This window comes from Tachypleus tridentatus, chromosome 9 (genome assembly GCF_004210375.1).
Source record: "Tachypleus tridentatus isolate NWPU-2018 chromosome 9, ASM421037v1, whole genome shotgun sequence".
Taxonomy (NCBI): Eukaryota; Metazoa; Arthropoda; class Merostomata; order Xiphosura; family Limulidae; genus Tachypleus; species Tachypleus tridentatus.
The window spans coordinates 101046242-101190420 of record NC_134833.1 but is presented as its reverse complement, the minus strand read 5'-3'; the positions used below and the strand labels follow the sequence as shown (position 1 = coordinate 101190420).

Below are 144179 nucleotides of genomic sequence, written 5' to 3'. Positions count from 1 at the left end.
TTTAAAAGTGATGATCAAACAATCCCACTATTTAATGAGACAAGAGTCGCTCAAAAGTTAGTGGATGCTGATAATGGCTAATTGTCTTCCTGTAACCTATTAGTTCAAAATGATCTGTAGCTATGCACAAAACACTTTGTGTGGCTTTGCATAAAATTCTAAAATAAACAGATCAACAGTCTTATCGTATAAAAAGATGAGTACATTCTATTAAAACAATTTTGAGTATGCAACTCAGAAAGTCACATCAAAATCACAACTAATATAAAGTATCAATGGAACAGCATTTACTGCTACTCAATTTTGACATTGTTTCGTGTTATATAAACAATGTTCTGCCAATAAAAACATGATTACTTTTGAAAAGATCATGTAACAGCCCATTCCGGCATAAAATATTCAAACTTGCAAATCATAAGAATATGTTCAGAAAGGTAATTCAGAAGTTTCAAGCTAGGAATGTTCCTTGTATTAAATGGCATTGGAAAACAAAGGACTATAGCTCAACAAAAGGAATTAAAAGGACCATCGGGAGAGAGACCTGCAAAATGTCATATCCAGCTATACTTAGCAAAATGTAACATTTTTATAAGGTAACTTTTCCACGAACAAAAAGGTCAGTGACGAAAGCCGTCTACATGTTCCAGACAACAGTACCCACATAACATAAAAGGATCCTTAAGTTCCAGAATTCAAAAAAATAATCTCACTTTTCGAAGTAATGGCTAAGTGTTAAACATATTAACTTTTGTTACTAGAATTTTTTAATATTAGGCTTGGGTTTTTGATACGCGAGCCTGAAATGTTTGAAAATCACTAATCTAAAATATTATCAAGGTCCAAGAAAAGTATTCTGCTGGACATAGGCCTTCCATCAATGCAGAAAAGGGCCATGTGTAGAATTCCAAACGAGTTATAAACTTGGAAATGCGGAAGTACAAAATTTCTTATCACGTTCTATCTTTGGTCAAAGCCTTTAGTTCATAGAAGACACAAATAAATGAGGGGCAATGTGGTGACTTGTAAACTGAAGGTCTGAAAACACTGAATGTTTCCTATCACGGCAGCACAACCCCAACCATAGTAACGTATATGGCCACCAGAAGAAGTTTAGAAGTAGAACTAGTGGATGAAGTATGCTAGGTAGAATGCCTCATATCCAGGAGAAACAGTAAGCGCCAAGTGATAAAGATAAGAGCTTCTCTGAGATGAGAGTCATGTTGCTAGGACCACCGTGAATTATAAAGTACTCTTGAGTCAAATGGTTTGTGTTTGTTTGTTTTCGTATAGCAAAGCCACATTTAGCTATTTGCTGAGTCCGCCGAAGGGAATTAAACCCTTGAGTTTAGCGTTGTAAATCCGAAGACTTACCGCTGTACCAGCGGGGACGGAGCCAAATGGAGCTATGAAATTTTCTCTCCAGGATTAGGGGGCAAACATTAAACACCTGACACAATAGATGCTCTGATATGGTGTTTGTCTAGATGTCACTGGAGAGTATCTTGATTATGCAGCCACAGGTTTATGCGAAAAGTGTGAACAGCTTCTCAGTATTTAAGAGTAAAACCTAAGAAGATATAAATAATTTTATTAAAAACTTTAAGTTTGGTAACTTTTTGGAATAAGTGGATACAAAAACATGTTGAGTCCTTATGGACCAACACTTGACTCAAACAATCAAACAAGCATTTGGAAAAGGGGTGATAGTTAGAACAATAGAAGCTACATCAAATTCTTATTTTGATAAATGAATGAATACAGTGACCCTTTATTATTTCAAGGAATGTCTTTCCAACACTTTAAATATCCTTTCATGATACTAGCAAGTTGAGCTTGGTGATAAAAGTAGATCTAAGTCTGCTTTTAATAACAAATGATACTTGAGAATTCCATTGTATGCCATTCATTGTGAATAGCATGCCTCTCAATTATGATTGGTATTGAAGCTTACAATAAGATGACTGCAATGGGAGAGATGTTTTATCTGAGTCAAAGATATTTTAATGTCTGGTTTTACAATTTAGTCTGCTGCTGAAACCCAAGATATGGTTCATCAACAGAAAAACAAGTAAACAGGTTCAAAATTATAACTATGGAAAGATCACTTAAGAATACAAAGATGGAAAGAAACCAGTATGGTGAAAAGGGTCAAAGTCTCAAAATCATGAAATTACTGGAGTGGGTGGAGATTTACACCAAAGTGTGATGAAGTGAGAGAGCTACAATTTTCTAGGTTATATTGCTAACATTTAATAGCCATTTTCTCCTGTATTACTGCATTGTGATATAGTTTGATTAAATCTATACCATATTTTAAGTGGACTGAATAATTAGATAGCGCATTAAAGTCACGAAAGTATGCTCTAGTAGAAACTCTGATATTGGCATATTCGAGAAAAGATTGTCATTTCATGCTGGGTATGATTGCTTGTAATAATGAATTTGAAATGGTATTGTTGCAAATGTAAGATGGAGATAAACGTTTAATTGCATATGCTACTCGCATGATGATGATTTCTGAACACATACTGCACAAAAACGAAAAAACGACTCACAGTTATACTATCTGTTCAACATTACTGATATTATTTGTGCGATGAAAAGTTTACCAGTCGTCTGGATAATGCATCATCGCTGTAAGATATGATTGTATGTTGGATCACAATGTTGCAAGATTATGTTCTGATCATGAACGGGTAAGAGCAAAAACTGGTTGACTTTCATTGTGGATAACATTTCTGTAGGTCTGGAAAAGCAGCTGAAATACCCAGATTTCTAATGAGTGAAACTTGCTTTTAAACAAGGTGAAATACGAATTCCTCAGAGTAAGAAGTGTAAACAAATACATACAACCTGTGGCACCTGTGTAAACAGCTATGAGTATGAAAAGGTATTTTGTATTTTTGTTATTAACCACCGAAATATGGTTCTCATTTTATGCTGTAATGGGTGGTCTATAGAACCTTTAACAAGAGGTACGTCAGACTTTACATAACGCAGTCTCGAGGCCGTGAGGTGTTGCATGCATGTGTGATAACGCATGAGAGTAGTTTTTTCTGAGCTTATTCATGTTGAGACGTTAAGTAAATGTATGAATATAGTATTGTGTGTGCTTCTTAAAAAAACAAAACAAAAATAAAACGAAACAGAGTAAATTCTAACAAGTTTTTATTTCTGTATTGGAGAGAACAGTCCCGATATAGCTGGTCCTTTATCAGACACTGAAAAAGATAATAAGTGTATGCTAGTCATTATAAATGTCATCACCACTTGTTAGTCATGGTATTCTCATTTGTAAGCTGAACAATAGCTAGTACAACGTAGAGCAAGTGGAAACAAAACAAAACACATTTTCAGTAGCCAGTTACTTTCTGAGTTGTTAAAAGTGTTAGGATTGGTGAAGATAGATATACCATGACAATATTATAGACGATTCATGCAAAAAATGATTAAATCCTGGCTGGACCAACTGGAGCAAAAGCTTACCAAACGCTAATTGTTCAATCATGTTCATGTTTTGCTAAAATATACAGCTCTCTGTTGACGTTTTCACGTCTTTCTCCTAGGACATTAGTGTCCACAAGAATATATGAAGTGTTCGAAATATGCGTTAACTGACGCAAGCAATTTGTGTATCAGCTGACAGGAAAAAATCACCATATGACAGAACAGATGCAATAATAAACTAGTGAAAGAATTAAAGTTTTCATTTGCATGCAATCACGTGGTTTTAGAAAGTTAGATTTTACAAGTGATGTTTTTCCATAGATAATTTTCCATACGTATATATGTTTACATGTAACTATATCTGTATATATAACACACTATTATTTTGGGTCTCAATAAAAATTTGTATTTTTGTTTAGGTTAGTTTATTTAATGTATTCTTACTTTGTTTTATTTATATATAGTTGAGCCTGATAATTTAAAAAGTTATAATTTCCAAAGTCACGATCTATATATACTAAACGACATTTTTTAATTGTTTTAATAATCTGTGGCTGAGACATTTTCATAAAATTCGTTGATATCAGAAGCAACTCTAGACACTAGGAGCCCGTAATCCAATTCTATTACAGTACTCCAAATACCCAGCTGGTGTCTTGAAATAGAAAATCCATAATCAATATCATACTGAAAAACCGAAAATTCCCGCGCCTATGGGTCCGATCCCAGGATCTGATTGACATTAAAATACATTTTTGACCATGGTATTGTACTTAACCATATAATTATTGCAAACCTGCTTGTGTACATTAAAAATAATTTTTAAGCACAACTGTATTTATTATTTTATATTCAGCTTACATAAACATAACGTGACTAGATTCGCGATGAATAATACCGTTATTTCGTTTCTTTTGTTATTATTTGATTTTGGATCAGAATAAGAGGTACAATTGTTATCCGCTAACGTAATTCATTTTAACATAACCAATGAAATGAGGCAGATTTTCTTCCTTTAAGCTAATAAAATGTAGAGAAATGGTTCCATTCATTTATTTCAAATAAATTACATGACCTAACAAATATTACTCCTGTGTTTATTGACATTTAGAAAAATGCTAAGTTTAAAAATTAAAATCTCTTTTTGCATTAAATGTTATTGAATTTTCAATGGAGTTTTAGTCTCATATTCGTTCGGTCTGAATACATTTTTCCCTAAAAACTGGGTTTCGATACCTGTGGTGGGCAGAACACGAATAACCCACTGTGTAACTTTATGCTGACTTCTAAACAATCAGTCTTGAATACATTTTGTGAGAAATATGCTGTATATATTTATTTAGATGGTTTAGTAAATTTAATGCCTAAAGTTTTGTCTCTCTAACCATGTGTTACTTCTTTTTTTAAAAAAACAAAATGCTATAAACAGTGACCGACGTTATCAAGTATCGTAAGGGAAATTTTATGTGAATATTTTATGTCTTCAAAGAAAAGCTCTCGTTAAAAACCTAATAGTAATCCTAGATTCGAGCCGCGAACTCTTCTCTAAATAATGTGTATATAGAAAGTAAGTAAATGTAGAAAATATTAATGTCAATCCTTTTATTACTGACTGTAATAAACAAAGAAATAATCACTTCTATATATTCGGTTTTCATTTTTATTTTTTGAATAAGACACATTTATATAATTTATGTAGCTTAAGTAGTAGTTTAAAAAAACATGCCTTACTAGCAAGCGTAAACGTTTATAGGACGAAACTTCTAGCTCGATTAGGCCCGGCATGGCCAGGTGGTTAAGACACTAGACTCGTAATCCGAGAGTCACGAGTTCGAATCCTCGCACACCAAACATGCTCGCCCTTTCAGCTGTGGGAGGTGTTGTTATTAGACGGTCAATCCTACTATTCATTGGTAAAAGAGTAGCCCAAGAGTTGGTGGTGGGTGGTGATGAGTAGCTGCCTTCCCTCTAGTCTTACACTGCTAACTTAGGGACGGCTAGCGCAGATAGCCCTCGTGTAGCTTTGAGCGAAATAAAAAAAAATAAACTATCTCTATTAGTAGATCACTCATTTATTACCCAACAGGACTCGGTTTCAAATCCTAGGCGAGGCAAAATATAAACGTAAAAGGTAAATAAGTCAAAACAATTATTTCTCTTTAAAATTCGATACTGGTTGCTTAAAATAATAAGCCAAACAATACCACATTTTAATCTAGTATTTTTCTTATGGTGATTTCACCATCTTATTTAAAATATATATATAATCTTACTGCTTTTGAAATTTTCACAAATTTATAATAAAAAATATGAAATAAACAAACAGAAAAGCCGAGCTGCTTTTTACTAACACTCTTTAAACCGAAATTACTGTTGGTTTGGTACATGAAATGTGCGTAGGAATACAAAAATGAACTAAGTACTTTCAATTGAAACATATTCCTCCACAGGAGAATAACAATTAATAAAGTAGTACTGTCTAAAGTATTTCGGATCAACAGGTTTATTTACTTGAATTTGCATGATATGAATACTCGCTCTTTTTAAATTTCGATATTTTTGGTTTTTGAATAGAATACAATGTGCCTTATTTGGTACCTAACTGAAATTGCTCTGTTGCATGATACTAAGCAAAAAGTCTGTTTCAAGTAGAGCAAAAACGCAAAGTAGCGATACACTTGAAAGCAAATTTATTATTCCGATTTAAAAAAAAACAACACAAAAACAAATAAATGCCATTACCTATTCTTTCACCCACCTACCTCAGTTCAATAACAAAGCGATAAGCTTAAAGTTTGTTTGTAATTAAGCAAAAAGTTACACAATCTGTTGTTTGTGCCCTGCCCACTGCATGTATCGAAACGCAATTTCTAGTTTGTAAGTCAGCACACATACTGCTGTGCTATTTGGAGGCATAAGCTTAAGGACTTATAAAGTAAAATTTGATTACGAGGAACCCTCTGCTTAGAAATAAAGGTTGAAGACGGCTTGAATGAGTAGAAACTTTGTTGCAAACGTACAACGTTTTGACACGCTTTTATCATAATCACCCATTCAACCTGTCTTCAAATTTTATTTTATAACGCAAAACTTCGTTAACAACAAAGCAACACATCTATTCAATACTATAAATAATGCATATTCTTAAAATGACTACACAAATATAGCATCTCTATGTAAGTAAAAGGCATATCACAATACCCACTCTATAATACTTGAAATTTGATGTTTGTATCAATTAATCTTACATTATACAAATAAAAATGTTATTTTTATTGTTACTTTGTACGTATAGTGGGCTTTATTAGTCTCTAAACATACATTTTTTAAAACAATATACTAAGTAAAATTATTCCACAGATGTTGAGCGAATCATGTAAGACTGTTTGTTTGTTTGTTTTTCTTATAGCAAAGCCACATTGGGCTATCTGCTGAGCCCACAGAGGGGAATCGAGCCCCTGGTTTTAGCGTTGTAAAACTATGTAAGGCTATAGGATAAACAAATTTTTCGTCATCTAGCAAAATAATTTTGAATTGGACAATCATCAAACTGTACATTTAAGTTTCTTCTAATAAAAGTTCTATGCGTGTAAACAAAAATTTAAAGTATAACTTTATTTTGTAATAGATTTTGTTTCTTCTGAAGAGCAAATCTATGCAATGGTCTATTTGTGCTCTGCCCCTCACGTGTACCGAAATCTAGTTTTTAATGATGTTAGAAATCTCAGACTTACCGTTGAGTCACTGGAGGGCTTTCTGGCTGATCAAACAAAACTCAATTTCTTATATATTTCAACACTAGATGTCACCTTAACAATGATGATAACAATATAAAAATATGTCGTAATGATCACCTGATTAAAACTTAGTCATAGAGTGGAGGTAGAAGAAGAATTAGCTTATGTCTTTATTTCTGTTTACAATATTTCTCAACCTAAGATTTTTTATATAATTGTATGTAGCAGTATTTTTTTATTATTTTAAGAATCTGAATGTGAAGTTGAAAGATATTCTATTTGCCACCGTTTGTAATAATTTGCCATGTTTGGAAGAACAACTGCGAACTTTGATAGACTCTTGGGTAAGTGAAGCCTGAAAAGGCTTAAGGCGGAAAGAAATTATTCTTGTAATTAAATTAAGGATATTTGTTTTAACATAAGTTTGAAAAAGTTTGTTACTTAAGTATCATAATTAATACAGAATAGCAATTTGTTTAAATACATGAGCGATGGTTAAAATTAAAACTAAATTTCGCAGTGGAATAAGTGTATTAAAAAAATCTAGTACTGTCGTTTGTTTTTTATGTTTGCTTTAGTTTAAGAGTAAATTAACTATTAGACTTATAAGAGCAAAACAACCTTCCATTATATTGATAAATAGACGCATCTAATGTATACGTATAGTTAGGTACATATGAATAAATAAATTCTGAAATATCTTAAATAATTTGTTTCTTTGCATTCTTAACTATGCAGTTACAAACCATAATATAACATAGTAATATTAGTCTTGCCTATTGTCATTATCAGTACTTAAACAGTAAGACTATAAATATGGTTTATAAACAGAAGCAGTCATACCAAATACAGTCTGTTATTGTGTGTAGGTATCCATGACTGCCAGAAACTGATAATGTTAATAGTTATTAAAAACGTGAAAATTTGAACATGTATTATTGTTATTATAATATTATAAAATATTGTATTTGTTGATAACATTAACATTTTCTAATGATAATAACATAGTCATGCGTATCTGTGCTTGAAGGCCTTACCACTGTGTACCAGCAATAGTGAAATTCACTTTTTGTCTTGGGTAAGACTAATTAGTTTTTTTGGAAGATATCAGGCAGTGTCAGTGTTTTTTCACTGATTTCTTCATTTGTTTTGCGTAAAATTATTAAATAACATTGATAAAATGCTTATATTAGCATTAGTAGCATTCACAGGAGGTTAAAATTTACCTCCAGGTGGTTGCAGAACTGATGGGTGGTTTTGGGCAGTCATTAGTTGGACCTATCTGAAGCAAAACAACAACAGAGGATATAAACAGTCATTTGCTTTTAATAAAACTGTTTATGTTAACTCCTACTAAAACTCATAGTTATTTAAAATAAGAAAAATTAATGGAAATAAACTAATGTCTGAATGTGATATTTGAAAGTAAAATTAATAATTGATGTGTATTTTTCTTTTATAGTAATTGTAATAAATATGTAGATGTTATTAAGATGCTGCACAACCTAAGGAGAACAGGGACCATTTGGTCCTTCAATACTGTTCTTGATCACTTTCAGTAATTTTTAAAGAAATAATGAATTCCCATTTTGAACTATTGTGAAATGCTGGCCTTTGTTATTACTGAAATCAGCTGATTAAATAAACCAACCACTCTGTTTAGAAAAGTAAAATTATCCTCATACTGTTCTGTAGTTTTCAAATTTAAATTTTAACTTGTGTTCATTCATCATAAATTGGGTAGGGAAGTTATATTTCACTAGATGATTTTATCCAGCTTATTTCGTTGCACACTTTATAATTGTTCACACTACAGAAAAGTTCAACTTTTCTATAATTATGAAGGAAACTCTTACCCCTTTTAAAGAAAGGAATTTTAACAGTTTCTCAAAACTCGGTTCCTGATTATTATCTATTAATCTACCACAAGGGAGAAAAGCTTGCATATCTGATCATTAGCCTCCTTTAAAACCTCAGAGAAAAATTGTCTCAATAAGTGTTTTATGTATTTCTAATGCAAGCCCCTTCAGAGTTGACTAGCTGACTGATTAGTCATACTACACCTGCTATAAACAATCTATGAAAATCTTGAAATGGAGTTTGAAGAGTAAAATTCATTGAAGAAGCTTTGTTAATATTTTTTCTGTCACTGTGTCTTATTGTGTCATAAAATTGCTTGGAACATATATTATTTGTGTAAATAAATGCAGCTACAAATCAGTTTCAAAATGTAATTTTATATGTTTCACTTTTTAATTCACTGTAATTCCATATTTCATTTTACTGGAAGGTTCAAAACCATTTTAGATTTGTAAATATATTTTGATAATGGGATAAACTTATTTAAGTGAGACATGTGAAAGGTGTGATGCTGTCTTTAATAGTATAAAACCTGATTTCTCACAACAGCATTAGTGAGGATATTAGTATCATTATGGAAACATTACCTGCAGAAGACCATTTTAAGTAGTATTTGTTTTTAAAGTCCAATTTAATAAAAGTGGGAATGAAAATTACCCTGTATTTGTATTTGAACTAATGATATTTGTATTTGTAGATCTGAATCTAAAGAGTTAATATTGATACAAAAAATACTTAGAGAAATGTAGAGTAATTCTTTTGAAGTTAGGTCTCATTTTAGATCTGGTCAAAATGTATGGAACAGGTTTCAAAGGAAACAGTTAAGTCTTGTATGAAATGGTAGAAAAAGTTAAATGTGCCAAATAAGGAAGAGTAGGGAAGAACTATTTGCATGTGAAAATTTCTTTTAAGCTGTTTATAAGATGTTTAGAGAAATGCAATAGGATTATTAGGGTTTCTTTTAAAACTACATTTTGATAGAGGCGAGAGAAACTGGGTATTAAATTGAACATATGAAAAAGAAGGCTATTTCTGCACATCCATCCCTGAGAAGAAAAACTTAATTACCATTTTCCATAAAATCATCAGTTCCCATTTTTATACTGTTAAAAACACTGACCTACCAGTATTGTTGACAACTCATCTCATAAGTTAGTTGTAAATAAGCTGGTGGAATTGGGGAATGAACATCTCTGAACAGCCAATAAAAACAGTAATAATCATATACAACAGTGTTCTGAACAATATTGTTTGGTATATTAGTTGGCTTTATGTACTCTGTATTGAGCAAAAAGCATAATTGACAATGAATATGTAAAAATGGGCAAATTTGCACGTTTTCACTTACATAAGATCTGAATAAAACAACATATGAATCAAGATTTACATGTATTTATACTAGTTATACAAAAACGTTTAGAAGTGAGTAGTTTTTCAATATTTGTGACTGTAATGTGAATCACTTTCATGTATCAGCCTCCAAATATAGTCTCCCATCATGTATTTGTTATATGCTCCTTGGTAGCAGCATTCAAAGACCAGTATGTCTTGATGGAAGTGCTTGTCTTGCTCCTCTGAGTATGCTCCCATGTTCTTGAATTTATCAAGATGAGTGTGAAGGATATGGAATTTTAGGGATATCCTGCAACCCATTTTCCCATAGTTCTTCACTAGAGTCTTAACCAGTTCCATATAATTTTTGGCCTTGTGATTGCCCAAGAAGCCCCAAACCACTGCAACAAAGCTGCCCTAAGCTTTTTCTTCCTTCTAACTGAGCTTCTTGGGTAATTCTGTGCACTCCAGAATTTTCTTTTTGTGGTCCAACAAAGACACCAGCTTTGACCTTTGCCTCAGACAGCTTTGTTCCCTGTAAGCTACATAAAGGCTGCATAGTCCTTATCAAGAGCTGTGACAAATTGTTTCGTAAGCCCCAGTTTTATGTGCAGTGGTGGAAACAACAACACCTGGAGGTCCACTAGTGGCTTACACTTGACATTGTGCCTCCCTACAGAGAAATCCGGTCCATTGTGGCCTGTGCTTCGTAGTGTAATGTGCTGTGGTGTCCCTGCTGTTCCAAAGGCAAAGATAACAGGGATACTTGGTATAGCCTCCTTGGAGACCCATCAGCAATGCCACAATTTTGAAGTCTCCAACAACCTCCAAGCCATATACATTATACTTTAAGGCTTCTAGCAAGGTCTTGATTCTGTTGTATTCCTTTTTGAGGTGCACCAAATGAGCCAGGGAAAGAGATGGATACTTATTCCCACAGCTTTGAGGCTTCTGGATGAACTATCAATGAATAAGTGCCTCTCATTTGGGTTACAGGCAGTTTCATTTGTCTGTCACAGACCGGATACATTTTGGCAGAAGCAGAGCTAATTTTGACAAGTGAAGAAGCTTGATAAATGTTGGTGATGCTTCCTCTGACTTGCGACTTGCACACTTTCATCTAACAAATCCCACTATATGAGATTAGATGTCAAAAAGCTCAGCATTTGACTGTTAGACCAAGGTCTCTGATCAAGTTATTGAGGGATCAGCACTGAATCTATCTGGAATATTTTGGAAAATGGGTTATTTGAAAATTTCATTACCCAGATCACAAAAACAAAGTATGAGATAAAAATAGGTCTTTTCCATTTACTTTAGACACAAGCAATTGGGAAATAACACTTTCTGCCTAGGAACAAGAAAAAGTAAGTTTTTTTACATTGTGTAGGGTGTATCTTTTTTATCTACGTATGTAAGCAAAACTCTAGCACCATCTGTTGAATGGCACCACATACAAATATCCATAAAATATTTCACACTTTGAGTATTCAAGATTCAGACAATTAGGAAAACAACTGTGGTACATGCAACAACCATTCCTTTACAGTAGAACAGTTTTAAATAAAAGTACTCATTACAACAAGAATTACTTTTGCTAGGACTGTACACGAGGGTTTGATTATACCTTTATAATTTTTATATGTAGTAGTGAAAAACTGGAGTTGTTTAAAAAAATTTTTAATAAACTACCACTTTTAATACATAAACATTACAGTTTATGCAAGTTATACTATATATATGTAAAAAGTTTAAGTTCTATACATTGATTCATTTTGATGTAGTAATTTGTGTATGACTAAACAGTTCAATCTGAACACTTTACCCATGCAGAAATTTTTAGAAATGCTCACCTTTCTCATTTTTTTTTTCCAAGGAGGTATGAATACTGCAATTTATAATTACTGGCATAAACAGCCATCTCAAGTAGCAATCATAATAATGATTTCCCAGTTTAGAAAAGGCATACAAAACAGAATTGTTATATTTTGTATTGTTTTAGTGACTCAAGTAATTCCTAATTTCTTAGAGAAAGCCACCAGCCACCTCCTTTTGGAGCCTGATTGGGCATCTATTCTACAAATCAGTGATAGCATTAGACAAGGAGATGTGCAGTAAGTTATTAGTAAAGTTTTTATTACTGTTATTCAGAGGTTAAAGTGTAATTAATATAAATGAGCTTCAGAAAATTAATTTTAGGTTTGGTATGAAAACATGGGCATTATTTCCAAAAATATATGTAATGAACACAAAGTTAACTGTACTAGATGAAAATAACAGTTTAAGGATAAAGTTTGTATTTTTTATTTTACGTCATAAGGTACTTTGATGTCAGAACTGTACTTCATTTTATCTTAAATTAAACTTTCATGTCAACACAAAAATGACTCCATTTGAAAAAAAAAAAAAGAATAATTTATTTTCTCCTTCCAATATTTTTTTAAATTCAGTTTCTAGGTTTACAGGCTTATTAATTTTTTTTTAGTTTGTGTTTATGAATTTCATTTATTTAGAAAAAAATAAGATAACGGTTCTCTGTTGTGCCATGTTTAATAACAGTAATAGTATGATGTACATGAACATACACATTGTAAAGGCTTTTCTTTTCTTACATACTACAGAAAAGAGTACTTGTAAAGAAGCCATAAGGCTTTATTATAGACTTAAAATGCTTGAAAAATATGCTTCTCTGCAGTACCTTGTACCTGTATCAAAGGTGGCATTATTGTTGTTAGGTATGATGTGAGTAAAGAATAAAGAAAATTTACTATATATTGTAAATTAATATTCACTGCTAAATACAAACTGTAATATTCAAGGTATGATTATAATACTTAGTTATATTAAGATGCTAGCCATTTAGTATATATACTTGAGAGAAAAGAATTGTCTATTTGGTAATGAGTGAGTTATAATCTGTTTGCCACATACATACATACATACATACATACATACATACATACACAAAAAGTAGTTACATTTTGACTTTATAATTTGGAATGTCATTTATGATTATATTTGTGAAGCCAGTTTCAATTGAAAGCAAGAACTGAGGGAAAAATAAACATCATCTTCTCATTGAACTGAAATTGTTGTGAATATTCCAAGACTTAACTGCAAAAATTAGGAAAAGTATTTGGTTGTATTTGTTTGTACGTTTTCATTGTATGATGAATGTTTTTTGTTCAAAATATGATTTTTGTAATTATTAGATTTAATGTAATTTATTATCACTAAATGTTCTATATATTGAATGATGGATTTTTATTATATGGACAAATATTGTAGTTTATGCATCTCCATTTTCGTTTTTTCTTCAAACAAGATACTTTGCTAATATGAAACTTATCTGTCACTATATCTTTAACTACATGTATACATGAAAGGTTGTTAGTAATTTATTTAATATTCATCTTTTCTGTAGATCAAAATATGCACTCAGTGCTATGAAAAAGAAACTATATGCACAAAATCCTCATGTTGCATTGTATGCCCTTCAGGTATGTATTAAAATTGAATGTCTTGTTCACCAGTTTTGTGCATTTAGTAATTCACTAGTCATATCGTATAAAGTGTGTTAAAGTTATGCATACAGTCTTGTTTTTAGATTACTTTTTTTAAATTACAGTATCAGTACAATAGTGTATTTTAGCACATTTATAAGCTTATATATAACAACCATTTGCTTGATTTGTGCAAGATTTGTTCTGTAATTACCCTTTAAGTATTTAAAATATGATACACATAATACTTATTAATCAGAATTCTTCCAGGTTTTAAATTTTTTTTTAAATAACATGCTATTAGGATTAATTTTTGTTGTTTGTAGGACATATTACTTGCTTTTTTTATAAACCTCATTAATTTTTATTTTACCATGTGAAACTTTAGCTATTAAACATTTAAGTAATGATAAACTTATAGATGGTACATCTTTTATCCTCTTATACTCAGGTTTTGGAATCTTGTGTGAAAAATTGTGGCACTCCCTTTCATCAGGAGGTTGCAGCCAAACCTTTTCTAGAGGAACTAAGAGAACTGATCAAGGTTAGCTGTTTCTGTAGAAACAGATAGCTTGAATTAGGTTATGAAGCTTTTGGGTTGAATTGTAAGAAAGGATAGTACATTTTATTTTCTTTAAAAAATAAAACCAAAGTTAGTTTTGCATTGTACATGTTTTCTTGTGACATTCTTCTTATAAACATACAAATTAGTGTGAATGTTTGCTTTTTTTTTTTTACTAAACATGAAGTTCGACATAAAACAACTACTTACATTGTATGATGATCAGTTATAACATTAAGAATTTACCTTTTTTATTTTCCAGAAATCTTTTCGCAAAGTCATTACAGAGGCTGAGTATTTTGTTAACATTGTTCAGTAGCTTCACTATATTGCAGTGTACATGCTACCACATCAGGTAATGCTCTTTAGCCCTTCAGGAGGCTCAGTTATAAGGCTTTCCATCAAAAACACACCATTCCACTTTGATTCTTTCCATAATTATAATCCATCTAGCATATGATGACTACAGTTTCACACCTTTGTCAACAGTCTGATGTGATTAATGTATTTGTATGGAATAGCATAAGTACTCATTTCTTTCTGAAACTATTCCAGATTTACAATGGTTGAACAGGTGTGTTGTGGAAATGTCTTGTGCATGTGTGAATTTTGCTATTTTTCCAGATGGATATCTTTATGTTGCAACTGTTGCCTGAGCTTTTGGTTGGTGTTTGCCATTGGCCTTTGTGGACTTTCGTATATTGTTGCACTTTGTGTAAGATAATGGGTTACAACTTGTTGTAGGTCTCTTTCTGGATGTTCATAAACCCCAAGATAATCCATATTTTCATTTTTTCAGCATATTAAGTACATGTAATATCCTTATTCTGGACACACACTTTTATGATTTGAGTTTATAAATATTTTGTATCAACAGGGGTTATTACATGTTTTCAAAAGTAATACATTTTCAGTGACATCAAAACTACATATAAAATGGTAAATAATATGAGTATTTAGTCCTGATGAATTTTGTTCTGGTTCCATTTTATACAAGTTGTTTTTGCCATGTGATTTGCTGACTTGTATATTCAAAATAATTTTAATGTAAGTACTCATCTGTCTGGAACTTCTATTAATTTTGTTGTGGAAACCTAATGGATGCTGACATAACTGGTTGGAGAAAGAATGTCATAAAATAACTTATTCTCAAACAGTTATCTTGAAATTAAGTTTAGCAATGGTTAAAAATATAATGAACTTACTACATAATATTTTGAAGGGAAGTTAATTATAATAGAACTAGTTAAGTGTCACGTTCTAGGGTCAGCAAATTCAACTTAGTTTTGTCTACCTTTTTCCAATAATTTTAATTGTGAAAATTTAGTATATGTATCTTAATATTATTAGCATAATGGAACAGAATAGAAACCAGTGTCTTAAAATACAAAGTTTTTGTTCCTTTTTCCTCCTGTAGTAGGTTCTGTCAGCAGTTTCCTTCCCTCTAATCAGCAGTTAAAATAGAAAAAGTTGGTGGCATGTTGTGCTAATAAATATAATTATTTCTCATAGGTAATTGATTAGATCAACTATATTTACTGTAAACTAACATAGTTATGTTTTGTTTCTAAGGTGTAGGAGTTCATAGAAACACTTGCTATGAAAGTGGCAGTTTAAGGAATACTTGTTTAATTTAATGCACATGAAACATGCTATTTTATTCATGTTCATATAAGAGTTTAATTTGCTATAGTTTACAAAGTAATACTGGTCATATATTACATACATGTTCAGTTGATGTGTGTGAAAGCTGTACTTGCTTAACATTTCTTGTGTTTATCCAATGCTTTATGACTACACTTTTTATTTATAAGAGTATATACACATTTATCTATCCTGGTAATTGTTAGCCTTAATATGTACTTGTGTTTATGTATTTTTTTTACATTATCTGCTTGATGAATTGTTTCTCTTACAGACAACAACGAATGAAAACATTAGGAACAAGGTTCTTGAATTAATCCAAAGTTGGGCTTATGCTTTTCGAAGTGAACCAAATTATAGGGCTGTTCAAGATGCTATGAATCTCATAAAAATGGATGGTAGGTAAAAGTTATATTTTGTGGCTTATCTAATGTGCTCTCTACTGGCAACCAACTTCTAGTGCCCAAGACATGAAATTCAGAGAACTGTAAAGCAAGGCCAGTTTTATAAGCATTTCATTCTGATACTTCAACATGCTTATGTCTGGTGATGTCAGCTCATTTGTGATAAAGATGGTACCTTACTTCAAGGAGATGAAAACCAAGGCAAAGTCTTCATGCACAGATAAATTAATTAATGCAAGTGTGATGACATTCAAGAGAAGCCCAAGCTACATTATTCCCCTATTTGAGCCACAAATACACACAGATGTGGAGGCTGTCATTAGCTTAGGTGAAATATACAGAAACATAAATTCATTTAATGATGGAGCTCTAGGTTCAAATGGTGTAAGAATCTCCACCTTAAAGAAGCCAGCTTGTTAAAGTTTATAGTGGAGTATCAGTCATGCTGAACAACAGGTAGAATTCCTGAGATATGGAATGATGCATTTATCAAGTACATATCCAAACCCTTAGTATTTAACTTTTTCTTAAAAGGCCATTGAATCATCATCCTAAAAAACATTATTGATAATTGATAAGATCCTAGAGGAGGTGGTAGTTAGAATATCAGATTCAACTACTGCTACCTTCATAATTAGATGATTATTGAAGCGAAAGAGAAACCTGGATCAATGTTGGTGAATTCCATGCTGGTATGTGGGAAAAGTTTGAAACTTGTCAGAAACTTTTGACAGTAGCTTCAGATCTGGAAGATGCCTGCAGTAAAGACCAGCTCTTCATTCTTGCTGACTTAGTCATTCTTTAGGGCCTTGCAGTGCAAAGACCACACAATCCATCACTGTGCCACTGTCTTTTTTTTAATTGGATATTCAATCTCCATTGTAACTCTGCAGACACTGACCAAACAGGGAATTGTCCAAAAACCACTTCAAGAGGAAATCATGTCTCAAATGCTCCACTACCCTTCATGAGGAGAACTATCTTGTGGCACTCGGATCTGTAAATAAAAAAAAAAAAAAAACTGTCAACATGTATTTAAAGAAATTATTTCTTAAACAGTTTTGATGTACTAATTTTTTTCACATATTGAATATTGTTTAGTTATTGCTGCAATATTATTGTTTTTAACAACAGTTCTTATGTTTATTCAGTTATATAGCTGGTATTAAATTTGTATTATCAGAACTGGTTGCATAAAATCTTTTGTAAAATTGTGTTTTTAACATAGGTTTTAAATTTCCGACTGTGAAGGAGAGTGATGCCATGTTTTCTGCTGATACAGCTCCAGATTGGACTGATGGAGATTGTTGTAATCGTTGTCGAGTACAGTTCACTGTAGTCCAGAGAAAGGTACTTTATTATTAATATTAATAGAAGTGATGCCCTAAGTACATTGAGATGTACATTACTAAGTTTTATGCATAAGGTCTATATAACTGTAGATAATCAGTAGTAAGTTAAGGTTTATGCAGTTCAGCTAAGATGCAAAAGTCATAAAAATTTTTTTTTTTATTTAAGAAAAAAAATTCAATAAAATTATTCAGACATTCTTATCTTTGTATTATGTTGAATCTTGTTTTTTTAATCAATTTTCGACAAGAAAGGTATCATTCATACCTCCAGATTTTGTTTCCTTTCTAACATTGAAAATACTTAAATTGCATTGTATTTAGTTATAAACTTACTAAATTATATCTAGTTTTGGCTGAGAAAAATGATTTGATTTAGTAGTAGGTGTGAAATTTCATGCAGAAATATTTGGAACATTTCTTTTTCTCTTTCAAAATCACTAAATAAATGCTCAAAAGTGACGAAATATCAACTCTAAAATATGTAAGTGTTGAAATACAAAATCATAATTTATACTTTAATTTTTAAATTTAACATGCATGTGTTTGCTTGACACCTTGAAGGCTTTCCAGGTATGGTTAAAGTCTATATTTCTATTACATTTGGTGTTTTACAGCACCATTGTAGGAACTGTGGACAGATTTTCTGTGGGAAGTGCTCTTCAAAGACATCATCTATACCTCGTTTTGGTATTGAGAAGGAAGTTCGTGTTTGCGAAACTTGCTGGGAAAAACTGAAAGAGTAGGTGATCACATTATTAAAAAAAATGTAAAATAATCATTCTCTTAAATGTGATTTTTTAATAATGAAATATATGATACAAATACCAAAAATAAGTAGTGTATTGGTTATGACACATTAACTTTTTATTTATTAAATGCCCTTATTTTCTAAATGGTAATGTTAGCTGTTATCAGCTCTTTAATGTATTATGTCTTTGCTAACCTGTAAGTGAAAGAACCTGATGATGACCGAAGATGGTCAAAACGTTGTTCACTCCTCTACGTAAAAAATTTTCTCAACCCAAACGAGCCGTTTTTACAAATATAAATGGTGTTAACATTTTGTTAAAATACACATGATTTGAAATCCTGCAATTGAAATAAGTTTATTTAGTGATTCATTAAGTAACATAATCTTTTATTTAAACTTATTTAAAAAAAGTTTTTTTTATAGTAATTTACTGTATACTTCTAGATAGATAGTGTTGATTATGTTTGCTTTAAAAACTTTTCACTGGTCAGTTTTAAAAGGCAGATACTGGTTTGCTACCTTACAATGTCATTGTATAATATCAAATATACAAGTTAAATTTGTTCTGTAATTTTTACTGCCCTTTATTAGATGGATATGATTTATATAATTGTATTAAAACAGTTGAAGACTAAGTTAGGTTAACATGTCATGAACATGATGGTTTTTATGGCTTGGAATCTGAAATATTCTAGGGAATTGCTGAATCATCAGGACAGTGTCAGCAGCACAGAGTCTCTTTGATGATCCTCGGGTAAATTAAATGCTAAATAGAAAAAGCTCATATTCCAAGGCATTTCCACTCTTTGTTTTCTTTCATTCCTCATGTTTGCTCTAAATTCCAAGTGTTTTGTGCCTTAAGAATACTTGATACATTGCTAACTAAAAGGAGAAATGTTGGGATGTGTTGCTTTGCTTCACACAAACATGTGCATGTATCTGTATATTTGTGATGATGTAAGAACCAGAAGAAAATATTTAATGTAGAATGAAGATCAGGTTTTCATAAACTCCAAGTCATAAGAACTGAACATTCTTTACTCTAAGAATATGGTACAAGAACTTGTGTAACATTTTGTTTTACAGCTTAACTGACAAGATCTGAAACAAGCATAATTGAATTCACTTATACAGTCCAGTACTAGGTTGCAGAAACATGAAGTTCCCATAGTGTTTGTAAGAATCTAGTTCAAATCATTATAAACCTACTTCATCTCTTGTTGCCTTGGTAACTAAGAAAGTTCATCTTTTTTATTATACTTTTCACATAAATTGTATTATTGCATTATAAAAAAAAAAAAAAAGTTACTGTCTGCTCTTCCAGCTCAAAATTTTAAGGAATGTTTGACCTTTAGTACAGTTGGTATAACCAAGTTATTAGCCTTACAATAAAGATTTCTAAACATTGTTTGTCTCTCCAAATATGCTCATCAGGAATTTTATGCAATTAGAATCAAATAATTTTAAATGTACAAAACATTTGAAAAGAAAAATGAAATCAACTGTGAAGATAGAAACAACAACTGAACATTTTTTTGTCTTGTAGTTTTGGTAATGCCAGAAAAGTCAGGAAGATTTGACAGAACGTAGTAATGTGGATTCACATTACCTGGCTGGTATTCCTAGGATTAGGAATAATTATGTTGTTAGGATTGATGGTTGTGTAGGTTTTGTGTATCAAACTTTTTGTTTTTAAGGACACAACAGTTTATAGTAATATGAAAACATTATTTATATATACATATCAATATCTATTTTTGTATTTGAAGGTCTTAACTCATTCTAACCACCCTTTTATTGCTTGGGTGTTATCACCCATTTATAATCATTATCTCACATGCAAGTTGCCTTGAACTTAATTTTGTTAAAGGCCAAGATAAGTAGTTTCCTAGGACTAGAAACTTCAAAAATATATAATATTCAGGTTTTGAGACTCTGGAAAATTTATTTTGAATTTGCAGTTTCTTCACAGATGTAACATTAAATGGCTCTTTAGATGAATGCTTGCCAAGCTTCAGAAGCAAAATTTAGGAATGTTTCCATCGTTCCCTACAACTAAGACACAGGAATCCCTCTGTCTAAAACTACAAGCTTTCTTAATCATTAAGTTATGGCACATTTGGTGTCATGCATAGCTTTTCAACATACTTCCTCTGTGCTGTTTGAGGTTTTTTGCATTAGTAGGTAATTATTAAGTTTATATAGTTATTAGTTTGATTATTGCTAAAATGTGAATATATCGAATGAGGTATGAATGGTATACATATTTTTTATGCTTAAGAAATCCTACTTCCTTTTTCTTATGTAGCCTTTTAGTTAAGTTTAAATTGCTATGTTGTAGAAGTACCTCCTCGCCTGGTCAGAAAAGTAGTAATTCCAACTCGGAACAGTCTACTTCTCAAGCTACAGCTGTAAGTATACTTTATTTTTATGTGTGTATATGTATATTTATATAAGGTCAGACAAGACTTAGAGGCTAGCATGTCAAATTATGAATCTGAAGCTTCATAGTTTGCATCTTTTTGCTAATTTACACTTTTGTTTGTTTGTTGAGGAAGGTCATGGGACAGATACAGATTGCTGCTTATGAGTCATCATGTCCACTTATTCTTGATGTTGAGGGAGGTTAAAAAAAAATTGTATATTCCATTAACGTATGTGGTGGAAACTATTGTTTTGCACAATATGTGATAATATAATGAGAGAGATATTTCAAACATGATGGAGCTCACTAGCATTTTTTATGAAGACTCGATACTTGTGAAAGCTGTCTCATTGATGCAAGATATTTTCATTGATTACATCTTAAACCATGCTTGATTGCTTAAAAGTAATACTAATGCAAAATATGAAATTTAATATAACTTAAAATCAGTGACTTTTTATTTTATTCCTTTGATTGGCTATGCATGAGTTAGTGTCTGACAAGTCACATCTGGCTTTTCAGTTCAATGGTTGCAGAAAATAGTTTTTTGAATGTTTCTAAATTCTCTGTATACAGTATTAATTTTTCTGTTTTTCATCTTTTTATTAATGAGCTTTTGTCAGTTGCATATGTGGACCAATATTCCACTTCTACCAATGCTTTATTTGTTTGGAGAGAAGTTATTTCAGTGTTTCTGAATTTATTTGTTAAAATTTCTTATTTTAAGTGTTTTTATTTATCCATTTATACAAATATAATCTGGTAGACTGACACTTCCCGGTTGTTAAACAGCTGTACTGATATAGTTAAAGGTAAAATATCAGTGAGAATACTATTGCTTAGAGGTTTTTTTTGTTTTTTTTACTTAGCCAGTTGCAATATTTTTTAGTTCTTGAGCAAAGTCTTAGTTAATTTATTTTCCAGCTTTATTTTCCTTTACCAAAGCTATTTTTATGGTCAACAGTATGGCTTGAAAACAAGTGTTCAAAATGTCAGCTTGTTACCAATGTTAATTTTAAACTTTTTCAAAAATTAAGACACTTTGTATAACTACACAGGCAGACAGTGTGGCTGCCTCCTAAATATTATCAAAAATAGCCCCAAAATGTAACATACTTACTAATACAAAGTATAGATATTAATAGTGGATAAATCTGATCATAACAATAATATAATCCTCTGATTATATTCCATAAGATGAGAGTACCATATTGCATGTTTTCATATTTCTCAAACTATTGATATTTTTTTTCCCAAAAGGCTCATTATTTATCTTCAGCTTGTTGTTAAATTCTGATAGTCATATTTCCATATCCTTTAGAAAGTAAATAATTAATTCAACATTTTTTACATTAACTGGAACTGATATTTTGTAATATTTTTGTTTGTATTTTATTGTTATTAACCCTTTTACAATGGTTCAGGGTTCAAAGGCCATGTAATTGCATTGTTGATTGAATTCAAAATTTTATTTAACTACTATTTTATGAATTTATTTCAATAAATTTGAAATCAAATTGTAGATTATAATTCAAACTTTAATATTATACGAGTTAATTTCTTAATTTAAAAATAAATATTAAAAGAACACAAATATAGATTTTAGTGAGTTGCAGGGTGTTTAATGCAGCAGTGTTTAAAATTAGATATTTGTGATGTAAAAATACTAAGTCTATAATTTCATACAAATTAGGAATTAAAATTACTAATATTGACAAGCTAGAATAATCAAATAAGAACATTGCATCTTTTTATTGTGCTGAGATATGACTTGTGTACTGAATCAAATGGTGGCACCATTGAACTCTTTCCATTTTTTGAAACAGTCCATTATATATTACAGTATATGATGTGAATAACCAATTAACAGCTCAGAATGTCCCCAGGATGGTTTTCTCAGTCATTGTAATTTTTGAAAAAGCTACCGTGTTCTTTCAATCAAAGTTTTCAAGGAAGTAGGTTGTGTCTTTCCATAGTCTGCTTGAAGGTTTATATTTTTTAAAATATAAGTAAATCTTTGTTACTAAGCTTAATAAATTATAGTGGAATTTTATGGTATCAGTGTAGTTATTTATGACTTTTAGATTATTCGTTTATATATATATATAAACCTAAAAAACTTGTTTGATACTCTCAATGTACAAAATATTAAGTCTTAGCAACAATTGAGTACAAAGGTCATAGGAAGAAGAGGAAATTGTTTACTTTGCTACTTGATTTATTGTTCTATATTTTAAGAAAAACAAGTTTAATTTTTCTAAATTGTAATAATCTATATACACTATATTTATGTACAATAATTGAAATGTAACTATATTGCAAAATACGTGACCTGAGTGCACACACTGTATCGATGCAAATTATGTAATGTTAGCTAGGCATGATTGGAAGTTCTGTATAATAAATATATAGTATTATGAAATTTAAGCTACGTAGACTGAACATTTGTATTTTCATATTATAACATGTAGTCATTCTAGCATGAAATAATCATTATTTCCTAATTTTTTCATGATGATTTTGAGGTTTGTTAAGTGACAGATCCCACATAACTAGAATATAAAATATAACATAAAATATGAAGTCATACTGAAATCAAACATTTGAAATGTAGTTAGAAGGTATTATAGATTGTACAAATAATATTTGAGAATTTTGTGATGAAGCACATTTTTTTTTAATCATAACATGAAATCACTTTGCAGTTAGACTAATAACAAAACACTATTTTTACAAACAAATCTGTAGTAAAAATATTTCATTAAAAACCTGATTTTTTTTTTTTTTTACAAAATACTTGTAATCTCTATTAAAAGTCTACCAAATTTTGTGAAGATACCTTTGCTTTTTCAAAATTTGTATTGTCAATTTGTAGAGAAACTTGTATATTATATTGAGCTTGCTGTGAAGAGTTAAAGGTAAATTCATAAGGTTGAGGCTTATATTAAACTGATCATATAAAAAGTTGAATAATCTTTAACATTAGGGATACTGTTTGTATTAGCCTTTCACACATTTTGTTAGTTTGCATCTTTTTGCTAATTTACACTTTTGTTTGTTTGTTGAGGAAGGTCATGGGACAGATACAGATTGCTGCTTATGAGTCATCATGTCCACTTATTCTTGATGTTGAGGGTGGTTAAAAAAAATTGTATATTCCATTAACGTATGTGGTGGAAACTATTGTTTTGCACGATATGTGATAATATAATGAGAGAGAGATTTCAAACATGATGGAGCTCACTAGCATTTTTTATGAAGACTTGATACTTGTGAAAGCTGTCTCATTGATGCAAGATATTTTCATTAATTACATCTTAAACCATGCTTGATTGCTTAAAAGTAATACTAATGCAAAATATGAAATTTAATATAACTTAAAATCAGTGACTTTTTATTTTATTCCTTTGATTGGCTATGCATGAGTTAGTGTCTGACAAGTCACATCTGGCTTTTCAGTTCAATGGTTGCAGAAAATAGTTTTTTGAATGTTTCTAAATTCTCCGTATACAGTATTAATTTTTCTGTTTTTCATCTTTTTATTAATGAGCTTTTGTCAGTTGCATATGTGGACCAATATTCCACTTTTACCAATGCTTTATTTGTTTGGAGAGAAGTTATTTCAGTGTTTCTGAATTTATTTGTTAAAATTTCTTATTTTAAGTGTTTTTATTTATCCATTTATACAAATATAATCTGGTAGACTGACACTTCCCGGTTGTTAAACAGCTGTACTGATATAGTTAAAGGTAAAATATCAGTGAGAATACTATTGCTTAGAGGTTTTTTTTTGTTTTTTTTACTTTGCTCAAGAACTAAAAAATATATTGCAACTGGCTAAGTCTTAGTTAATTTATTTTCCAGCTTTATTTTCCTTTACCAAAGCTATTTTTATGGTCAACAGTATGGCTTGAAAACAAGTGTTCAAAATGTCAGCTTGTTACCAATGTTAATTTTAAACTTTTTCAAAAATTAAGACACTTTGTATAACTACACAGGCAGACAGTGTGGCTGCCTCCTAAATATTATCAAAAATAGCCCCAAAATGTAACATACTTACTAATACAAAGTATAGATATTAATAGTGGATAAATCTGATCATAACAATAATATAATCCCCTACTATTTTATGAATTTATTTCAATAAATTTGGAATCAAATTGTAGATTATAATTCAAACTTTAATATTATATGAGTTAATTTCTTAATTTAAAAATAAATATTAAAAGAACTCAAATATAGATTTTAGTGAGTTGCGGGGTGTTTAATGCAGCAGTGTTTAAAATTAGATATTTGTGATGTAAAAATACTAAGTCTATAATTTCATACAAATTAGGAATTAAAATTACTAATATTGACAAGCTAGAATAATCAAATAAGAACATTGTATCTTTTTATTGTGCTGATATATGACTTGTGTACTGAATCAAATGGTGGCACCATTGAACTCTTTCCATTTTTTGAAACAGTCCATTATATATTACAGTATATGATGTGAATAACCAATTAACAGCTCAGAATGTCCCCAGGATGGTTTTCTCAGTCATTGTAATTTTTGAAAAAGCTACCGTGTTCTTTCAATCAAAGTTTTCAAGGAAGTAGGTTGTGTCTTTCCATAGTCTGCTTGAAGGTTTATATTTTTTAAAATATAAGTAAATCTTTGTTACTAAGCTTAATAAATTATAGTGGAATTTTATGGTATCAGTGTAGTTATTTATGACTTTTGGATTATTCGTTTATATATATAAACCTAAAAAACTTGTTTGATACTCTCAATGTACAAAATATTAAAAGTCTTAGCAACAATTGAGTACAAAGGTCATAGGAAGAAGAGGAAATTGTTTACTTTGCTACTTGATTTATTGTTCTATATTTTAAGAAAAACAAGTTTAATTTTTCTAACTTGTAATAATCTATATACACTATATTTATCTACAATAATTGAAATGTAACTATATTGCAAAATACGTGACCTGAGTGCACACACTATCGATGCAAATTATGTAATGTTAGCTAGGCATGATTGGAAGGTCTGTATAATAAATATATACTATTATGAAATTTAGTCTATATAGACTGAACATTTGTATTTTCATATTATAACATGTAGTCATTCTAGCATGAAAAAATCATTATTTCCTAATTTTTTCATGATGATTTTGAGTTTAAGTTAGGACCTGATGATATTCATTATGACATGCTGCACCATCTATCTCCTGCTTCTCTTGATGTCCTTCTGATTGTTTTCAACCGGATCTGGCAGGAGAATGTTTTTCCTGATGCCTGGCGCCAGGCTATTATTTTACCCTTCTCTAAGCTAGGGTAAGATCCCAAGATTCCTTCAAACTACCGTCCAATTGCTTTGACGAGCTGTCTCTGTAAGACATTAGAAAGGATGGTTAATGCTCATCTTGTTTGGTTCCTTGAATCAAACAACCTTCTCTCACCCACCCAGTGTGGGTTCCATTGACAGCACTCCACCACAGACCACCTAATTCATCTTGAAACATCTATCAGAGAAGCCTTTCTCAACCGCCAACATCTTGTATCAATATTCTTTGACATAGAGAAGGCTTACGACACAACATGGAGGTATGGCGTTTTGCGAGACCTCCATACATATGGGTTATGTGGCCATCTACCCATGTTTATTAAAAATTTTTTAATGGACAGGAGATTCCAAGTTCATGTGGGTTCGACACTTTCCCGTTCTTTTGTACAGGAACTTGGAGTCCCTCAAGGCTGTGTATTGAGTGTTACACTCTTCAGTATAAAGATAAATGCCATCACTGAACAACTCCTCTCACTGTTGCGAATGGGCTGTATGTCGACGACTTTCACATCTCATGTCAGTCGCCAAACATGAGATATATTGAGCGGCAACTACAAACCGCCCTCAATTGTGTAATGGAAGTGGACTCTGGCGAACGGCTTTAATTTCTCTCTCTCCAAAACTGTATGCATGCACTTTTGCCGCCGACGGGTATTTACCCTGATCCTGAACTTCATATCAGTGAAGTTTTGCTGCCAGTGGTCCCGAGACCAAGTTCTTGGGGCTTATCTTTGATCGTAAACTGACCTTTATACCACACTTAAAGCAGCTTCGGGTCAAATGCACAAGAGCACTGAACATCCTCCGTGTTCTCTCTTCTACCTGTTGGGGAGCAGATTGCTGTTCAATGTTAAAGGTATATCATGCTCTTATTAGATCGAAACTCGATTATGGATCAATGGTCTATGGCTCTGCCAGACCCTCGGCCTTAAAGATGCTGGACCCCATTCATCACCAAGGACTCGACTCTGCACTGGGGCTTTCCGTACCTCTCCAGTTCAAAGTATATACATTGAATCTCATGAACCTTCTCTACACCTTCGCCGTTTGCAACTATCTTTACAATATACTTCGGAACTTTATTCCTTACCAAAGCATCCCACCTGGAAATGTGTTTTCCTTCCTCGGTGGGCAGTACTTTTTCAGAACAGACGATCTGTCATTGCTCCATTTGGCCTTCGCATCCAGGCACAATTGGATGAATTGGGTCTGTCCTTGGATAACATTGCAGATTCCACAGGTTGGCCCATCCCACCATGGCTTATTACAGCCCCCAAATGTGACCTTTCTTTCAGTCACCTAAAAAAGGCAGATACTCCAGATTGGAAGTACCGTCTTTTATTCAATGAATATCTTTCAAACAATCATTCAGTTCCCATTTATACAGATGGTTCCAAATCAGGTAATTCAGTGGGCTCTGCTATGGTTTGCTATGGGTCAGTAGTTGCGCAGAATCCCTTCTACAGCTTCTGTGTTCACTGTTGAACTGTATGCCATATCTCTTGCCCTGGATCATATTGCAGCTAAGCAGTACTCCAACTGCACTATTTATACTGATTTGCTTAGTTTTATACTTGCCTTGGAATCGCTACACGTTAGCTCACATCCTATTCTCGCTGATATTCGAAACCGACTGGCCCATTTCTCATTAGCAGCTACTTCAATCCAGTTTTTCTGAATACCAGGCCATGTTGGTATTTGTGGGAACGAGCTTGCAGACATGGCAGCTAAATATGTCTGCTTCAGCACCATCACTCCTATGCCTATTCCATACATGGACTATGGTGTTGTCTTTAAGGCTCGGCTCCGTGCCAGCTGGCAGTCCACTTGGAGTGAGCAACGTGACAACAAACTTTTTCAAATCAAACCCAAAATTGGACTTTGGCCATCTAGCTTCCATAAAGTTTGGAAGGAGGAAGTTGTTCTCACTAGGCTACGCATTGGTCACAGTTTTTTAACTCATCATTTTCTTTTATCTGAAACTGATGCACCAATGTGTAGTTTGTGTAACATTCAAATCACTATCAGCCACGTTTTACTTTCTTGCCATCGTTACAATTCTCAACGATGGCAATATTTTAAACATATTTTTTCCCAGGGTCAGTCTGTAACATTGGACAGAGTTATTGGTGATGGTGACTCTGTCCACCTTGATAATGTTTTTAATTTTTTAATGGCCATTAATCTTTTTAATCTCATTTAAATGTTGCATATTTATTCATTACACCTTTTTAATTGTGGTTCATTTTTTACAGTTTTAATCTCTCTTCTTCAATTTGACATTGGACAATGGCCAGAACATTAAATAACTCAACACCAGGACTGGAAAGGCCAACTTCAGGTGACTAACGCTACTGTTTGAACTATCCGTTAGTCGTCCTGGCGAGTTGTTATTATACTTTTGCTGCATATCATTTCACACTTTTACTACTTAACTTTTTAGTACTGGCCATATTGACTCATAACCCGGAACCAGGACTGGAAACACCAACTTCAGGTGACTGACGGTGGTTTTTATACTTACCTGATAGTCTTCCTGGCGGTTTATGATCATTAACATTCTGCTACAGGTAGTTCTTTACAACTTTGTTGACTGGATGTCAACATTGGTTTTTATGCCATTTTCTGTTTTAATTGCCGTTTTGCTTTTATCTTCAATTACTTTTACAAATTTTACTCCATTTACTTGACTTTATCTTTTTACTGGACATTTGGGTACTCATTGTTACAATTTTGCTGTGTATCTTTTAAAACTTCTATTTTTTACATTTTGACATTTTGATACTGGTTTGACTTTATCTTTTACTGGACATTTGGCTACTCATTGTTACACATAACCCGAACCAGGACTGGAAAGACCAACTTCAGGTGATTGACGGTGGTTCTTGAACTTACCTGTTAGTCTTCCTGGCGGGTTATGATCATTACCTTTTTGCTAGAGTAAATACCTTACAACTTCTTATATTCTGCCTTCTATCTTAACATTGTAGACTAGGTGTCAACATTGGTTTTATACTTTTTTGTTTTACCTTCAGTTCCATTTATGTCTATTACTACATTTATTTTTATTTTTTTTACATTTTTACCGAATGTCTGGCGCAGATAGCCTCGCTGCTTTGTGCCATAAAACACTAAATCAATCAATCCTGTTGATACTAATCAGTTTAGTACTATTAAAAAAAATATATCAAGTTTAGTGTCCTTTATTCATCAAGGGAGGATTCATGAGTTAACCATCTCTACAAACTTTGATAAGGATATTTTGCTTTGTAATTAGGATAATGAAAAATCAGAACAAGAATTACAGGAGGAAGAAGAATTACAGCTAGCTATTGCTTTGTCTAAGTCTGAAGCTGAAAATCAAGGAAAATGGGTAAGTAAATTTACAGTAGATTTTTACTGCAAGTGATTGTGTACTACACCTTCTAATAAACTAGATTAGTACTTTTAAATCTTTCATCTTTCACTTTAGAACTTCTTCAGTTCATTAAATGCATTTCTGTATTTCATTATAATGTAGAAAAGAGAACCCTTAATTTAGAAAAGTAATGAATGTGTTTTACTGATTTTTCCTTTGCACTTGCTATAGAACCAAAGTTCAACTTGCAACTAGTAACTAATTTCCTTTTTCAAAACTTGTAATGCTATTTCTTCCAACATGATTTTTGATGCTTTTTCATGTTCTTTTCCACTGGACCTTAAAACCCTGACCAATTTGCTTGATCATTATGTGTACATCAGGTGTCCTGCCTTGTCCACACAGTATGGTGTGGCTGACTTTGCTACTGATACTTGTTTTCGCTGATTTTGCCATTCACATCAGTAATATAGCATTTCCATTTTAAATGTGAATGAAAATAAATTCTGTTAATTACAGAAACCATTAGGAAAGTACTTAATTCTTCAAAGCACATTTTATAATTCATAAATATTAAGATGACTGTTAGAGTGGATCTTTGACACTTAAAATTTTAATTGTAGTACTAAAGTTGTATCACAGCACTATGTGTAAAAGTTTTAAAATTGTGTGAAGTAATGTTTTATGTACTTATTGTTAAAATGAAGTTACCACATGTGACAGCACACGTGCTAACAAATCTATAAAGTACTAATTTTTACTCCCTATACCAGCAAGGACAGTTGACATCCATGACCAAATCTGATAGGTCAAACGAGCCACATTCCTATGGAGTGAGTAGTTGTAATTTATTCTTTACTTTTGTGTTTAATCTCTCTTCTTTTTTTTTTAAGGTTGAGTCTGGTGTATTGTATTGTATACTTGTTATATTACAGTTTGCATTAATAAAACTACAAATATTATTCTAAAAGTTGATGATAGTTTTTAATGTCCAATTTTTGTTCAGAACTTGTTTGTACTTGTTACTATGTTTATTCTTTTGTTAATTAAGCATAATTCTTATTATCATCAGAAAAAGTTTTATATAAACTGAAGAAACAAATTTGTGTGTATTACAGAAGCAAAATAATGCACTAACCTGTTTATTACATGTATCTGCTACACAACCAATATAATAAGTTAATGTGATAATTATATTAGCAGTATGTTAGTTTGATAATTATGGTTATCTTTTATGAAGGCAAAATCATGATCTTGTAAGTTATTGTTACTCAACCATAATAACTAATTCATATGTAATGTGTGTGTATGTTGTTACACAGCTAAAATAATTCATTAACCTCAGTATTTCATGTAGGATATTATAAATACTTCATACAGTAAGAATTAAGGTTCATATTACAGCTGTTTTAAACCACCAATAACCTTAATCTTGTTTATAACTTAAGGTTATGATATAAAACAATATTTAACTGAATTTAATTAATCAGGAAAAAATAGTGTGTTAATAAAACTTAAGTGTTAATGAAACCTCACTTGCATTTACAGTATCACAGTTTTACTTTCATTCCATTTCATACCTTTTAATGGATCATATAATTTTACTATTCGTTTTAATCATGATTTCTTCTGGTAATATTTCATCAAAATCACAAAGGTTAAGATTCTGCAAGATTCTATTATGTTAGATGAAACCTTAAAACAGTGACATTATACTTTTTTAAATGCGGTACCGTTATAAATATTGATGACTACTGTTATGATGATTTCAGGATATCAAACCTATAGAAAACCAAAAAGAAAACTTTGGTTTAGTTGAGGATCCAGAATTGGCACGATACTTAAATCGAGCCTATTGGGAACAACGGCAAGGAGTGCCTCAAACTAGTGCAATCCCAAGTGCTCCTACTTCAGTCAGTACTACAAACACTTTTGTTCCATTCTCTTTATCAAAAGTCACTGAGGTATAATTTGACAGCTCATAATTACATTAGTCCTAAAGTACTGATATTTAGCTTGACAGCTTATTATAGTATTCCTAATCTAATGAGATATAACTTAAGTGTAATATTTGTAACCTACTGAGATGTAACGTGACATTTCGTGTAGTGTAATTTTTCATAACTTTTCTGAAATAAAATATTGCTGAATAATTTTATATATGTTGTAATTGTAGCTTATTTAATGTTTAAAATTTACTTAATCTACATTTTGAAGTCTAGCAATGAACTTTTATAGGACAGCTGTAGTTTTCTTATTCTAATTGGTTGTAGGTTAGTTGCAGTGTTCTTGTTTTAGTTGGTTATAGACTAGCTATGATATATACTTGTAAAGGCAAGAGGCAAAAACAAAATTGAATATCTTAGGTCAGTTTTACATGCAATGTAGATGAATAATGTTTATTTCATTAAAAAAAGATCAGTATTGTATAAATTCCTTTTTTTGTCAAAAGTATTCTATTTAGTTTAAACTAATCCTGAGATTAATGTCTTAAGTATATGTTGATAAAAATTAACACCAAGACATTCATACTGCTGAAAATATAGAAAAAACATATTTCCATGTATTGAGAAAATTTAGTGAATATTTTACAGACCAGCACTAAAAGTTGATAATATTCTCTAGTTCTATTACTCTGAGGCTGTCAGTGGGCTAATGGTTAGTATATTCAACTATGAATACAAATATCCATAATTCTATTTTCAGTTGTTGCAAAGTGCAAAAAAATTAAAATTAAATAAAATCACACTTTGTACTTTTGGATCATCAGTACATTATAAGAGTAATAGGTATACTCCACAGTTTAATTAGAGTAGCCAGAGAGTTGTTGATGGGTTTTGTATTACGTTCTGCCTGTAATAGTCTATTTTTTCAAACTTCAGGAAGCTGGTGCAGATGGCCCTTGTGTATCTTTGGAAGTAGCTGCATACAAAAAACTCGTTTATTTTTAGTAATATCTCAAAGAAAAATTCTAGGAGTCATTTTAATTATGTACTGTCTGTTGTATTCTTGAAAGGTTAAAAATTCCACAAAGGCTTATTTGTTTTTAATAATGTTTTTAATTTATTTGTTTGTGTAGAACTAAGCACAGAACTACACATTGGATGATGTGCTCTGCTCACCCATGGGTATTGAAGCCTAGTTTTTGGCAGTGCGAGTCCACAAACATCCTGCTATGTCACTGGGGGGCCATGTTTTTAATACCAAAAGTTATTATTCTATATGTTAAAACAATACTTAGTTTTGTTTTCCATATCTGTAGCCAATACAGAAAAATATCAGTTAAGTTGTAGTAGCTGTATTTAAAAATTATTTCAGCTGTGAATTTTATAAACATAGTAATTTTATTATAGTAGAAATAAGAAGTATATTTATTTTATAAAGTTTTGGTATTAGAATGCCATTTAAATTGGAATTATATCACTATTAAGAAAACTACAATTCTTCTGTATACAAATTTTCATAAATGGTGGGATTTTTGTAGTTTCTTTTCCATCATACTTTAAATAATTTGTAATTTTTTTACAAAACTATGTATATTAAAACCCAACTTGTATATATTATTGAATTACCAGAAGTTCCAGAATGGCGAAGTTGATGAACTAGACGACTTTCAGAATTCCTTAAAAACTACTTTAGAAATTTTTGTGAATAGGATGAAAATTGATTCAAGCAGAGGGCGCCACATAGCAAATGATACCCATGTCCAGTCTCTGTTCATGAATATCACCAACATGCATACTCAGCTTTTAAAATTCATTCAGGAACAAGATGATGCAAGAGGTATGTTAAAGTTATGTTTATATATAGTTGTTTAGAAGAATCATCAGGCTGCTATTCACATTGAAAGCAAGAAATAAGTAAGCATTTTTTATTTTTACATACAAACTTTCAAATCCAAGTGATCCATCAAAATGCTTGAGAAATTTTGAGATTCTTGATTCTTAACTTTGATCAAAGTATTACATAACTAGAATAAAATGATAGTATATACAAACACTTTTGGCTTGTATGCTAAAATCTATTATTGTCAGGAAAAATTTATATTCCTAGTGCTACATGATTGTATGAATGGTACCCTCCTTTTTTGTTGCATTCTTCCAAGACATTTCAAGTAAATGAATTAAAATTGTAGTAACAATGATATGGAGAAAGGTACATAGGCTGGACCATTAAATGCAAAAAGTGTTAAGAAAGTAAGATGTGGTAACTTTTATGAAAGATATTTTAAAGTTTTGTCTAGTTCCTCACACCAATTTCTAAGACATACTTGGATGGTTTTGATACACATGCATTCACACGAGCACTTTGGTTGAGATGATTTGTGAGTTAAATTTTCTTAAAAGTGAGAAAACAAATGGCAAAGTTCAAATTTATCTTGTACTCTTAAGAAATTCATATATAATTCCTGCTTGTAAAAAATTTCTTTGTGCAGTATTTTTTTAAAGCAAATTTTATATAAATGCTGCTCAGATTTGTATCTAAACCTTTTCCAGTTTGACCTTATCATGCTAAAACTTGTTAGTGTATGATAACTTAAAATTTAGTGTAAACATTGGTTGTTATGCATTGCCTAGCCCGCTATGAGACTATGCAAGACAAACTGACTCAAATTAGAGATGCGAGAGCAGCTCTGGGTGCTCTTCGAGAAGATCATAAGGAAAGATTGAGACTTGAAGCAGAGAAAGCTGAACGTCAACGTCAGTATCAGATGGCTCAGAAACTGGAGATAATGAGAAAGAAAAAACAGGTACATGAAATTTGTGATAATAGACATTCTCTTTAGACAGAATCATTTTCAAGAGATTCTAGAATACTTGTCTGTGTCTTATTAGATACTGGAACATTTTTGTCAGATTAACTTTATTCATTAAAATAATTTATGTTTATATTTATGATAATGAATAATAAAGAAGTAAAAACTGAAAACAGTTTAGTTTTTTACTTCTGACCTGACATAAAAAAAATTGTACTCCATATTTTACAAACATGTAACATAAAATGATTTATCGTTGGCACAATATTTGTGTAACACCTATAATTAAAGTTTCAATCCTTGTCAGTATTTTTAGAGTTGTTGATTTTTTTCAGAAGATTACATTATAATTACATATGTTTTAAAGAGCAGTGTTACCTGTTTTTGTTTTCTTGTATGAGTGTAACTGTATTTCAATATAGCAGTTTGTATAAACTTTGAATATTGATCTTAAGTATTTCTTATTTGTTTTTATTGTTAACTTGATATCTTTAGAAGTTTCCTGAATGTTTGTTTGTGATATTTTTCAGTAGTTTATAGATGTCCAAATGTCAATGTTATTCTTTGTTAACAAACAGTGTACTTGTTAAGAGTAGTTTTATTATAACATGGATTTGTATAGAACTTAGACAAGGATTTTGATTTTAGAACTTCATAGAAATCGTGTAGGGGTTTATTTAAATATTTTCCAGTGTAATTACTCTATGTCCATTCTGCAATAAAGACTTGTTATTTAGTACAAGTAATAAGTTATAGGATAGTAGATATCTAGTTTCTTCATTCTGAACATAGTGATTGTGTTTTATCTATTAAGAATCGCAGTACTGATTTTATATATATATATATATATATATATTATTATTATTATTATTATTATTATTACAGGAATATTTACAGTATCAGAGAGAAACTGCGATGCAAAGAATGCATGAACAAGAGTGGGAAATGCAAATGCGTCAAGAGCAACAAAAACAACAGTATCAAACCATTCACCAGGGACCTCCATTACCACCTAATGTTTACCCTCAATCTCAGGGACCTTATCTCTCTGGTCCAGGATATCCTGTCCCTCTACCTTCACAGCCACCTGATAATGATTCTGTTAATGTCATACAATATCCTGGTCAGTATGGACAGCCTCCTTTGGGTCCTAGTGCCAGTCAGCAACCAGTTGGCCTGCCATATAATGTTCAAGGTATTTATTAAATTTCTCAATTTTTATCATTGAGAACGGTGTGTTGCGTTTCCTACTGGATTTAGGTTAACCATGAGGTTACCATCTATACAGTATACAAGGTTAGTCATGTGTAATAGTAGTCTGAGAAAACAAAACTCATGAAGTAATGTTGAATGTTTTAGATCTTGAAGCTGTTCAATACATTAGTTTAGTTTAGTTTATTAATCATAGACAGTTTAATTTGATGTCTATTGATCAGACATATTCAGGAATATTATGAAAATGACTTCTTGGTTGTTATAGTTTCTGTAGGAAAGTAATTCTGTTAGTTTATTTTGTTAGTGTGTGTAGTGTGATTTTTATTTTTAGCTTTAGGTACACTTAATAAAAAGTGTAAATCATACACTGGTCTTTATAAAATACTGTTATAAGAGTCCTGCTCAGGCTAGAAAATTGTAGAATCAATAACAGTTTTTGTTTGTTACTTAGACCAATCTGTAATAAATTAAGTTATAAAATTTAAATTAAATTTATAAATTCATTTAATGTCAAGAAAAAGTTCATATTCTGGCACATGAAGTTCTTTCCTAATTCATTTATACAAATACTGTTTGTTGTTTTGTTTTTTGCATTCATATATATTTAGTTTCTAATTTTGAACTAATTTGTTTTTAATTCTTACCTATCTGTTTCTTTAAATTTCTGTGTAATTTTACACTTCCAAGAATAGATTTGAAACCATATAACATCACGTTTATATACTTCCTGAGTATATCCTAACAGTTGAAGTTACTTGCATTATATTGTTTCTTATATCGTATATTGTTGGGTTCTATTGTCTAAAAGAGTAACCCTAATCTTGTGTGGTTTGCAAAGCTTGGTAGGTTAGTACATAGTGATATCAAATAGATATCACAATTTAAAATTTATAGCAGATCCAAACCAAAGGTGAAAATTATTGAAATACAGAATGTTTGGTAAATTAGAATTAAGTTATTGATTTATTCGTTGTACATTGTGTTAGTGTAATTGTATTGTAATTCAGTCTAGCAATTTGTATAGACTTTGAATATTGATCTTAAGTATTTCTTATTTGTTTTTATTGTTAACTGGATACCTGGAGAAGTTTTAAGATGAAATGTTGCTTTAAGAAAGATATTTTTGTTAGGTGTTCGAGGCTCTCTACCTACTGCTTCACAGGGGAATATGTATTCTGCTGCTTTTCCTGTAATACCAACACCTGCCTCAACAATACCCATGGGTCCTCCTCCACCCCATCAGGTTGGACAAATAGCGCCACCAGGGCATTTTCCTTTATCCATCCCTGTTTCAATCCAAACATTGTCACAATCCCAGCAACGTCCTGGAGCTGTTGCACTATCAGTAATGGAAAACAACCAGATGGCACTACCATCAGAGCAACCATCTCAACATCAGCCCAAAGAAGCAGAATTAATTAGTTTTGATTAAAACAATATATATACACATATTAAAAGATTAATCCATCAAATCTATAAAAAAAATAGTTTTCTAAGAGAGAAAGCCTTAACTATGAATACTGACCCCAACATTTTCAGTTACATTTTTAATTTTTTTTTTTATCTTGTTTATAGGTCTAAACTATTTATTTTAGATTTGTAACATTCTGTAATATATTTCTAATAAACAGTATTCGCAGCCCAACTTCTGTGAAGGATAATGTTTATTATAATGTGTAGTTGTCATAGCAAATTAGTAAACAGTTACTTTGGAAGAATATTGTAAACTTCTTGATGTATTTTACCTAATTCATTAGATATGATTAAGTGGCTTAAAAGTTAAAGTTTACTTATTACTGTTTTAATGCTAGGTTTCCTGCTGATTTTTTTTCCTGATTTTATCTACTTAAACCTGAATACAGAATTAATTAATTTTCTGAGTTTTACATTGTACTGATGTATTTCCTGAAAGACCTGCCAGAGAAATAGTTTCCTTTTCATTATTTGACAAAAAAAACAAAACTCAACCAAATTATAGAATTTATAACATTTGAACCTGACTGACAATTTGGTATAATTTTTATCTGTTGAATGTAAATTATAGTAACTATTATGCATAAAAGAATTTTACTTGAAATACAATCTGTGATACTGGGAATGCAAAGATATCCAATTAATGTCAGCTCAGATTCAAAATTCAGTATTAAGTAAAGTGTACAAGTAAAATTAATTGAAAGAAGCTATAAGTCATACTTTAATCAGTTGCATCTTTTCATAGAATTTTATAAATACTTTATCATCACAACCTTGTCTTTTTTTTAATATAAAAGCATCAAATTTGTCTGAATTATCTTAACCTATGTGATAAAAGTTAATTCTAATGTAAGAGATTATAAAGAAAGATACATGAATGAATACACAAACTCTGAGGATGTCCCTTTGGCAGAAATTTTGTGGATGCACTCTTCAACCTGATTCTAGCATCTCTTACTCTGCATATAATGTTTTCACATGTACTAAAGGTTTAGTATGATTAAAACCTTCAAATTATGTATGTTATACTTGTGTAGCTAGGTATCCTGCAATGAAATCTTTGGTGTATAGTCAAGTGTTAAAGGATTTGAGGAATGAACTAGCAAACATTATCATGCTGGATTTTGTGGATTTTATAATATTAGTTCTATACTTGTAAAAGGTGATGATTTTTTGTTGTTTTATCTTTTTGCAATATTACAAATTTTAAAAAGTTTCTGAAATAATAATCGTGCATATTCAAGTTGTAATAGTTTTGGAAGACAGATGTGGATGAGTTGTAAAAACATGGTATTAAAATACTGAAAAACTACTGTAAATGTTCTTTTGTAGATCATGTATGTATAAGAAGTGTTGCTACATAGAACAGGTAAGTGTTAAAATTACTGTGAAGTTTTACTGAGTGAATATGATATATTTTTGCCTGGCCTGTAATTAATATTAAAAGTTTTAAATTTTGTCCCAGTCCAGTTATATTGAATATTTGATGTATGCTGAAAAATTTATAATGTTTATTTCTGTGGGACAAATCTTGCAAGTTATTAAGCTGTGTATGAGCTTTCATGCACTGTCTCTTTGATAGTTTCATACAGACTGCACCATGTAAAGAAACATCTTAATTACATAATTTCTCTCAAACTGAGTTATGTTAATATTTAATCATTTACTGTTATTATTCATCTAACTGTTTTTATAAGTTCTAGAAATTTACTTTTTATATAAATTGCAAGACAATCTATTTTCTAAAGAGAGACTTGTGGTTTTTGGAATAACTTTTAATATCAGTAAAAGTAGGCTCTTATTAAATTCAACTTGAGCCTATGAATATGCTGTTACATAAGTGATGGCAAAAGAAAATGTGTGAAATATTTTATTAATTAGTGAATTAAAATCAGCAACAAATATTCGGTATAACTGAAGACTCTTAAGGACATAATGTATTTGTGTAGAGAAATGCAATATAACATTGTTTTGGGACCTACTGATCCATCTCAGCTGTTCCATCCTCTAAGCTGAATTGAAACTACTAATAAATAAATTTAAAAAATAATCTTAATGCCATCTCTTACCATTCCTATAATTATCAAGCTTTCTTTTAAATGTATTTGATCCAGAACACCAAAAGGCAAACCATTCCAAAGGCCAACTATCCTATTAGAAACATAAAATTGGCTTAGCTGAAGATGACTCCTTCTCTGTCAAAATTATAATTGTCTCCTAGTTTTACTTTCTGATTGTTAAGTATGAAAAAAGTTAATATATCGGTGCTGTCAATTCCATTTACAATGTTAAACATCTCAATTGGATTCCCCATAACTTCTTTTTTAAAGAGAAAACAGCATGAAAGATTTCAGCCTCCTTGTATAACAACCATTCCATCCTAGGCACCATTCTAGTAACCCTTCTCTAAAACCTTTCCAGCAGTTCAGTGCCTTTTTTTTTTACAGTAAGGAGCTCGAGACTGATTATAATATTCCAAATGTAACCAGTAACCTTATACAATGAAATTATAACCTTTTTAGACTTGTATTTAATATTTCTATAGATAAAACCTAAAATCCTATTTGCCTACCACTAGCAACAGCACACTGTTTGTATGGCTTGAGAAATTAATAGACTATTACACCAAGATTCCTTTCCTTCATAACAGTATTAAGGTTATTCCTATTCAAATTATAATTTAAATTATGATAACTTGTATATTTTATTTTGCATTTATTATAATTAACTCACCATTTATTTTCTCAACTCTAAATGATCTAAATCCTTTTGTAAATCAACAGTATCCTCTTCACAGCTAGCAACACCCAATACCTTAATATCATTTGCAAATTTAAATACTTTGTTGGCCATTCTTTAATTTGTTATTGATATAAATCAAAACGAGCAAGTGTTCTGAAACTGAACTCTGAGATTTTACCCCACTTGTGACATTAATTCAGTTTAAGTGAACTGTTGTAACAACCCTCTGTATTGTTGGATCCACCCACTTTTTTATCCAGGTTACTAACTTATCCCACAACACTTATAAACTATTTACAAAGCTTTCATGTGGCACTTTGTCAAATGCTTTCTGAAAACCTAGATACGTCAAATCTACACCCTTACCCCTCATCTACATAAGCAGTAACCTTTACAAATGCTAATACAGTAATAGTAAGTAAACAAAACAATTTGTAAGCTCAAATATATGTACGTAATAAATTAAAAAAAATGTTTGTTACTCTACTGTGACACGCGGTATAATATGTGGATTCCAGAGTGCTCCAAAATCATAGGGTCAGTAAGACACCTAAAGTAGGTACTACAAAAAGTGTACTTCATTGGGAAACTTGGTGTTTGTACAAGGGTCTAAAATACTGACAACCTCTTGTCACTTTGACGAAATACAAATGGCACAAAGTGAGTAATTAGCACCATAAAATGCTTATGTCCGGAAAACAACTGTGGCTCATTTTTACGTAAAAACTACAATTTCTATGTGCTTTAACAAAATTCTATTGGCAAGAAATTTGTATGTTGTTTTGGATTGAAGTAACCATTAGTTGAAAGAACATTTAGTGGATAGTTGCATGGAAAAAAGTTATTTCTCAATTGCTATTAATAGCTCATGCTTTAGGAAGTTCTGACTAATTGAAAGAAAAAATTAGCATACATAAATACATCGTGTAGCTACATAGGTCACTGAAAGTAATGGTTGGTTTGGTGTTTTATGGCGCAAGCAACTAGACTATCTACGCAAAATCATAGCAGACGCCAAGTTAATATATTAAAACAATGTTGTTGTTTTTTCCATAGATACTTTATAAAACGGCCCGGCATGGCCAGGTGGTTAAGGGTCGCGGGTTCGAATCCCCGATACACCAAACATGATCGCTCTTTCAGCCTTGGGGGTGTGGTAATGTGACGGTCAATCCTATTGTTTTTGGGTAGAAGAGTTGGCGGTGGGTGGTAATGACTGGCTTGACTTCCCCCTAGTCTTGCACTGCTAAATTAAGAACGGATTGCGAAGATAGCCCTCGGGTAGCTTTGCGCGAAATTCCAAAAACGTACAAACCATCAAAAATAAAATACATCTATAAATATTTGCAGTCGACACATCATTTCGAAGTTTAGAAATGCGCATAATGTACACAACATTATACTGAAGGTGGGTTTCAATAATCCCTGAAATATTGTAGTCATGACCTTTCAGTAGTCGTGTCTAGTTATCGTATGTTTATTGGTCGGTTAAAATCTGTGACAAGTCCTAGTCGTAAGTGGAAATAGAATAACGTAATCCATGTCTACATTAATGGTGTACAACTTTGATAGCGAATGAGACAGGCCTAGTTATAAACTCCAGAAGCTTTAAGTTATAATAATTTTTATTTAATAAATAGTTTTAAGATATGTATACTGTTTGAACAAGTCACAACAGTCTTTGTTCGCTGTAAACGTAGAAATATAAATATCAAGGATTTCGCGGCACTTGGTTTCCACGGAACCACCGGGAAACTCTGCGATAAACAAGTAATTAAACAATAACTGGTGGGCAGGCAACCCTTATGAGTGAACTGGGAATTCGATGTATACGTGGGAAAAACAACCGCATGACGCAGAGTTTTACGCGTGCGGGTTAAGACAAAAAAAACTAAACAAAAAAAAAAGTTTTCTTACAATTTACCAAGTACAACTCGAAAATCGCGTGCGTGTATATTTTACCGGGCAAACATTCTTCAATTTGTTTTGTATCACTTGTTGATGATTGGTTAGTGTAGCATATGATATTTGAAGCAACTTGCAACGAATATTTTGCTCTACCCTAATTAGTGGGGAGTGTCGTGCACCGAGAGACAGTCTCAAACAAAAACTAGTTTGAGAAATATATACAAGTATGGATACTGCAATATAAGTTAAACATTAATGCTCTTTCTTTCCAACTTGTCATACCAAACATGCTTGCCCTTTCAATCGTGGAAGCATTATAATTTACGGTCAATCCCACTATTTGTTTGTACAAGAGTTGGCGGTGGGTGGTGATGACTAGCTGCTTTTTCCCTAGCCTTATACTGCTAAATTAGGGACGGTTAGCGCAGATAGCTCTAGAGTAGCTTTGTGCGAAATTCAAAACCAAACTTTCCTACTTTATTAGTACGCTTTAAAGGCAAGGGTGGCTTTAAATGTATGTTACCTTAAATTGTAATAAGGATAACACAGCGCCGTTTCCAGTGTGAAGACACTCCACTGAATCGCTCATTATTTCAATGAATTGTCGTTCTGTTTGTGAGAGTGTGTGGATATTTAAATATCATGAGTGAGCACATCGTTTGATAATTTCAAAGTAGTTGTGGTATATACTACATTTTCCTTCAAACTACTAATTCACCCCCATCGTAGAGTTTTAGAACCATTTCTGTAGTAACAGGCCTAAAATGTCAACTCTATAGTTTGCTCTCTTTTTCATATGTACCTTAGGCCCGGCATGGCCAAGCGTGTTAAGGCGTGCGACTCGTAATCTGAAAACCAAAACGACAATTTTTTTTATAGTGTTTGCAACTAGTTTTGATCATTAGCTTGAATAACTTATTCTGAATAGTTGTTCAACGTGAAATTTAAACGTACCGGTATAGTTTCGTTATATTTTTTGGTGTTGATCGTTGTGCAGTAGTCTGGAATGTAACAATTATTTGATGACAATCTGAAGGAAAACGATATATCAGTATGATCCTACACTTCCGTGAAACACCGGTAAGTTTACGGACTTACAACTATAAAATTCACAGTTCATTTCTCTGCGGTGTACACAACAAATAATCCATTGTGGATTTTTTTAAACAAATAAACCAACCAACCTTATTTCTACGAAATAATATATTATAAAAAAATAATTTATGTCTATATAGACAGACCACCTATCTGTTTTACATTTTATTCACTTCACTAAACAAGTAAACATCCTTTCAAAAGGGAAGTAAGATAGCGATGGCTAATATCAATCGTCTAAAAAACAATGCAAACAAGATAATAGGAATTCCATTTGCATCATCCCTACTGTGTAGTGAAGGCAGTAGATTTTTCCGTTTCTATTTATTATTAAAATCTAATTTAGATGCCTATCTATGAAGGTACATCAAAACAAGTTCTTTTATAAACTATCTGTTTAAGAAACAATGGCAAAATAAGCCCTCCTTCCTCTAAATGATTCAGCAGTTAGTTTCTGGACTTATGATGCTAAAAATCGTTTTTTGTTTTTTTTTACTCCGTGTTTCAATAGAGATAGTAAGGGTGTATTTATAACCAAGTTTTAAATTCAGTCACGTTCCAACTGTAACACTTATTGTTTATATATTTTTTGCTGGTAATTCCTAACTTCAAGGGGTAATAATAACACCATTTACACTGGACTTGTGACTGTTTTTTTAATAACTACTAACTATTAATAATACTAATAAATCTATGTAACCTCCGTGAAATTAGATGACATCATTGTTTTGAGTTGTCATGTAGTAGAAAAAGAAGCAGCAGAAAGAAGAAGAAGAATTAGTTTGTTTTGAATTTCGCGCCAAGCTACACGAGGGTTATCTACACTAGCCGTCCCTAATTTAGTTACACGAGGGCTATCTGTGCTAGCCGTCCCTAATTTAGCAGTGTAAGACTAGAGGGAAAGTAAGTTAGTATCACCACCACCGCCAACTCTTTTACCAACAAATAGTGGGTTTAATCGTAACATTATAACGCCCTCACACTGAAAGAGCGAGCATGTTTGGTGTGACAAGGATTCGAACTCGCGACCCTCGAATTACGAGTCTAGTGTTTTAAACCCGCCCCCCAGTGGCTCAACGGTATGTCTGCGGACTTACAACGCTAAAAACCGGGTTTCGATACCCGTGGTGGGCAGAGCACAGATAGCCCATTGAGTAGCTTTATGCTTAATTCAAAAGAACAACAACAGCTTGGTTGTTGTCGCTGTGTTTGTAGTGTTGTCGCGGACCTGAGTTGCTATTACATTTGTCGTGTTGCGTAGTCAAAAGACCTGAGTTCTTGATTCATTTGTAGTGCTATTTAACTAACGAAACTCAATTGTTACTACGTTTGTAGTGTTTCCAAACTATCGGACCTGAGTTGCTACTAAGTTTTTAGTGCACACATTGTATCAATATTCGAAACATACCTTAAAGCTTTTATTTGGTTTTAGAGCAAAGCCACATTGTGCTATCAACTGTATCTGTTGCGGGGAATCAAAACCAGAATTTTAGCTTTGTAAGTCCGTAAACTTACTGCTGTTCGCCGGAAGATCTTTGAAGCTTTAAAAAACAATAACACTAAATTAAACTAAAGCAAAATAATCAATTACATAATATTGTTATTTTATAATTACGAAAAAATTACATTTAAAGATTATTTTTGAAATCTGTAGAATTTGAACCAAATTTTCGAGCATTCATGTTCCACTTTACAAAACCATTTCTTTCGAAGTATTTTTTATTTGTTGATTAGTTAATGTTTTAGGCGCAAAGCAACTAGGCATATTTGTTTATGTTCTGAAAAAAACCAAAAAAACTTGAGTCAATCACTGTGGGAGACCCACTTTCTCTGAGCGCTGTTTTGTTCTACAAATACAACACCTCACTGAAAAATATATAACGGAAAATATTTACATAGTTAATGTAAACTTCTTAAGAATGGATCTGGTGTGACAAATTCATAGGACCCAAAATCTTAAGCAGGATCGTATAGCATCTACAAATACTAAACCATATTTTCAAGGAAATTCAATTAATGTCGGCTATAAACTTTCAACCTCTTTATACAAGCTTAAATACATTACTAACGTGCTAGTGTTACACGTATGGCATGTGACGTTCGCTCCAAATTAGACATGTTATTTCACCACCAGTGCAGCAGAAACCTAAGAGCACTGTTTCGTTTAGTTGGACACCCGAAGAACCAGAAACCAGCTGCAGTAGCTACCCTAGTTCCAGGAAAAACATAAAATGAGTGCGAGAAATGGACATTTCTTCCTGGAGGTGGACAATAGACAATGCCGTTTTTAGCGTTTTACAAAACGGATTTTTGCCCTAAAGCATGTATCACGTGAATTCACAAAACTATACTTAAATATATCGTTTCACTGTACATGTTTGAGAAAAGGTTATGATGGAATCTACCTGGAAATATACTTATTTAATTTCGATATATGCTTAAAGGGGTAATTTGATTGATAGGAATGTGAAGTTAGGTTAAAAAAATGTAGAAGTAATTTCTATTCAAACTTTCACACCTTATATCGTCAGTATACACATCAAACTTCCACTCATAGATTCATTATCTGTTTCGATATCATTTATGTATTCAAAAATAAAGCTGCACACTATGTTTAAATACCTCAAGCTCGTATATGGCCAATTGATATTCAAGAATTTTTACATATATAAACGTTTCATTTCTGTAGAATTAAAGCAAGCTGTAGTCGTTTCTCAAGGTTTTGCATGTACCCTCCAAACTTTTAAATTTTATAATTTATGTAGCACTATAGTTTCATCAGAACGAATATACATATTAATAGGGTTGCAAATAACAAATATCTAAGAATTGCGATTCATAAGTTACATTAGTTTTGGTTTTTGGAAGAATCAAATGAAAATAATAAGTTTTCTTTATCAGTTTCATCATGTAAAATCAAGGATGCATGTTCTATTGATACTTAAGCAGCAAGCAACGATTAGCTCAAACTTTATTTTTGTTTATCTCTCAGTAACATATTAAAATAATTTAAAAATTGGAAATCAAGATTGTTTTATGAACAAAGTATCTGAATTTAAAAAACAATATAAGCATCTCGTATAATGAAGGATAAACAACGCATAAGGATTCCTTTAGGTCGTAATGCAATAATATATTATCATCCTTTTATAAATGATTTTTTGAAGCAGTTTATAAAGCAAATATATTTTTAATCTCTAAATAAATATTTTATTTTTCCACAATTATGAGCAATAATTTGAGCTGATAGGCGTTCTTTTATACTTTTGATGACGTAACCTTTGATAAATTAGGACTTTTTGACAGTAAGAACAATTCTAGCCTATTCAAGACTATTGTGTAACTTGATATATAATTCATTATAATTTTTAAATGTATATAAAAATCTGATTATTTGAACATAATTTGTAGAAATTTAATAAGTATTTATAAAGTTACTTCTTTAACGTCTAGATATCATTCAGCCTTAAGCTATCGTAGTATAATAATTTAATATTGATACTAGTTCGGCCAACATGAACCGTATGGTTTTAAAAGGCTCTTAAAGTAATTGAGACTTGGAAGGGTAATCAGAAACGTTATTATTTGATGACAAGCTAATCATCTGTTTGAGGTCCTAGACAGTTTAAATATATATATATTTTAATATTACATGACAAATTCTCGGTAAATTTGCGAGTTATTTAATTGTCTCTAGGTGATCAAGATGAAGAGCTGGTGAATAACACTATTGTTTGTTTGTTTGTTTTCTAAATTTCTCGCAAAGCTGCATGAGGACTAGTTGTGCTAGCCGTCCCTAATTTAGCAGTGTAAAACTAGAAGGAAGATCGCTAGTTATTACCACCCACTCCAACTCTTGGACTGCTACTTTACCATTATAACACCCTCACGTCTAAAAGGGCGTGAATGTTTGAAGTGACGGGGATTCAAATGCGTGACCCTCATATTACAAGTTTTCAATTGATTATAATGGTTTATATCGTCATGAAAAATTCATAACTAAAAAAAAATTCAGTAAGTCATTGTTTGTTAATAAGCACAAAGCTATACAAAGGGCTATTTGTGCTCTGCCTACCACGAGTATCGAAACCCCGATTCTAGAGGTAATAAGTTCGAAAACATGCCGCTGTGCCACTGGGAAAAGGGTTGATTTCACTGAACTCACATACAATTTACATAAAAATGTGAATCTCCCGCACGCTTACATTTTATTTCATATCTGTATTTTAAGGCAGTTAGGTAAGCAACTAAGTACTCATCGTGAGGCTTTGGCGATCGGATATCAACCGTTGTTTTGACGTCAGTGCTGACGTTTTCCTCGTAAGGAGTAGTGATATTTCTTACACTGTATGAAATATAATCCAGAAATCAGAGTAAGGTTAATTTTTTAATTGAAATAGAGTTATCTATTTCATTTATGTATAAGTTTAAGTCATGATGTAAATAAAAGAGATGCCCCCACCGTGTATAAAAATTGGATCCCCCTACATCAATTTCCCTCGTCCGCAATTCTTTGGGCGGTAATTCCGGAGGCTGCGGGAACATATTTCCGTCACCAGGATTATGATAACTAACTTCTTCTGATGTCATTAAACTTACATCCAGTTTATATATGTATATGTACTTACATCCAGTTTATATATGTATATGTAGTTACATCTAGCTTATATACGTATACATACTTACATACAGTTTGTCTATGTATATGTACTTACAGTTTATGTATGTATGTGTACTTACATACAGTTTATGTACGTTAATATAAAGTTAATATAGGTATTAAAGTTTTGTAGATATTTAAACTTCTCAGAATTACCATTAAAAACTCAGATAAAGCATTTCCTGTTTGAAGCGTGTAATTTAAATTTGTCGTATCCACGCTATGATGGAAACCTGCCATATGCATGGTGACACTGGATTCACCTACCGCACGATCTCATTGCATGGAATCACACACACGTGTACCAGTTTAGCACGACTTCAAGTTGAAATTATTTTTCTGTTGTGACTTCAAATTGAAATTCCTTTGTGCTGTACACCTCAGCTAATTTAAGCGATCTACGAAAGGTTCCTATTTATAATCTATGTGAGCAACATTTAAAATGGTAAATTACGAGTACCGTACCATAAGTTTGTCACTCTGATCAAAAATAGTATATTTGACTGTGAAGGTCATATTCGAAATTATAAACATGTATATCAGTTTTATGGGATCTTTAAATATAAACTATTTTAAATCACACGTACACTCGATTTTTTTCTGGGAAATTTATTTGCACATGACATCTTGAGTATTTAATTGGTTGGTTGCCGTTTTGTACCTATCTGTGCCAAACGACTTGTAAAAATTTCAGTAAAAGATTATATAATGTAAAAATAAATAAAGTTAATATTAAGCAACGCTCGAAAATCAGGTAGAAACATTAAATAGAATTTTAAAAGGCCTAAAATCCGCAAAAAGCTGAAAGCACGGTTAAGTTGGACAATGTCACAGTAAAATGTGGGTTATTGTGATTTGAGTGTCACATAGACCATACATTGGTGCATCAGACCCAGATAAAAGAAAACGATGAGTTAAAAAACTATGACCAATGTGTAGCTCAGTTAGGACAGCTTCCTCCTTTCGGTTGAGCCTCTAATTCTGGACTGTTTCAATGGTAAAATATACGATTTAAAACATTTAATTATATAAACGAATTGTCGTACTTTACTTAATATCGCCTAACTCATTATGACAAGTACAAATAAATAGTTTATCTCTTAAGAAGAAAGGCCCATTTTTCGAAAGCGTTCGGGTTATGGGTTTTTTGTAGTTTTATATTAAGACTTCTTTTTTTTTTTCCTGATATCTGAAAGATAGACAGACAGATGCCCTTATGTCTCTCGAGACACATGAAAATCGTTAAGTTTTTATCCAGGAAAGTATAGATAACATGTTACAAAACTCATCGAAATGTTTAGTAAGCCTTCCATCAGTTTCGGTTAGCGTTATAAAGCTTGACTTACTATTTATCTTCTCCGAACATCGATAACTTATCTTTGTACAACCTTTCACACTGACACGCATTCTAGTTTAAGTATCAATCTCACATTTTTGAGATGGGAAAGAGAAACTTCTTAGGGTTGATAGTTTGCGAGAAAAGCGAATTAGGTATTTAGTACAGTGTGGTGTTTAAAACACCTGCACCATGTTCACATTTGCATGAATAAAACTTACCTTTTTCGGCATGTCTCTGGTGAAATTTTATTATTATAGCATATTTTTCTATTATTGTAAATATATCAATACAGGGCGTTTTTTAAAATCATCTTCCAAATTTTGTTTCTAGCAGACCAGAGGTAAGATTAAAGGATTACAATGTTAGAATTTGAAGTTCGAGTCTCTGTGGTGGACAGAGAACGGAAAGACCATTGTGTAGCCTAGCACTATGTATTTTAGATACGTTTTCCTATTACCACTGTTTTGCTTTTCTTGGAAAAATCAAATGATTTATATAATAATCGAAAACATTGTCACCAACAATACACATGAAATAACGTTTCGTTAATTCTCTGTTAACGCCTTTGTACCATTTCCTTTCTATTTCACAATGTCCTAGAAGCTTTTCCTCATTACATTTCGTTATTTTTCTTGGAATCGTCACTGGCAGATCGTTTACCGTCACAGAAAATGGTTGAGTTGGGAGGAGGAGGAATAGGACGATGCGGAAATGCGACACGAGAATACTCGTGTGTGACTTATCTTCCTGATAGTCAGTATTATTGTCAGTTAAGTACTGTGTATAGTCAGAGTTAATCTCCTCATCAAGAAGAGACACAATCACAAACTGACGTGTTAAGAAACATGTCTATGCTTATTGCTAACAGAATGAATCACCTCACTTATTTTTCTTTTTATAACCATAAATACATTATTTGTTTAAGTAAGTAATATTTTATGACATTCTAATAATATGTATTCTGTGTTGATTTCTAAGATTTTACATTTCTTTACGAAATCCAAATGATATCAATTGTTTACCATCATATCACGTTTATCTTGTGAAAAATGACTGTTTTTGTGCGTGAAATCACGAGTTTATGTGTGATAAGCATGTTAAATTACTTAATATAGATCAACTGGTTATAATACTAATTATCTACTAGCTTGAATGTTTTATTTCGCATCTATGTATATGCCTATATATCTTGGTTTGTGTTTTTGGATTTAATGGCACAAAGCAACATGGCTCTCTGCGCCAAACCCCCAGTTCAAAAGTAAAACTCAACAACAACTATATAGCTTGCCATAAAGACTTGATTATCGTAATTTTTGATGTGGTAACTATAAACTGTGACTGTGTACGTGGACTACTCTGTTTTCCTATTTTGCCTTAGAAAAAGGATAAAAATGCCCTTGAAATAGAGTGTATTTCTATTTTTTTATACAACTTTGCATCATTCTGAGTTGGCTGATTCGATCATAGTAATTTTTGACTTGGGTGAAATCTTACGACCCGTGTACGAAAAATTTTACTTTTTGTGGCGGTACTTTGTATTCAAATGCACGAATGTTATAAGATGTAAAAGCAGTGTTGTGTGTTTAAACTAATTAAAATAGTTACGTGACCTGTTTAGATTATTAGCATAAGAGGTTAGGTACTTTGGTTTCTGAACGTAACTGATGGCCATTCCTCCTCAGTGACTGCGAGGTTAAATTTATTCCACAATATGTTATATTCTACTAACAGCTCTAGTACAGAAAACACTATAAGTTGACTGGCGTAATTGAAATTGTTAAACTGATCGACTATTCTAGAAAGTTTGGTTGTTTGTTATTCTTTTAATTATATATATATATATAGTAACTGTCTTTTTTGGAATTACTGCCAGAAAAGAGAGAGGGTAAAACACAACCGTGAAATGGAACACATGTTCACTTGTTATACATATTATTTTGCAATTTAAAGATACAAGTGCTTGATGAGCTAGATGAGTCGATTATTACTACCACAAAGAAAGATAAAATTAGGGATTTTATAACAGAGAAAATGCAGGATAACATAATCTAACATTGTCTGTTATACACTTTCTGCTCTCTTAACGGATATTCTTAGTTAATTTTATGTAAAACTAAACTTATATTATTTTTATTGTATAAACGTGAAGCACTTAGTTCTTGTAAAAAAAAAAATTAAAACCACATGGCTCTGTAATACATTTATTTGTAATTAAAAAACTAACATATTTCATACATTGATATGCTTAGTTTTATAGGATTTCCCTTCTTTTAAAGAAAAGCATCAAGAAACACACAATGAACGATTTTAATAATAACAGAAAATTATTTTAACCTACATTTGAGATATTTTTTGTTTTATTGGATATATTTTACACATGCTAACACTGGAAGGTGGTTCGAATATGGAGGTGATAACCTCTCGCTTTATTTTTATCTACAATCTCTTTGATTTTGTTGTTTTTTACGTTAGAAGTCTTTACCTATTGTAGCGCAATTGGACAATGTTCTTTATATAAGTTCGTGCATATTAGGAGTCACGTGATCTATATTCTTAGAATACAGATACCTTTAAGCCGTTTCTTTGAATTTAATTTTGTTTATGACGGCACCCATGCATGAACAGATTACACACAACAGACCGTTGCAGACAACGACTGATATATGCGTCAAAGATAAAAACAAACTGTGGATAAATACGGCTGGTAGGCATTAAACTTGAACAATACATTTTATTTTCAGCAGATCTTGTCATAATGTATAATCTAAGCTTTGATATCTCAAAATACAGGATATTTGTAAACCAAACAGTTAAACTGTAGCAGGCTTTTGTCACATGAAAAGGCAAAAACGATTATTGTAAAAGTCAGGGAACTGATAACTTGTCTGTGAACTGAAATGCAAGTGATCAGCTCTTCATCTTAATTTCGTAGATGTAATTTCATTTATTTGTATTACATGACATTTCCCAATGCTAGTTTTGTGAAAAGAGATATTTTCAAGATCCGGAGTCACTTCATGTTTCTCAAGAACATCCCATATATGTTTAATAAAACTGAAGGCCCGTGAGTATGAAGGCCACAATATTCAATTAATTTTTCCGTTTTCGAAGAGTATATCGACCAGTTTCGGTCGGTGGGGGTAGACGTCTCTCTTAGTAGGTTGAAACTAGAATTAACTCCATCAGAATATGGTACTTAACCAATGGCTATTCGCATCCTCATATACTTCCAACCCTCGCCATATACCTCACGTTCCTCTATAAAAATGGCGTGGACTGGTTCCAGGTTCTCTTTAATAACATTGTTATTACTTTTTTTAATAATTTTTTCCGACAAAATATTTCGTCTGCATTGGTACCAAGAACACATCCAGCGAACCAATGCATGGTGAAATATTAGTTTTACAGACAAGTTGAATTTCAGACTGCAGTGGTTGATTCTCCAAAATAATATAATGCCTAAAATATCTACCGTGCTTTATGAATGTTACAAGTCGCTTAAAACTTTGAGATTCACTTCAAGTTACAAATAAAGCAAGGCTGTATGAAAACATTGTACATACAGGGGGAGTACGTAATATTAAAACACTTTTGGAGTTTCACTGTGTCATTAGGTTCTATGTTACCTCATTCAATTATAGCATATCTAACGACCGCACATCTTGACAATAGTCGTGCAGCACAGTTTTCATTGTAAAAGGCAACGTGGTAAGGTTGTCACGTCCAAAACGCACTACACGTACTTGCAAGTTTAACGTATGTAATTTGTTATCCTATCTGTTGCAGGAAACGATTATTTCAACTACATCATGTAACAGTAATTCGATTATTTTAATTGTTATGTTTTGTGACAGATAAGAAAACTCAAACTACTTTGGGGAATATTGAGAAAACGTGATAGATAATTTTATTTTTTGTTGAGAGTAACAAGTGTAAGCTGGTAAACAACAGGGCATGACCAGGTGGTTAAGGCACTCAAATCGTAATCCAAGGGTCGCGGGTTCGAATTCCCGTCACACCAAACATGCTCCCTCTTTCAGCCGTGGGGGCGTTATAATGTCGGTCAATCCCACTATTCGTTGGTAACAGAGTAGCCCAAGAGTTGGCGGTGGGTGGTGATGACTAGCTGCCTTCCCTCTAGTCTTACACTGCTAAATTAGGGATGGCTAACGCATCCTTTTCCCTTTACGGGGGCCTGGCATGGCCAAGCGCGTAAGGCGTGCGACTCGTAATCCGAAGGTCGCGGGTTCGCGCTAAACATGCTCGCCCTCCCAGCCGTGGGGGCGTATAATGTGACGGTCAATCCCACTATTCGTTGGTAAAAGAGTAGCCCAAGAGTTGGCGGTGGGTGGTTATGACTAGCTGCCTTCCCTCTGGTCTTACACTACTAAATTAGGGACGGCTAGCACAGATAGCCCTCGAGTAGCTTTGTGCAAAATTCCAAAACCAAACCCTTTACGGGTCGTCACGCACGGCAAACACATGGGTGAATGTTTAGATACCAGAGAAGGTAAACTGAAAATAGAGCACCTTCCCTGAGAGATCTTCTCACCATTTAGAGGAACCCACCTTGAGGGCCCAATTGACCAGAGGAAAGGCAGTAAGTTTTTAGCACCCTCTGTCACAAGATCTTTCCCTGACTCTTTCAAGAGAATAACTGAATTAATTGTTATTTTTATAATGCTTATAGCTAAAAATGCAGGGCGTGCTTAGCAATATCACTTTTCCAACACTAGGACATTCGATAAGACGTTCAACATAAACGTACACTAAATAACACCAGATTTGATAAATATTAAGTTTTAACGGGTTTTTAATGTTCAACACCTGTTAAATTATAAGTGTCATATACTTTTGAACATAACTGTGAGAGATGTAGTTTCTCTTCTGTGGAAAGAAGAATCTCAAAATCTTCGCAAATATAGGTGGATTATTTTTATTGCTGTTTTTACCATGCAACAACTTATTTCAGTGGCGTATCTTTGGTTTCAAAAGTGGGGGAGCGAGTAACTTCTGTAGTTAGGCTATTGTATCAAAAAAGATATTAACAATATGCGGAGGCATGTACCCTCTGAAAATGACGCTTAAGGGTTATCTAGAGAACATCCGGGTTGTCAAGTTTCTCACTGCATACAATCCAATAATTTAAACTAACCACATGTTATTTTACCGCGTTCGATCTTGCATTTATTTTAGTTGTCTATACATAAAAGTAACTGAGCACAGACTTCTTATAGATTTGGTAACTCGACCAGTTTTTCATTTATTTCTGCCTTGAACCATATCCAGGTTCACTTGTTTAAATTAAGATAAACATGAATTGTATCGAGTACATAATTTTTTTCGTATTACTGGTGGTGTTATTTAAGGCAGTTTCTGACAAGATTTTATTGTGTTCACTGAAGTGTCACAAAATAAACGCGACTTTACTACAAGCCTTTAGGTAAAATTCAGCAACAACTAAATTTTACAGTAGAAAGCTATTTTGAAAGATGAAAAATTTGAGCAACAAATCATATTTGTGATGAAATGCTTTAACATTTAAATGTGCACGTTAACCCAAGAAGAAGAAACAAAAAGTCAAAGTGATCAGCAATCATATGGAACTCCTATACCTACTTTCTCCACTTTCAAATTTCCATTAAAGGGAAGCATAGAAAGAGTTGAGTTTCAATAGCGATGCAGAATATTAGGTTAATCTATCAAGTTTAGGTCTGGTTTGGTTGTTTGACGTTTTATGGCGCAAAGGAACTAGGCTATCTGCGCAAAACAAACGGTAAAAAAACCAAGTGAAATACAGTGAAATTTAAAAAGAAAAGTTAAAAAAACAATACCCAAAAAGCAGATAAAAAACTCAGATAGAATTTAAAAGGCCAATGTTCTGTGAAATAGTAAAAATATAATCCAGTTGTTGTTAAGTTTATTTCACGGTAAATACATTTTAGAAAGCAAAAGAGAGTAACTTAAAACTCTACAAGAAATAAATGTTACAGCTACATTTGTTAACTGGCTATTTCTTGAACAGACAAATTGCACTTCAGTGAAAAAGATCGCCTGTGAATAGAATATATTTGTACTTTTACGGTTTATTACGATATAAGCAAAAAATAGCGCATAAGAAGCATGTATAGATTACAGGTGTGCTAGTTTTGTTAAGCTTACTCTATGAGACACATAGAAAATAGTATAACAGAAGTTTCATATAGTCAAGTAACTTTAATTTAAATCAATCATGCGAACAGGGACAGACCGATATTTCGGAGGACCTGTAGTCCGTAATATTTCTGCCGCTATTACTGGAGTCCGTTTTATTATTATTACTACTATTCAACGTTGTCATCCCATTTATCTAATAATAATAATGTCATAATAATAACGATAATTTTGACATAATTTAAAAAATAAAATAAATAGCTTTGATTAAGGATAACAATAATAAAGGCCTCTGGAATCATTACATTTATACCACAAAATCTCGTCGGCGTATGTTCGTAAATAACATTTTACTCGTACTACTGTGTATGTTATATAATAACCCGAATGAACGTTAGGTCTACATGTGTAATTGCTTATCTCGGAACACTGACACTTCAGAATATGTGGCTGTAACTGTGCAAATACAAGTGGGTTCGCATGAATAACAAATACGACTATGGCAGAAACTACAGTGGGAACAGTAGAACGACCCTGGTAAGAGAGGTATCTGAGTAAGTCGAATCCACACAACAGTGAAGATACAGTTTTTGTTTTCTAACGTCAATCATGGTTATTCTTTTTTGTGTTTTATGGTCAAAACACCAAGGCTGTCTGTGCCCAACAGACCAACAGAGGTAAAAGACTGACTATATGCATGAAAATAAGGAAAGGAACCGATATTAAACAAAGACACATTGTGATCCGAAAGTATATGCTCCATAGAACGACCTTCCCTATCAATATCAACACCACCCCTTAGGGGATTATGTCCATTAAAGTCTCCTAAGATGAAAAAGAGAAACGGTAGCTTTCGATAAGAGCGTCAAGATTTGATTTATCGTCTTTCTGGGAAGAAGACACAAACAGTGATATTACGTCCAAGAAAACACGAATGACACAAACAAAGTGGATACATGCTGGTTGACCAACATTGCCACCCTCCCATGTCCATCACACAATTTGTCATTTCGGTATAATCAAAACTGCCGAAAGGTGATAGTGTTGGCAGATTTTAGGTATGTTTCTTGTAAAGAGAGAGACACATGTGAAGATAATAATCACTCAAGGCCTTAATATCATCCAGATTAGAATGAAAACATCGACTGCTTCACCGTACCAAAGTGTCCATTTTCTATTTAAGTGGAAAAGAACTGGGTGCAGAATCCTGTTTTCAACCACACCGCCGTTTTTATTTACTAGAAAGAGGTCTTTCGACCTCCATGGATCCTGCCTCGGGTAGGGTGGGCATATCTCTGTCATTAGAGGTAGATTTCAGTAACTTAGGATGCAAATCTACATTCGCTCTGCAAATAAAGGCTGCAGAAGATTAGCTTTAACAGATATCGCAAGTCGAGGCCCAAGGAGATGGACCCGGGCAGTCACTGTAAGTAATGGTGGGAACAGAGAAAGGAGTAGACGTTGACTCATCAACTCTTTTATCTACTGAGGGCAAAAATGTGAGAAAGACTCTAAAAGAGGCATGGAAAGGTCCATCTGCACCCTCACTTAAGCAGTGGAGCATAGTGCAATGTGATGAAGAAGTGAACAATGACTTCCGAGTCTCGGGGTAAGAAACGTTGTTAACAGTTTTTAAACGCTATATCTCTTCCTTCTCTCCTTCTTTATGGCGTGAACGATAGAAAGAGGGGTGGAAGCCACTACAGTTATCAGAATAAGAGCCCAGTCTTTGCTACCACAACGAGAACATGTCACAGTATCACAACAAGACACCTTAAAATAATCGAACCACTGACACTGGAAACGTCTGAGAGGGTTGGTATTATATGTTTGAACCTAACTGTTCAGATAATTTACCTTGACCTCAGCAGGTGGATGTGCTGGGGCAAGCATCAAAATAAGAACATTAGTAAGCAGCATAATTACTTCTTTACGAGTAGAGATACGTCGCACTGCAACTGCAGAAACTTCTTGGTTTGAGGATCCAGCGAGGGTCTCCAACTCTGGGATGTTCTTCAAATCCCTCTACGATCAAAGTAGCATGGGGAGTAATCTAAATAGGTGTATCCATAACAGCCTTCTAATTCATGATTTAAATGTGTATTGGTATAGCTTTTTCTATCAGGATGTTTTGAGAACGTAGCTTCTTGACTAGCTTTAGAGAGCCAGCAAGTCCCTTTAATTCCATCTGAGTAAAACAGAGAGACGTTTGTCTGAAAGATTTGTCTGACAAAGAATGTATTATGAGAAAACAAGGTTCAGGTATAAAATGGGGTGGAGATTGTGTTTAGAATCTTCTAGGAGTTGTCGCTTACCTATGAGCCATTTAATTTTTGTTAGGACTTGAGAAATCCATACAATAAGGAGAAAGATTCAATGCCCACTCACCACAGAGCACTGCAGCAACGCCAGGACTTTGTGAACATTATGCTCAAATACCAGACACAATGTTCACAACACTCATTGAGAACGCCCAACATTGGTATTCAGTTGACCTTAGCCCAGTAGAACCAGCCAATTGACCCTGCCTGCTCGTTTAAAGGAATTCAAGGCCAAAGAAGTGTGTTGCAGTGCCCTTGACACCACTGAACCACAACCTCTCCTCCCCTTCACGGGTTGCCAGGTATAACAAACACGTGGGTGGATGTTCAGATCCCAAAGAAGGTAAATTGAAAGTACAGCATCTTCTCTGGGAGGTCCCCTCTCCCCATACAGGAATTTACTTCAAGGTGATGTGTAATTATTCATCGATCATGGAAAGGTTGGAATGACGTAACGGTTAGAGAACCTAGGCAGTGAATTCAGAGATTTGTGGTTCGCGTCCCGTTGCGATAAAAATCTTTCTATAAAAGTAACAGCAATTGAATCCCACTATTAGGTTATTTGACGAGAGCAGTGCAATAATTCTCTGTGGCTGCTGTTAATTAATAGACTTCCTTTTGGTCTATCAGTTCAAAATTAAGGACAGTTATGCGCAGGCAGCCTTTGTAGAGCTTTCCAAGATAATTCTCAAGTGAATGAATAAAGCATCACCTATAGAATCAGTTTAAGAATTTTCTATAACATTGGGAGTAAATGTGAGTGGTGAATCAAAAGTTCACGATTGTTTTAAATGTATATCAGCTGTGTATCATTCGTGTTAGAAAATTATAAGTAGTTGATACGAAATACATTAAGAAAAATTAATTATTTATTTATTATATGAAACTTGTAATTTAACAATGCATGTAAGAAACTTTATTTACTCCATACTCTCTCTGAATCAGTTCTACTTTCCAACAGGTAATATTTACAAAACACCTTGGTTACAAGTGAATGATCATTTTATATTCTCCTGGGAAAGTCGAAACAACAACCATAGAAAGTCAGCTTCTAGACTTTTATGTCAATCAAATACCGTATTTTCCTTATTATACGTCGCACATTTGTATTAGTCCCATAACTAATTTTAGATTTTCTACATACATAAATCATATGTCTGTAAAGATCGCACTTTTGCGATCTTAAGAAATTCACGCTACTGTTGTATGGCATGTACTTTTATTAATTTTATGTATTTATTGTTATATTTAATGTTTTGTTTTCCATTTCCGATTTTAGCCTTTTTAAAGGAGTGCTGTTAACCTTCTTGTGTTAATAACATGGTAACTGTAATAGTGGACATGATAGTTTTATCTATTACCTATTTAATTATGATACTGTAATCAATATTGAACATTATTTTGTATCTCATTTTTGTTATAAAAATGACGATGACTAAAGAAATTAATATGGCCAAACACTGCACCATAAAAAAGTAATAAATAAGTTTCAAATAAAATAGCTACTTGTACAAAAAAAAATACAGTAATTCAAGAATCCAGTTGAAGGAATCTCTTGGAAAAGTCGAATCAACGACCCTACAAAGTGAACTTCTGGGCTGTTATGACAACCAAACAATTCAATGAGAATTCAGTGATGTCTATAAATAACCACAAGATAAGTGATTTCACTGAACAAGATTAAACTTTTAAAACTTGAGTAATGAAAGTCTAGTAATGTACCTGAATTTTGAGTACAAATATAAATGAGCCGTAGAAGGAAACGTTTCAGTCTTAAGTTAAACATACGGTTTCTATGACCCACACGTGTTCAAGTGTTAGGAACCCATCTCTCAATCATTTAATTATTACAATATCGTCGTTAATTTCCAACAAATTGAAGTTAGAAGACTAGACATATAATATTATTATATATCGTTTTCAAGCATATAAGGTAGGACTAAATGACAAAGACTTATGTGTGAATGGAACTATATAGAACATTCACCTCACTGAAATATTGTTACCTGAACTAAGTTAAATTAGTAAGTATCTTCATAAATGTTATAACTTGAGAGAATTTTATTCTGTCTCCTATACTAAAGAAATAATTTTATGTTGAATAAATGGAATATTATGCAGCTTTGCGATAATTTCGAAACATACCACCACTATGAGGCAACAGTGTTTATATCTATAATGTTGTACTGAACAATATGACCTGATACTGTTCCGTTATTGTCCAGCCATATTGATTCACGACTTATTAAAAATCTCAGACCTCTATCAATTATTAAACCATAACTTTTATTTTACATCAAATATCTATAAGAATAGTCCATCAAAATTCTTTAAACAGATCTTCTCGAAATTTGACCTTTAACTCTTAATTTGGTTTCATTTGTTTAAAGTATGTACATGATAAAACAAAATTCATGTGGTCACAGTAATTTTGGCAGATAGCCTTTGTAGATTTTGTTATATCATGAAACAAAATTTACACGATCACACTAGGTTGGACCTTTAACCTTTAATTTAATGACCTTTTACATGACGAAACAAAACCCTTCAAGGTCACAGGAGTCTCACTTTTAATCCACGTGATTAAATTATATAACACAGTTTCTTTACATAACAGAACAAAAGTAGCTTTGACTTGTTTCCGGTTTGTGCAAATTTCTCTTCCGCGGATTGTTTAGGGAACAATTAATAATCGTCCAAGATTTTACGATGTTGTATATAAACAGAATGCAAAAGAGAACTGTATGATTGACGTTCCGGCTATAGTTTTTATTGTCTTGAGTACAACAAAGAAACCGGAAATGCAAGTTGCCGAGGGACTGTTAGAAATAATTACATATATCTAACTAACCGGCTAAACCTTCCACCTGGGCCAGTGATTATAGTCCGAGATTATGGATCAGAAGATCCGTGTTTTGCGCTTCGTTACCGAAAAATAAAATAAAAATAGCGCTCGCATTTTGAGTTCGTGTGTGTGAGGGGCGTTATAAGAGTAACATAATTTGGTTAGTGTTTATTAACTAGACTGGCTCGTCTCTTATTTTGTAGTGACCATACGAGCTACTGAGGTTAAAATGTTTGTCTGTTGTTAAGCGCAAGGCATAAAATGAGCTATCTATACTGTGTCCACCCTCAGTATTGAAACCAAACTTTTAACAGTACGAGCCCTCAGGCATACCACAGAGGTGTAGAAGGATGGCTGGATTAAGGACATTCTTTTGTATTTGTCAGCAAATGATAAGAACAAATAGGATTCTGATTTAATTCCCAAACTGAGATAAATATGTTAAATAATGTTGAATCCAATGCTACTGGCTGTTCCAAACAACATTTATAGAGGAGAAAAACCCCTAATTCATGACTATTTTTAAATATACCTGTTCCACCGCTTGAGGTGACCAAAGTAACACGAGTTTCAAGCAGTTGCTCTGTGTAACCTCCATTAGAGTAAAATATTTTGTGTTTACTGATGTGTTCATGGACGGATCTCCCAATTTCATCTGATGACCTTACATTTTAGTTGGTTTATGATATTATATTCTTCATTAAACATTCTTCTCTCACTTTTAAGGAATTAACAAGACAGTTTTATCTTCCTCTGTAGTATGTATTGAGCTTGGAAACAGACCTAAGCAAACACCAAGTTAGTCCCTGCATGATTCTAATTGGAACACTGGACATTTTCGCAGCATTACATAATCGCTTGGTCGACTCATTTCTGATATATCGCATAAACAATGTTAACTGGAGAAACAGTGCACCCTACAACTCTGTTTTTCTTGTTATCTGTTGAGTATGGTTCTACTCTACTTTTTTTTCCTGTCGTTGGAAATGTTTATATTTGTATTCCTTTAGCCGTTTCGAAGAAGGAATGGTCTAAGTAAGCTCAGTAGTTTCTCACACTGTGTCTTTGTAAGAATACGTTGTGTGTGTCTTATGTAGTTGACCCATAATCACCCTTTTCTTTAGAGCAGGAAGATGATCCAGAGTATAGAAATATTGATTACTTGTGACCTTTCTTGGGTAGAGACGTATGTGTTTTATTATCAGTTAATCTTAAGAAAGTATCTTGGAAGGCAACTGCTTAGTTTGCGGTTTTAAGTGAGAAAGTAATTTTGGAATGTAACTTTTTGAGATGGTTGTGTAGAGTAACTACGTATTCCTTTCTATGATTCCAAATACTAAATATATTATTTATATAGCGATACTAGGCTTTAGGACCACGTTGTGTATTTTCGTTTCCAGCCAGGTAGAGTTCTTTGTTTTATCAAGAAAGTGCACGAAAACAATAAAAACAAAGAGTGTAACCTTGCTACCTTGCACTTGTTAGTAAGTATCAGTTACGAAATAGAAATAACTATGGAAACAACAAAGGGCTGCTTCAATTAAATCAGTTGATAATCACGGAAAGGTATTAGGATCTTGTTTTAAGAATTTTGTGATACAAAGTGTAAAATTATGGGTTACTTATGACTTTTCGTGTATAAAGATGTGTGTTTTTTACTATCATTCAGTATTAGCAGGATGTATCGGAAGGCAATAAGTACTATGGATGGCTATAATGCAATCATATAAAAACTAAACTGAATGCTGTCTAGCTATAGGCATAGGTGATAATTTGTGAACTTCTGTAACTGACCAGCTATCACAGTCAGAAGTCCTCGAAAAAATATCTTTCCATTAAAAATAAGAAATCTCCATAAGTTGAAATAATAAGCCTTCCGAGGAGATTTGTTTTATGAGTCTTCAGAAGACCAATGGATTCCAAGTTTCACAAAAATCCATAAACATTCAATGAAAAGTCAACAAAAGTCATTCTGTCATAACACTGCTTGGGGAGCTAAACTTGAACTAACATAAATATGTATGTTTTTTTACAGTAAAGTAATGTACTATTTACATACAGAGAAGCCATCGATTATTAAATTATGTTACTAATTTAAACCGTAGTAATACGGCTTACAATTTGTTTTGTTTTTTCTTATAGCAAAGCCACATCATGCTATCTGCTGTGTCTACTGAAGGTAAAAAAAACCCTGATTTTAGCATTGGAATTTCGTAGACTTACCTCTGTTCCAGAAGGGGATAGGTTTCGGACTTCCAATTAAAAAGTGTCAACAGAACCCATGCATGCGATTATTTCTAGATAAAAAACAAGCTAATGCTTTGCCAGAAAAATATAGACAATGTACAAAGCCTTAAATACGATAAGCAGCTGCGCTATAACTGTTTTAGCACCATTTTTTACATCACCAAAATATGAGGTGCGAATGAAACCTGACACGGTATGACCAAGTGATTAAGGCACTGGACTCGTAATCCGAGAGTCGCGGGTTCGAATCCCCTTCACACCAAACATGCTAGCCCTTTTAGCCGTGGGAGCGTTATAATGTGCGGTCAATCCCACTATTCGTTGGTAAAAGAGTAGCCCAGGAGTTGGCGGTGGGTGGTGGTGATGACTAGCTGCCTTCCCTTTAGTCTTATACTGCTAAATAAGGACGGCTAACGCAGATAGCACTCGCGTACCTTTGCGCGAAATTTAAAACAAAAAAACTATTGAAACCTCTCATCTTCTACCTCCGTAAGCTTACAGGAAAATCGCACACATCTGTAAAACAGGAAAATCGCACACATCTGTAGACGAGAAAAAAACAACATAGGAATTCAGTTCGTGCAGTTTCATTCAGACTTTCTTCCTTCTGTAAATAAAGGGATAATTATGGCACAATTATATAGGATATACAGAACATTAATAGAAATATCTTGCAATAGACTTGAGTTTGCATTAAACAACGTAAAGAATAATGGTTTGTTTGGCTTTGTTTAACTTTCCTGTTTAAACTATCGTTTTATTATGTAAGATATTCTTTATAATATTGCAATAAAGCTTATATTATATTAAGAGGCAAAGCCGAAACGTCCAGCAGAGAAAATAATTTTAAGAGATTGTCAAGATTTCACGGTCGTTTTATTATTTCATAGCTATGGATAGTCAATAAAACGTGTTTAAAAAACTTAAAACATCAAAACTTTTTGTTTGTTTATGCCAATCTATTCGTTCTAAGTCTCGCACTATAAATTATCTTCTAAACTGCCCTTCCTAAAACCCAGAACAGTTTTAAGATACGGTTTGAATGAGTTTTTTATGTATTTCACTTCTGAGAAGGTGAGCCATAACATATGTTAACCCTATAGTTGTGTTACATAAAAGTGTGTTTTCTTATAGCAAAGCCACATCGGGCTATCAGCTGAGCCCACCGAGAGGAATCGAACCCCTGATTTTAGCGTTGTAAATCCGAAAACATACGTTGTACTAGCGGGGGGCTGTGTTACATAAAAGACATTCATGTCAGGGATGTTGGAGGGAAATTAAAAGAGTTGGGAAGGGGCAAGGTTTATTCGACTGAGCAGAACGTGAGTCACAGGCGCACCAATTACGGCTAAAATTCAGGGTTTGCCTTGGGGTCCAGCAAGTTTTCGGGTTCTGGCTTAAATTCAATGTATTCTCCTGCTTATGCTGAGAGTAATTTTCCTAAATTTGATGCAATTTTACTTGTTTAGATTGAAAAGTAGGGGCAGTTCTTCCCCCGCTTCCTACGCCACCACACATAAACAGATTTTCTTTGTGAACTCAGGTGGATGTCAGAGATCTCTTTATCGCTCTCTTTCTTTCTGTCTTTTATGAAGTTACACTACTCTGGGTACGAGAATAATGCGTTTTCAAAGAATGCCAAAGACCTTGAAGCTTGCTTTTTTTTTTTTTTTCATTATGGCATATTTTATGCTCGGGTTACTAATTGTAATACTACGTAGTTTTCTGGTCTGTGCACTGAAATAATTATATTATTTGTTTATCTGCTTCTGCATATAAATAACGAAACAGATAAAGAGGAAGTGGCATAGGTCTAGCGTGAAGATTATAAACATGCAAAGCGAATGATGCTTTTACTCGGTAGAAAATAAACCAGAAAAGGGGGTAGAGATAAACGTGCTATTGCATGACTGGATAAGTAAACAAAATAAGATTGAATAGCTTTTTGAATATTTCTATTAAATGCTGTTTTTTTTTTTTTTTTGCTCGAGTTCCTCGTGTATATTCCGTACGTCATGTCACCCATATTGAGAATTACATCTTGAATTCTAATAAGCGGACACTTTAAACGTCACCCAGAAGCCATTATTATGATATTCAGTTATTTTCATAGCTCTTTGATACTAACACAAGCATTAAATGTATTTTACGCACGATCGGATACACGTAAAACGTATTAGGTATTCTCAAATACCTGCAGTTCAGCATGTATTGAAAGGCACAATACAATACATTTTAAGTTCAGCCTCAACATGTCACTGACCGTCTAATTTTCCAGGTGACTTGACTTGAAATAGGCTTTCTAACCATATTATAAATTTGGTGGTTATGTATATACGAATTGCAGCTATTCATACGTTGTAGACCGCAGTAACATCACGTTTTTCAGACGGGTTTTTACACTACATCATTGAGGTCATTGGCGGCTGGTGCGTTCTAGTGGGACAAGGTTGAGCTGTAAGCACCGCTTGATAATATAACCCTCCCAACAATAAGTATTTCTGAATGAATGCTCCACTGCCAATCATAAACAAGCAAGCGGAGACTTAGTTGCGCATGCGCCAAGCATGACTGTTTGTTCAAGTGAAACCCACGTGCTTCGGGAAGCATTCCCAGAAACTTTTATTTACGTACACGTAGTCAAGTTCTGGGTAAAGCATCTCCAGATATCAGGAAAGCCTTCTAGAAAACAGATAAGTGTTGAATTGACTCCGACGTTTCTCAGTGTTAGCTTGTGAGCTTTCGAAGCTGTATGTGTTCGTCTCCTCTGCTGTACAGAGAACGTCAAATAATTTATTAAGTTTTTAGTATTTTGAACAAACGTGAGAGAAACAACGGGTTTAAACAAGAATTTCGATATTATAGCACTGAATGGGTAAGAATATTTTCATTGTGATTTAGATATATTTGAAACCGACCAATAAGAGCCTGTCTAACGAAATAGAATTTATATTCTGGTTACATTAATAAAATTGTAAGTTACGTACAATAATTTAGCTTGGCTTACTTTTTATTCTAGTGTATTTAGTTTAAGAAGTACAGCAGTTTAAAGTGTATATTAATAAGCCATTCATTTTTCAAAATAAATGAATGTATATTAATTTGAGTTTAGGGACTGTTTCATTGTCAAGTATTCTCAATTCTCTCGTGCAACATTTCTCTTTCAAGAATATTGTGTACATGTGTTTAAGGTTTAAAAGATATAAAACGCAATAAAAGTTATTTTTGATTTGTTTCACAATTTGTTTTTTAGAAGTGAATGAAATATACTTTTAAATGATTGTGTGTGTCTAACATCATTTCAATGACAATGGTTAAATAACCTAATGAGGTTAAAGGAATAATTATTTTTATATCTTGAGTTGCCTTCAGAGTAGGCCTGGCATGGCCAAGTGGGTTGAGGCGTTCGACTCGTAATCAGAAGGTCGCGGGTTCGAGCCCCCATCGCACCAAACATGCTCGCTCTTTCAGCCATGGGGGCGTTATAATGTGACGGTCAATCCCACTATTCGTTGGTAGAAGAGTCGCCCAATAGTTGGCGGTGGTGGTGATGACTAGCTGCCTTCCCTCTAGTCTTACACTGCTAAATTAGGGACGGCTAGCACAGATAGCCCTCGAGTAGCTTTGCGCGAAATTAAACAAAGACAAACAAAGCCTTCAGAGTAAGTAAAGTTATCAAAAAAAATCATTTGGTTATGAAAAAAAGAAACACAAAAACATAGTTACTGTATTAACTAGTATTGTTAAGATTGACATTTAACAAATACAAATATGACCACTGAATAATTTCATATTCTTTCAGACATGTTTTCCTCGCATATATATTTGAAAATTTTCTAATCAGTTTTTGTCGTGTGAACGAAGTTTTACTTTTTATTTACATACTCGTGTTGTTTCAGATAATATAAACGAATTGGGCACATTGTGTTTGATGATGGTTTATGGAAACAAGAACTTCTCGAAGTGGAAACAAGTTAACAGTGAAATTCCTTTCAATTTTCAACACATGGCTAAGGAACAGCCTAACAGTTATCTCTCAGTTCCTTGACTGTTTTTCCTGCTATGGAAAGAGTTTGAATCTAATGTGCCAACACTGTTGCATTTTTGTCTCTGGAATACACCAGCGTAAGGTCGAAGTTTGAATACTTCTCGGAATCGCAGTCTTCGCTAGTCAAGCCAAGCAAACTTAGCTGAACATTTAAAATTGCCGATATGATAACGAAAAGTGTTGACATTGTCGCCCCAACTCGCATTCAGCTTCCTGTGGTATTCATCAGTGCCTGTCCTGGTTTAGAACTTACCCTGAAATTACCTTCAATCGAAGAAACGGTCAAAATTTCTGGAAACAATCACCAGTCAGAAGACGTTTCTACGAAGTCATCGCCTACACCACCCTCGCCTGTTCCGGCAGAACTTTCACCGGTATTTTCCCGCCCTACAAGCCCTGCAGGTTATATGAACATAGGCCCTAATGACGATTTCCAACGCATTAACAGAACAATTCAGAAACTGAAAATGTGTGGTTATTATTACGAGGGGTTGTCGTGGCAACAGGCATCCAATCTACTTCAAGATAAGCAGGTAGGGACATTTTTAGTCCGAGACAGTGCGAATCCGCGCTTTCTGTTTTCCGTCAGTGTACAAACTGAAAGGGGTCCTACGAGTATAAGAATACATTATTCTCGCGGGCAGTTTCGGTTAGACTGTCCTGACTCACTCGTGGTTCGTATGCCGTTATTTGAATGCGTTTTACAGCTGGTTGAATATTTTGTTCGATTGAGCCAGTCTATCAAGGCATCTTTTTGTGTTTGGCTAGATGACTCAGGACGAAGAGATATTAGAGTTCGACTATATAAGCCACTTTATAAGCACGTTTTGTCACTCCAGCATCTGTGCCGTCTCACCGCCAACAAACGGTTGCAGGCTCGTGCCGATCCTGCCCTCGGCTCTTGGCTCGCTGATGACAGTATTGACACCCTAGAAATTCCAAAACCAGTGAAAGCTTATCTCAGGGATTATCCCTATCCACATTAATTTGTTTTATTCGTAAATTTTATTTGTTCATAGTTACTCTATGTATTGTGTGCCTGTTATAACCAAATGTAACTGTATATAGTTGATTTTTATTGAAGTTATTATTGTTTCAGAAGCTACCTTATTGATGGGACCAATAATGACGTTTCTTGATAGTATATTCACAAAACATGTATATCAAAATAAATTTTATACGCCTATTTCCACAACTTATAAGTCATCTGCCAAAAGTTTAAAACACAATAGTTGTCGATAAACGATGCGTAAATTATCTAAGTTCTAAAATTACTTAAATTACACTAGTACCTGAAAGGTAAAGTGGTAAAGTAAAAAAAAAATACAGGTAATGTTAAGAAAAATAGCCTAACGTAAATTACGCTCTGGCAAATGAACGTAAATCGTGTTCGTGGAATTAAAGGTGATAACTGTTCAATGTAAGGATTATCGGATAACAAGTTACAGAGGACATCCTGCAATAGTTGACACTTTGTGCCTCGAAACAAATAAGTTAATCACGCATGATTGAGAAGCTTTTTCTTCACAGTCGTTAGTATAACTTTCATGTCAAAATCTTAATGTGTTTAAAAATCTGCTTCCTCGCATATATTATGGCATTTTTATAATACTAATACAAATCAATATTTAATTTGCTTCTTCACAAACGACTTCCAGAAATAGCAGTTTCGATACGTTCTTCCATCGTTGACTTCCATTTTATAAAACAAAATGTATGTTTTAAAATACAAAAGTTCAGGGTTATTTCTAAGATAAAGCAATTGTTATTTAAAAGAAAATCACAGTAATGGTTAATGTGAACTACCTTGTTTGTAGTCAACGGAATATGACCTAACATATCGAACCGGTTGTGGAGTAACCTTAAAATAATTCTACCAACATGTTAGCTTTTTACGAACTAAAACTTATGCTTAAATGTGCATAAGATATAAGATTTAGTTCCTATTTAGTATAAATGGTAATGCAAAACTTAAGTTTAGTATTATTCCGATTAATAACATTTAAAACAGAAGTGTGCTAGTTAATTTCGATAACTGAAATGTAAGTGTTATTTGGTGGTGTAAACTGAAGCTATATCACTATGCTCCAAGTCTGTTTCGATTTTTTTTACAATGATGACAAAACTTTATCAGAAATAAGCGATATATTTCGTAATAAAATCTTCCACTCCAGGAAATGTTTGTTATTACTGGTAATAATACAACGTCTGTTTTCCATACTTGACCGTTAACATTTACTTGTCTAGTTTCGCTTATTTTCTGGCATGTTTTACCAAAGCCAAGTTCTTAGAAAAGAGTTCATTGGAATTAAACGAGATAATACTGCTAGTTCTACCAAGAACTTCTTATACATTTTGTTATAGCGAGTAAACAATCTGTTATGCTTCAGTAGTCAGAGCGTACATGTAGCAAGCATTCTTACCCACATAACAAAATGCTACATTTCAAAACACTATTTATTGCAAAGGGAAGAGATGATAGAATAGTGTGGTGTATATAAGCAAATAAGTAGACTGATTAAGTACTGGATAAACAGCTTGATTAGGGAAGTTCAAATATCTGAACCGGTTTGTTTTCTTAGTCAGTTTCATCATAAGTGGATTTGGAATTTCCGAAATTAACAATTCAAACATTATTTAAATAGAGTAATATACATAACCACTTTAGTGAAATTTCATTTCTTAATGCAACGATATCGCCCTAAATGATTTTCTAAAAACAAGTTCCTGGTCTCATGTCCGGAGAGATCTGGTAAATATAAGTACTATTTTAGATTCTGAAAATTCATACTTAAGGCAATGTGTCACATTGGAATCACATTAGTCACTTGGAGGTTATTACAGTACTGTTTTATAATTATTGTAAAGATATTGCGAAGGAAACGTTATTTATTTTTTTCTTGTCTTATACATATTATTAAATGTGTGGTCCAGTTTTATTGTATAAAAAACATTCGTAATAAAATATGTATTTATGTAAACGTGTGCATGTGTTGGTCCAAATTTCTTTTTTTATCATCAAAACAAAAATATGTTTGAAAGTCATTACGTAAGATTAAAAAATAGAAAACTTAATAGTCATTGTTTGTCATTTTCGTAGATTTGAAACCAACAAACGACTTCAGTTTCTGAACAGTTTACCATCTTAAAGGATGCTCATATCAGACAAGGGAAATCCAAATGTTACTGGCAATATATTTATCTAAGACACTGACATAAAATTATCCATCAAAAAACTAAAATATACATCGGAACTTATATAGAATGTAAGTTCACGTATTCAATTTCTTCTTACTTTTATCGTAAAGTATATTTTCTGCTTTTAAGTTTTTTTTTGGGCCCGGTAGTTAGGGCGCTCGAATCGTAATCTGATGGTCGCGGGTTCGAATCCTCGTTGCACCAAACATGCTCGTCCTTTCAGCCATGAGAGTGTTATAATGTGATGGTCGATACCACTATTCGTTGGCTAAAAGTTGGCGATTAGTGGTGATGACTAGCTGCCTTCCCTCTTGTCTTACAGTATTAAATTAGGAATGTGTAATTTACCCTGTTTTGTTGAGGTACTAGTGGATGGAACACCCAATTTGTTTTTGGATACACTCACTGTCTATCCAATTTAACTTCACTTTCATCGACCTCGCATGCTAAAAAAAAAGTCAGAACTGGAAACAATGGTTGTTCACAATAATAATAAAGTAAGAAAAATGAAATAAGAGAAGATAAAAAAAAATTAGAGTACTATAAACCAATAAGGGAAGCAGTAAAGTTATCTTTGAAGATAGCGCTAGAGTTAAGATACTACTACACTAAATCTAACATTCTGCCATCAGTATAGCTCTCACTCTCTTCACTGTTGTACCATTAACTAGATTTTCAATGGCCTTAAAAAAATCTATATAATAGTAAGTTTTATATAAGAAATGTGATACACTTACATTAGTTCACCTGTATAGGATATTGTTTGTTTGTAGTTAAGTACAAAGCTCTCTGTACTTTGCCCACTACGGGTATCGAAACCGAATTTCTAGTAGTTTAAGTCAGCAGATATACGACTGGGCCACTGGAGTGCAACAGTTGTTGAAATATTACTATTTTGTAAGAAAATTTTACTTTTGTAAAACTCTCGTTCAACCTTCACCCTTCTAATAATTTTTCCAATGAGAGATAATTTCTTGACAAACATGGCAAGTCTTTATGTGTGCTTTTACGTTAATTTATGTTTGAAAGAAGTATTAATAGTAAATCTTAACTTACGCTGTTAAACTTTTCTTTACATTGATGATCGAAGCTCTGTCAATAACCTAAATTTTAATTCAAATCAAACATATTCGTTAGAATTTACAACAGAATGATATAACAATGGTTCTCACCGTGCACACTATTTAAATATGCATCTTGTTTTCGCGGAACACAGAGTAATATGAATTATTTTTAACAAAAGAAGAGGTTTTAATATTTCATTCCTTGGTTTATCTATCCCAAACAGTGTAGTTCCATTCATACCTTTAAAAATAATTATTTCCAAATTAAAACGATATTTGACAGTTTGTTACAATATCAATTCTTTAACGGATAATGTTCAATCATCAACAAATAAATTTAAAAATAATATTTACAAAAGTTGGCATATAAAAAGTTACCGTTTTGTTGAATAAATATGATAATATACTGAAATAATGTATGATTACTGAAATTACTTGCTGGAAAACATAAATAAATCGCTGCTTAATTAAGGTGATTTGGAGTTTAAAAATAATTAATAATAATTTGTTTAGGTATTTGTTCAATATACAGGGACGGAAAGACGGATTTGGGTAGCTGGATTTGTCTGATCTTAAATGGTTTATGTTTTAACAAATTTTTTTAAAGGAAAAGGGAATAGGAGTCGATATAATTACAGTACAGAACTATTAAGGTAAGGGTTTTGAATTCTATTTAATATCCCTGAATATACGTTTCTAAACAATTATTAAGAAGGAATGGGTTGGGAATCTTAAAACTGTAGAAACATAAGGTGGTTTATTTCTCTTTTTTTTTAATCTAATGATTGTGGTTGACTGCCTTCCCACAAGTGAATGCAGACAACGAAAGGCAGTAGGAGTGAAAACGTTTCACTTCACTCCTAATCCATAACTGGATTTTCACAGCTGCTAATAAGATCGGCATCTGCATTTGGATCATGTCTGATAAATGGAAAATCTCCAATGCTTTAGGAAGCTATGACCAGAGGCACCGGTAGGTGTTTGAAAGATTCGAGGCTCAGGTTTATAGTCGTGGGCATTTTCTGCGTTTAGGCACGATATCAATTATGGTATTTTATTCTGTTCATTTGAGAGGATTCGGGGTACGAGTCCCGTGTGCCAGTGTTTAATGACGCCTCTAACTATGACAACGGGTATTTTCTATTATTACTTATTGGTAATGAATATGAGTGGTAATGGACACTTTTTAAAATCTCATTTAAAATATTTTAGTTGTGTTTTATATTAATTTCATTATTGTTACATAATCCTGATTTGAATGCTTATTTACAATTATATATATATATGTATGTGTGTGTTTGCTGAATTTCACTCGAGTTTACTTGAGGACTATTTGCGGTCTCTATTTTTAAAATGATAGATTAGAAGAAAGAAAGGCAGGTAGTGAAACAACATTCACTGCCAACTTTTGACCTACTATTATCAAATAGTGGGGTTGCCCGTAACTTATAACGTCCCATGTCTGAATGGTAAGCATGTTTGGCGATGGGATTGAAACTCTCAATCGACAGATCGCAAGTCAAGCGTCGTAACCACCAAGCAATGTCAGGCGTTGTTTTTATTAAACACAAAGCTGTGTAATGGGTTGTCTGACTTGTGCAACCGCACGGATCGAATGTCGAATTTAGCTGTTTGGTTAAGCCAGAGAGAAGAAAATAAAACATGCACTTTTGCATCAAAAGATGTAAGGTTACCAATAAAAGGTGCTTATAGCTCCAGCCTTCCAGAGGATAAGGCCGCATCTAGCATTAGTATAAAACAAAATGGATAACACCACAAGATCTTCGACCTTTATATGAAATTGCACGCTCGAAGTGAACGATCTAACTCTCAATGACTCTTGCAGATTATATTTTTATTTTTGTTTCAGTGGCATGATCGTGCTTTCTTCTTTTGGTCTTGACTTGAAGCGAGGCCGTTGACCTAAATTAAACGCTGTAAGTTTAACAAATTTTATTCATGTTAGGCCAATGTATGTAAGTGGTATTCTAAATATACTACGCTGTTAGATAGGCGGATTAAGATCCTACTGTTAAAGGATTAGACGGGCTGTCACAAAAACAAAGTTCTCGGTTGGATAATTCGGTGACAGTGAGATGGACAATGGAATAGTTACATTTAAGCTGTGTATTCTTGCAGGTATGCGTGTTATTATCGAAAAGAATGTTGTTTCACGTAATGTGGTACGTGCCTGCCATTAGTCATGATTTATTTTGAGTTCTAGTTCGGATGATATAAGGAAGTGAACGATTATATGTTCAGACGAGTTTATTAGTTGTATCTATATCGGATATAAGGGACCACCCTGATGAAATGAGGGGAAAGGGGAGATCTCTACTCTTATTTTGATGTATTAACTTAAAGTTTAAATATGTTATGTAACTCTTTTTTATGTAAAGATTATTTTGACGTCAAGTATGCATCTCTAATATTTTAAGCCATATATCACAGATTCCTAAACAAAGGAGAAATAAATAGTTCTTATCCTCTTCAACAAGAACAAAAAATATTATTTATTAGCTTTTAAACTTCAAAATACATTTTTACGCAAGTTAAACATGGTTCATTGATAAAGAAAAATCTATATATTCCAAATTACTAATGAAGATACAATGAATTCGTACACATTGGAATACCACTAATAAAAATTGTGTTTGTAAAATAAGAAAATCGCTTGTTATAGTCGTCAATGAATATTTTTCTGATTATCATGAGAATATTCTTAAGAATGTATTTTTAAACACCTAAAAATACTTCGCAATACAAATAACGAACTGCTTTCAATCTAGAACTAACCAGGCTTCACTAAATCTGAGGATCTTATTTAACTAATATTTGTGGAGTATGTGTTAAACAAGCTGCTATATTTCTCAGATAGAGTTGTTTCCGACCTAGAATCAACCACATTTTTGTAAAGCAACTTAGTTATAAATAGTTTATTTGTGGAGTGTGTGTTAAAAAACTTACCATATTTCTCAACAGCTTCATTTCATTATTGTACTTTATTCCTACTGTTCTCTATGTTTCTCAACCCTCACCACCACATTTCTAAATAAGCATTTTTAGTGCCAGGTTTGTTTTTAGTTTCACGGTAGAGAAACAGAGACACACGTTTTAGTATTTATTTATTCATTTCATATTTGAAAATGGTAAACGTTGGAAAGTCTGAAGGGAATATCCCTTCTTCATGTGGTAAAAAGGTCCTGGCATGGCCAGGTGGGTTAAGATGCTCGACTCGTAATTTGAGGGTCGCGGGTTCAAATCCTCGTCGCACCAAACATGCTCGCCCTTTCAGCCGTGGGGGCGTTATAATGTAACGGTCAATCCCACTATTCGTTGGTACAAGAGTAGCCCAAGAGTTGACAGTGGGTGGTGATGACTAGCTGCCTTTCCTCTAGTCTTACAATACTAAATTAGGGACGGCTAGCGCAGATAGCCCTTGAGTAGCTTTGCGCGAAATTCTAAACAAACAATCATGTGGTAAACATTTTCACGCTTACATGACAACGTTCTAGAAGAGGACATCTATGTGTTCATGCTTTTAAATCGTTTATCGTCATTGCCGTCCATGGCTAGAAATGAGGCCACCATCAATTCTATGCACGATAATGTTTCGTTTCATCCCATTAATTTATGAACACTTCAGTGAATAAGGATGGTAACATATATATATATATATATATTAATTAAAAATCGCATATTCTTGACCGTAAATATTCTATGTGTGTTCATTATAATTGACAGGAACCACTCAAAAAGTAAAATAATGAATATTTGAAAAAAAAACAACACAAGAGAATAAATTTAAGTTAAAACTCAATCTGGTGTTACCTTTAGCACGTGGTAACAAAGTTCCCCAGAAAAACTGACGTATAATGTGTTTGAGTCCCTTAGTAACACCTTTTCATCACAAATTCGTATTTATTACCTTGTGCACTCAAGGAATTAACATTTGGAAACGGACTTTATAGATTGTAAGAAAAAGCTCAAATTTTAGTGATTCATCTGTATTAAAACTAAGTCAGAAGTTTGTGTAAAATAATATAATTTTTAATAATATTCTTTCTGAAAACCTTACAGGAAACAATAAAATCATTTAATCACAATTATATAAATTGCAGAAACTGTATCTGAGTATACATGTAACTCTTATAAAATTATTATATACCAACAATTAATTAGTAATTACGGATTAAATGCTAAACATCGTGGAAGTATTGGATAACCAATCTAAGATTGCTATAAAAATTAACTCCAGATTTTTTTAACACTATTCATCTTAACTTGTCATTGCGAGGGGAGATAGTAATTCAGGTCTATTTCTATACACTTTACTTCGAGCTGCAATGGAAAAATTAAAAATGATGTAGAAAATCTGCAGTTATCTTATTTTATAAGAATCGTTAATTGCTATATTGTACAAAATCTTTCACCTCTTTTCAATGGTATCGGACATCTTGTTTGTCAATTTGTGCCTGATTTTGGCTTCTCAGAAGTTTAGAGAGGCCTGGACTATTTCTATATTTGATGCACCTGGCCATAATAAATATAAAAAATGATGGTAAATGAAAACAAAAGAAAAGTAAAGCATAGTTTAAATATTTAATTGGTATATATATAATTTGCAGCTCTAAGCTGATGCGTTACATTTTAGTCTGATTGGTAGACACATAAAATCAACTTGCAAAACTTAACAACTGCAAAAACAAAACTGTTTAAATTGGAAACCCCCTCTGAGTTTGAGTCCTGGGCTAAATGGCCCTCCTGGCTCACTCCCTAACAGGCCTTAGCTTAATAGTATGCTTGTAAGCTTAGAAAAGGCAATAAGTAATTGATATTTAATTATATCTCTTCTTTCTGCCAATCTGTATTGGCCCAAGTAAGACTACAGAGTTCCGAAGTATTCTAATTCATAACGTTATATACCAGCATTGTTGTTACTTCATTGTTTCGTCAGTTTCCTCCAACATTAGTAAAACGTGAAGAAGTTTAAAGCATAATCAACACATCTTCTAGACAGAGTGAGAAACGACACAGAACTTGTGAATGATGCCTCACTTATACAAGGTGATTGGTATGAAATTAATATCCACTAAGAACATGGAACACAGTTATATATATATATATATACACGTGGTTCCTGTTTTATATGCCTTTTTTTTACATAAGTATTGAGTATTAATATTACTTAATACTGTTGTTGTTTTAGAGCAAAACTAGACAATCTGCGCTCTATATATCGCGGAGAATCGACCCCAAATTTTAACATTGTAAATTCGTAAACTTATTTTTAACCCCACGGAGGGCGTTAGGCAATAAAAAGTGCTGTTTTTTTGGGGTTTTTTAAATTTCGGACAAAGCTACTCGAGGGCTATTTGCGCTAGCCGTCCCTAATTTAGCAATGTAAGACGAGAGGGAAGGCAGCTAGTCATCACCACCCACCACCAACTCTTGGGCTACTCTTTTACCAACGAATAGTGGGATTGACCGTCACATAATAACGCGCCCACGACTGAAAGGGCAAGCATGTTTAGTGCGACCGGGATTCGAACCCCAGATTACGAGTCGAACGCCTTAATACGCTTGGCCATGTCGGGCCCAAACGAGCGAAAAGTAGTACTGTGTGCGGGGCAACTAATCCTCTTGTATGTTTTGGAAGTGAAATGTAAACACTGACTGTACACTACATAATTATTTAGGGTTTAATATTTCTTTCTTTATGCGAGGAACCTATACATAAGCTAGGCTTAATTCTTCGGTATGGCGCAATGCTCGTTAATGCAACTATAAACAACTCTGACGTAATATTTCTTAACGACTCATTTAAAATAGCTTTCAGGTTTCTCATAAAGTCACCATATTGAAAAACATTTTCTCCCCATATATCTCATTTGTAATATGATGCAGGAGAGGGGGATGCCAATAAAGAAAGTGGGTGTTCGATAAAGTAGGTATGAGTTAACCACGATGTTTAAAAATTATTAAACTTGATTACAACCTAATTAATCAACTGCTTTCTAAACGAAACTTTTAGTCAAGAGCAATAACACTGAAGTTCTATACAACTTCTTCGTATTTCCTAGGGTTACTACTGTTCGTCAAACCACATGCCCAACGAACCCTAACAGAAAGGGACTCTTGTTTCTTTATATTTGAATAGCTTTGTTGGATATCTTCCCATCAATCTACGTACGTTTTATTACAAATTGTATTCTTGCGACCATTTCCGATTACGGAAAAAGTTCGGGTGATGTGTCTGTTTTTCGTAATTTGTGTTTTTAATTCGCGCAAAGCTACACTAGGGCTATCTGCGCTAGCCGTCCCTAACTTAGCAGTGTAAGACTAGAGAGAGGACAGCTAGTCATCGCCACCTACGGCCAACTCTTGGGCTACTCTTTTACAAACGAATAGTGGAGTTGATCGTAACATTATAACGCCCCCACGGCTGAAAGGACGAGCATGTTTGGTGTGAAGGGGATTCGAACCCACGACCTTCAGATTACGAGTCGAGCGCCCGAATCACCTGGCCATGCGAGGCTGCAATAACAAATATTCACAGTTTTATATGATGTAACACCACACTAAACTGCAATGTTGATTTTCTCATCAAAATCTTTTATGTTGTTAATGACAAGTTTACAGTAGTTTCTGATGATCGTTTAAGTTTTATGAGGTGCTAAGAAATTTGTTGTAGATCAGACAAATCAGGCCCAGCTGAACTCCATCCTTGGGATTTCACTTAGTTTTATCAAAAACTGTGAGGAAAGATCAAAACGAAAAAAAAAAAGAAATATAAATATACAGATAAAATATAAAATAAATATATATAAATGTATAAATATTTCGAAAATATATTTCCAATTTTTTGTGTGTCACTAATAAAGAATTGTGGGTAGAAAGTGAGAAATGCCAAATTACGAATAAATATTCCAATTATCTGAATTGATGAAGTCAGGAAGATGAGTCATTTGTTTAGAGTAATTCTCTGTTGGACTTCAGTTGTTTCTACGTAACAAAATGTATACGTAGAAATTTCTATTTTGTTTCACGGTAAATTGAAGATTTATAAACGACCTAAAGTATGATTTTTAGAGCTAATAGGTTAAATGATAGAATAAGTCAATTTATGAAAGAAGTGGTACCAGCAACACAATAAATATTTCTACGCAAAAATAAACAACAAGAAAACATATCAACAGACTAATTACTACACTTTCTGTTTTTAGTACCTTGTGTTAGTTCATGAACTCATTTAAAGTATTGGAATAAAAGGCATTCCACATTATATAAAAGTCTCACATGGCCAGTTATAAGAATTGAGAACTGAAGATACGAACAGGCACGTTTGTTATAATTACATAATTTAACTAATTATGATATATGTTAATGAGAAATTTTAAGTTCTATGAACCATTAATTTACTGACATTAATATGATAATTTAAGAATGCCGATGTCTGATGACTACAGAGTTATAATATATATTATTTAACTTCTGAGAGTTCCAGTGAATTATTTCAGGCATTCATATGTTCTTCAGGCCAGAGCATTTTTTTTCTTTAGTTCTTGTGACGTAAGACGTCTAAAATGGTAAAGCATGATTTATTAGTTATGTTGTAATGAGTGTGATATTCTATTCCAAAGTTTAACTGACATATCTCTGTATTGGTACAGTACACACTTCCAGAAATAAAGAGTGTATAATAGCGTATCAGGTTCGTTTTATGTGCTATGTGCTGCCGCTGACCAGGTCTTCTCTGAACACTCTGAACTTCATCAGGCTGCCTGTGTTACAACAAGCAAGGTCTTCGCCGAAACGCTATTTATATTTGTCACTTACGACCCCTAGGCCTTTTGTAATTCAGTACTTAGTAAACGAAACATGATTCGTTTACGTGCTAATATCTGTAATATTACATAAAATGACTTATTAAAGAAAATAACTTAAAAATAACGTATACTAAGTTATGACTTTAATCTTAAGACTGATGAATCATAACCAAGTAACATTAAAACGATTTTCTACAAATCTGAACGAAAAACGTATGAACATATTCATAGAATAATAATGAAATTTTAAATTTCTTTGGACTTGTGGTGGTGGGAGGAAGTAGAAATTACTCTGGTTAAGAAACGAGTAATTTTTGTTAAAGGAAAAAAAAAACGTATTTGCATAACTAAATAATATTCTTATTCGAAAGTTTGACGTAACTATTTCCGTATGACGTCATTAGTCATCTAAATTTCATGAATTATTGGCAAGTAGCCAAGACCCAAACAGAAACCACAATCATTTGATGTCTGTTTCCAAGAACATAAATCAAGACGTATTCAGTCTTCTCCCAGTTTCTTTTTAATTTTTGCAAATAATTCTTGAAAATTCTCTAACATAGTTGGTTAATACACTAAATTACTTTTTATTTAAAGTTACGTGATTCATTGCATTATGCCAGCAGGCGGAAACTTTTGTTTTCCTTCTAATACAATTAAATGGAATGAGGAAAGGATGGGCACTTATGTTTAAAGTATAGAAAGGATTAATACAGTTACTATAACTACTAGAAGGGAAACAGTGAACAACACCCACCGCCAACTCTTTGGCTACTCTTATTGGATCATGTAGTGAGATTTGATAGCAAGACATGAATCATCGATTTCATAGCCCGAGCACAAAAACTACTGAGCCACACCAGACCATGACTGTGGATAGAAAGTTTTGTTTTGTTTGTTTGGAATTTCGCACAAAGCTACTCGAGGGCTATCTGTGTTAGCCGTCCCTAATTTAGCAGTGTAAGACTAGAGGGAAGGCAGCTAGTCATCACCACCCACCGCCAACTCTTGGGCTACTCTTTTACCAACGAATAGTGAGATTGACCGTCACATTATACACCCCCACGGCTGGGAGGGCGAGCATGTTTAGCGCTACTCGGATGCGAACCCGCGACCCTCAGATTACGAGTGCATGCCTTAACGCGCTCGGCCATGCCGGGCCATGGATAAAAAGCAACCAATTGCTAATCATACTAAAATATACTACAAAACTATAAGAAGTTATATAATTTTGTCGTTATTTCATGATTAAGTACAGAAGTTCTATCCTTAAATCACATGCATCTATAACGACAATAAAATGGAAAAAAATGTTCGCAAAATTTCCAGGTAATCGCGGTTTTGTAGGACAAGAGATAACGGAATTCAACACAAAACAGTGACTCATATAGAGAACTCAGGGAAGTGCTGAAATTTACATATTTTCTTAGGAAGAAAGGATGTGTCTAAAAGTCAGAATCAGAATCTGTAGCTGCATAATGATTTATATGTTTAAGTGAAAACTGTATCAAGTAGAGACTGTTTCAGATTTTTTTTCATTCCTTTAGTTACTATATGTTTTTTCTCATTATATAGTATACAATACATTATATACTATATATATATGTTTCTAGTAGGACTGGCTACCTACGCTAGCCGTCCCTAATTTTTAACTTGTAGGTTAGAGGGAAGGCAGCTAGTCAACAGCACCCAACACAAACTATTAAACTGCACTAATCAAGTAGCGTGATCTGACAGGGCCACATAATGTGAATGAGGGACACTGTGGTACACAATCTCTACGCTAATCATTAGGTTGCTCCCGATCCTTCAATATATAGAAATAATTTCTCAATTCATTCATTTTTTTCGGTGCTTTTCAGGTCATGTAATAATAGATCTACATTTATATATCCCCTTCCCAGTGGTTTAACGGTAAATCAGTAAACGTATAATGTTAAATCCAGAATTAGATACCAGTGATGGGAATAACATAGATAATTCATTGTGTAGCGTTGTGCATAACAATCAAACAACTCAACTATGTGAATTAAGAAAAGGAAAAAAACTGAATAAGAGAAAACAATTACATCGATTTTATAAGTTTACTATTTTCATTCCATTCCAGTGATTCAGCGGAAAGTGTGGCGTATCATGCTAAAAGCCAGGTTTCGATACTTGTGGTGGGCACAGCGCAGACAGCCTATTATGCAGCGTTGTGCTTAACAACAAAGCCTATTCTTTATTGTACTAAATTGTAATACAAAATTAATAACTTAGACTTTGAAGAATAGAAAGAAGGTTATGAAATAACACAAGTTCGTTGTGTCCAAACAACCTTTTTCACAGTGCTTGAGCTTCTGTGTTTAAAATTAATTATTACCGAGTATTTGATGAATAGGGGCGTTTTAATATATTTGCACGTTTTTATTTTTTTTTATCAACTCTAGTATAGTTTAAAAGCAGCAAAAAATTTTCAAAAAGTAAAATATAATATTCATTGCATGGAAAACAAAATCGATAACATTCAGTTGAAGTTTACTCGCCACAGAGTTTAACACGAATACTTAAATGACAAGAAGCTTCAAAGAAATTTGTTTGAAATTTATTCCTACTGCTACAGTGGTAAGTCTATGGATTTACAACGCTAAAATTAGGGTTCGATTCTCCTCGGTGGACTCATCAGATAGCCCGAAGTAGCTTTGCTATGAGAAAACACACGCGCTTGTTTCTATTGTACAAAAGAATGTTATACATCAGAAGATAAACTAACACGTGAGCTTCGTTACTACAGGATTTCCGCGAAATTCAAAACTAGCATAGGATCTATGATATTAATATAGACTCTTTCAAGTTCTAAAATATCAAATCCGTCTCTATATCATTGTAAAATGTAGTAGCAAGATTGCAAGCTGAGAAAACAAAAAGACGTTTAATAAACTTTGAAATAAGTATTTCAATATACGTGGGGAACGAGTTTCAGCTTCAGCATTTGTAAAACCATTATTTGTACATGGGGATCATCAACAAGGTGCATTTTTGTTGCTAAAATGTGTAGATAAAAACAAAATAAAATAACAAACTAATTAGTTATTTTACACTTCAATTTCGCTCTCTTTTCAACTTCTTAGCTTCAGTTAATAAATCCATTTTTAAACTATATTTGTTTATAGTGGATCATAAACCAAAATCCAGATCGGGATATCGTAAAATAATCCTGCTTCAACGCCTATAATTAATTTTAAACCTAAATATACTTATTTCACTCTAAGCAGTAAATATACGCCAAACATATCCCAGTAACAATGATTTTTTTACCACGAACCTGTAAAAAAACATATATTATGATTAAGATAATATTTCTAAATTTAAAACATTCAGTTCATATTTCGTAGGACTCAGACCTGTTGTTATTTATATTAATGTTTGCAATTACTAACTTCTAACAGACACCCATTCCCCTTACTAGCTCATACCGCTAAAAAACAAAATTCCAATATCAGCTGTGGGCAGAGCACAGATAGCCAGTTGTGTATCTTAGTGCTTAACAACAAATGAAATAAGAGACATTCATTAGGTCATTTGCTATGCATGATCTGTTGTTTGAGCACAACCAATACACATCATATTTATTTAATTAACTACTTAGAAAGACAGATAAAGACAAAGGGAAGTATGAAACATGACGTGATTTTAATTTTTTCTTATTATCTTTACGAAACTTCAAGTGTTTTTCTTTCATATAATTTAATACATTAAGATTAAAATTTTGTGATCAGAATAAAAAGTTTCACAAATATAAAACCCGGTGATGAAAATTTTACAGAATGGGGTGGGGGTTCGTCTGAGGTAATTATTAAACTGCATCTTACTTCAATTGTTAGAGCGTCATCCTTGACAGGTCTCGTAATGCCGATCTTGTTGATCTTCAGTCAGCTCATGCGGGACCCATATATCCAACTTTTTAGTCTCTCCAATCGCACACAAGTGGTTGGAAATATTTGATTTGCTTGTGTCTAGCTTTTATGCAGGCTCAAATACTGTTGTGAGGGTCTGTCTCAACTACTTCCCTTAATGTGTTTTTATCTAAGGATGGCTTCCTTTTACGACCTTCGTGGTCTTTAAGATTCTCATCTTCGTGTCGAAACCTTTGAAACCAATGTTGAACTGCACGCTCAGTAACAGATCCATGAACAAATGCCTGAATGATATTTCATGTAGTTTCGATAGCTTTTAGTTCAAGTTTGAAGTCGTACAGGAAAATCAGACAAAAGTTCTTCTTGTCCATCCTGCCTTGGGGGTTGAGAAACTTACTCTGAGCAGAATTAAAACAGCAGACAATTAAGACACCTTGTAAGCAACAAACGTTGGATTAAACCAACTACCCAAAAATGAGTTCCTCGATATTCAGTTTCTAAATGTCATTGGGACAAATCTGACATTTATTTCTAGACAGCCTAATATTTCTTTTTCGCCTTCGTAGCTCTGTAGGAATCAAGAAAGAAAGAAAAAGAGTAAATGAGGTTGTGCTTTAATTTCATTGTATGGATGTTTGGTTGACATAACTTAAAATGGGCTAGACTTGTGCAAATTCAGAGAAATCTTAGTCGTTGTTGAGTTACTTGAATGGATTCATTTTGAAAACTAATTAACCTCTCGAATACATTTCCTTTTCCTAGGTCAGCGAATAAAATGGTCATGGCATTTTTTAAAGCATAACATAATCAGAGAAACATTTCGTAACGAACCAGAGGGTAGAAACATTCACAGTGAAAACCAAGTTTAAAGGCTATAAATGTTTGTTTTATGGTTGCAATGGGAATTTAGATAGTTTCAGAATGATGGTCTATAAGCATGTCGAATTTCATCAAGATTGAATGTTATATTCAAACATTTTCATCTTCTTCTTTGACATCCGTGCACCAACTCCCACCCCCTCCTATGTGTACCAAATATTGTAGGTCCAATGTGGAATAGGTTTAAGCAAAATGAATATAAAATAATAATAGGTTTAGTAATAATTTTACCACGTCTAACCCTTTCACAATCAACCACATTAATCTTATTGTGTTATCGCTTCCTAATGCTGTTCTAACGTTTTCTTACTTGAATTTTCTGTCTTTTTGAAATAGGTTTTTGATATACAACTGCGCGTTTATAATTTTCTCACTTTTATTCTTTGCATTTATCTTATTAATTTCGTTCTTTATGAAATCTTCATGTTATCCATTGCCAAAACAGGTTGTAGTGAAGTGTCTTTATTACTTCTTAGCATCTTCTGTGCAATCTATGACGCCTGTCTTTACATTGTTAGGATGGTTTAACGAGGACTTCCTGTGGTATATGAGTTGTGCATTTTTTAAACCACCATGTTGAGTCAAAGAATAGGAGCTTATCTTCTCTCCTTATACTACAGTGCTATATGTTTACTGTTCAGACGGTTCAGGAATTCTGCAATGTTGTTTGCAGTGTTGTGCGTATAAGCATATTATGACTGTATCGTTAACATATGTGTGCCAAACTACGAGAAGTAAAGTGGTTGGACTGGGATGTTATCTTCGAAATGTCCTAAGTCGAGATTACTGAGAACATTCCGTGACAGAAGTAAACTCATGCTCGTTGTCTGGTTTGTTTGTTTGGAATTAAGCACAAAGTTACTCCAAGAGCTAATTGTGCTTTGCCCACCACGGATATCGAAACCCTGTTTTTGGCGGTCAAACATACCACTGTGCCACAGGACCTTTTGTTGTTAGTATATTTATCTATTTCATTCTAATTGTAAAAATATTTCGGGGAAGAGTGTCTCAAAAACTCTCAGTTCCACCTGCCGTATCCAGGCATAGCTGGAATCACTTTTGATTTTGCACCCCTTCCCCCCAAATACATTTTACTTATTAAGTTATCCATTATGGAGTACTTGTCAGTTCACCAGTGTGATACCTCCCCCCCCCCCAAAAAAAAAAAAAAAAAAAAGAGTAGAGGATGCTCGGTCATTGGCGTTGTCTGATTGTAGGATATAGCTGGGAAGAATACCTTTTGTATGAAAAAAACAAAGGAAGTAAAATTAGCACTAAAATAAAAGAAATTGATATGTTTACAAGGACGTGACAGAATAAAATTAGTCTTAGCTTATTATTTTTACTTTGATGCCGTGTCAGTACTTGTGTGTATGTTTGTAGTTTGTATTAATGGCGAAGACCACCTGCTGCATTCCCTAAGTTTGAACTATGGACCACAGAAATGTAAGCCAGTAAGCAGCACTTTACAATCAACTATAGACTCTAAGGAATTGGCTATCAATGTTATAATGTACCTATATTGGGAAATATTTTGTGGTAATACACGAATTCCAACCCGGCTCACCACAGGGTCGACCCGCGTCCAACACCTTACAAGAGAATGAAAACAAAGAAATTGATACATAAGCAGCTACCAGCTTAGCTATTCCAGACCTATATCGCACACACTTCTTTTCGGTGTTTTGGTTCGTTTTTAGGCCACAGTTTGTTATTATCAGTTTTTGCTGTGTTGTTTCAACACCACCAATGACACTTAAAAATTGGGGACAGTAACTGGTGATCTTCATAGCTTCTGTTTTCCGATTTTTTTATTTTTCTATTTTATAACTTAGAACTTAAAAAATAAGACCCTTTCGCGTGCACAAAGTAGTATATTACCTGGAAGGATGAAAAGAATGGGAGGAAGTACTGCGTCCTTATTGTGACCTATCTCTAAGAAGTGGTCATGTTATTTTCCACAAGGGAATCGTCAGAGATAATAAAACATAATTTTAAATAGAATTATCTTGGTGAGTGCAACTGACTTATCAATATGGAGATTAAATATATCTTAAGATAGCTTTACGAAGGTTTCAATGATGGGTATCTAAAACTACAATAGAAGATAAACCTCTTAAATTACACTTCCTAGAAATTTATAGATTAACTTAATCTGTTCTCAACTAATTGTTTTACATTAGTATGGTATAATGTATGCTTCAATTAGATAAGTATGATATATATGGTGTTGAAAAAATACCTAAAGGTGAACTGATAATTCATTGAATTTATTTGTGTTGCAGGCGAGATTTTTTTTTGCGCCAGCATAAAATGTGATGAAGTTTCTAATTATTTCATAGAACAATAAACAGTGTAACCATGTCCAGTAAACTTAGATAAAATTCGTTCTACGAAGTATTTAATTATCAATGACACCTGGATATTTAGAAAAGCAAATTTTTTTTGCAAATAATGTTCGAAGAACTAGAAACAATGCATTATGCCTTACTTCCCTCTAAACAGGAAAATCCCAAGAAATAAAACGTTATGGATATTAAAACTGGAAAGCAGTGCCATCTATACGCTGAAGAAAGATACTCATGCTGAACACATTAAGACAACCTTCATATTTAGCATACTTGAACTGTGAATTTAAGCCTTATGGTTTGCTTTCTGTCGCCTCAAAAACGTGCTCCCTACTTTGGAGTTGTAACTTTGTTATAAGAGTGGCGTCCGTACTCTCTGTTCGATCAGAAAAAAAAGAGTACTGTAAGATCTGGCAGTGACTTGTGTTGACTAGGTGCTTTCTTTCTTATGTTATCACTCCAAAATTAAGGCGGAAAGCTTTACGCAGATTATTCGTTCTAAAATTTTGCGTAACAGTTATGAAACAAACAAAATATATTAAGCACAGAAAGAAGTTTAATACTCAAAACCATGAAATCACTATAGAAAATTCAACTAATGAGGTACAAGTATGATAATAAGTGACAGCCCTAAATTATACCATGTTCTCGGTAACACTTCGGGTTTATACTTTATATTGTTTATCCAATCAATATACTGTTATAAATACAGTTGAGCTGTTTGATAAAAGAGGGTGTTAGTAAAATGTTTATTAATCGACCAGTTTTGTTTGGTTGTTTATTTTAACAGAGTTACGTAATAGCTTTTCTACACTCTCTTCATATTTTATTAAATCATATATCTAATCACTTCTGTTTTAAATTTCCAGTAATTATGCGTCATTAAATTGAATTTTTTTTCCCATTAGAACTACGTTTAACTTTAGCTTTCCATGCATTATTATATTTAATACCACATGCTTTAATCATGCATGTTAAATTAAGTGGTAATATATAAATATTGAGTACAAAATAATTTATCGAAACTGTGCGTGTGTATTTTTCTTAAAGCAAAACCACTTCTGGTTGTCTGTTGTATCTACCAAGGGGATTCGAACCTCTGATTTTTAGCGTTGTAAAATTGCACACTTGACGCTGCCCCAGCAGGAGACGGTCGAAACTCCCTTCAATATTTTTTATTGGCTACCACAAGTTTTTACGACAGGTTGTTTTTTTCAATAAATATGGAATCTGAATTATATATATATATTACTATTTTTTACTGTTGTTGTTGTTTAGCATTAATCTACACAATAGGCTATCTATGTTCTCGTTACTGAGGAAAATCGAACCCCAGATTTGAACATTGTAAGTCCATAAAGTTAATGCTGATTTGCTGGGGAACATTATTATTTTGAAAAAGAACCGTACACTGGGATCAGGAGCAATTATTATATAACTGAAGCGCATTTAATAGTTCTAAAATCACTATCTCTACTACTAACCTCTTATCTTTTTAGTTTTACTATAGCATTATTTTTCTCTTTATTTATCATTACGTTATCGGGATTTCCAAGTATTGTTGTTAATTCGCATCAAAGAGATTACCCAACAAACGTGCTAAGTAAATCAGGACAAAACAAAGTAAATGTATCTGCTTGCATTTTAAACATTAAGCATTAAATGATCATGGACTTTATCTAAGATGCTTTACATTTACTGAGATTTAATGGTACTTTTGTTATTTTACAAAGAACCCTGTGTCTGGTCCCTTGCTGCTATCAAACCATATTCTTGGTTCCTTGCTGCTATCAAACCATATTCTTGGTTCCTTGCTGCTATCGAACCATTGCCTTGTCCCTTGCTGTTGTCGAACCATGTGTCCGGTCCCTTACTACTATCGAACCATGTATTTATCCCTTGCTACTGTCGAATTATTTCTTCCAGTGTCCTCATTTTGATGCTTGTAATTACGCATTTTTGTTCGACATACCAATTTCCATTGTAAGAAGCTGTTACAAAGGACGACGAGATCAATCTTAGGCCACACAAGTTGACAAACTTTCCTGAATAAACCTTACACACATATGCATAAACTTTGTTTTCCAAGACCACTTCGAAGCAGACCAAAGGCTAAAAAGTTCAAAAGGTTCTCATAAGATTACTGTAATTTTAGTTTCTTTGGTCACCTTTCATGTAAAGACAATTGTTCATTTCCGTGTGGAGTGAGAGCCGTATGAAAATTTCGCTTTAGAACCTTGGTAAACGTCAAATTTTTGTTTATCTTGTTAATGGCACAAATGGGTTTTCCCAATTTCATTGCAATAACCTTTTATATTGATAGGTCCTTCTACATTTTTCACTTTGTGGACAATGCCGTTACTCCTGGTTGGCTTGAAGTGTTGTCTCGAAACCATTGCTAACTTATAAAGGCGGCTGGTATGTGTATTAAAACTTTAATTAAAATAAAATACAGAACAACGTGTCGACCTTCTTAGGTCATCTTCCTGTATCTCTGCATAGTTTAACAATCTGTCTGTATGAATATTCTTCCCAGGGAAATAATTGTCATTAGTGAAACAACAAACAAAGAAATGGAACAAACTGCTGCACACAAATAAACGCGACACATGTGATCTTTCATAAGCCTCTCTGTGGCAGAAGAGCAAGTGGAATGGTCGAAGGTTCTCTATGAACTTAAGTATCCAGAAACGGTTCACATATGGGTTGAAACATGTAGATCATCTTTATAACGTGTGATTAATTTTAATCACAATAGTTTAATGACCCCAAACTCCTTCATACTTTAGGTAGTATTATAGTTAGTAAACTTTCGAAAACGTTCAGATGTGCTTAGTTTATTTGGTCTTATGCATAACTGCAAGTTTTAAAAATCGACAGTCACCTGTTATACAATACAATACAGACGTTTTACGTCATTTGAAAAAATAATAATTGCAAAACTAATTATATAATTTTTAGCAAAATCTTTTATGTGTTTTTCGTTTTGGTAAGAGCTGAATGCTAAACAAATAAAGTAAAAATAATGTTAAGTGAGGAAAACTGTTGGTTTGAGAGAATGTTACATTTTGACATCCTGGTAGAATTTGTTTTTTAAAGGTGTTTACTTCAGTTCCGTTGAATATTTCGTTACCAAGAAAGTAAGGAAATGTATATGTCAGTTGTTAATACTCTTATTTGAGTAACAGGGCATATGTAAAGAATTATTTTGCAAGTTCTTAGAGATAACCAGGTGAAATATTTATGTTAGTTTCTGATGCACAATTTACATTTTATATCAACTTTTGTGATTACTACGATTTTGGAGATCTGCTTACGTAGGCTTTTTAAATTATGACTATTAGTAATACCTCGAAGTTTTACAGCATTGCTACTGACACACCAAACAGCAAATATTTAACTGAAAAACACCACAAGTTTCACCGTAATTAACACTTACAAGGTGAGTACTTTAAAAATTCCTTGAACGGAATCAGGGGTGGAAATAGTGGGAGATGTTTGTGAAGCTATCCCAACATGTTCCTTATATTTCCCACCTAACATAAATGTTTACTCTTAAAGTTGGTTCATTTCTTAAATATGACAGTATGTGTGCTATCAAGATTTATAATTACAGCCCCCTTAATTTCTTGTTGAGCGTGTCTCATCCCCCTCACCGGGAAGAGGCTGACGAAGCCCTTGACCTGAATCATTGGCTCAAAATAATTAACTAAAAAACGGAATAACAACTTGAAATATTGTTCGACATTATTAATAAAAAGTCTACTGTTATACTATGCTTAACCACTCATCGTTAGTGGAAAGTTAGTAACTTTATATGTTGCTCGTGTCTCCTCCCTGGGACAGTGGAAAGTCTTCGGATTTACAAGGCTAAAATCAGGGGTTCGATTTCCCTCGATGGACACAGCAAATAGCTCCATATGGCTTTGCTATGAGGAAAAACGCAGATATATTTCTCCTATGATGAATTATCCAACATAACAAAATAAAAACAAAACAAAATGTTTGACATTTCTAGTGGCTGTAACCTAAGTATTATCACGTAAAGTCTCTTTTCTGTGAGGTTTGAATGTACAAATCGAAGTTTATGCATATCACATAAATCTATTGAAGGAGGTGTTTAGTTTCGACATGATCAAAGCCCTTACGTGGTAGTTAATTGATGCATTAAAATTATTTTTGTGTTTCAACATTAAAATACATATGGTAAGTACATTATATCAAGACGATTTTGGAGTCTCACCATGTTCGGACTTGCTTTACATACGGGACGTAAATCTTACCAATAACCGTACATCATAATTTTTATTGCAACAGACTCTGTCGTAAGGCCGTCTTGTCAAAATTTCATCACTACTCCCTGAGTGGTTTCTATAATGTGCCAAGTATATGAGGACATCGGTTTTCCAGAGTCCTTTTCAATAGTCCTATTGTACAGAAATCCATACATACTGAACTGCATCTAGCGACTTGACCGACGTGTCTTTGTATGCAATAGTGTGAATAATCTTTTCATTCTCAACCAACCTAATGACTTGTTTGGTTTGGTTTGTTTTGCATTTGGCGCAAAGCTATTCGAAGGCTATCTGAGCTAGCCGTCTCTAATTTAGCAGTGTAAGACTAGAGAGAAGGCAACTAGTCATTACCACCCACCATCAACTCTTGGACTACTCTTTTATAACGAATAGTAGGACTGACCGTCACATTATAACGCCCACAGGGCTAAAAAGGTGAGCATGTTTGGTGTGACGGAGATTCGAACCTGCGACCTTCAGATTACGAGTCGAGTGCCTTAATCACCTGGCCATGCCGAGCCCCTACCTAATGAAAACGATTAATTTTCAGTGGTGTCACAGTACCTATAAGACGCCATATGACGTCAAAATGTAGTTCTTGTACATACCTCTCCACTGCGACTTCAATATCATCCTTGGTCTTCGTGTGATTTGTATATTTCAATCCTTTTATTATAACATTTTCAAATATGTGAACATACAATTCATTTAAAGATTGAAATTATGGTTGTATTTATACCAGCACAGTAAATAAGAATCTTATTGATAAATAAAGTGTTTTGTTCAGTTATTTCCACGTGTATGAGACTCAGCCTGTTTTACAATTTTTTTTTTTCCAGTCTGAAGCCTTTGTTCAAAGATTAAACAAATAAGGCAATCATAATTAAAGTGACAGAGAAAGGAAAGATGTATTAAGATCATCCAAATGTACTTTGGTGAAATATATTAAAAATATTTCATTTTTTAAACTTTTTTGCCTTTTTCTTACTGTCAGAAAAAACTCAACTTACAATATATTTGTTCCTAGGATAAAACGTTATTGAAACAGTCTTGTTTTTTAAAATCAATGTATTTACCTTATATTTCACTTTTTTGTTCAGTGAAGTTACTGAGACTCGGCTTCAAGGTTACTTACAATCAGAAATAAATTTGTTTCAACAAACAGTTCCTGAAAGCTAGAGCGGGTAAGAAAGTATTAGATGCTTCATTATGTACATATTCCTATTCAACATTATCTTTGAGAAAGATAATGACATTTGTTATCTCATTTTGATAATGACATTTGATACCTCATTTTACGCAAAAGCGCACAGAATCATAAAGCTTTAATAACGACACTATTTTTGTACTTTCTGTGAATGAAGTTACCTGGTGGCAAGTTAATAAAATCAATGCAAACACAGTACTACCTATACACGGTCAGCCTTCGTGAAAATATTTGGAAGAGTCTCTACTTTTGGAGCATAGAAGTTCAACGGTCTTCTAATTTGTAATTTTATTTTTCAGTGATCTGTAAATACGATGATCCTTTGTGTTGACAAAGTTATTAATACTCTTTGTTGGAAGTTTAATGCCCATGAGATGACCAAGCTATAATTAGGTTGATTAAATTCCCCTGATTTTTGATAATTTCTGGCGTCAATGTATCTATTAGATTTGGTTTTAACAAATATTTATTTCACCCCTGAACATTATTTCTAGATACAATATCTTCATTCTAAAGTTACTCCAACAAACTGTTTTATGTCGGTCAGTCTATTGTCAGTATCTCAGTCTTGAAGCATAACAATGTAAACGGATTCGGTCCTGTAATTCTTAGGTTATTACTGATACAAACAGTTAAATTGAGCTTATAGCGTAACAAAAGTTTAACTTCTATAATTTTATTACTTTAAATACATATTATTTAATAATTCTGAGATGCACAAACCGAAAATACCAATACCTGCTTACTTGAGAATATAAATATATTTGTGTGTGTGTGTGTGTTTGTGTGTGAATTTACCTCTTAATTAGATATTTTGTTTCTCCTTATCTTGTCTCTTTTCTAGGCATTCTAGTTTAGTATTACTGACAAGTTTTTATATCTTTATTATACCTTTACCATTCGTAGGATATTTTCATTGTAAGTCAACCCACAAAATTATGTACATTTTATATCGTAGTGCCATCTATTAAAAATAAATTATACTTGAGCAGTGTTCTCATGCGTTAAGCGAAAGGAATTTTGCTACTTCGATACCTCAATAAGAGTTATATAAATGAAGAAAAAATCATAGAATAAGCGAAAGAATGTCAAGAATACTGTAGTAGTATTTAATGTAAAACAATGGAGTTTTGTTCAACAAATGAAACCGATTTGAAACGCATTAGGCACGAATATGCGAGTAGGTTTCAATCCTCGTACTGCCATTTTCTGCTTCTAGACAATACCAAACACACCATAACTACACAAAAGATCATTATTAACTTCATTTCCAGGCTTTTATTTATGAAGTACTCGTTTACTACTAGTACGATATACTCTTCTCTAGCGTTTTTAAAGCAATTGAGATGAATATTTAGGTATCAGGAATTTGTATCCCATGAACATATATACATGGTATTATAAGTTATTATTATAATTTATTCTAGTAAAATTCTTAAGGTCACTCACTCTTAAAACATTTTATTACAGTATAAAGCTGTCACACTTTTAAAAGAATTTACGGTCGATCTTATTCAATCATTAATTTTTACAAATATATATATGTTTGCTTGAAATACAAGCACAAAGCAACACAATAGGTTATCTGTTATCTGCCTGCCACGAGTATCGAAATCCGATATGTACCGCTGCGCTACTGAAGTGCAGTATATGTGTGTGATAAGAGAAACTTCGTTCAACTATTTTCAATGTCTTACTTTTCTCTTAATAAGAGAACTCCATAAAATAAAACTCTAATGAGTGCACCAATATAAATGTAACGCCATCTGTACATTGAAAAAATATACTTATGTTAAAGTTATTGGGCCGACCGTTGCCTGGTTATTAGCACGCTTGTACTGTGAATCCAAACTTCACAGCTAGTGAACTACTGCTGCAAAATTACGGGCCGCATTTTGAGGCTGTGTGTGTATTATAAAAGTGACGGTCAAATCCCACTATCTGATTAGAGTAGTCCAAGAGTTGGCAGTGGACGACGTTGACTAGCTACCTTCCTTAAGTCTATCGGTTCTTAATTAGAGACAGCTAGCGCAGATAGTCCTTGTGTAGCAATTTAATACTCTCCGAGACAAACAGCCAAATATAACGTAACTATTTCATCGCTTTAGTTTAGTTTAAATTTCGCGCAAAGCATCACGAAGGTTATCCCTAATTTAGCAGTGTAAGAGGAGAGGAAAGGCAGCTAGTCATCACCACCTACCGCCACCTCTTGGGGTACCGTTTTACTAACGAATAGTGAGATTGACCGCACGGCTGAAAGGGCGAATATGTTTGTTGTGACGGGAATTCGAACTTGCGACTCTCAGATTATGAGTCGAGTGCCTTAACCACATGGCCATGCCAGTGCCATTATTCACTCCACAAGGAAGTGAAAAATATCGTATACCTAACGTATCTCAGTAGTTTCTCGTTGTACTTTTGATGCAAACATTTTTAAACATATACAGTGCTGAAGGATGAACAAATACAAGTATATTTTACATCTTGTCTTGGTAAAAATTCACTCAATTTGTTGTACATAATAACTGAGTCACAGATCGGTTTTTATTTCATCACATCCGGTGGGTACAGGATTATATTGAAAAGCGAAAAGGTTGCATTTCTTAAGCTTTTTTGCAAGAAAATTTAACACACGCATTGATATATTAGCAGAAAACAATCAAGAACAATATTACCATAGATGATGACCTAGACAAATGGTAGATTCTGTTTGATCAAGTACAATAATTTCCAATTTTGTCTATCTTAACCACCTGGCCATGCTGGACCTATTTGTCTAGGAACTTTACCATCTGTTTTTTTTTTGTTTTTTTCTGTTTTATTAGGCCGGAAAAATTGAAGACTAGAAATAGTGTGACGGCATTGGTCACAAACCAGCCTGTAATTATATCTTTCAGCAGAAGGCTGTTCTATACAGTAAGTGGTCGTGTTAGGTTACTTATTTCTTTGTAAGTATTCTTAACATACTGTTATAAAGTTCGATCAGCATCAGCAAGTTCTCTCGAGCTGTGTCTACAGCGAGTTGGAAGTCGATCTGTATTAAACAACTGTGCACTAGAAATAAATATAAGTATTCAACCGACTGCGTAAGAAATACAACAAAAGACACATCAACCATCGTGATTACTCGAAGTTAAAGATTTGACTTATTTTTTTAACGAAAAAATACAATTACGAATAAATTATCCTGTTTGCTGTCACGAAGACTGTTATCAAGTCAAACAAAATAAGTTTAAATAGTAATTCAATCACTTCAAACAGGTTTACATAAAATGTTTGTAGCGTTGGCGACCAGAGAAACGTTTGGATATTATTTTATTTAATAATTTCGTATTATTATACACAGAAATATATCTGGTAGGTACTCAGTATTCAACTATAAATCGTCTTAATTTTACGAATAGGATCATTTCAAGTGAATTGAAAATACTCTACGCTTAAACTTTCGCGGAATTTACCAGCCCCGTGACATTTAATAAAATAAACATTCACGAAGGACGAAGAAAGAGTTGATAAATTAAAGGACTACAAGTTGTTTGTTTAACTATTATGAAAAACATTGAAATAAAAAGTCCGAACGTTTTGTGATAAGATAAAACATCACAAATGTTTAGCAGTAACGTATATTGTATACATTTATGTATGTCGGAGTACACATATCTTTCATTCAAATGTTTATGTTGTGTATAAATTTAGTTTTAAGCATTGTTACCTACCATGCCTGATTTCTTTTTAACTGCAAGACTTGATAACAGTAATGCTAATAATCAAAGATTACACCTAAGGTCGAATTACTCGTAAACGGTAATACTTATTCGAACAGCTCAATGCACACACTTCGTATGAATCTGGTTTGTTAGTTCTCCAGAAAAATCATCCAGTTCTCAGAATTGTTGCTAAGCGTATATACGGTATATCAGTTTTGAACAGTTCATGCATTTGTGCCAACTACTTAGGCGTGTATTTTACAAGCTATAGATTAGCAAATTCTGCAAGAGTGTGTGACACACTTGGAAATACAAGTGTTGTTTGTTTTTAGTTACGGTTTTAATTATTTTTAGATTAGGACTTTGATCTTAAAACTTGTATTTTCCACTTTCCAACTTCTCTACAATAGTTCTCCACCCACTAAAACAGGTTTCAACTTTTTTTAAAAAAAACGACAGAAAATTCTCAATAGAAACCACATCATACTCCTAACATTCAAGAATTGTGTGATTTCCTGACCTAGCGAAAAAGTGGGCGAGTACTGTTAAATATATGATTAAAAAGTTCTTATCACGTTAAAATGAAATATATGTTGTATAGGTATAAAAATTTAACATCTGCTTGCGAACTTGCTAGATATAGGATACATTATTTGTAAGTAAATATTAGATACTATTTGCAGCCTAATGTTTAGTGATCCCAACTGCGGATCGTTAGGTTCAAGGCTCGAACCGCGATATGACACTTCACATACTCAACACTTTAAGCTAAAAAAGCGTTACAACTGTATGGTTCAGAGTTGCTGCGTAGGTAGCAACTGCTGTTGATTGTTCCTCCTTTGTTTTCTAGTTCTAAATTAGGGAAGGTTATACCTAAACCTTATATGCTCGTTCACCTGGCATTTTAGCTCATTTTGCCTATAAGTTCCCATTCAGATTACAAAAGTACCAAATATTAAACAACTGCAGTGTAACTACGAAGAATTTAGTAACAAACTACTAGAGCAGACATATTTGAATTGTTAAATCGATATACATTCAAGTCGAAATATATTATGTGCTCTTACCATTTATATCCTCATATAACGACCAAAATGATGTCTTATAGTGTGAAATACCATAGTGTAGGCGATAGTGTCCTATAATTTAGATTGTCTTATGTTTTGCATGGAGTAGGCATATAAGCTACACCTTCAAAGTACTACAGTAAATGGAACACTCGACAGTACACATCATATATCTGTCTTTTTAGTTTCTCAGTTTCACGTACATTTTATAACTGTATACAACATTTTGTTTTTTTTTGTAAACGGTAAAGAACACTTGATATACCTCTCAAACCTCTATAAACACATAACATGGGCTGGGAACTATTAGATTGACTAATAAATAATACAGGAAGTTGTCAGGGCAAATCCCAAATGGGCTGATTTTATACATTTTAATTTTCAAAGAAAAAACAACTCATACCAGACCTTTAATATCAAATACCTCCCTCACCATCGCGCCTGTCCCCTGCTGGTACAGTGGTAAGTCTACAGATCTACAACGCTAAAATCAGGGGTTTGATTCCCCTTGGTGGACTCAGCAGATAGCCCGATGTGGCTTTGCTATTAGGAAAAACACACACACACGAATCGAATCCTCCATCCGTGGTTCAGCGACAAGTCAATTGGCGTAAAACGCTAAAAATCGAGCTTCGACACTTGCGTGGGTAAAACACATATATATTCCGCTGTGTAGCCTCGTGCTTTAAGATATATGAACTCACAGCTGAAATCTGAAATAACGTTCCTGAACATGGGATGGATGGAAATGAGTAAAAGGGCGACTGTGAGAGAAGTTGAAGGGGGGGGGTTAGGTGTTTTCTCCTAGGAAAGCCACATTAAGCTATCTGTTGTGTCCAACGAGGGGAATTGAATCCCAGCGGGGGAGAAATTGGAGGGTAATTTCAAACGAACATAGGTAGACAAAATACAGAAAACTCGAGATATAAATATAATAGTTTCTTATTCACTTTTATATTATATCAAAGCTAGCATGGTTAACCAATGAAGAACTCAATAAATGACATTTAATTCTAACGATTTATTAATAACTCATTCTTTATCTAATCTATATTACATCAAAGCCAGCATGGTTAACCCATGAAGAACTCAATAAATGACATTTAATTCTAACGATTTATTAATAATTCATTCTTTATCAAATCTATATTACATCAAAGCCAGCATGGTTAAACCATGAAGAACTCAATGTATGACATTTAATTTTAACGATTTATTAATAACATATTCTTTATCTAATCTTATGATTTCACCTGCTTGTGTCACTTGTGACCATAACTTATTTCATATCTTATAAGAACTGTGTAAGTTTGCACTTATTTGTTGAAAACTAAATAAAGTATCCTTCGACTGTTAAAAACACTGTAAATTGTGCGCCGAGAAAATTTTATATGGCAACCTTTAAGTGGCAATTATAAAACAAATCTTTTATCAATAATAATAAAAAGAAAAATAATAGTAACGTAAAAGTTGTTATATTGATTACTATTATGAAAAAAACATAAAAATGCCAACAAAAACAAGCCTCATCAAAACCAACATTTATAACCTCATTTTAATATTAGTTAATGATGTAAACAATGCAGATAAACTTGAGTTGAAAAGTGCCACCTGGTAAAGTTTATTGGCATAACGTATGGTTGTCACTGTTTGTTTTCAGCGTAAAGAAGCTCAAAGATCTATGTTTTCTGTCCATTAAATTTAGCAAAGTAAGTTTGTAAATTTACCGCTGATCCACCTGGGGACAATGTGTTCAATACATTGCTAACATAAAGAGTCGTTTCTGTAAAAGTTATAGGACAAGAAGTTTTAAATCCAGTTGTCTCCTGACATGTAAGTATACGTTAAATTTTAAAACAATCTTACAATCAACTCTCATATGTTATTATAGAGAGCATTCGCTATTTAAATACAATAGGATGTTACAGTGTTTACTAAATACATCATTTGTTCCAGTAATAAAACACAATTAGGTCTTCGCAACGGCCAGAAGGTTAGGGCGCTTGTCTCGTAATATGAGAGTAGCGAATTCGAATCCCTGTCACAACAAACAGAGTTGGTGGTGGATAGTGATGAGTAGTCTTACAATGCTAAATTAAGGACGGTTAGTGCAGATAGCTCTCGTATAGCGTTGCGAGAAATTAAAAACAAACAAACAGGTCCCCTTCAATGGCATAACAGAAAGCCGGAAAACTTATAATGCTAAAAACCGAGTTTCGATACCTGTGGTAGGCACAACACAGATAGCCCCTTGCGCAGTTTCGTGTTTAACTATAAACAAATAAAATACAATTTAAAAGGACTACCACTAGAAACAATTATTGCATTACATTACAGCAACTAAAAATATATCAATATAACTCTATTAAATGGTGCTTATTCTAAAACTAAAAGGATAAACGAGTTAACCAAACCACTTTTCATGTACTTAGTATTGTAAAAAAAAAAAAAAATCACATATTCTTTAGCATTTTCAATTTTATCTCACCTACTTGTATCAAATCCACAATATCCCAGATTAAATCGTCAAAATAGTATGGTACACTTTTATCCTTAGATATCGTACTGTTACAACGGGCCCGACATAAACAAGTGGGTTAAGGCGCTCGACTCCTAATCCGAGGGTCACAGGTTCGAATCCCCGTCGCTGTGGGGACGTTATAATGTGACAGTCAATCCTACTATTCGTTGGTAAAAGAGTAGCCCAAGAGTTGGCGGTGGGTAGTGATGACTAGCTGCCTTCCCTCTAGTCTTACAACCCTAAATTAGAAACGGGTAGCGCAGATAGTCTTTGAGTAGCTTTGCGCGAAATTGAAAACAAACAAACAACTATAACAGAATTTAAAGGAAAATAACAAAGGTACAAGAAAAAGCCTGTGGATTTACAATACTAAAACAGGCGTTTGATTCCCATCGGTTGACTCAGCAGATAGCCCGATGTGGCTTTGCTATAAGAAAACAAACACACAAGAAAAAGTAAAAAATAAAATGATATAAATTTGTAACATTTTGGATATCTGTTTGTACTAAGTTCAGTGTCCGTAAATCTACCTGTACACATTTATATTGATTGAAGTTACCAAAATTACGATCTTTAACTTTCATACATTTTCTTTTCAAAATAAACGTGCTTAACATTTGAGAGTTTAAGTTGTTAAACTTAAGATATTTATATTGAAACTCAAAACCATAATTTTCAACAATATTATTTACTAATTTTTATTCATAGTAGTTAACGTTTTAAAAAAAAGTCTCCACCTCAAAAAATAATAGCATTGAAGAAGCTTTATATAAAATTGTAAGATATTTTTTATGTTTGCTGATATAATAACCTCATTCCTGTTTTGGAAGATTGCCAATCTTCTTGATGACGAAAAACCAACTTAAAATAAAAATGTATCTCAGAACATCTGGTAAAGGTATTAATATTTATTGATAAGGAGAGAACGATGTTTCGACCTTCCTAGGTCATCTTCAGGTTATTATTTATAAATGTTAAATGCGTGTTGTCTAAATTACGAGAGTATTTAAGTTTATCCATTCAAATGAGTGCACAGTTTGACCGTATGATAATGAAGCTGAATAGTTGGGCGAGTGTTGTTGATACTTGTTGGAATTAAGAGTGAAAACCGTTCATTTTATAATAGTAATTTTGTTTCTACAGTCCATATAGGTGCAGTCATGTGAAAAAAGTTAGGACACCCTATGAAAGCCTGTGTATGTTTGTAACAATTTTGGATAAATGGATATTTAATCTCAATTGTAACAATACTGAGAAAATAAAGTAATATAACTAAACAATTAAAACTGAAGAAAAACCTTTTAAGATCTTCTTTAAATGTCATTCTACAAAAATGCATATTCTAACTGAGGAAAAAGTTAGGACACCCTAACCTCTAATAGCTAGTGTTACCCCCTTTGGCTGAAATAATTGCAGTGAGACGCTTCTTGTAGCCATCTACCTATCTCTGACATCGGTCTGAAGAAAGTTTGCCCCACTCCTCAATGCAGAATTCTTTCAGTTGTGAGATGTTTGAGGAGTTTCTTGCATGTACAGCCCGTTTCAAGTCACCCCACAGCATTTCAATGGGATTAAGATCTGGGCTTTGACGTGGCCATTCCAGGACTCTCCATTTCTTAGTTTTCAGCCAGTCCTTGGTGGACTTACTGGTATGTTTTGGGTCATTGTCGTGTTGCAGGGTCCACTTCCGCTTCAGCTTTAATTTTCGTACAGATGGTCTCGCATGATCCTCAAGCATTCTCTGATACACAGTATAATTCATGGTGGATTTTATGAATGTGAGCTGTTCAGGTCCTGCTGCAGCAAAGCAGCCCCAAATCATGACACTTCCACCTCTATGCTTCACAGTTGGTATGAGATTCTCTTCCTAGAATGCTGTATTTGGTTTACGCCAAACATGTCCTCTGTTCTGGTGTCCAAATAATTCAATTTTGGACTCATCTGTCCAAAGAACATTTTTCCAGATGTCCTGGTCTTTGTCTACATTCTCTCTGGCAAACTTCAGTCTGGCCTTGATGTTTTTCTTAGAGAGCAAAGGTTTCCACCTTGCACATCTACCATGCAAGTTAAACTTGTGCAGTCTCTTTCTGATTGTAGAGGCATGCACTTTCACATCAACAGTAGCCAGAGCCTGCTGTAGGTCCTGTGATGAGATGTTAGGGTGTTTGGAGACCTCTTTTAGCATCTTGCGGTCTGCTCTCGGGGTGAACTTGCTTGGACGACTAGACCTGGGCTTGTTGGCAGTTGTTTTGAAAGCCCTCCACTTGTTGACTATTTTCCGGACAGTGGAATGGCTGATTTTAAAATCTTTTGGGATCTTTTTAAATCCCTTGCCAGACTTATAAGCTGCTACAATTTTCTTTCTGAAGGCCTCAGACAGCTCTTTTGCTCTCACCATGGTGCTCACTCTCACTTCAACAGTAAGGAGCACACCAAACTAAATGTCTGAAATTTAAATAGGGCAAGCCTCATTCAAAATGCTGAGTAACGATCTTCTAAATCATGTGCACCTGGTGTGATACACCTGTGTGTGAGTTGAGCCATTTTAAGTGGGAATAAATGTGGGGGTGTCCAAACTTTTTCCTCAGTTACAATATGCATTTTTGTAGAATTGCATTTACAGAAGATCTTGAAAAGACTTTTCTTCAGTTTCAAATGTTTAGTTATATTCCTATAATCTCTCAGTATTGTTAAAATTGAGATTAAATATCTATATATCCAAAAATGTTACAAAAATACACAGGCTTTCATAGGGTGTCCTAACTTTTTCACATGACTGTAGGTACGTGGTCTTAATAAGAGATAGCATGCCACTTATGGAACAAACCACCAGCATTAGAGCGATGTGTTCATAGTAGAATGTTTCAATATATAATTAACGTAATAAAAAGTATTACATCGATAGTAAAATAAATACACAAAAAATATACGTAAATATAAAACCAGTAAAATAGACGAAATCATAATAAAAACACCAAGCAATAATTTCTAAGTTCTGTAAGGGGAAATTATTGGAATTACTTATTAGAACTGCATCTTGAATAGGTGTATTGATGTAAATGTGTCACTTTCTCTACATAAGACCTGTTACTATGTAATTCTTGTAAAACCTTAAGATATTGACAGTAGTATGGATGAGAGCTAAACTAACAATATAGATTGGGCTTGTATAGTCATACCTTAACACAGCGTTATTCATGTTCAAACATCATCATGAGGGTGGGGCGACAACTTTAGGGACTGTTTTACTATCTCCACATTGACGTATGTATTCCAATTATTTGTTCTTAAAACTTATTTATTTTATTTTTGAGAAGCCACCGTAGACAACGAAAGGTGGTAAAAATATGGGTTAGAGCAACCACATCTGCTCTTTTCTTTCTCTCTTTTTATTTAGCGAGGCCTGCGAAACTGAGGTTTAACTGGATAAACAGAGTGCCCCCAACGCAATTTGAGTCTTATTGCTACCAGCACTTTAAAAACCAGGACAGATTACTTAACTATCTACCTTACGGTGTGTGACAAGGAGATATATTTTTGTAGCTGCGATGTTTCTTTTTTCCGTGTTCTAAGTAAAATTACAATTAGCTACACACATATATATAAATATATATGATATGAAACGCATTTTTTGATGTTTTGTCGATTAAAAGTTATTTGCAAACATCAAAAATCAGGCAATGTTGTTTTTTTATTGATCTTTCCGTCAGATGTTAGTCAAAATTAATGTACTGTGTAATGTTTATGATCATGTATGTATAATATTAAAAAATAAAGTTTCGAAATGAGAACATTTCTATTTTTTAAAACATTAATTTAACTAAACTAAGACTTGGTTTAGTTTAAGAAACTTAATGAATGTCTCGAGTGGAAAATATGCTCTGTCATACTACACACACGGCGTTAAACATAACGCGGGCACTTGTAAAGTCTGTAGGTTTTTGTTGTACGATAGAACTAGGTAATTTGTTTACTCACTTCAACTGCCGGATTTCGAAGAAATGTTGCGTAATGTACTAAAAGTGTAAAATCCAAGAGTGTTTTCATTTGTGTCAATGACGGACAACTGTATATGGACATAATCTCTTATAAGAGAGAGTTAAGTTTGTAAACAAACATGTGTCAGTGTGTGTGTGAGTAAAAGGGCCATTGACAGGAAGGTTCGAACGTATTTCACTCCAAGAATAACAAATGGTTATTCACAAATTTCTAAAAATGTTTATTGTTAAGTACAAAACTACACAACGGGCTGTCTGTGCTCTGCCCACTGGAGGATTTAGAGAGTTATAGCTTTATAATCGATTTTGCCAAAATACAGATTTCAACCGTAATATAAAGCGCTATCTTCGAGCTCATTTTGAAACTAATAAATGACTCTCTTTTTTAATGCTTTGACACACATGCTTACAAGTTCTACACAAAACTAGATACGATTGTTTTACGATAGCAGGTATACGTTATTCAAATATGAAATTAATATGCCAATCAACAAGTTCGTATTATGTGCTATGAGGGTTTGTTTTTAATGTGAAAAAGTGATCCAAAAAGTTGAAGAATTGAAAGAAAATGTGTGGATTTATTTCGAAAATAAAAGCTTTACTTACAAAACTTCAAACTTCAAATACTTTATTTACCATAACATTCTCCCACTCTTGTCTTCCTCTTCTAAGTCACTCCAATCATCTTCTGTTCCTACTTCTAATAGTCCTTCTACTCTTCCTTGTCTAAATGCTACATTTCTCCCTGTCTCAGAAGCTACCAATGTATCTCACAATGATACCTTTATCACTCAATCCACCGAAAAAAAAAAACTCATTCACTCTCTCACTGATTATTCAAGTTTTGCTTGAGGACTAAAACACAAATTACACTTCCCACAACATATCACATTCCAAAAACAGCAACATTCTGTCTTCTTATGCTTCTGTTGTTCATTCTTGTTTACCCCCAAACCCTTCCACTCTCTTATCTCCAAAACCTCCCCAATTCACTAACAGTGTAAACGCCATACGTTTCACATTACAATCTTCACCATTCGATCAGGTTTTTGTAGAATTACCTTCATTAGAACACAGTAGTCTTTCATCTGTTAACATAAACTCTCAAAACGACCATCAATGCACTCCACACTCTGAAAAACATAGTTACTTCTCTTAAATTGAACCATCCTCTATCTCACGGTTACAAGGACGTCCTCACACCAATATCTGTCAACATTCAACGTGAACCAAGGGGCAAATCACTCAGCCACAGCAAAAAACAACTATTTCAATAACTTAAGAAAATTCACTGAGAAACGCATTAAACATTATCAACATGCTAAATCACTAGTCATAACATAAAAATTGAAACATATCCCAATCACTCACATTAAAAGCACCAATAACAATAGAAGCACGTGATCAGAACTTCTGCAACAAATCCTTGAAAACGCCTCATTAGAACTCATGAATATCACTAGATTCTTCTGTCAAAATTCCGTCGATATTCTAGATAAAGAAATTTTCCACTGTTATCACCTGTACAACCCTTTGCTGAAAGAAAAAAAAAAACTATAAGTATTTATAAATAAAAGATTGATACATTCTTTCTCGAAAAGAATAACAAAAATCAGCTTTCTACCAAAAACACCAATTCAAAAAGCGCTTCTAATAGCACTCTTTTGAAACATTTTTTGTCATAAAGAAAGTTTTGTTTGTTTTTTTTAATTTCGCAGAAAGCTACTCGAGGGCTATCTGTGCTAGCCGTCCCTAATTTAGCAGTGTAAGACTAGGGGGAAGGCAGCTAGTCATCACCACCCACCGCCAACTCTTGGGCTACTCTTTTACCAACGAATAGTGGTATTGACCTCACATTATAACGCCCCCATGGCTGAAAGGGCGAGCATGTTTAGCGCGACGGGGATGCGAACCCGCGACCCTCAGATTACGAGTTGCACGCCTTAACACGCTTGGCCATGCATAAAGAAAGTACCACAGCATTACACAATCTACAAGAAATTATCCAAATCCCTTTATCTCACAATGAACACTTTAAACACCGTTTTAAAACAGTATATATTCTTATACACATAAACCTTCTCATACTAACAAATCTGTTGAAAATAACAATGACCTTATAAAACAAAGAAATAACGATAAATACTTCCAATATATCCAAATAACTATATTGATGAGACCAACCTTCTTTCTGACCTTCATGAATTATCCATAAAATTAAGAGTTCGCGAATTTTTTTCACAAATCCTACCCACCTGAAAACCAACATACACCGAAATTTAAAGAAAAGTCTCTATGTGCACCTCCACCAAACAGAGAACCACCTTTAGAGTGTTAAATTAAGACTGTAGAAAATGACATAATACAGACTTTAAAATATTCCAAGAAATATTTTAGTAATATTAACCACAGAGAAAGATGTTTATTTGTTTTTGAATTTCGTGCAAAGCTACACAAAAACTATCTGCGCTAGCCGTCCCTAATTTAGCAGTGCAAGACTAAAGGGAAGGCAGCTAGTCATCACCACCACCCACCGCCACCTCTTGGGCTACTCTTTTACCAACAAATAGTAAGATTGACCGTCACATTATAACGTCCTCACGGCTAAGAGGGCGAACATGTCTGGTGTGATAGGGATTCGAACCCGCGACCCTCAGATTACGAGTCGAGTGCTTTAACCATCTGGCCATACCGGACGAAAAATAAAACAGTGCTTTAAACAACCTTAAATCGAACAAAAATATTATAATAAAGCCAGCACACAAGAGTGGAGCTATTGTTATTCTTAACAAAGATGATTATATCACGGAAGGTAACAGATAAGTAGAGGACACTAATTTATATATAAAAATACTGTTTTGATCTTACAACTCAGTTTGTTAAGACCATAACTGAAAAACTTAAATAACTCCTCCAAAACAATTAAATTAACTAAGAAACCTTTCGGTATTTTACATCCAGATAAATTTTTCCTAGTAGATTTTATCGCTCACTCAAAATACACCATACTAAACAGTCCTAGCCAACCCATATTTTCTAACATAAGCATGGGTTATGAAAAACTGTTCATTTTTGTTGATTAACACAAAATGTATTTCATGAGCCTTCCCCTCCTACATAAATCATACTACCCACTTTCGTAACATCACAAAAGATATTAATACTGACAGACAGTTACCACCTAGTAGTATTCTTTGTACGATTGATGTCTCTTCCCCTTAAATTAATATTGCATATGATGAAGAACTTGAAACCCTAAAGTACATTTTAAGCCTTGCTAACCCATCAGAATCTCAAACAATAATCGATATTATCAGCCTGTTTTTAAACCTAAACACATTCTAATGTAATAATAAGTTTTACATTTAGATTAACGGCACCGCAATGGGTACCAAATGGTTCCCAGTTATGCCACCATTTTTATGGGTCATATTGAAAAACCAGTGTTTACAACTCAACCCTAAAAACTTCATGTATGGAAACGTCACATAAAGGATATATTTTTCATTTGAACAGCCGGTCTTAAATCACTTAAAAAATTATCACGCATGCAAACTCTTTTCACAAAACCATCAAATTTACCTTCACAAGTTTTTGAACACCGCATATCAAATAGACAAAATATAACCATAGAAAACACCAAGATACTAAGTAGGGAAAAAAATATAAACAAACGCAAAGTCAAAGAAGCCCTACTAATACAACTAAAACCAATATAAAGAAAAACCTTTATACCTAAACTAATTAATAGCCTAACATATACTGCAGCGTCCTCTACAATCCCGTACCCGTTTACGCTCTTGTACCTAAGACGTTCCCGGTAACGGTCAGTTGCAAACTCTCTTTGTTAACCTGCAGATGACCTAAGAAGGTCGAAACGTTGTTCTATACTTTATTTTAATAAAAATTTTAATGCCCATACTAGCCGTCTTCAGATACATTTATATTTATGACCATTCATGATGAATAAAACGTGTTAGAACATGTTTGTGGCTTGTCTGTATTGTTTCGAGTGTTACAGGGTATGTGCAGGGAGCGGACAAAAAGTGGCCCCGTGAAAATGTTTATTTTTTACATTTTTAATAACACAAAAATATATATGTAAAACTATATGTTTATAAAATACACTCGACGAAATTTGTTCACATATGATCTCAACTCCTAATTTTAACACTGACTTTGGTAAATAATACCTGAACTTTTCATAATTTTAGTTACATTTGTTCATAAAAAATGTTGTGCTTCTGCTGTAGTTTCTTAGATTTTCTTATTACAATTAGCCTAAAAAATTATCAGAGGCAGGTTATTTGAATTACAAAGTGAAGTGCTGTATTGCTAATCCTCTCAAATGTTTCCAATGCCAGAAGTTTGGATACTCTATGACATTTTGTCATGCTTCTTTGACGTGTGCTCGTTGTGATGGCAGAAGCCATGATAGTTGCAAATATCAACTGGATTCACATTGCGTGTTTTTCTTATAGCAAGGCCACATTAGGCTATCTGAGGAGTCCACTGAGGGGATCCACATTGCACTAATTGTAATGGTTCTCATCATTAACACTTTCTTCTTGTCCTAAATGTGTGGAAGCACTAGAAAAAAGTACAGTGCTTAAGAACATTTCTTATCTAGAAACAGAAGTTGTTGTCTCCTTTTTCCCACACGGAAATATGATGTTGTACTATGTTCCACTGCAACAGTAAAGGGGGTGGGATGGGGTGGTGAAAAAGAGATATTGCTGTTTTTTGCCACAGAGTCTTTCTCTTATCACATCAGGTGTCTTCTACCCTCTACAGATGCAACCAATGACAGTTTCACTTCTATTCTTGTTTCTGTCCTCAATATCGCCAGTAATACTCAGGCCCCTTTTTATTGTTTCTGAGGTGCAGGACCATAATTTGGTATGCATTCAAGCAATGGAATCTTCTTTATCTGACAGAGACCAACAGCAGAGCCCATGGAGGTTGATAGACCTCTTTCCAATAAGTAAACGCTGTGGTTAAAAACAAAAATGAAAAACTTCTACATTTCTACTGCTAAAATATCCACTTGATACAGTGAAATTATCAAGGTTTCTATTCTAATTTAGATGACATTAAGATTTTGCATCATCCTGTATGCCTCTCCTTTCAGGAAACGTTTCTCAAATCTGTTGGTACTATTACCTTTTGGCATTTTTCTTTTTACAGGAGTGACAGTTTGTGTGAGAAATGAGTTCATGAATGTGTAGTGCTGAAAGCTGACCAGGATGCATCCATCATGTCCGTGCTACTTGCTATACTACTGGAGACTTTTGCCATCTGTATCTCTACAAGTCATACCATAACCATTTGTTCTCTTTACCTGTCACCACAAGAAAGTTATGATCAAGCAAACCTTAGTAATCTTATTTAACAGTTACAACCTCCTTTACTCTTTAAAGACTTTAATGGACACAATCCCCTATGGGGTAGTACTGATATTGATGAGAAGGATCGTTTTGTTGACTGTATTCTCTCGGATCACAATGTTACTCTCTCCAATACTGGTTTTTATATATATTTTCATACACCTAGTCAGTCTTTTACTGTTACTGGTTTGTCAATTTGTTCCTCTTTCTTTGTTATTTCTGAAGGGTGGACAATGAACCATGGGGTAAAGAATTTTTAAATCATTTTGAAGGAGATTGGTCACAGTTATAGCTCCTTGATGTGTATGTTACAAAGGAAGCTAAAGCATTCTAACTGGCTTTCCTCCATTTTTTTCAGAACCTTATTTTTCTCTCATTACTCTCCTCTTTGTTGATTAATGTATAAAGGCAGTTACTGACTGCACTGTCCAAGCAACTGTTCATACTATCCTCAAACTCTTGACATATTTCCCATGGTATCCTTGTTCATGATGGGCTCCTGACTTTCAAGCTCAAAAATGGACCTAGAATGTCTTATGTAGATATCCACTCTTCAATTGCATCGTTTCTCAGCAGGCTTGTGCCCATACCCAGGAGGTCAGACATCAAAGATAAAAGAAATCTTGAACTAAAGTTCACTATCAGTCTCTTCAACCATCAGTTCCAAGGTCATTTGATACAAGATTTGGACAGTCAATGGAAAGTACATTTCACACCCTTCAATCCTGCTCTTCAATGGCCTCCAAGTTGCTGACACATTTAGTGTTTTTCTATCCTTTTCAGCACTCTCATATCTTCTCTTGTTTTCTTGACCAAGTCATGAGTTGAAACATTCACTTTCGTTTTGGGTAAATACTCTTTATAATACATCATTAAGACTAATGGATTTTAAAATTGGTCTGTATTGATCTGGAAGTTAATCAACTGAGTGTGATAATATCCATTATGAAATGCTATGCCATCTATCTTCTGCTCCTCTTCTGGCTGTTTTAAACTGGATTTGGCAGGAGGAGGATTTTCCAGATGCATTGTTTAAGGCTCTTGTTATTCACCCCTTTTTCTAATCATGTAAGGATCCCAAAATTTATAATACATACTCTTTATAATACATCATTAAGACTAATGGATTTTAAAATTGGTCTGTATTGATCTGGAAGTTAATCAACTGAGTGTGATAATATCCATTATGAAATGCTATGCCATCTATCTTCTGCTCCTCTTCTGGCTGTTTTAAACTGGATTTGGCAGGAGGAGGATTTTCCAGATGCATTGTTTAAGGCTCTTGTTATTCACCCCTTTTTCTAATCATGTAAGGATCCCAAAATTACCAATAATTATAGTCTTATTGCTTTGTCTACCTACCTCTGCAAAGTTTTGGAGACAACGGTTAATGCTCGACTTGCCTGGTTCCTGGAATCAAACAACCTCCTCTCTTCAGTGCAGTGTAGTTTTATCAGGTGGCAATATACTCATGGACCACCTGATTCTTCTTGAAATGTTGATCATACAAGTCTTCCTCAAGAGGAATTCTGTTTCAATCTCTTATTGATCTTTAAGGATACCAGTTTCACTACTGTACATGTATAATCAACTACACAGTGACTAAAAAATTATAACGAATAAACAACAGACACACTAAACAAATTAGTTAAGGAATATACAATTAAGAAAATAGTTTAAATATTAACTTCTAAGGCTGTCATTAACTTTCACTCAGAGTAAGCTGCTTAATTATAGCAAAACTAAAAATCAACCTGGTAATGGGTGTAGTTAATTAAGTGTACTTTTTATATTTTTTACTGTTTATTGGGAACCCAACTTTATCTATATTTCTTTTTTTCAATGCATTTAAATACAAATGACTCCCCCATTACAAAGTTCTATCATTTAAATCTAAGCATATTTTTATGATCTGTGTGTCTAAATATGATTATTACACAGTCTTTGAAAAGTGATTTACATTTTATAGCTATTGTGATGCCATAAAAGCAATCAACAATAAAATATAGTTTTGATAGTTGTTCTTCTGTATTGTATACCAATTTGCCACAACTTGTTGATTCAAAATTGTTTTAACTATGATGTACTCAATACTATTTACAGTTTTAAACCTGAAGTAGTTTTGTAATGTAATCAAATTTGATAGGTGAAACTATGAAACTAAGTATTCTAGTTCAAGAAAATAATTAATTATCATCCTATGGGATTTTGTGTGTGTGTGTATATGCATATATATAAACAGTGACATACACACATTCCGTGTATAATGTATAAAAATTATATTGTTATTTTATACATGACAGGAAGATTAACATAAAAAAGTGACAGGAATATATTTATTAACCTGCTTATCTACCATCGAACCAAATATACACTCTTCTATTTGGCCTTTGTGGCAATTCATGGTAGATAGAATAGGATGTAGGTAGTCGAGTGTCACCTTAGTTGACATAACCTATTATGTTAATCTGAGATTCTCTTGTACGTGCAATTCTCTATGCACAATGAGTGGCCAATAATGACTAATGAACTTAGTGCCTCCACAGAACTTGTTCACTAAATGATGTTTAGACATAGCGCTTATGAAGCCTTAGCATTATTTTCAATGTTTCTTTATGACTCCATGGTGGTTGAGGGTTATTGGGTATTGAATGATAAATTACACTTTTAAGGAAAATTTGCCTTTTAAACACTACAGTAGGTTTGAAAAGCTTTAAATGAAGATTCAAGTCATAACACTTTAATGCCTAATTTCTGAAAACTGTACCTCTATTCATTCACTACACAAACAATTTTAGGCAAGATTTTTTGTTTTTATTCTGAAAATCTTGCTGGACTTTCATTTTCTATTCTGTTAATAAACTTCACTCTTGATTTTCAGTGCAGTGAACTACTTTTGAAATCCAAAACCCTTTGGGCATTCCCACTGAGATGACTCCCCATAACATTTTAATCTTCTCCAAAGATGTGTTTAGTGAACGTGTTTTCAATGTCCCCAAGGAAGAAATCCTCTGGAACTTTGAAGCAAATGTGTTACAGCTGCCAAATATTCTGGATTGAACAAAATGTCATTGGAAATAATGCTTAAGCATATAATGTAGTTGAAATACTATTTTTCTGCACTTTTCTAATTCTTAAAATTCCCTATGGAATTAGATTAAGAATGTAATGTTAAAGAATATAGTAGGCCTAACATAAGATGTTATGACAAGTATAATTTCTTATAATCATATTTTATAAGTTTGTAAAAGGCTTTCACACCATAACAGTTATTAAATGAAACACATGAACTAGCTCGAGAATTTTATTTGCAGTTTACTTTATCCCATCTCCTTCTTATGTTAAGTCAATTTACTTGCCTTGTCCTTTACAATCCCATATTCCAAGTCTCCTTATGTTTTGTAACTTTCACTGATATGGGCATAAGATGATATCTTAATGAATCTCTTGTGTTCATTGTGATGATGAGGACAATTATGGCAAGAACTGTCCTACTGACCCTATTTGTGTCAAACTGTAAGGCCCACAACTTTATTATCATGGTATTTCCTTAAGATAAAGGACAAAAATGAGACAGCATGTTGAAATTTAAAACAATCTTTCTTATGCTGACACCTGTGAACTCATCTCAATCTATAAGCAAGAAAAAAAATGACAGAAGCTCAGACATATTCTTCTGTGTCACAGGTCTCTCCAAAAACATACAGACAAGATATATAACAAACAGGCCCAACATGACCAGGTGGTTTGGGTGCTTGACTTGTAATTCAAGGCTTGAGGGTTTGAATCCCATAACACTAAACATGCTTGCCCTTTCAGTTGTTGAGGCATTATAATATGACAGTCAATTCCACTATTCATTAGCAAAAGAATAGCCCAAGAGTTGGTGATGTGTGGTGATGACTATCTACCTACCCTCTAGTCATTCACTTCTAAATTAGGGGTGGCTAGTGCAGATAGCATTCGTGTAGCTTTGCACAAAATTCAAAACAAACATACAACAAACATAAAGTCAGAAGAGTATTCAGAAGCAACAACTGAATATGATCACAGTACTTACACACTAAACCCCCCATGGGATCCAAAGATAAGTAAAAATATAATTTACAGCACCACTTGTGAATGTGAACTTTAATATATCAGAGAAAACCTAGACTGTGTTTAATATCAATCTATCTGCAATAGCCTCCTATGCCAGAGAAAACCTCTGGAAAATGAAAATGTTGTAATACTAAAATAATGGGATACAAACAACACACAAGAGAAATACAGATGACAGAAGCTTTCTACATCTACCCAAATTGATATCACATTCAGTCAAACTAATACAGAAGTAAACAAACCTTGGATAACCCTCTAATAAGCATCCAAGTAATTCATTAAAGTCATAATAGGAGAGACCTGAGATTGTAAATAGCAAAGCAGAATTTTTATTAGAAAAATCCAGATGTGAATTTGTGCCACTAATAAAATAAACAGACCTTCTCAGGGCAGGGAAGCAGATTAGCTACCAAAAAATAGGATACAAACCAGTTTATAATCAGTAATAAAATAACTAAATTAGATACTGGTAATTATTTAAACTATACTCTTCAAAAAAAGAAACGCAAAAGGCAAAATTTGAGACAAATTGTTAACAAGTTTATTCCGGGTAATTCTGTATGACATGTGTGAAACTTTGCACATTCACTGCTGAACATCCAAAGTCTGCAAAGGCGAAGTCCACGCTCACTAGTTGAAGTTTAACGTCACTCAACGTCAATAACGAGTATACCCCCCCCGTGAGCATCAATAACTGCTTGGAATCTCCTGCCCATGGAAGTGATGAGATGACGAATCACATCCTGTGGAATGGCTGTCCACTCAGCCTGCAAAGCTGCTGCAAGCTGAGGTAGAGTCTGCGGTTGAGGTTGTAGCCATCGCAGACGTCAGTCTAACTCGTCCCAAAGGTGTTCAATGGGGTTTAAATCTGGTGATATGGAGGGCCAGAGAAGAATGTTGATGTTGTGATGTCTCAAGAAGACAGTGGTGAGTCGGGCTGTGTGAGGACGGGTGTTGTCATGTTGAAAAACATCGTTGATGTTCACCATGATGGGTTGCACATGGGCCTAAGTATCTTGTCGATGGTTGCGTACAGTCTGATCGGAAATCCTACGCAGCCCTAGTATGGTTGAAACAGTAGACGTCGCAGTGGTGGTCCTATCCCGAAGGTGACGTAACCGAATGTAGCGATCTTGTGAGGGCGTGGTCATATAAGGTCTGCCAGATCGTGGATGGTCACAAGTTGATCCATGTTGTTGGTGATGATTCCATAGCCTTGTGATGGTGCTTGGGTAAACATTCACAGCTCTGGCAACATCTGATCAAGATTCGCCTGCTTCCAAGCGACCAATAGCGTTGTTGGGTTGTGCTTCAGTCAGTCTTGGCGTAACTGTATGGCGTGTTGGTGGCTTAACACTGAGCTATGAAAACCGAGAACCCATCACTTTTATAGGGATTTTGCACATGTTGAACTTGCAGAACATGCAGATCTCTCAAACAAATTTTTTGGACACGCATGCGTTTTGGCGAAAAATCCGATGTTTTCCTCCGTTTTCGAAGTGCACAACTTTTATTGTCATTTTGGTCTGACAATCAGTGCCTTAACATGTGTAACATCACATACTCTGAGCTTGTAACGTTATTACATATATTTCTCTTTAAAATAACAAAAATATCCCTTTTGCGTTTCTTGTTTTGAAGAGTATATTAAGAATGACAATGACCAGCACACCTCTATTTCACTTGAGATGAAGACCATTATATCTACATCTTTCTCAACCTATATGAAGACATTATCAGCTCCTTAGGCTCTGCTGTAAGACAAGCCTGTTTTTATTTCATGTCTCTGCCATAATGTGTTACCAACGAGCATTTAAACCCTCCTCAATTAGTCTTTGCTTTCAAGATAAATGTGAAGTTTCAATATGTGCATATATATTCACACTTGTTTTCAGGTGATTATGACAACTAAAAGTGAAACAGCTGAGATTTAACCACGATGACGTGAAGGATCTGATTGATTTGAATTGTAACATTAATATCTTCATACAGAAAGCATTCCTAAAACCTGCCAATATTTTGTCCACATGGCAAATTACAATGGTGTGAAAAGGCAGATGATGAGCTTTTTCATAAAAGTGTAATATTACTCATCAATCATCATACCCCTCTCCACATATGCTCCACTTCAAATGTCACTAGAGACCAGTGCTCAACAAATCTCCATTGAGAGTGGTTACAACTTAATCCACAGATCTTTTACCAAGAAAAAACACTTATCAGTCACACTTTGATTATATTGTTGCTTAGCTACTATCTTTGTGAACATTACTGAACAGATCCTACTCTGGTGTTTGCTAATGTGAAAGTGAGTAATAAATCCATAGAGTGCATATTTTCATATACTAACCTCTCCCTCTTAATCCACAAACCCATAAAGTATTTACGTACTACAAACTTCACTTTTAAAGTGATCAGTTTATCCATCTGTTTATTTTACTTCCTTTCGTTCTCTTATATGATAATGATAGTTTTCCCATCGTTTTGACAAAAGACTATGACGTTCAAATTGCAAATTACATTTGAAGTTGGAGAAAGCTGATTAATTACTCTTTTTTTTTTGCTCTGTCAATCTAGTCTTAATATTCTTTATTATAAAAATAATAACAATTATCTTATAATAGGGCAGAGTTTAGGAATTTTACTTTATAATTTTTAGGCTGGTTTAATTCTATGTTAAAGCTGTTTCTAAATATTAAGGGCAAGCTCCTTCCCATAACAGACTGCAGACAACAAAAGGTAGTTGGAGTTGGGATGTTGTGGGTTCCAGCATCTAACTCTTAACCCTTAACTGATTTTCCTTAGTTGTTGGCAAGTTTTACATTTGCTTCTGAATTTTGCATCATAGACTGAATATCCCCAGTGCATTTGGATGTTATGATCACAGGCATTATCCATTATGACTTCAGGACAACAACAACTGATAATGGAGGCAACATTTCATTTTTATTATATTGTTTCTGGATTATACTAAATGCTCTGTTGTTTTATAGTGCTGATTTTAATTGTCTATGAGCAATTAAAGTATTGTATACCATTAGTTATATTTATTTATTTATTCACACACACACACATCTATATATACAGGTTGGCCCCTAGAAAAATGTACCCACATTTAAAATGCTCATATGACCACAGTAAATTAACTTAAAAGCCAGCAAAACATTTTTATTGTTTCATTCAACAAAGTAAATGTACCTACATTGCAGTATTATTTGCTATGCTCAAACTGGGCTCCATCAGCATTTAAACAATTGTAACATTTACAACCAAGCCTGACATGCTGTTACATAATTTTTAACTCTGATTCAATGAAAAGCATCTGTGATCTGTTGCTTTAATTCATCAATAGTTTTAGGTTTAAATCTAGATCCTTCACTATTACCTAAAATCAAATAAAGCTTTTAGAACTGATATAAAACTGCATAAATGATGACAATGTTTTTAGGCAACCCTGTATATCTATATATCTAAAATGCACATACATTTCTTAGCCAAAATTAAAAAGTCAAATGACACTATATGAAAATATGGTACTTTTACATTGTTGTTTGTATAATGCATTCTAATCAAGAACTTTCTTGCAAATAAAAATATTTCTCAGAATGGTTGGCATGGATATTAATGCTCTTATTAATACGAACATCATTTTGACCTCCCTAGGTCATCTTCACCTGGAGATGACCTAGAAAGATCGAAATGCTGTTCTCTGCTTTTTAATAGAAGTATTAATACCCATACCAGCCATTCTGAGATACATTTTTCTTCCAAATAGGTTTGTCATCAACAAAAATTTCTAGCAAATAAATCTACTGAGGTTCATGATGAAACAATAAATTCATATTCCTTCACAGAGTTGTATTTCAATTATCACATACACATCTTTACCAATGTTAACGAGATTATGGAACCAACTTTAACCTTTGGTAATAAACTACTTCTATATCAATGATTTTCAGAATTTCTTTCACTTATCAAGTACAAGGCTTTAGTAAAAGACTGTTAGACTTATTTTTTTACTAGACTATAAGAGTGGATAATGTGACTGGGTTTTGGTTTTCATTACTCAACAGTTTTACATACATTCTTACAAAAACTTGATGACTATCAGCCACTGCACAAGCAAGGTGAGACTCATTTAAAAATAACCTATGTTATTTTTTGTTGTAATCTTTCAAAGCTCAGCAGCAGCTTTTGATAAGCATTTTTATTCTCATGTCAACTTTACACTAGATAATAATAACAATGACACTGCCCACCCTAACAGTAAACTTTTTAAAGATCATTGACCTACATTCTATCACTAATTTGTTCTTTAATTGAAAACTACACTTGTTGATTTCTGGTCCAGTTTTCATGGGCATTTTTAACCATCCTTTCTTCTCTTTCTTTTCCCACAATATCCCTTTTGCTTGGTAACAATATTCTGTCTGTTCATATCTTTTAATCCTTCAAAATCCTTGAACGTTTGTTTATTGCAGTAATTTCTCATTTTACTGTCTTTTATGGAGTTTATTCTCTATAATTTTTACTACTTTATGTTTATTGTTAAATATATCTATCTTATTATATGTTAAGCAAACAGCCTTTGTTACTTCAATTTATTAAACCCTAAACACCTAATTATGGAAAACTGAATTAAAATTAAATAATTAAAAACTTCTAAAATGCTGGTATTTTGATGGATTTTACTAAGTTCTGATGGTGCTTACAAAACTATAATATATTTGCATACACGTTTTGTGTAGTGTGTTGGATATACAATAGTTTACTTTAAGAGTTATTAGTTTTCATAAGTGTTAACAATTATTTTAAAAGTGATAGTTATGACAAACTTTGTTACTTAACCCTGTATGAGTTGTATGTAGTTTAACTGTTGTACTAAGCTTTGTAATTAAGCTGTCATGTTACTCAAAGCTTCTAAGTTTTTCTCATTATGTGAATATTGTTGTCACTAGAGCACTAGATATTTTTAGATTTTTCTGTTTCGTGTTGTAAATACATGCAGATACAAGATATTAAAGTTAGTGAATGTGAAGTCGGACTGCATTATCATGAGTTAAGACATAATGAACAATATCTAAAGTGAGTTTCACAGCAGTATTGTAACAACAGAGAAAAGAATTTGTCAAAGGATGTTCTAAAGTTCTGAATCTACCTGTGTATACTTTGATGAAAAGGAGACAATCATTTAAAGCTCTGGATACAACTGTGATAATAAACAGTGTAATGAATTCTTGTACATACATTTGACTTATTTTGAATATATTTTAAAACAAGTGGATTGTGTGCTGTCTATTTACTGTCCACATTTATTGCCAACAAGTCACAGACACCTACTGTAAAGAATCAGGCCTCATAAAACTGACAAAGTATTTCCTGTTCACTATTACTAACAATTAAACACATTTAATTAATGAAAAATCTTTTCACATAACTATTAGTGCATATCATTACAGTAAAAACATTTAGTATTTTTGTTCTAACACTACAAACAGTACCATTTTGATACAAAGTTTATTAAAATTTGTTTGTGAATATTTTCTTTTTGGCAACTACCCCAAAAAAATATCTTGTAAAACTACATTTATATTTTGAAATAAATGTTCCAGTTTTATTTCAAGCTCAGATTTAGTTTATTTATTTTTTACATTGCTATAGATTGTTTCTATAGAGTTCTAGTTTAACTAATGTAATTTTCTTTCTTACTGTCAATGCAATAATCACTATAGTTGTAAAAAAATTGTATTCTTACTTAAATGTGATGGTATGTTCTGGTCAACTTGGACAGCTAGTAGTTTCTCACATCTACAATGTTTCCTTCTTGTCCAGCTCTAACAATAATCACCACAATACCACTTATTCTGCTTATTGCTTTAAATGTTAACAATAACAAAAAAACAAGAACCGTATGAGTAATAGCATTACTTAAACGAAATCTTTCAAAAATATTACCAACAAGGCTTTTCCAAACAAGTCAAGCAAATATATTGGAAAGAAAAACAAAATTAGGTTTAGTCTTGAACTTATATGATTAATACATTTAAAATGTAAATTTGAGGTGTTTTTGTCCAATACTGTAGCCATTACTAGGCATTTTTTTGTTTCAATACTTTTTGTGATTTTTCTTTTGTTTTAAACTAAACTAATAATTAAATAAACCTAGGGCTATACAGTTTGTACAATCTCCAAACACAGATGGACACAGCTGCAAGTGTGGTTGCTGTATGAAGAATTTTTTTCCGTGTATCATCTCGTCGCACTAGAACTACAGGACTGGGTGAAATTAATGTATGTAAAGGCAGTCGAGACAGAGTTTTTGGGTTTTTCTCAAGTTGATACTTACAGCAAGGGTCAAACTGCCAAGCTACAGTGTAAAGTCCAGCTGTAAGAAAACTAACAGCACCTAGTGGGCATGATATATATAACCTGTTAGGCCACACAACAGCAGATACTATGGATCCAAATCCTGCAAGAACTGCAGTTTTATGTAAACAGTTTCCAACAGCTATCCACCTGGCAGTTTCCTCACCTAGTCGGGAAGGTTCTATGAGTATTGTAGAGCAGCCTGCTTCCAGTGCCCTCTCTAGTTCATTTTCAAAAGCTTCATGAGCATTTTCTCCATCATATATTTCTCTCACAATGGCTATATCTCGAATATCTGTATATTCCCTAGATCACAAGAAAAAAAAAAATATATATAAATGATATTGCATCACCATTTATTTATACACACACACACACACACCCATACAGATTCAACTCTTACTAATAAAGCAGAGAACAATGTTTTGACCTTCTTAGATTATCTTCAAGTTGAGAAAGATGTTAACCAGAAGATGACCTAAAAAGGTAGAAAGGCAGTTCTCTACTTTATTAGTAATTGTTAATACCCATACTAGCCATCCTGACATACATTTTTATTTCAAGTGTGTTTCTCATCATCACAAAATTAGGCTCTGTAAGTATTCACACTGTGTGTGTGTACCAAGATTTATTTTATGTATTTACCATTACGTTAAATGAAACACAAGTTTGTATAGTAAAAAGTTATTATGAAAACATCAAAGTGAATTTCATGTTACAAGAAGTTAGAAGTGGTTGATTAGTAAAATTTGATAATTGATTAATTGTTGGGCCAATTAATCAGTTACATTTAACTAATCAATTATTCTGTTATGAGATTTATATAGTTACAATAATTAAAAATAGTATTAATTTAAAACACCAATCTTGAATAATGAATTCTTTTGTGTGACAATAATTAATGTAATTGACACTCCTAGGTAAATAACTATTTGATTAATAAGTTAACCACCCAGTTGTTTAACCTACATATTTAAAAGAAAAAGCTACCAGAATTAGTTTAGGCTTTGGAGGTTTGTTGTGAAAGAATAGTCTGAGATCTCCTGAAATATTTTCGCTGCAGAGAAGAAAGGTTTGATGGAATATCACTGAGGTTTCTGAGATTGTTAAAAATTTGAAATTCATAAATACAGATGATGTTTTAAGAAAATAGCTACAAACAATAAGGTTAAGTTAATGAACACAAGTTTAAGAAATAGAAAACTCAGACACAATTCCAGCTAAGACAGTGTAATATTTATAACAGGGCAGTTGGCCTATGGCATAGTTCCCCCAACAAGTGTGTTAAAAACCAGCATTTCATAACACTAAAAAGTGCAGATAGCCTTCGTGTAGCTTTGCACAAAATTAAAGAAAAAACATAACACTGAGAAATCAAGAAGAAACTTGAGTACCTTGACGATTAGGAGTGGATATATGAAGAGATTTTATATGTACTTTGGAATTAGGTGGTATTAGAAAACAAAACAGCCTAGATAAATAAAATAGTCCCTTGTTATACCCTGGAAATAAAATGAAATGGCAGTTGTATATGAAACTATTTCCCATCTATCATTCTCTCTTTCATATTGTACAATGTTTATAAGGATTCAAATAACTTTACAAAAATATACTAAAAAATTTATTATAAAACACTGGATGAAATAGGAAACTGCATTTTTGAATAACTTGATTTTTCGGAAAAATGTTCAGAGCAAAGTCAAGATAGTTGCTACACAGGCTTGCTGATCACAACCAACCTGCTAACTAATGCAAGCCTATCATACATACTTTTTTATTAGTAAATCTACTAGAACTGTAAACCAGAAAATCTTTGTAATAAACAAAGCATGTGCATACGATAAACAATAACAACAACCAGAGTTAACGAGATTTCCCAAAGGTGTTGTAGGATGAAAAGGACTGGATATTAATTTCTTATCATACACCAAGAATCTTGGTGTAGTGATTAACCAGTCTCTTGTTGAGGGAATTTATAGTGATGATACATCATCTTTTCTCATACTTAATGGTGAAATTGGTAAGACTATGGTGCATAAATATAAATTTTGGCAGGGTAAATATTCTTTTCAGCTAGAACAGTTTTATTTTTCTAACAGAACAGTGGGTCTTTAAAATGGGTTGCCTTCGCATGTGGTTGAGACAGTAAATTTTAATTTAATACGTTAAGTAATTTTACGGGAAGACTTGTTAAATATATAAATAGTAAGGGGTGGTTTATATTTTATTTCGATAGATGGAACAGCTTAGATGGACCAACAGGTCCCTATATGTTACGTTATTTTATAAATCGCAAAAACTTACCTATCTCCTTCGAATCCCTCCATTGCTCTTTCTTCAAAGAACATACAACGACCTCTAAAATGTAAAAACAATTAATTCAGAAACCTAAACACCACATTCAAATTTCCATTAATAGTTAATAACATTATAAAATAAATTCATTGCATTACTTAAATAATTAGGATTAAAACAAATTTCCAGAGGCTAAAGCTCAGAAATGGATTTTCATGTGTATTTAAGGTACTTTATACCTTATCACAAGCTTGTGCTTGATATTTTCTTTCGAATGTTTTGTTAGCGCTTTCAATATTTTACAGCAAACTATCGTCTGTATATTGAGTGTATGTTCCACTGGTCTGTAGTTATAATACTATGACAATGCATATTGGTATTTTGTTTTGTATTTGATCACATACTTTCCGAGATATATGCTTCAATATAAACATTAATATGTACATCAATGCAAGGAGTGTACCTTTATTTTAAGTTACAAAGCAGTTCTTATGAGTACGCACGCGCGCACACACACACATATCAGATCACGTTAACATTTACAGGGGATTATATTTATCAAGGTGTTTATTCTAAATTTCAAATTACCAAGAGTGGCGTCATCAAGGACTTCTTTTCACAATGACAGAACAACGAAAGAGTTTTAAACTTGATTCATGATGTATAGTACGGTTTAGAAACTGAATACTTCATCCTTTGATGTGACATTGGAACATGTGCGAAAGTCTCAAAGTGAGTTATAATTTATTTCAGTTTTTCGATTATTTTCACTAAAGTGAATACTCAGGTTTGTTAACTTTGTGGTAGTACAGAATGAAATATAAAACGTGTGTGAGGACACTGATATCATCATATTTTTATCTTTTGTAATAAGTACAGAATACATCTAAATTGATGCATATTCAAATATTTTATTTTAAATGACCATGCGAATGCTCTAGTCTAGTAAATAAGATATACAAATACTGTAAACATGTATATTAATCCTCCTGTAAATGTTACATACTACAATATCTTTTTCATAGAAGATTTGTTACATGTTTGTATCTACTCTGCTTGGCCCTTTTTAGAAGTTACACTGTCATATAAGAAATGTTATAATATTCGTCAAAGTTCTTGTGAAAGCTCTTAGAACTAGCATAATTCTTTAGTTAGATGCACAAAATATTTTGTTAATAAATTCAGTAATCACAATTAAAAGCAACTGAGAATATATACAGAAGTATAGCAATTCATTGAATTCTTAAGTTATTACTTTTTTATCTCAAACTATAAATTTCAAATGAAAAATGAATCGAAAAATCTATTAAAGTTCAAAATGTATTTTGAATTGTTTTAGGAATCAATAAGAAACCTTATATTTGTTTGATGCATTTTTAATTTGTATTAATAACGTCACCTTTTAAAGAGAGAGATCGTTTATTTTTTCTTATATTTATTAAATACGTCTGCATGCATCTAAAAGTAATTAGTATTTGCGAGGAAACCCATACATATTCATTTAATATAGACTTGTTTATTGATATATCATTTTGAAACTTAGTTCAGAATGCTGGCCATCTAGTGTACATATTGGAAACTATTTTAAATAATTTAACTTTTCAATGCTGTCGTAGCAAAAGACTCGTCTTCAAAGTCTTCGGAAATGGTATGTTTCAAAATATTAAATACCATATGTTATTTAAAAGTGTTTGATACTGTAGTACTTTACGAGATTATCTATAAACCGAAAAAACAAGTTGCATTTAAGTATACCCTGTTAATTTTTCAGACTTTTTAGCTATGAATTGCATGATTCGAAAGTTATTTCAACAAGTCATTCAAATTATAATAATTAGAAATAGATTTTAGTGTACCCTTTTCGTAAGTAGAAGATTCAATGTCTACTTCGGCCCAAGAAGAGGAGGTATATCCAGGATTTACGAATTTTCTTTGCTGGGTCATATTCCTAATCGCCTTTGTAGTTGCTAGTAAGCACAGTGCAATTAATTAATAATAAACATTCTTATACTGATTTAAACTTTGAACGTCGTTCATAAGTCTGGAAAATCAGGTAGGGTGAATTACGTATGTTTTAGGGGAAGTACAATTTTTTGTAAGTTTTGGTAAACGTTTCAGTTTATTTATCCTTATGAGTTATCTTTACAGAGCTTTGACACTTATCAATATAATACTTCTGCTGCCTTACTTCCATGAACTGCCTAAAATCTTTTTCTTTTTTCTTTGTGTGAAGTGGGCGGGTGGGGTGGAAGGCACCATTAACAAACGACACTAACAGAGGAGAGACCAAATAATTGGTAAATTATAATTATTTCCATATCATGTAGATAATAATAACATTTTAAGAGAGAAAAACAAACAAATGTTTTGGTGATATGTATTCATAAAAATAGCATTAAATTAAGAAGAAACAGACACGGGTAAAAGTTCACATCTAAGTAAAAATATTTATATAGTAATTGAAGAAATCTCACTTGTGATGCTAATAAACTAAATAGTTACAAACTAAGAAACAAGTAATTGATAGCATTCGAAAAATATACTTTCCTCTTTCAGGAATGAACTTTACACTTCGCACTCATTCGCCCGAGTTTTATATTTTATTATTTTAAAAAATAAAATTGCAAGTAAAAAATAGACGTTGGACCTGGGAAAGAAGCTGACTATAAATATTACAACTTCAAGATGAACACATGTTGTTTGTTTTTTATTATAGCAAAAACCACTGTCCTATATGCTATTTCTACAGAAAGTTTGTTTTGTTTGTTTGTTTTGAATTTCGCGCAAAGCTACTTGAAAGCTATCTGCGCTAGCCGTCCCCAATTTAGCAGTGCAAGACTAGAGGGAAGGCAGCTAGTCATCATCACCCACCGCCAACTCTTGGGCTACTCTTTTACCAAAGAATAGTGGGATTGACCATCACATTATAACGCCCTCACGCTACAGAAGAGAATCGAACCTACTAACTATAGGGTTGTAAATCCGTAGACCTACCTTCCAAACAACAAAAAAGGAGAGATAACAGACGTTATAATTGCAGAAAGCATAGAATCAGTATAATATAAACAGGTGTCACTTCAACTGAGAAATACGATAGATTACATTAAGAGATGCAGTAATGCTGTAAAATGTACGTAAGAGTCAAATATTCTTTAAAACATAAACACGTCTGATTTTTGTTTTTACTGGGTGTTAATACCCTTTAACATGCTTTCTTTGATTGGACGTAATTGACGCTCACTTAATTCTACAGTCATTATGCTTTGAGTGTGCGTGTATCTTATTATAGCAAAGCCATATCAGGCTATCTGCTGAGTACACCGAAGGGACTCGAGCCCCTAATTTTAGCGTTGTAAATCCGTATAGTTACCGCTGTACCAGCGGGGGACTTATGTTTTGAAGACTGTATATGGCGTGAGCTAGGATATCTATATCTATATCTATATTCAGTCTCTGATAACGATTTACTAAAGTTTGAACTTCTTAGCATTTCTCTGTCGAGCATGTGTGAATAAAGTATTTTTGATGCTGGTTCTGCTTCAAGGGACATTTTACGGAAAGTATGTGTAACATTGTTTTTTCTCTCTCTGTTAAAACATTATTTTTTGAAATTTGATGGTCACAATACATAATATATATATATGAAACATAGTAAATAACATTTTAAAGTGTATGTTTGTCCCCAAAATTATTAAAGTAAAATGAATTATAACAAATATATATATATATATATGTAATTAAATAAAGATTTCTTGCTTTTGCTTCATTGTTGTGCTGCAATAGAGTGAACTTCCTGTGACGTGAGTATACGTTCGCCTGGAGGTAGCTGCGTTGCTATTGTTTCGTGCGCATTTTAATGGCTATCTTAATGGATAAGATCGAGGTTGAAATTGGATATGTATAGTTTTTGCAAACAAATGGAGAAAGTTACAAAACTCTTTTTTACTTTTTTAAATATATGGTATTTATGGCAGCTTTTTAACACATGAATGAATTTATTTTTATTTTATTTATGCGATTATAATTGCAATTTAATACAACTTAAAAAACAACTTTAGGTTTAATCTACAGATTCTGATAGGGAGAATTCCATGATCAACAGGATTGCCAGCCACTTATCTCATGTTTCCCTATCAGTCAGTAAGACATCGCACATTTTAAGCCGTTTTCGCCAGTTTTACTCATTAATATGTATACGATGAGGTCCGGCATGGCCAGGTGGGTTAAGGCGTGCGACTCGTAATCTGAGTGTCGCGGGTTACAATCCCCGCCGCACCAAACATGCTCGCCTTTTCAGCCGTGGGGGCGTTATAATGGTACCGTCAATCTCACTATTCGTTGGTAAAAGAGTAGCCCAAGAGTTGGCGGTGGTTGGTGATGACTTCCCTCTAGTCTTACACTACTAAATTAGGGACGGCTAGCGTAGATAGCCCCTGAGTAGCTTTGTGAGAAATTGAAAAACAAACAAAATGTATACGATGTATTATACAAGAATGATAATAAACACACTGTTATCTTTTTCATACTACATCTATTATCAGACATAACATATTTAAAATATAAGTGAATCAACAAAATCATCAGTACAAAATTGTTAAATACACATACAGGATTTTAGGCACACATTAACTAAAAGTAGGAACTATAAGACCGAAAGAAATACTTTTAATATATAACAAAAAGTGTTTCACAAGAAACATTACTAAAATTAATATTCTTAAATGCCACGGAAAATATAATACTACACAGCCAGGTGGTTAAGTCACTCGACTAGTAAACTAAGGGTCGCGGGTCCGAGTTCTTGTCACTCCAAACATGCTCGCCCTTTCAGCCGTGGAGGAGTCAAAATATGAAGGTCAGTCCCACTATTCATTGCTAAAAGAGTAGTCCAAGAGTTGGCGGTGAGTGGTGATGACTAGCTGCCTTCCCTCTAGTATTACACTGCTAAATTTGGGACACATAGCGTAGATAGCCCTTGTGTAGTTGTGAGCGAAATTCAAAAATATATCTAAGAAACTAGTAACATAGAACATTAAATTTCCTCATTTTTACATATGTCTCTTCATAAAAAGAATGTTTTCCTCCGCAAATGGAGATTTTTCCAAAATCTGTCAACCATGTTTACCGGCTTTCTTATTAATGCAAAAACATTTTTCGTAAGAACAACACCTTTTTACTTTTTTGTTTTGAAACTCTAACCTGTTAAGAAAACAAATAATTTAAAAAATGACAGAAATTAATATTATACCAGTTCAGCAAAAATAAGCAACCATATGGGACAAGAACAAAGTTGGACTCGCGTGTACTTGAAAGTTTAATTTTTAACCAAGTATCTTTTAAAAATGAATTAATGGTGTAAAACTGTACATCAGAGGCTTGAGTTGTGCTATTTGCGTCACTCGTCAGATGTCGCCATTTGTTGGTACTGAACATGTTTAGCTCAATGACACGAAAATGGTTCAAAGAATTAGCAGAATGTGATAAATCACAACGACCCCTACTTTCTAGTTTTAATGCGAATGAATGATTTGAGAAAAGCTTAAGAAATCAACAAGGCTAATTTTGTTCTTAGGAGAATGGTGAATTTTTTTAAGACCAGTAACGCCACTTTAAAGCCGTTTTTTTCTAGATTCTGCAGCTAATTCAAAACTTGAAACTAGGCTGTTTCTTAGTTGTTAAGCTCTAAGCTATACAATCTGTGTAGTGCCAGGCAAGAGCATCGAAACTAAATTTTATCATTATAAGCTCCCAGACATACCGTTGAGGAAGGGGCATGTTGATAGATAAGCGAGTTTGAGGTCCGTTTATTCTAACGATCAATTTGCTTCATAATCATTATTTAAGCTCGTAGCTCAAGATTCAAAGATTCTGTTTTCAGCGACACCTATCAAATAAGTATACAATATCTGAGATATTATTGAACAAAATCTTAAAACCATACTGGCAATTTATACGTCAGTTATATAGCAAGCAGAAAAAACAAACATACACGATATATTACTTTAGTTCATATATTCATATTTAAAAAAAACGTTTTAACATATCGCTATGAGGGCTTTATCGGGGCTGAACAGTCACTTTTGTAAATGCATGCTTGTGACCATGCCACAGCATATTCATGTTTGATGAACTGTGACAACAAAATATAGGATTTTGTATAGAAATCTGTGTTGCTGACTGAAATAAGGAGTTTTTTAAGCCTTATCTAAACTCAAAAGGCGGATCCAATTGTTGATAGGTATTCAGGACTTGCCTGATTAAATTACCACTCAGTCTGTTTTGACAACATGTTTTGATGTTTTTCAGACTGTGTTGTGATTTTACATTCAGCAAGAAATATATCAGTGTTAAATATATCAAAAATAATTCGTATAATATATAACGGATAACGTAATAAATACTTGACATTAAAATTTTCACGGAGATGCACCATAACAACGTAATATTGGATGTTTTGAAACAGAACGACACGTTATGCATACTTGGACTAAACAACCAGGCTAGAGTCCCTTATCTCCAGGACTTGAGTTGGTCCTGTGATAGAACTCTGGATTTCCTAGTAGGTAAATATACTTTGAGTCCTTGTAATATCACAAAATATTGCCCCCACAATGAGCTTTGGGTGTGCTATAAGAGTGACAGTTAATTCATCAAGATAGAAAGTAGGTGATAGTGACCTGCTGATTTACTGTTCTCCCTGTCAATTGTTTAAAATTAGGAACGGCAGCAGATAACTTTGGTAACACTGCTATATATACATATAATTGTGTTTTGAATTAACAACTAGGGAAAATGTAGCAGCCATCGTCACCCATTGTATCTAGTTATATATTCGAATAAAGAGATTAATTGTCACCTTTATAACTTGCCCACAACTGAACGTGCAAAGAGTGTTAAACGATATCACATCTCAAACCCTTAATCCTTCTGTCGACAGTTTGACTTGTTCACCACTAGGCGACGCTCGGATCATGATTGAAGAATGTTGAATCTTGATTAAGTCCTCATACTACACATCCATTAATGAGGTATAAGCTTTTATGAACTATTTGTGGAAATCTGCGAGATTGGAATATAATATGAACATAAATCTTGTAAAACCAAATCTTCAAACAAATTTAAAATATATCCGTACATTAGTCATGCGTATCTATAGAGTCGAAGATATGAAGTCACGGGTATCGACACCGAAGAGTCTTAATTTATGACAACAGTAATGTGAATCAAAGATTAGATTAATATATTACTAATTCAGCACAACTGCAATAATTACGCTAAAAAGAAAGAGTATAGATAACCTATTAGTAGCTTTACATTGAACCAACCAGTTTGTTTGATTTTTGAATTTCGCGCAAATTTACACGAGGATTATCTGCGCTAGCCGTCCCTAATTTAATAGTGTACGACTAGAGACTAGAGGGAATGCAGCTGGTCATCACTACCCACCGCCAACTCTTGGGCTACTCTTTTACAAACGAATAGTGGGATTGACCGTACATTATAACGCCCCCACGGCTGAAAGGGCGAGCATGTTTGGTGGGACGGAGATTCGAAACCGCGACCGTCAGAGAGAAACCAGTCAACCATCTATCAATTCATTAATTTATTTACAATGCTTGAATCTTTGTTGCAAATAAAGAGAAAGAGGAAAACACTTAAGGTATTTAAATAAGTAACAGAGGAAAGTCTGTACTGTTTTCTTCACACAGCTCTTGAAGAGGAAAGAATCAGGTGTTAAATAACAAAAAATAACAGAATAGGGGTCAAAACTTACACGCCGTTAGTTGCTGAAACAAGTTTCACAGGAGTAATTATAGCAGTATGAGTACAATGCTACTTTTATCTTTATAGTTTACAAAAAACAAGTTCAGTAGTATATTTTCCACCTGCGAAACCTATTTTTTTGTCATTCACAAAAGTACAAATCAAAACTAAATTTCTCGTGCATTGGTAACACATGACTGGTTACTGTTAAAAATGCCGTTCTAATTAAAAACTATACATGATATGTATTGACTGTTACCAGAAACCACCACGTTATAAAAGAAAGTAATTAAAAACAGAAACGTTTGTTAGCAGTTCTATACTGAACGTTTACAAGCGATGGTATGGCATATCCTATTGAGCTTCCGCATTATAATAAACACTATAAATAATATTATTTACTGGATTTTATTTAAAAGAAGTACGTTTTTTTTTTTTTTTTTCTTATAGTAAAGCCACATCAGGCTATCTATTGAGTTCACCGTATTTAAGGGGAAGGAAAACTATTTTAAGACGTCATATTGACTTGAACTGCACGGTATCTAAATGTACCGAAGTTAAAACCTGGTTTATTCATTTCTGTTGGTAATCTGTGACACATCACACTATAGTGTTTAACGATCTTAGTTTATAAAACCAGAATAAATTATTGCGTTTGGAATAAATTCTTCAAACAAATCACACAACAAAACGGAGTGGGGAAGGAAGGGGAAGGTTGGGGGTATCTGTTCCGCCGTCGTGAAATTCAGGTTTAAGAACTGGGTTACCAAATCTCCCTCAGGACAGCAAGCAATGCACGCAAGTTCAAGTTCTTTGCCAGTTTAAGGCATCCTACTGCACATCTAGGCTATTATTTAGAAGACAAGTTGTCTGCTAGAGCTAGAGCCTGTGTGTTTACGAGCAGTCAGGCAAGATAGATTTGTAATACCCGAGGTCTATCCAGTGGTTCAGCTGTTCCATTACCTATGCTGGTAGTTCAAGTATCTGAGTGTTTATTTTACTTAGATTGAATCTTGATAATTTTTTACCGTGTCTTTAAATATCATCTTTCCTGTTTTATTTTGATTTTATTGTTTACTTATTGATATTAAAACGCTAACATAGAGTACTTGTATTATTTAGCAGGTTTTCAACTTTCCGAAAACTATCTCTAGTTTTATTTAAACAATCATTTTATTTATAGCGCAGATTATCCAGTTTTGTTTCGTTTATTAACCAAAGAAGCATTTTCGTTACTTTTGAACTTTATAGAAGTGGTTTTATCAAAGCCTTGTATCTATTTAGGGTTATTCAGTGTGGTGACTATACTAAAGAAACGAAGCAAAAGTCTTCGAGTTCGAATTGTTATTACTTAGAATTCGAATTATTTGGAATTGCACTTCCAACTTGAACTTGCAACACTGGTACAAAGGAACATTTGTAGCATCAAATGAGCAATTATTCTGATTTAGGTAAGTTCTTTTTTTGTTTTGTTTTTGTGATAATTCATTTTGTATGGCCCGACATGGCCAAGCGTGTTAAGGTGTTCGACTCGTAATCCGAGGGTTTACGGGTTCGAATCCCAGTCGCACCAAACATGCTCGCCCTTTCAGCCGTGGGGGCGTTATAATGTGACGGTCAATCCCACTATTCGTTGGTAAAAGAGTAGCCCAAGAGTGGTGGTGAGTGATGATGACTAGCTGCCTTCCCTCTAGTCTTACACTACTAAATTAGGGACAGCTAGCGCAGATAGTCCTCGAGTAGCTTTGCGCCAAATTCAAAAGAAACAAACAAATAAAACGAACGTATATATCTTGCCCCCAGTGGCTCAGCGGTATGTCTGCGGACTTACAACACTAAAAACCGGGTTTCTATGCCCGTGGTGGGAAGAGCACAGATAGTCCATTGTGTAGCTTTGTGCTTAATTCAAAATAACAGTTCATTTTGTAATGAAGTAAAATAAGGATACTTGTTCGAAACTCTTTGCGTGGCTGAATCGGTTGAAAACGATTTTAGTTTTCTAACAACCAAATAATTTGATTACAATAGAAACAAACAATGGACAACTACCAATAAATTCTACAATATCTTTAATTCAACAAATTATACTGTAATTATTTGTCCAGTTTTTGTCAACTATAAATTTATCTAATTAGAGACTATGTAATGAAATACGGTTGATCGATTGATTATTTGAAATCCATCACAAAGTTACACAGTGGGATATTTGTGCTGTTACCATCATGAATATCGAAAATCGGTTTCTAGCGGTATGTCTACATACCCCACTGGGGGAATGAAACATGAAGCATTGAAATAAATGCACGTGCACGTTTGTATGTGTTAATCCTTCAAACACTTCATTTTATATTGTTCATTACTGGCATCGTATTGAACAAGTTGCCTGTTATAACACGACGTTTAACGAACTGAACAAAAATATTACATGAAATAATTTATATTTCATATAACATATAGACTATAGAGTATTAACTGTAACAATGACATTACTTTAACCTGTATGTTTCATTTGTTAGAATTACTGTAAAGAACAACGTAATGGACTTACAAACATGTTTAAGAAGTTTATGAGATTTGTAATAGGCCCAGCATGGCCAGGTGGTTAAGGCATTCGACACGTTATCCGAGGGTCGCGCATTCGAATCCCCGTCACACCAACCATGCTTACCCTTTCAGCCGTTGGGACATTATAATGTGACGGTCAATCCCATTATTTTTTGGTAAAAGAATAGCCCAAGAGCTGGTATTGGGTGGTGATGACTAGCTGCCTTCCCTTTAGTCTTACACTGCTAAATTAGGTTTGCGCGAAATTCAAAACAAACCAGATTGGTAATAATAAGAATTATTCCATTATTATGAAAAAAGAAAATTCTCAAAAGAAGCATAAACTTTAGCTCAACCTTATGTTGTTAGCACTTTCGTTCCCACAAACTAAATTATGCTTAGACATTTTTAAAGTTTATTTGCTTATTTTGTTTCAACACAGTGTTACATAAAGAGTTATCTGCGCATCACAAATATTCTAACTCCGGAGTTTAGAATTATAAGTCCTTAATTTTACCACTTATACCAGGGTACATAATTTTATAAACGAGAAATAGCTTCATATCAGTATAAATAAGCTATCAAGAATTTTAGGCTTACTAACTTATTCATATTTTAGTTTCACTGACATGAATGATGTGGAGTGTAATTCACTAAAATAAAGCAGAATCAAGAATGTTGACGTTTTTAATGTCTCTCTGAAGCCAATCATCTTAAATAAGGTTTCACCTTAAACGAAGCAAGTGTTCTATTTTCTTTGAATAACTTGCAAATTGTTTAGTTTTAGTTCATAAGAGGTAATTTGTTTTAAAACTCGGGATTTTTTCCAGCAGTAAATGCAGTATACATAAAGTATAAACTTAGCAACTTGAAATTTATTGATGGTTATTGAAAGTATGCATTAGAGAATATGAAAGTCGAAGACACTTTGTGAATGTGTCATACAAAAGTGTTAGGCAAAAACAAAACCTTAGCTTGAGATTGCACTAGATGTCTTTTTTATTTCAGTATAAGAAAGCAATTATTGTTATTGTGAATTCGTAATCAGTGCAGCCTAAATTTAAAGCTTATACAGTCCTTGAAAAATTTTACTTACCATTCACTCATTCTTATGAGGACGGTGTTGCCATGGCCAGTGTGGTCCTGGCATGGCCAGGTGGTTAGGGTGCTCGACTCGCAATCCGAGGGTCGTAGGTTCGAATCCCCATTACACCAACATGCTTACCCTTTCAGCCGTGAGGGTGTTATAATGTTACTGCCAATCCCACTATTCGTTGGTACAAGAGTAGCCCAAGAGTTGGCGGTGGGTGGTGATGACTAGCTGCCTTCCCTCTAGTCTTACACTGCAAAATTAGGGACGGCTAGTACAGATAGTCCTCGTGTAACTTTGCACGAAATTAAAAAACAACAAATAAACACGAACATACTTGGTTTGACAGTGCTGTCTTATTAATTAGGCCCCTCAGTGGCTCAGCGGTATGTCTGCCGACTTAAACACTAAAAACCAGGTTTCGATACCCGTGGTGGGCAGAGCATAGATATCCCATTGTATAGCTTTGTGTTTAATTCAAAACAACATATTAATTACTGTTTGGAAAAAGTAGTTGAATTAACGTATTTTGTACGTTATGATGTACTTGTTTTAATGTGCTTACTCTTTAGATATTGAAAAATATATTCAAAAATGTGTGTAATTGATAAACATATTCAGCAGAGAAAGTGGCTGAATAACTCAGATGTTTAGTAATATTTGGGTAAATGTTGTAAAATATTGAAATATATAAAATCAAAAAAAAAAAAAGAGAGAGAAAAAGAACGTTAGTGGAAAAGTAAAACACAGATATGCTTGTTTAGTTATGAAATTGTCATGATATGGAAGACTGAAAACCCCGCAGAAAATAGAAGAGAAATCATTTTAGTTTGAGCTGTTTCCTAGTATTAACAGAATATTACCAGCGTAAGTTACTTTACGATATAGGCGCACATAACAGTAAATAACAATTCCCTATAGAAGTTATGAAATTAAAGACGACAAATCATCTATTAATTATTTTTAGACCACTAATCAAAGTTCTTGATAATTATTTAATTTGTATGTTTCATTTCTCTGACTGAAGAAATTGAGATTTTGGACGGTGGTTAAACAGGATGAACAAAATTCTTTAAAAAATATTTTTTCGAAGCGTTGACGCTATTGGTTAAAAACGATGGTTAATACTCTAGTTCGTGACCTATTTTAGATCACTTCGCCGATTTTTTGTGCTGTCGGCCTCGTCGTTCAGCGATTGTAATGAGAAAGGTTTTCACCCTCATTGCTCTAATTTTATCTCTTCCCCTCCCATTCCCCCTTAGAGATAGTTATAGCACCTGAAATTTTATTAGCGGTGGAGGAGAAGTGGAGTAGAAAAGGTGGAGTTTTGCGACCGTTACTATGCCCTTTTTAAAAGTAGCTTACCTTTTTATAATCTAGTCCCTTCTACCCCGAAAAATAAATAACTAAGGAATCTTATGGTTGTCACAATGAAACAGCAAGTTGCACATGTCACTAACGCTATGTTTTCTTCTTCACGTTTAGGAAGATCGACTGCTCGCAGTCAGCCGCTAACCACAATGAGAGCTCAAGTGGAACGAATGGACGATACCAAAAAAGCAAGTAGGAAGGCAAAAATTCTCATCGCATTTGGGTTGATTCTTCCGATAGTTGCTGGAGTTATAGGTTTGTGACTTTAATCAGTTCTATACCTACCTCGCTGTTATTTAACAGTGATTTAGAATTATTCTACAGGGAATTGAGATTGATTTGCCATACGTAATTTAAATATTATTAGAGAAAGAACTGTAATGGAATTCAAGCACTGGAATTCTCGTTTTTAATTTTAGTCACATGGAAGAAACTAATTTGGTTTATACAAAAATCTGACGACTTTATATTTTTCATGGTAAACCAACCTACAATATTGCAATTTTAAATAAAGTTTAAACAAATAGCTTGGTGGCATATATATATATATAAGACTGTATTTCTCATTACGCTAAATTTATAAAATTTATTTAATAAAAAAAGGGGCAGACACATATAAAAACTGTTTTGATATAATATAGTTAATCACGACTTAAAAGTTACAACTACCAATCAGCTTTCAGGATCTTGTCATTTGAAGAATGGATTTACGTTGGTTTTGTCATCAATTAATTTAATTTATAGAATTCATAATATTTTGTTACAGATTGGAGGCAGTCCATTAAATTGTTCAAATATCTAATAATATTTAGTAGTTGGCTCTTTTCTCATTTGGCATCGTAAGTTTTACTGCAGCTTAAATTTACTTGCTTAGTTAATCAAAAACTACCTATTAAATCATTAACTTATTTACAGTGCTCGAACTTTTGTTGCAAATAAAGAGAAAGAGGAAAACACTTAAGGTGTTTTAAGTAACTTAAAAACTGTTACTTAAGAAACAGAGGAAAGTCTGTACTGTTATTTAAGGCAACTGTAGTTCCTTGCACTATAGGAACACATCTTTGAACTAAATACAGAATGCAAGTTTATTGTGTTTGTTCTAGAATTTTCGCACAGTGATACAGAAGGGCTATATAAGCGTACCCGATTCAGCATTTTAACTGATACAATAGAGCGTTGATTGACTGATCGAGTGTTTGGAAATAAGCACAACGCTATATAATGAGCTATCAGGGATCTGCCCACCACGGGTATCGAAACTCGGTTTTCAGCGGGAAAGCAGGTAGCCATCATTACCTACCGACAACAGTCGGGTTACTACTTTTGTCTAACAGAATAGTGGGATTTGACTGTTATCCTTATAGCGCATCAAGGTACTACAGTACGGACCATGTTTCACCGGTAACGAGTCGCACATGAACCATGAACTCTCAGATTCAGAAACTGGATGCTTTATCAATTAGGTCACGGACAACTTAGAAGGATTTTCAGGTTTAGTTGTGCTTTTTGGTTTAAATAGTTATGTTAATCATGCGTTTACAGGTCCACAAAACTCGCATTCAAAAATGAAGTTTTATCAGACGGTGGTAGGTTTTGACATACTGTTTCCTTCTGTAATTTGTACATCAAATGCTTATAAACCAAAATATTTTATAGCATTTTTGCTTATTAATCAATGACATAATTACTTGTTGTCCAGCAGGAATAATTTGATGGATAAGATTTAAATTACTTCTTATTCTAATACAGGCGCTCCCCCAACGGAGACACGTATATAATATTTATGACTAATAAACTTCTCACGTGTTAGTTATATTGTCTCCTCTTATTTCCAGGGGAAAAAAACAACAACAACTCAGCATCTGTGACTTCGAGGTTAATGTAGTATTTACTTTCCTTTTCCTACTTCAAAAAGTTTTTTTAGTTGTTTATAAAGTCAAAGATTTAATTGGTATTTTTATTACATTATTATATAACGAATAACGTAAATTTTTATTTCTCATGTAGGTGTTGTAGCATGGGCAGTAAATGCTGGAACTGTTTTAGGAACAAACAAGATCAACATGCCCTTTAAGTCTACTCAGGTAACTTTTAAGGAACATCTATTAGTTTTAAAGTAGAGGAACTACAAGCTCATAATAATTATACTATTAGTTTAAAGTGTTTTTCTTTTGAAACTGGAAATTAACTAGATCTAATTAAAGTTGCAAGTTAGTACGTTACTGGGCTTACTTTGATTGCCGTAAAAGTAGAGTTCATTTGAAATAGTTGAAAGTTTAAACCTGGATATGATAAGTTTTGACATAAAGGAATAATCGAAAATTGTCTATATCACTGTTTTGTGCCTGCAAGAAAGTGTCTTTGTACCAAATACCATGTAAGTTGATTGACAAACACGTGAATAACTTAGGAAAAACCTCAACTGTGCTTTCTTCGCTTGAAAAGTGAGCAAAAGACAAAAATTCCAAACTTGTCTGTCTGGGAGCTAGAAGTAATGTCTTTGTATGTTTTTCTTATATCAACGCCACTTCAGAATCTTTGCTGTGTCCACTGAGGGCAATCAAACCCCTGATTTTAGCGTTGTAAATCTGTAGACTTAACTCTGTCCCAGCGGATGTCTGTATCTTTTTACTATATCTCACATAAATTGGTCGACATATAGTTTGAAATGATCAAAACTCGTAGAATTATACCTTTTGTGACTTTTTGATCCCTGAAAAAATGGAGAATGGGCATATCCCTTTTTTAAATGTTTATAACCTGTGAAAGAGTATCTTTGTCCTGAAGTGATTGTTAAAAATTATTCTTTTTGTGGCAACTTGTTCACCCCCGCAACTGCTACATATGGACAATTCTGCTATTTTTGCTGTCAATATGTGGGGCCTGTAGAAGAGTATCATTGTATCAACCCCCATGTAAACTGGTCAAAATGTAATCGAATAATTAACTAACAAGCCCAAATTGCTCTTTCTTTCAATGAGTTATGGCTTGCCATAAAAGACACAAAATGAACAAATCTAATATTTTAATGCAAATATGTTGAACGCATCAAAATGTATATTTATTTGCCAAGTTTCATCTTGAATGCTGTAAATATGACAGCACAGGAGCCCAAAACATACATATTTTGTGTGTTTGAACTTTGAAACTCATAAAATCCTTAAAAATGCCTAAAAAACTCAATACACCGTGAATGAAGGAATGACAGTTGACTGAGAAAGATGTTTGGAAAAGGAGAAAACAAATGAAAGAAGAAGAAACATCAGAAAAACAGAATGTCTCTCTTCAGAGTGATAATCTTGGAAAATAGAGTATGTCTTCGAAACTAGATTATGTCTTTCTTACAGAAACTTAGTCTTTGAAACAATCGTAAAGCGCTTTGAAGTGTGTAACTCAAAAATAATAAAAACAAAACATTTATATGCACTCTAATATTCTTCAAATAACTTTAATTAGTGTTTATAATAATTTTATCTGAAGATTATAATAACTTTGTTCGACGGTTATTATGAGTTAACATTTAAATATAATGTTTTCTTCGGGTAAATTTTGTCAAAAAATATGATCTAAAATGACAGCTAGTCATCACCACCCACTGCCAACTCTTGGGCTACTCTTTTACTAACGATTAGAGGGATTGACCGTCACATTATAACGCCTCCACGGCTGAAAGGGCGAGCATGTTTGGTGGGACGGGGAATTGAACCCGCGATCCCCAGATTACGAGCCAAGTGCCTTAACCACTTGGCTATGCCGGGCCTATAAGAACAGAAATTTGGTTGGTTGACATAAATAATACAAGATATAATGTTTTACTGAATTAATTTAGTGTTGTATAAGTCCCTGACCGTGACTTTGAAGGTCTTGAATTTTAATAAAGACCGCAGGGCTGGTTGGTTGGGTACTTTAACGTGACCCAATTTTATTCCAAACTGATTTCAGAGATACGTTTGATAATTCGGTCAAACACCTCAAACAAACTGAATGATATTGAGTTTCATTCTCTTAGAGAAAACATTTAAAAACCAAGTGATAACATCTCGGTAATTATAGCAACATTTTTTTTAGTTATTGTACTATACAACTAATATGTAATTAAGAGACGAAGGTACGGTTTGAACGCACAACAGTTGATTGTGACAGTCGTTCTACGAAATGAGATGTTTGGTCGTAACATCCAAACATTCTATGATTTTAATGTACATTAAAAACTCTTTAAACCTGATCTGCAATAACACGTTTTAGTGTGTGCATATATATATACATATACGCATGTATGTGTTCTGAAAAACTAAATTTATTTACTCATTTATTCTTGAGTCACAAATGAAAACTGAAGTTTATATTCATGTACTGTTACGAATATTAAGATTTAATATATGGGTCTTACGTGGAAAAGTATTACACTTGCTGTGTCTAAGTATACGGTGCAATATACTCATTCCTTGTAATGAGAAGATAATAAATATTTGTTGTTGTTTTTGTTTTTCTATTAATTCAGTATTAAGTATCTGACTTTTCCCAACTGTATAGGTCAATAACAAGCTTGTTGGAATCGGACAGAGGCCGTTTTTGGAGAATAGAATGGACAGTAGATTCGGTCCAAACCCAACTCTGATCAAACGGCCAGATAAGTTAACCTCACTTGATCTAGAAAGTGATCGAGTGAAAACTGCGATAAATGATTTTTCCAACAGTATTCCTGAGCAAGAGGCCTTCTCTAGTAGTATTGGTCAGTCAAAAGGGAAGAAAGATGACGTGTTCTTTGTACAACACATGAATAATGGTAAAAGAAAGATGACTCAACTACAGAATCGACTTCTATAGAAAATCCAGATTTAGATGGAGATCCACCAGCAAGGTTATCGATGAACGACGAATCTGATGTTACTGATTTGCTCACAAGGATTATTGAGGCTTCCAAGGATAAAAACAAAAACTCACCACAAACAGTAGTTTTCACTCCCCCAGATAAGAAGAAAATTGAGAAATTGGCTAATAGCAAAAGCACTTCTTCGGGGTTGTCACAAAATTCAAATGAAAATGTCCAATTTGATGATGATGATTCCGATGACGTCACAAACAAAAAACGTCCACTAGTGAAAGACTTGGAAGCTTTGGACGCAACTATTTCCAGAACTCTGGGTCCTAAAAGGTCAGGTGAACAACCGTTTGTGCCTGATGAGCAGTCAAAAGCACATGATGATAGAAGCTACTCTAGAGAATCACAACATAGTTACGGAGGATACGCCCCTCCACCTTATTCACCACCATCAACTTATTCTTCAGATAGCTATAAGGCTCCTGCTCCTTCTTATTACCCTCCAGAACCTCCTAAGGTCGATTACAACAGTTATGGTGGTTACAATGGTGACTATCACGAGAGTGGTTATCATGATGAATACCATGAAAGTGGTGGTCACAGCGAATACCCACCTTCCAAGGGAATATCGATACATATAGACGGGGAAAAGGTTATGGTGGATATAGCCCTGTAGGATCTCTTACTAGTCTTCTCTTGCCAAGCTTAGGTAAACCTAAAGTCAACTTGAATGGAAGAGTTGTTTTTGGTGTGGTACTGGACAAAGGTATAGGGTTAGGGGGCAACACGCACCATGGTAGTGGCTACAATCGATAGATTGTAAAATTACAAAGCAAGTGATATGTAATAATGTTATCCAACATAATTTTCAAGTCAGTGCTAGCTTACAAAACATGTAAACAAACTTAACGTACAATAAGTTTTCAATGCAGTTCGTTAGCATTTTCCTGCCTCTGATCATTCATGTTGCAGTACTAAAGACAGAAGAATAATTTGATTTAATATTTTCAATAATCTAGTGAATTTTCTAAGAGTAAAACAACATCAACAACTTACATTGGATAGGACTTCTCGAAGTTCGAAGCTTTTTATATAAATTAGCTTTTTTATTCTTTTTTAAATCAAAGCTTTAATTTAGAAAAGACCTAATGATTAATATTTGAAAAAAAATACACATCCTTAATAGTAGTAAAGTTTGTTGGTATAAGGCAATAATATACTATTCTTCGTCGAACTAGAAGAGAAAAGATCGTACCAATAAATAGATCTGTACCATTCTATTACTTAGCCTGTTTAAATGTTTCGATGAGATTACCAGTATTTAAAAATTATCCTAAATGTTTGTCTATTAAATTTTGTTTACTAAAGATACGATTTTGTGAGAAGTTTATAAACATTTTCTGTTTTTTTTTTTATTAATGCATACCAAATCTTATAGGCTCTTGTTTGGATTTTTGTTATAGACTGTTATGCGTATAGAGTAGTTAAATATTTAGGATGTCTCCATGATTTTTTGCGGAGTATAGCTGTTTGGTTCAACAAATATGCACCAATATGAATAATATATTGAAAGATTGTAATAAATAACTCCATGTTTTCATTTCTTTGTTTTTGCAACAGTCAATCAGTCTATGGTTGCTGATTCTTTTCATCTTCTTTTTTTTAAAATTTCGACCTTTTTAAGCTGCCAAATACATATTCTATTTTTATTTTTGTTTATCTTATTGATGGCCCAACTTTGAGGATTTTACGGTTAGTTCGTGGAAGCTTTAAAACGTTATATTTTTGTTTCTTCACTTGGTTTTTAATGGTCAATGACTATTTTTACAGGCTAGCATCAAGTGCAAAAAATGGGATGGGACAGATAATATATCACATTTCCTGCATTATCCACACACTTGTTATACTTATAAGCTCTTGCAATAAGTTTCTAAAGTTCCTGAGTACATTCAACTTAATGCTCAGATATTGAAAGCAAACAAAAAACCAGATTCGTCCACAAACGTCTTAATTTGTTTTGCTTCCCATTTTTGAGTGAAAAAAATCATAATTATATTAAAAGGTATGATAAACAAACACTGTTTTACGATAAAAAGTTTGTTTTAAATAAAAGTAAAACAGTGACACCCCTAATGCAGAATAATGCTGCTTATCAGTGGAACGAAGGATAACAGCGAAGAATAAGAATATTCTAATGTGTAGGGTTTAAAAAAATCCTTGATAAGAAAGTTAAAAGTTCTAACATATTAAAGTCTATTTAAGCCCTTAAAATCCGTATTAAACAAAATTTTATTGCAAATATTTTACTTGACACTTTTCTTAATGTTATGCAGTATCCATAGGTACTTGTACCCAATTGTCCAATTTAAAGTTTATTGGTGGTTTAGCTAAGTTGATTATGATCATATCATAAGTGATATGAAGGATACTGTTATTTGTTAAAAGGAAACGAGTTAGTTGTTTTATAAGAATGTGTGTTAATGCAAGAGTTATAGTGAATAACCCATGTGCTATCAAATTAAATCTGTAATCGCACAATGCACTTAGCAGAATGTAGTCTTACAGAAAATATTGACAGACATTTTATGTGTTTCAAATTTGTACACGTTCTTAGATCAAAAACCAAAATGATGCATAAGAAAGCAGTCATTAAACCGTTATTTAACCACAAGATTATTTGTTTCCCAGTACGTAATGTCTTCATATTTCCTACTTTATTTTTGCAAAATGTATTGGACTCCTAGTGGATGATATTGTTTTCCTTGAAATAGGTCTTGCAAATTAAATTTATTGCCTTGTTAGTTAAATAAAATACTGTAAGTATTTAAAACGTTTTTAGTTTATATCGTGCTGTGGATACTTTTTCTAATTTCTTGTATTCAGTAATATAGCATTCGTAAATCATGATGTTTTGGGATATTTCACAATGTTTAAATTATCTGATAAATGTATTTAATTGGATTTTATTATTAGTGTTAATTGGCAGAAAGTAAAGATTGAACTTTTGGCTGTAGTAAAACAGTATTTATTGTTTCTTCTGTTGGACAAGGTGAATTATATTACCTTTTTAAACTGTAGTTTCAAATTAACCTTTCCAATACCAGCTGTATATTTATGGTATCTCTCATTCTTAATCTTTCCTTTACCTGCTGGGGATTTAGAGTATTTCTTAATCTATGTTTTTGTCAGATACTGGTAATTGATATCTTTCCTTCTTAGTGTCAGATACCTATATATATAAATATTACTACAGGAAACTGCTAGCATGGAAGATATTATTATAGTTACAAGGTTTTAGTATAAAGACAATTCAACTAATATGAATTGTAACACATATACACACGGGTGTAGGTTATATTGCAGGAATGAAAGAGGCAGGTACCTCGCATTTATATTTCTAATATTTTACTAGCTTGAGTTTAAGATGAATTTTATATTGATGTTTACAAGGGAGAATAAAAGAGTCACTGAACTTAAAAACAACAGCATCAAAAAGTGTTAAAAAATACTGAGGCATATTCTTTGTTTTACTAACCTGTCATCCCTGAGATCTGTGACAGACAGGTATTTATATTTGGGAAAATAATGTCGAATATATGACTTTGTTTTATTTTGCTGGAGGGGTATACAGATCTGTAGCAGCAGTATCTCACTAAGATTTCAATGGTAGATTAATAATCATTTTCAGGCTTTTGAATTACTGCGACATATAAAAGGTCAGTGATATCTCATTTAAAAAAGTGAGAATTTCCAAGGAATTTTTATATATGTAATTAATTTTCTATAAATTGTTATACAACCATCATATCTGCTTTTGACTAACTTTATCGATAGATATCAGTTTGATATTTTTCTGTCAATAGCTTTCATGTTTTGATACGAAACATTTAAATTTAAAAAGCTTTAAGAAGTGTATACTTCATCGCTAATGGAAAGCAAACAAAGACACACACACATATATATATATATTATTTTGCCTCTGTGTATATTGAAAATCTCATATTCAACAAATTATCCATGCGGAAGTATCAAATCTACAATAGGATTGTATTACAAAAAAGGATTTGTTTCAGTAATATGAACTGTCATCATATTTGGTGTAAGCTGTTCTCTTAGCGAATGATACAGCAGAATATTTTTTGTAAGATAAATATTTTTGAATGAATAAAATATTTTCTTTGGAAAGCTCGTGTTTTTTGCTTTCATTCAAGTAGCACTTGCTTTATAGTTGCAACATGTAAAGTGTTCATGATTTACACTAATTGTTTCAGGATAGTAGTAAAATAGGTCAAGTATAATAGTGTGTACAAACAACACACAGGAATGAAATAAATAAAATGCTATATTTGTTGATACATTTTGTATAATATTGATGAACCCTCCAATATTAGAAACCTATTAATGAAACCAAAAAAACAGAGTTAAAGTTAATACAGAAATTCGTTGCGGCCGTAAATGGACAAATGAAAACATAGATCTAAATATTTTAGATTTTGGCATAAGCTGTTACCTGGAATTTTATTTTTAATCTTTTAGCGATATAAACAGTTTTGGGCATTCTTAGAAAAACAGTGGTCTTAGGAGGCAATCTTGGGCCATTCCTAACAAATCTAGGATCTAAAATGTCTCAAAGAACAACTAATTATTAAATGATTATTTGAACTTTTGCGCAAATTTGTAAGTTGATCTATCTATTGTTCACCTTTGAGACTGAACCTCAATGTTTAGCATTACAAGCCCTCAAGCTCACTACTAAGCTACCAGGAATAATATTAAATTGAAGGTGAAAGTGTTAAAATGGGCTTGTTGAGAGATACATTTAGATAGTAGGTGATTTAAAGAAACAAAGGACAACATATATATACAATCTACACAAAATTATGTTCTTAAAAGTGTTATTAGAAGAAAAAACTCGGCGAAAACATTAACAACTTCACTATTCAAAAGCCATTTTATATGATTTGTTTGATACAGTTTTAACTGAAATAAACGTAAACTGAATATTATACATGTTGTTAACACTGGTGATGCTAGCTACTCTTGAAGTTAAATATAGAATTTTTAGAAAGGAAGACATAAATAAAACACTCAGAAATAATGAAATAGTGAGCACATCAAATTCACGGTGACTTTAAGTGAGACAAGTAAACACGGATTGCCCTAATTTAATATATATATAAACGACTCTTCTTTCAGTACTGATTTTGCTCTCTCGTAGTGGTACAGCGGTATTTCTGAGGACTTACAACGTTATAAACCGGGAATTGGCTCTAACAATTACTTTGCACTTAAAATATAACAGTAAAGTTTAGTCAATTACCGAAGATTGTAACAACTAGCGTAGTTAAAAGTTATGTTGTGACACTCTCATTAAAAATATGTACAAAATTGTCATCAAAAATGTTTTCAGAAAATTTCTACGTAAATAAAAACATTTCGCACAAATAACAAACATGCTAAATATGAATTTGAAACGGCCCGGCATGGCCAAGCGTGTTAAGGCGTGCAACTCGTAGTCTGAGGGTCGCGGGTTCGCATCCCCCTTCGCGCCAAACATGCTCGCCCTTTCAGCCGTGGGGGCGTTATAATGTGACGGTCAATCCCACTATTTGTTGGTACAAGAGTAGCCCAAGAGTTGGCGGTGGGTGGTGATGACTAGCTGCCTTCCCTCTAGTCTTACACTGCTAAATTAGGGACGGCTAGCGTAGATAGCCCTCGTGTAGCTTTGAGCGAAATTCAAAACGAACAAACAAACAAACAAAATGAATTTGAACTGCCTTATCTAAAATTATGTATTATTTGATATTTACCCTTTTAAAATAGAAAGATACTTGGATAACAATTGATTAGCTAATTTCTTCTACCGATTACAATCTTACTATGGATAGATGATATAATTTGTTTGGGCGGAGAACAGACAG

General features: G+C 33.3%; 3 protein-coding genes across 12 annotated transcripts; 2 read left to right on the top strand and 1 right to left on the bottom strand.

Moving 5' to 3' along the window:
• Window positions 1–7244: 7244 nt before the first annotated feature.
• LOC143225894 (hepatocyte growth factor-regulated tyrosine kinase substrate-like) lies at window positions 7245–38470 on the top strand. 2 transcript variants are annotated; one of them, XM_076456067.1, is made up of 15 exons: window positions 7245–7528; window positions 12406–12490; window positions 13801–13876; window positions 14331–14423; window positions 16360–16483; window positions 17718–17839; window positions 18456–18580; window positions 20934–21003; window positions 29627–29722; window positions 30481–30540; window positions 31480–31671; window positions 33283–33490; window positions 34285–34457; window positions 35349–35658; window positions 36809–38470. In XM_076456067.1, exons 1-15 carry the CDS (start codon window positions 7489–7491, stop codon window positions 37108–37110), a joined length of 2076 nt encoding a protein of 691 aa, XP_076312182.1. In that variant the 5' UTR covers window positions 7245–7488; the 3' UTR covers window positions 37111–38470. The 2 variants fall into 2 exon arrangements, with proteins under 2 accessions (XP_076312182.1, XP_076312183.1); XM_076456068.1 differs by having other exon boundaries at window positions 7524–7573.
• Window positions 38471–64984: 26514 nt separating this feature from the next.
• Window positions 64985–138263, top strand: LOC143225891 (suppressor of cytokine signaling 2-like). 9 transcript variants are annotated; one of them, XM_076456058.1, is made up of 7 exons: window positions 64985–65336; window positions 71285–71424; window positions 94051–94141; window positions 129716–129882; window positions 133551–133691; window positions 135444–135520; window positions 137970–138263. In XM_076456058.1, the coding sequence occupies exons 4-7, from the start codon at window positions 129861–129863 to the stop codon at window positions 138261–138263; spliced, it is 534 nt and encodes a 177-aa protein (XP_076312173.1). In that variant the 5' UTR covers window positions 64985–65336; window positions 71285–71424; window positions 94051–94141; window positions 129716–129860. The 9 variants fall into 9 exon arrangements, with proteins under 9 accessions (XP_076312173.1, XP_076312172.1, XP_076312175.1 ...); XM_076456057.1 differs by lacking the exon at window positions 94051–94141 and having other exon boundaries at window positions 64990–65336; XM_076456060.1 differs by lacking the exon at window positions 94051–94141 and having other exon boundaries at window positions 64991–65336; window positions 71304–71424.
• LOC143225893 (transmembrane protein 11, mitochondrial-like) lies at window positions 115154–120923 on the bottom strand. The gene is made up of 3 exons (XM_076456065.1): window positions 120907–120923; window positions 120677–120730; window positions 115154–118678 (listed from the first exon to the last, which is right to left on the bottom strand). The coding sequence occupies exons 2-3, from the start codon at window positions 120718–120720 to the stop codon at window positions 118159–118161; spliced, it is 564 nt and encodes a 187-aa protein (XP_076312180.1). The 5' UTR covers window positions 120721–120730; window positions 120907–120923; the 3' UTR covers window positions 115154–118158.
• Window positions 138264–144179: the final 5916 nt, after the last annotated feature.

What these genes read in the sequence shown, in the direction of transcription:
- LOC143225893 (XM_076456065.1), bottom strand. Translation starts at nt 120,720, where the DNA reads ATGTTCTTTGAAGAAAGAGCAATGGAGGGATTCGAAGGAGATAG. An exon ending in GAGGGATTCGAAGGAGATAG is followed by an intron (nt 118,679 to 120,676) that starts GTAAGTTTTTGC and finishes CTTGTGATCTAG; the next exon opens with GGAATATACAGATATTCGAG.
- LOC143225894 (XM_076456067.1), top strand. Translation starts at nt 7,489, where the DNA reads ATGTTTGGAAGAACAACTGCGAACTTTGATAGACTCTTGG. An exon ending in ATTAGACAAGGAGATGTGCA is followed by an intron (nt 12,491 to 13,800) that starts GTAAGTTATTAG and finishes TCTTTTCTGTAG; the next exon opens with ATCAAAATATGCACTCAGTG. An exon ending in CTACTTCTCAAGCTACAGCT is followed by an intron (nt 21,004 to 29,626) that starts GTAAGTATACTT and finishes CTTTGTAATTAG; the next exon opens with GATAATGAAAAATCAGAACA.
- LOC143225891 (XM_076456056.1), top strand. Translation starts at nt 66,674, where the DNA reads ATGATAACGAAAAGTGTTGACATTGTCGCCCCAACTCGCATTCAGCTT.